General features: G+C 40.0%; 1 protein-coding gene across 1 annotated transcript; it reads right to left on the bottom strand.

Annotated features, from left to right (window-relative positions):
* Window positions 1–108806: 108806 nt before the first annotated feature.
* LOC149176079 (uncharacterized) lies at window positions 108807–110127 on the bottom strand. Its single transcript, XM_089423023.1, has one exon. It carries the CDS (start codon window positions 110039–110041, stop codon window positions 109592–109594), a length of 450 nt encoding a protein of 149 aa, XP_089279149.1. The 5' UTR covers window positions 110042–110127; the 3' UTR covers window positions 108807–109591.
* Window positions 110128–144179: the final 34052 nt, after the last annotated feature.

The raw sequence follows: 144179 nt of genomic DNA, 5'->3' as shown, positions 1-144179 counted from the left end.
ATACTAGTTCATGGGAATTGTATCCAATGTATGGAAAAATAGGTGTACCCACTATGGCTGCGGCTCTGTTCCATAAGATTTAGTCCATTTTTGTAGGTGATCACTGAGGAGACTCATCATTGGGTAACTTTATGGACCTTAATACACCTCCTAGCTTATTCAAATCAACTCTTCTCATAATTTCTTACATAATTTGATTATATTTTACTTAATGAAATGAGTCAAGGTGAGATATTATGCCTAGAGGACTAATGTGCATTGATTGCAAGTTTTTGAGAGAAAATCATGGAAATTTTGGCTAATAAAGGCTAAAACTCGAATGAGAAAATAAGGAGAGATTGTAGGAGATAGATCCTCCTCATTTACTCCTCACTCATCCGAACATTCCTCCATCAAATCACACTAGCTCGCAGTTACAAGCAGCCAAGTCCTGAAGAGCAAAAGGCAGCCAAACCAGTGATAGCTAAAGAGCCAGTTCATCTTGAGTTTGGGAGCTGAGCCTCCCTAGATTTAAGCAAGTTGTTGGAGAATTCAGTTATATAAATAAGGAGGCCTAGAGCCTCATTAGGATTCGAATCTTTTTTGTAAAAGCACTAGGCATTTTCGAGTTCAAGACTTGTGGAAGACATTGTTATGTAATTTTTTGTTTTGATAATGAGAATAAGCATTTCCTTGATCTAGCATTGAGTTGACTTAGAGGGATGAAGCTCTTGGGTTAGGGCCCAACCCTAGTAGCAAAGGCTCCTCTTCATGTCTTTGTATGCTTAGTTGAATTCATAGATTAATGGTTGAATTGTCTTTAGCGTCATTTCATCGCAAGTAGTTGTGGATTTGATTAGTTTGCTTCCATTTGTGCATTGCTTCAACATTGCCTTAGGAATATAAAAGAATATCAAAAATCTATTGGTAAGTGGATTTAGCCTCACTCCTCCCTTCAAGCACCATGGTTTGAGGAAAGAACTCCTATGTAGTCGCAAAAAGGAAGAATTTTGATTTCTCATGGAATTTAGGGTTTTCTATTACTTAGGTCAGAATTTTACCAGTTTTCAAGAATAGGATTTAATTTTCATTTCTGCTATCTTCAATCTTACATTAGATCTCATCAAGGTTTCATATTATTCTGCAATTATTCCCACACATGAAATGGGCAGCTAGCTCATGAAATTTTGTTTTCCTTAGTTAATTGAAAAGCTTCTTGTTTACATGATTTATGGATAAATATGAATGATTGATGCAGTGCAGGAGTTTCAGCAGTACATAGATATTTCATGACCAGCAACCCCATCCTAACCTCATCCATCCATGGTTATCACTTTCTTTCACTCAATCCCTCACCAAATCCATCATTCCACAAGAATACTTCTCCAAGCTTGTTGAGAAAATCCAACCATCTCACAACTCTACTTTTGAGCTCTGAAGGAGTCCTAGGCATTCCCTTGCCTCATTTCATCCACCATACACCTTCCCTAAGCCTTAAATAACCTTCCAAATCCATCCTCTTGCTCCCGGTTGTATCCTGTAGGAATACAGGGGATCCTGTAGGGGCATTAGGACATCCTGTAGGATGAAGTAGGACATCCTGTAGGTTGACCTGCAGTGTCATGTTTTGAGGCTGAATTGTGGAAAAAGGCCTAAGGAAGATAGAAAGGGACACCTACTTTCCTCCTAAGCCATCTGACCATCCACCATCATCCCTAATCCACCTGCCACATCACCAAAAGAAGTTAGCATTCACACTTTCACACAAAAAGAAAGACAAAAATGAAAAGAAGTCATTTTGTTCATTTACATGCACATCAGTAGAATGTTTGATGTTTCAAATTGCATGCTTAGGACAGTAGGATTGAACATATGATAACTTAGTAGTCTCATGAAGCAAAGCCTCTTAGCAGTTAGATTAGGTGAATGGTGTGTTTAAGCATTTGATTTTCAGTCTTTTCCTTACTGCAATAGACAAGATTTCTTTAGTGTAGATTTCCCTTTTTCTCATTGGTAATCAAGCTTCTTCTGAATCAATAGAAATCTGGTTTGAAAAAATTTAGTGGTCTATCACCATCTTAGCAGTGACAAAGAGCGGACCCATCACATTTACTTGTGTATACAGCACTGTCACCTCCAATTTTGTACAAACCCCGGGTTGATAAAGTAAAGTTGGTAGCCCCAAGAGTTGCAACATTCTTTCTGTAATATTGGTGTTCATCACTTTTTGGTGTCATTGTCAGGGAGGTTTCTGAGTAATATGTGATTTCTTCTTTCTTTATTCCAATTCTTATCTCTGACATTTTGCTAGTAGCTTCATTTCTACAAAAGTAATTTATTTTTCTTTCTTTTCCATTCTGCAAATGAGATTTCATTCAAGTAGTTAGTTTCATTTAGTTAGTTAGTTTCCATTCAATTTGTGATTTCAATTATGCAATTATTCTCAAAGCTTGAAAAAAAAACAAAACAAAAACATTTTTTCATGCCTCGTAGGAATAGGTATAAATTAGGAAAAATTATATTAAATACCCCCACCACCTCAAACAACCAACCTCCCCTCTTCTTCGGTGGATGTGAATTGGAGGACCCCTTAGGTGAACAATCAGAGATATTTGAAGAGCCTACAGGGGGAGAAGGAGAAGGAGAACCCATTCCAACTAACCTAATGGCTGAAATTAGAAATGACAGAGGAGATAGAGAAAGAATTGAGGGTGCCTTTCACATTAGAGAAACTAATGGGGATACCAAGATGAAAAACATAAGCCCCTCTGCTCTTCCTCATTTCCATGGCCTGACCTCAGAAGATCCAGACACTTTCTTGTTTAAGTTTGCTATCATATGCAGAACTTATGATTACACCAATGATGAGCATAAGTTGAAGCTATTCCCATCCACTCTCAAGGATGCAACTTTGCGATGGTTCACAGGTTTACCTGGGGATAACATCACAACCTACGCTCAAATGTAGTAAGCCTTCAACAACAAGTATCGAAACTATTGTAGGTCTAAAGACACTAAAGAGGAAATTTTTAGGATGAACTTAGGGCATGATGAATCCCTAGAGGATTATGAAGAAAGATTCCAGCTTAGCTACAAAAGGGCTAGGTTCACACTTGATCCTGAGTCACTGAAGCTAGTCCTACTCAGAGGGATAAGGGAAGATATTTTGGATAACCTAAGCCTGCTAGCAGAAGGGGACATCTACCAGCTACCCTATGAATATATCAAGACTATCTTTAGGAACCATTCTAGGGTAGCAAGGAAAAAGGGTAGGGGTAGTCAACCAATGGTTAGTCCATCCTCTTCCAATACATCCATCAAAGGTGAAATTGGAAATATGGTGGAAGATTTCAAGAGTGAAATGTTGCAAACCCTTTCCCTACAGATGGACACTATGCACATCAAGAGAAAGGAGGAGGAAGCAAAGAGATCTTTATCCATTTTCTGCCCTAGATGCACAAGGAGGCACCCTAGGAATGAATGTCCATTGAATTTGATTGAACTCTACTCTGTCTGTGAAGAAAACCGCTCCACATACAAGTACCCTTCTCTACCTGGAATAAAAGTTGTGTATCACATAACTGAAGGGGTGACTGAACAACTCTTCTACATAAATCAAAGGAGACCTCATGGGCATCAGCCATACCAGCAGGGCATGCAAGGGTCATCCCATGCATATTAAAACCCTAACCAGACCACATACATTCCATATTGGTGACCCCCTGCTGATCCCTCCTCCTTGGTCTTTTGCATCCTAGTACCATTCCCAGCTGACCAGCTAGTCATTTCAGCCATATGCTCCACCACAGCCTTAGTGGAATGCACCACCCCATGGGTGGAGGCCCCCATACAATAATGCTCCAACTTTATTACCTTCACCACTTACTCAACCACATCTTTTACACCCTGCTCCACCTAAACAACCTCAGATGCCTGCCCAGCCAAATCTGAAACCGAACAACAGACAGGCACATCAAGTTTACAGTGGAGAGACATCCTATCCTACTTATGCTATGGAGATTCAGGAAATCAACCTGAGATATGGGAGAGTACTCCCGGACAACCAACCTCCACCTCCACCTAGGGAGAGTGAGGAGGAAAGAGAGGAAAGCATGCCCAGAATAAATCCACCACCCTTTCCTGAGAGATTAACTCAACCAGTCTAGCCTACCCCAGAAGAGAATGAACTTCTGGGTGAATTGAAAAATCTATGCACCAAAATCCCACTTCTCCAAGACATAAAGGATGTACCTATTTACAACAAGTTGATTAAGGAGAAGTGCTTCAAACATCCAGGGAGGCGAAAAAGAGACACCCCTACCATTAATGTCATTGGACAGTTGTCCGACTTAATGTTGGGGTAGGTAATTTTCCCAAAGTATTTGGACCCTGGAAGCCCTGTAGTAGGTGTGCACATCAATGGCACCATTGTCCCACACACTTTGATTGATCTTGGGGCTTCCATTAATGTAATGACTAAGGACACCACACTCATGTTCAATCTCTAGGGTTAATTGAGAAAGACCACAACAGTCTTGCAACTTGCAGATCGTTCCATAGTGACCCATGAGGGGATTGTTGAGGATGTGATGGTCTCCATTGACTCTTGGGAGTACCTTGCAGACTTCCTAGTTCTCCAGCCTAAGTTCAAGCTTACTAGTTATCCTCTCATCCTTGGGAGGCCTTGGTTAGCCACTTCTGATGCCTACATCAGCTGCAGGGCTAGAAATACGACTATTAAAAATGGGCATATGTCGAAGAAGTTAGTCTTGTACCCTCCTGCTTAGCCATCTCTAGGACATGACTTACCTTTATGGATGGAAGAGGAGGAAGAATATGAAGTCTACTCAGCCCAAATCTATATCTTAGAAACAGCCATGGGAGGAGGACAACCATATGAAGATGATTTGATTGAACACATGCTCCAAAGTCCAACTCACAGCACCTCGTCCTTAGAGGAAGTAGTAAAGGAAACCTAGAATAACCATCAAATTGATATATGCTTAGCTTATTCAAACCCTACCCATGTCAAAAGCATAGAATTCGGCCCTGAGAGAACTTTGAAAACCAACCCATCTCTTTTTGTACACTAAGAAGAAAAGTTGTGCAACATGCTAAAGGAACAGTTGTATGTCTTTTCTTGGAGTTACAAGGAAATGAAGGAAATGAAGGGAGATTTCAGTAATCAACACCAACATGGTTTCCATCAAGTCCAAAGGGGGAGATTGTTGGCATTATGATTCATGTGTTGTACTTGATGGCAACCCACTTGTAGCATAACAACTCACTTTTATATGGTAACCAGATGTTAGGCCCCTATACTACTAGTGTAACCCCTTATTGTTATTAGTACAACCCACTTATTATATTCATGTACCCATGTAGTGCCCATATTGTTACTATTGTGCCCCATAGAAGCCCACTATTGTTATTATTGTGCCCTTACATTATTATTGTTATGTCGGCTCTGATTATGTTATGACCCCTTAAACTCCTATATATAGAAAGGAGGTCTTTTCATTTGTATCATCCAAGAATTGTTCATTTATGTAATGTAAAGGAGGTTGCCCCCTTGAAGAGGCTAAATTCTAAGGTGTTGATCTATCATTTCTATCTTTTCTTGAGCTGGTTTCATAACATTTGGTATCAGAGCTTTGGATTCTAGGGTTTCGTTGCTCCAAATAGGTCATCGTGGAATTTTTGCTATGACTTTTTTTCTGCATTGTTTCAGAAGCTAAAAAAAAACCCATTTGAGACGAAATCGCACTGAACCTCAGCTCCAAATTTTGGAGTTTTTCACACTATATTTTCAGAGATATGATCTGAGGAAGTTGGTCTTTATGCAGACTCCTGAATTACATTCCAAACAGGTGACCTGGGGAAACTCATCATAACTTTCTCTCTTAGCATCAGATTGAAATTTCTTAAAAAGTTACAGAAAGAGGATGGACTATAGTTCTTGTGTATATTTTTCAGAGCCAAAGTTTGAAACAGTGACTTGTGGCACGTCGTACAATTCACTCTACTGAACTAGTCTATAATTAGGTCACTATGGAAGATTTGGCATAACTCTTCCCTAGAGAACCCAATTTGGATCAGACTGGTGGCATTGGAAAGAGGACACAGAGGGCTATTACAGGTTGCAATTTCAGAACTTAAAGATCTGAAAGTATAGAGTTACAGTGGTTTCAAGATCGAGCTCCTAAAATCAAGAAAAAGCAAGATGAGGAAGTTTGATGGAAAGGATCCGGTAAATTGGATACTTCAGATGGAGCAATATTTTGATCTACATGGTGTACCACTGTTACAAAAGGTATGTATTGCATCTTCATATTTAGAACCGAATCAATTTTTATGGTATGAAGGGCTTTGTTCTCGTAAACAACTTGTTACGTGGTTAATTTTCATGGAGGAAATGATAACATATTATGAGGATACAAAGAGCAACACCTTCTTTAGAGCAACACCACAACAATTGGAAAGAGTAAAAGGGCTTTGTGACATAGTGGAAAGCATAATTATGGAAACCAGGAAGCATAACCCTCACAACTATAAAGATGGAAGTGTTGTTTCTCCTAGCCTTCCACAACCTACAAGGGTTACACCACAAAAATTGGAAGAAAAAAGAGAAAAAGGGCTTTGTTACAATTGTGATAGCAAATGCACTAAAGGTCATAAGTGTGCTGAGAAGAAATTATTTTACATATAATATGAAGAGGAGGAAGAAAAGGATCAAGAAACATCAAAAGAAAAAGATATACGCCAGGACCCACCCCAGAGAAAGAAGAAATGAATCAGACCATATCTTGTAAAGCATTGGCAAGAATTACCACTCCTCAAACTCTCAAGATAGAAGGACATATCAAGAAGAAAAAGGTGCAAGAAGTGAAAGATCACATCGAGAAAGAAGAAATGAATCCAACCATATCTTGTAATTCATTGGTTGAAATTACCATTCCTCAAACTATCAAGATAGAAGGACATATCAAGAAGAAAAATGTTCAAGAAGTGAAATATCACATCGAGCATCAAGAAATGAATCCGACCATATCTTGTTAAGGATTGGAAGAAATTACCACTCCTCAAACTCTAGAGATAGAAGGACATATCAAGAAGAAAAAGGTTCAAGCAGTGAAAGATCACATCGAGCATCAACAACAAGTTCTCCAACTTTTAAAGGATAATGCCACTTCGGTGCAAAATCAAACGAAACAACAGGTAGATCAACATCATAGTGAAAAATGTTTTGATGTAAGGGATTGGGTATTTTTACTGCTACATCTCGAGCAAGCTATTTATGAGAAGGAAATGTTAGCAATACTACATGCACTTAAAAAATGGCGACCTTACCGAATGGGAAGACTCTTCAAGGATGAGGATGTGGAAGCATTCTTTTGTGCTATTTCTATTATCCAACCAGATTGGATAAACAAAGCAAGGGATGAATGGAAGAAGGACGAATAAGTATGGCCACTTATTCAAAAGTTGCAAAAGATCCCAATTCAAACAATATTTCTATACATTGAAGAGGAAGGAAAAATCATATTGGAACCTGGAGCAATCACAGAAACAAGAACCCGACAGCTACGAAATCGATCAATTTCAAAGTATCTCATCAAGTGGAAGAACTTACCCACTGAAGATTCCACATGGGAGGAAAAGAATTTTATACAGAAACATCAAGAACTACTCAAGCATTGAGGACAATGCTTTTTGAAGGAGGGGCATGTTAGGCCCCTATACTACTAGTGTAACCCCTTATTGTTATTAGTACAACCCACTTATTATATTGATGTACCCATGTAGTGCCCATATTGTTACTATTGTGCCCCATAGAAGCCCACTATTGTTATTATTGTGCCCTTACATTATTATTGTTATGTCGGCTCTAATTATGTTATGACCCCTTAGACTCCTACATATAGAAAGGAGGTCTTTTCATTTTTATCATCCAAGAATTGTTCATTTATGTAATGTAAAGGAGGTTTCCCCCTCAAAGAGGCTGAATTCTAAGGCGTTGATCTATCTTTTCTTTAGCTGGTTTCATAACCCCAGATGAATCTACGTAACTAGATGAATCTATAGGAGAGATATCAAATGTGAGAAAATGCATGGAAGTTGTGTTTACAGAAGTGAAAAAATGCAAGATAGTTCAAAGGAATCATTTCATAATTTATATGGAAAATCTCAGTGTAACAGGTCTATTCAGAGGTAACATGGCATTGGCACAGAAGAACAGAAATATGGAACTAAAGTCTTCTAATCAAAATGAAGAAGTTGAAGGAAAAGGTTGATGTAAATAATTTTAAGAAGTATACGCAGGTCCACTTAGTCAAAACTACGTATACACGCTAGTCCACAGAACAAAAAGAGCGTATACGTATACACGCACTCCCACAAGAGGAAAAGCACGTACATGTTGGAAAAATGAGGTGTTGGTCCGAGGTATTTGGTCCAAGGTATTGGACCGAGGCATTTGGTCTGAGGTATTGGTCCTAAGTGGTTTTTGGTCCAAGGTATTGAGAAAGGCCTAAAACTATATAAGGATGAGAAGATCGAAGGGATAAGTGCACAAGTAATGAATATCTTATGAAATGTTAGATTAAAAGAAAATATGCATGTTATGGGTTTCTGATGCTTTACTTGATCTAGACTAAGTATGCACCTGAGTGTTTGATGATGGATGAGATCTAATGATGGATCAGGATCATAATGACTTATCGTTATGTGATCTGATAATGGATGAGCTAGATCTGATTGCTAACACATGTTTTATCCTTTATATGTGATGATTTGGGTATGTCTGAAGTAAGTAATTGTAGAAAAGTTATAAGTAAGTATTTACAAATCTATACGCTGGTTCACTTTAGTGAAGATGCACATACACGTTGGTTCAACTCTTCCAAGTTGCGTATGCAAAAGAAAAGCTTGATGTTCAAGGATGACTGATCTATCAAATCAGTGTTGTTGTTTTGCTATTGTCTGTCAATGAAGTCTTCTTAGATCTAAAAGTAAATTTGAATGCATAAAGAGTTTGTGTCTCACTGATTAATTGATTGGGAAAGAAGGGTGATCCTTGTTGTTATATGTTTAGAACTCTGTAATATGACAGTAGATCTTTAGAATGTCACTGATTAGTACAGTTTGTGGTTCAGAGGTTTTATGATTCAGTATCTTTAGAGGTATACGCAGTTTGGGCTAACGGAAGTAGCATATACACGCAAGTTTGCTTCATTAAAGGAGTGTATACATTCTGACACATGCCTTTTGATGTTACAATTAGTTTTGGTTGTTGATGCAGTGTTCTGGGTTCAGATCTGTGTACTGGTTATAGTGATCTATCTGTTCCAGTTGATTGGTTGAATTTGATTAAGTTTGAATGAATGGTTGATTCAGTTGTGTCAGAGGTTTAGTGACTGTTTGATTCAATTGTTCATTGATTATTTTATGTCAGAGGTTTCAGTGATTGATTGATTCAGAGACTAATGATTGGGTTTCTATTATATCAGATATCGATGATTGACGTTCAGTGATTAGTTGATGCAGATGTATTTGATGGATGTATTGCAATGGTGATTGACTTTGAGCTTCAATGTTACTAATGGGTCCAGTGTGAAAATTTGATGAAATGTGGCCTACATATAGTGTTGTTGTGTACCAGGAGTATCCACTATGAAAAATTATGAAACGTGGTCCCTGGAGGATACTGAGGGTTGGAGCCTTCAATGAGGAAGTCGAAGTTTCCTACCAATAGTGGTTGGTGATTTGATTAGGGGGTTGGAGCTCCCTTCTAGTAGCAGTTGGAGAACGAGTGAAGGTTGTAGCCTTCTGTAGGTCGGAGCCTACGTACTAGTAAATATATCGGCTAGTACAAGAACTAGGGAGTTGTAGCTCCCTTCTAGAAGAAGCTGGAGAATGAGAGAAGGTTGTAGCCTTCTGTAGGTGGGTGCCTGCATACTGGTATGAGTCTGCACCAGTACAAGATTGTAAACAGATTTTCTTATTATTAAAAGAAGACAGAGACGACAGCAGCAAGTGGTTTTCACCCACATTGGGTTTCCACCTTAAATCTTGGTGTTCATGTGTGTTTCTTATGTGTGATGGTTTATTATGTTATTACTGCACATGGTTACTATTTAATGTTTAAATGCATTGATTAAAGATCAACATATGATGAATTAACTAAATCATAAGTTCACTGGATATAATTTGGTTACCTTAAGAACAGTTGCGTGCACATGCAAGTTCTCTTCACTGAAGTAGCGTATATAAATCTGATTATGGAAATGAAAAAGTTATTGATTTTTAAATACTGATTCACCCCCCCCCCTCAGTGTTATTTCCAACAACAAACCAGTCCAACAACCCCAAAGGAGAATGAATCTAGCTCTCAAGGATATCATCAAAGAAGAACTGCAAAAGATGCTAGATGCAAGATTCATTTACCCTATCTCGGACAGTTAGTGGGTCTCTCATTTGGTGTTGGTTCCAAAGAAAAATTGGGAGTGGAGGATTTGTGTCGATTACAGAGAGTTAAACAAAGCAACAAATAAGGACCATTTCCCTCTACCTTTCATTCACCAAGTGCTAGATGGTCTAGCAGGGAAAAAGTTTTTTCTTTCCTAGATGGGTTCAGTGGGTACAATCAAATCCAGATCAGCCCTGAAGACCAGGATAAAACCACCTTCACTTATCCTTGGGGTACTTTCACCTATAGGGTCCTTCCGTTTGGCCTATGCAGTGCCCATGCCACTTTCTAGAGGGCAATCTTGAGTATCTTTGCCAAGCTAGTCCATGATGTAGTAGAAATATATATGGATGATTTTACACCCTATGGGTGTGATTTCCAGGAGGTTTTGTCCAACTTAGGTAGGGTGTTGAACAAATGCATTGAAATGAACCTGTTCCTTAGTCCCAAAAAATGTGATTTCTTGATGATTCCATGGATTGTTCTAGGTCATTCAATATCCCAGAAAGGACTGCAGGCGGACCCAAATAAAATATCCATCATCCAAAGGGTCCCACCTCCGCAAAAACAGACAAATGTCAGAAGTTTTCTAGGTTTAGTTAGATATTATTGGAGGTTTATACAATACTTCAGCAAGTTATCTTCTCCTTTATTTGGCTTATTGGCCAAAGAATCTAAATTTTTATGGTCAAAAATATGTCAAGAGGCCATGGACACTATGAAGGACAAGTTGACCACAGCACCTATTCTCCGAGGCCCAAATTGGGCCCTTCCTTTCCATATACATGCTTATGACTCTCACAAAGCCATAGGAGTAACTCTAGGCCAGATAGATGACAAGTTACCTTATGCCATTTAGTTCATCAATAAGAATCTATCAAAGGCCGAACTGAACTACACAGTGACTGAAAAGGAGCTCCTAGTTGTTGTGCATTCATTGAAAAAATTTAGGCATTACATTACAGGTTACCAAACATTTGTACATACTGACCATGCTACAATTAAATACTTGATGAATAAACCTGATGTGAATGCCCAGATTATTAGATGGTTACTTTTATTATAGCAGTTTGATCTAACTATTATTGATAAGCCTAACAAGGAGAATGTTGTTGCAGATTTTTTATCCAGGTTAACTTTGCCTGTAGGGGAGGAAGAAATGGTTGATGATCAGTTACCGGATGAATACTTATTCGCCATTTCAGTTCTCTCTCCATGGTTTGCTGACATAGAAAACTACTTGGTGTCTACGCAGTTCCCACCGAATTTGTCCTCCAAAGAGAAAAGCTAGATTGTGAGGAAGAGCACCCCATTCACTTAGATTGGGGGCAACCTCTTCAAACTAGGCCCAGATTAAATTCTACAAATGTGTTAGGGAGGAGGAAGTCTTTGACATCCTTCTAACCTGTCATGATGGGCCTTGTGGAGGTCACTTCGCAACCAATAGGACATCATTCAAGGTGCTACAAGGTGGGTATTATTGGTCCACTCTTCATCAGGATGTGAGAAGGTATACTAGTCAGTGTGATCAGTGCCAAAGGATGGGAAAGCCTACTCCAAGGGATGAAATGCCTCTGCAACCTCAAGTAACTTTTGAGCCATTTGACAAGTGGGGCATGGATTTCATTGGACCTATTAACCCTCCATCCAGACAAAAGCAGTACATCATTGTGTGAACTGACTATTTGACCAAGTGGGTTGAAACCAAGGAAATCAAGGCAAAAACAGAGGAGAAAGTGATTGATTTCTTAAGGGAAAATGTATTTTATAAGTTTGGGTACCATAGAGAACTGGTCACTGATCAAGGTAGCCAGTTACATCTCACATGATTGAAAATTTGTTAAGCCAACACAAGATCAAGCATAGAACATCCACTCCTTACCACCCACAAGTTAATGGGCAATTGGAGGTGACCAACAAAGTGCTGGAGGGAATTATGACCAAAGTGATTAGCAGTAGCAGAAAATATTGGACAGATAGATTAGTTGAGGCCACTTGGGCCTACAATACCACCTCGAAGACCACCGCTAGATTCACTTCCTATGAGTTGGTCTATGGTAAAATGCCCCATTTTCCATTGAATTTGAGTACAATACATTGGGAATGGTAGCAACTAGATCTAGATATCACCAATGCACAACAAGGGAGATCACTCCATCTAAATGGAGAGATGAGTTTAGAATGCAGGCCCTCCTACACAGAGAGGTGAGTCAAGTTCAAAGGAAGATCTAGCATGACAAGAACATAAACAATTTCAATAAGGTGATTGGGATTTGTTGCATGATTCCAGATACAAAGATTTTAAAGGAAAGTTAAGGACTAGATGGTTAGGGACTTATATCATAGAGAAATGTCATGATAATGGTTCAGTGCAAATAAGAACCATTGATGTAGAGGCTATTCCTTTACTTGTCAATGGGCACAGATTGAAGGTATACAAGAAGCCCTTTTCAAAGCAAGAATTCATTGATGGCATCAGCAAGATAGTGATGGTAGTGGAGCAAGTCCTAGCTTCCACCCCATAAAGTAACTAAAAAAATAAAATTAAAAAACTAAAAAATAAGAGAAAAAATAAGGAGACTCAGGTGAAAACCTCCATGAGGCACCTAAGTCCCATTGTTGGGTTGAAAACCTCTTAAGGTGGCCCAATGGTGTCAAAAAAATAAAAATAAAAATAAAAAGATCTCTGGGTGAAAACCCCTTTTGAGACACCCAGGTCAAGCAGCTAGGATGAAAACCTCTTGTAGGCAGACTAGTTGTTTAAAAAAAAAAAAAAAAGAGAGAAAAGAAAACTTTCAAAATGTTGTTTTCAGGTTAGCAGGAGGAGGATCAAGGCAATAAGAAAGGATCAAAAGGACGTATAAAGTTCATGTTTTTATTCCTCCATTCCATATCCTTCATCATTCCCTCCATCTTTGAACTCATCTAGATTAGATTGCAAGGGTTCTGTGTTTTCTACAAGATTCCTTGTAAACCTACAGGATTCCCTGAAATTACAGTGGCTTGGGAATCCCAAGGAAAGTAACCCTAGAGCAAGGGGATGACCTGCTTATGTAAAAAAAATAAGTGTCTACTTAATTATCTCATCACCAAGTCTCTCTCCACCATGATCACCCCTGCATTCATCCAATAAAGTCAATTTCAAAAAAATTATAGTTTTCAGGAAAAAAACAAAAATAAAAAACCAAAAAACAAAACCAAAAACAAAAACAAAAACAAAAAACAAAAAAAAAAACAAAAACCAAAACAAAAAACAAAAAAATAAAACAAAACAAAAAGCAAAAAACAAAAAACCAAAACAAAACAAAACAAAACAAAAAACGAAAAACAAAACAAAACAAAAAACAAAACAAAAAACAAAACAAAACAAAAGCAAAAACAAACAAAAAACGAAACAAAACAAAACAAAAAAAAACAAAACAAAACAAAACAAAAAACAAAAAACAAAAAATGAAAACGAAAAACAAGAAAACAAAACAAAAACAAGAAAAACAAAAAACAAATAAAATAGGATAAAGCCAGAGAACAAGGAGACAACACCTAAAAGCTATACCTCTCATTCACCAATCCCTAGACCCCTTCTCTATCCATTCCAACCATCCTCATGCTCCAGAAGTAAAGGATTGATTAAAAAAATGGAGGGAGAGGCAGCTACAGGACATCGTGTAGAAAATATTGTAGTAGCCTATACCACAAAACAAAAAATCACAGGTTGAAGTCAGCTTCAGCATGGAGATCCAGAGGTTAAAGAAGCTCCTCCAGAGCTTAGCAGTAGTAGCAGGATCATTAGCATCACCATCCAGTACCTTCACATCAAAGAAAAACATCAAAGGAGGACAATAAAAAAAAAGGAGAAAAACACATGCAACAAATACACAGCAAGGACTTCACTCTCCAACAAAGCAGCATCAAGGCATCTCACCACAGGTATGTCTCTCGCTTCAACTCTCGCGTTAGCATAATATGATCAAACATGTAGATTTGTGTAAGAGGTTGTTTTATAAGAAAAAGGTGGCCAATTAACTTAGCCACCTTCGGTCAGTCAATGAGGAGAATACAGTTAGTTCATTACACACATGGCAGTAGTTAAGTTAGGAGAAAGGAGAGATAAGGACAAAAGTGGTTAAGGTATGGATGCCCAAAGTGGGAGTTGATTACAAGGTAAGGAGAATGATGATGTGGTAGTGGGACCAGCAGTCCAAAAATGGATACTTGTACCTTGGTTTCCAGCACACCATCCCACTCAAATCACCCATATGAGGAAATAAAATGATGATTCCCATGCATAGAGGCATTCACAATCTCAAGGCTACATCAAAGCAAAGTTTCTCTCGGCCCTGAAGCAGTCTATAGGAAAGATAGTGAGCGGTTTTTTCCAGCGCAGGAGCACCTACAGGATCCTACAGGATACAGAATAGTCACCTACAGGATTGGAAGTGAGCATTTTTAAAGGGAAAAACCAAATGTTGGCTTCATCAGGTAGTGACAAGGAGGTAGGAGCTATACCTTCCCACCTTTTCCAACTAAAAAAATATATAGAAAAGCCTTCTATTTTGTTGAAAATATTTTAGCCTAGGGGAATTATACACATAATTTTCATTCAAAATTCCTCATCCATTAGAATTTGGTATCAAACATACACAACCCTCCACATCCATCAAAGATAAATGACAGGGGGATTTAATAAGAGGGAACCCACAAACATAGTGAGAATTCATCGGCACCCTCTTGTACTAGAGATATTCACAAGGCACAATTGGATGGGTTTCTTTGAAAAATTGAGCGGATATGATGATGAAGTTGCCAAATACTTTGCTCTCTCCCTCATACCACTGACTAGGATCCATGTCACTATTGTGGTGAAAGACCTCTCTATAGAACTCACCCTTGAAACCATAGGTAGAATCACCACACTTCATTTAAGGTTGCCTTGGAGAAAGGACGATAAGGGTAACAGCCAAATTGCAAAGAAGAAATTCTTTTTAGAAGGAGAGGAGGCAATGGAATACAAAAATGGGGTTAGAAGAGCAAGCCTGCCATATCCTTGGAATGAAATTAGCTACGACCTTATTAAATATATATCATGTGAAGGTAGATTTAGTATGGTATATGGGTACCATTTTAGGCTTCTCTAAGAGTTGAGGTTTGGAGGAGACACACTTCCTCAAAATAGACTAAGCATACCCTCCGTTCTTCTTCAATTGGTGATAGATATGAGCATTAAGGTGCAGGGAGGAAACCATCAATAGCTAGCCTATCATGGGTTAACTAGGCTTATCATAGAATATGCCCTCCAAAACCTAAGACTTCCTATCACATGGGAAACTTTCAGAGACATGCAGATAGAGGAAGACATAGAAGCCCTTGAATATGACAAAAGGCCCACTACCAGTGAAAGGGATGAAGGAGAAACAGAGAGGGATGAAGAAGAAACAGAGAAGGATGAGGAGGAAACAAAGGAGGAAGAAGAGGAAGAAAAGGATAAGGGAAGTGGTGGAAAGACAGAAGAAGATGCAAAGGAAGAAACTAATGAACAAAGTGAGGAACTAGGGGGAGAAGAAGTGGAGAAAGACAAGAGTGAGAATGGAAAGGAGGAGACATAAGACAAAGAGGAACAGAGGTCTACAATGAAAAGCAAAGAATGGGAGGACCCACACAGGGTATCTCCATAACCCACTGAGAAAGGGGAAACAACTTCCCTCACTTCCCTAAGTACCCCGATCAAGAAAAAATGGAAGAGACAGAGACAAACTCCATTGTACTTCAGGACAAGAAAAATTAGAAGGATCAGGCAAGGAAAGCCTAAAACACCCACCAAAGTTCCTATTGTCATTGAAGACTCACCAAAACAATAGGAAAAGATAGCTCCTCGTGTGAAAAATCAAGGCGAATGATCATCAAGACAAGCCTCTCCCAAGTCTCCTATCACTTATGTTAGGAGGCCTGTCACTAGATCTGCCTCATCCAAAGGAAAAGGTCTCATATAGGAGACACAAAAAATGTGGTGAAGTAAAATTATAAGTGCGGACACTAATGAATTCCTCTATCCTAATAATGGGTCTAGCCACAATAGATACATTCTATGGAAGATTTCCTTAGGTTAGAATCAATCAAGAGGGCCTACCTCTTGGTCGCTTATCATGTTTGATGAAGTCCTCGCTTGCTCGCTCCAGCAATCTCTCGCTTCCTTCTTCAAGTTCCTGAAACAAGTAAACAACAACATCACACAAACATAATAATAGAAAAATTGCAATTCAACCTACTTAACGAGTCAAGAAGCATTAAGACATGGATATGTAATATTTAAAAACATGTAGGAAATCAATCGATAGTTGCATATATTAATATCATAGATAGATTACAACCATTCGTCTTGACGTTGCAGTCTACTCCAAAACAATAACTCTACAAAAACTACAACTGTAACAATAACATTCACACTAGTTTGTGCTTGGGAAGAAGGGAGGTTTATATAGGAAATATGGATGGGAGATGGATCCTCTTCTTATGGGAGAAGGACTTATCCTTTGAGGTAGTTCCATCATTATAGGGGAAAGGAGACCAAACTGTCATCCTCGACCCCATCCGGCCAAACCATTTACTAGACTTCCGTTATGGAGCTTCTAGAGCTGGAAGCTTTGACTCTAATTTAAAAAAAATTCCATAACAGGACCGGTGCAATTGAAACACAACTCAGTTGCTATGGTCGGCACGAGGAGTAGTGCTAATCTCTACACATCAGCGTGAGGGAGACAAAGGCCATTAGCGTCGGTCTTGTAAACTAGGAAAAACAGAAGTTTCAGGGGAAATGGTGCAAAAGGGAAATGATCTGCTCATGAAGAGGGACATAATGGGAGTTTCTTCATGAAGGAAAAGCATGTGGGGTTCACTGTAGAGGTCCTCCAGGATCAAGGAACGGGGAGTACAGGGACAGTGACAAAATGTTGTGTAACAGATTCCCCCTAAAGTGTGAAGGCCGAGCTGGAGTGAGGGATGAAATTCTTTATAAATCAGTGTGGGGAACCAGTCTGCCATTGGAAAACCTACAAGAAAGTATAGATACATATACATAAACTGAGATCTCTATCAAATGATACATGAATCATGGCATGGACATAGCCATCCAGAGAATTATTATATAAATGGATTCAAGTATGGACGCAACCATCCATCAAGGAGGATCATAACGAAACCAAGGTATGGTCACAACCATCCAATAATGAGAAGGATCACATATGATAACTCATGGTCTGGTTGCAGCCAGCCATCTGAAAGAGACATGCATATCATCATAACCATGTTGCACCACTTCGCAACCTAGACTTTTGTGATCTGAGTCCAGGGTCTTCCACTCCAACACGACCCGATCAAAGTACAAATCCTAGCATGCGAATGGATGTGTTGATGTCGAACATGCTAGAAATTCACTTGATTACCAGTCAAAGATGTAAACTGTTAACAAGTGCGAGAGAAACCATCAATAATGACAATGGTCCTCAAGGTACTATCAGCACAATTCACAGTATGTGAATACCGGAACTGAAGTCGAACACCAGTGAAATCACTCGATCGAAAGCTAATGATGTGAACTTGTCGTCGAGTGTGAAGAACTTGCCATTAGGGCATGCAAGCTCTAAGGTACTGGAAGGGATTCTCTCGGTCAACTTCCAAGATAATGAACTGAAGTCCACAGAAAGCGACCATGTCAAAGGAGGTCCATAATGAATCCCACATCATCGATGCGAGATGAGAGGATGCAAAATGATTTTGGATGATATAGAGAATCAAAGGTAAGTGTAACTGCAGAAGGACAACTCTTGAACATATTGGCGACACAACTGGAAGTTTGGCAACTTTTGGATCCATGGGATCGATGGTAATGATGACGTGGCAGAGATCAGATGGAAGGAAAAAATGAATGGCCCAAACCCAGGAAGGTCAACGATACAAAGGAGGATGTCCCAACCTGACATGAAGCAAAGAGTGTCATTTTCAAGAGTGAGCTACCGAAATGACTAATAGATTTCAAAATTTTCCCCCACTATTTCTACCGAGTACCCCAATTATTTTTTAATCGCAAGCTTGAAGGGGATAGCATATGCTTGCATTGTAAGTTCATCCTTCGGACGAATCCACCCTAGTAATTTTAACGAGCCCTAAGAAGGAGAAGCTCATGTTCATCATGGTGACGAATCTGATGTCGTTTAATAGTATAACGAGTCCGACAAAGGTGTAACTCGATATCTTTTTCATGTTTAGAGAGTTTGAAAAAGACATGTAAAAGAAAACTCCACATGGTCCCTTTTCGTACATTTGTGCCTCTCAAGCTTGAAAACGTAGAAAACAATACTTGAGAGAACCACTTGACCATTTCAGTCAAGGAGTACCTTTTTCGTAAATAGTGCATCCCATCCCGAAAAAGGGATAAACTTATACTGGGTGCACGGCATTTCACATCTGTTAATGAGTTTGAAATGACAACGACCCAGCCATCTTTTCTCTTTTAAAGGGTTGGAAAAGCGCTGAAAGAAGACCCCCCATTTTTATTCTCTTTAACAAGTCTAAAAGGGAAAAATACTCGGTAATCTTTTCATCTGAGTTTAACGAGTCGAGAAAAGAGCTGAAATGTGACTCATCATCATTGTATAACATCCATCACCTGTTGCTACATAAGTAAGGCAAAGCATATTATTGAGTCCTTGAGGCAAAACAGGTCAAAAATATTTACAAAACCTAATATTTTCATGAAAAAATGAATAAAAAGGGGAAAAGTAAATATATTTTTACCATTTACCATTTTACCTTTGCAGTGAAGACTTTTTACCTACTTTTGCCCTAGTTGTTCCGAAGAAGATTTCAAGAGATCTGGGATGTAAATCGACAAGCCATCAATTCCATGTAATAGCCAAAGTGTTGAGCTGCATTTTCATGCCATTAATTTATGCTTTTAGCCATTTTTTTGGATTTTTAGGGAGGTTTTTGAAAGAAAAAAAAAATCGCCCTCAGTCAGCGCGATTTCCAAGCACGGGATCACGCTGGCCGAGGGTGATTTACACAACCATCCGTGTCAATCGGTGCAACATTTTTAAAACAGGCACGCCAGCACCGTGGATAGCGAAAAACCATTTTTTCTCAAAAATTGGTCGTTTAAACTTGAATTTTATGTGCCAAGGATGATTATTGACTCAAATTAATGGCTTTTGTAGGAGAGAAATCGTTGAAAATGGTGGATTGGAAGGAAAGGGAACATGTAGATGTTGACACTTGGGAAATGAATGATCCAAATTGCCTAGAGTCTTTGAGGGCTTGTGGGCTCCTCAAATTCTTCTTTACACTAGGGATGCGGGCCCAGCCTGAGTTGCTTCGATACTTGATAAGCCTTTGGGACATTAATCAGGAGATTTTTGTCATTGAGGACTAGGAGATGGAGTTAACAACTTCATATATATACTTCATCACAGGACTGTCTCGCAGAGGTGATCCATTTAACTTGTATGGGTCACCTCCAATCGGGGCAAGCATATCTTCCCTGCTTGCTGAACACTGCCCTGAGGCCCTGAAATCCAAGAGTGGGAAGATAGAGATTTCCAGTGTGTAGGATTTGACACTGAGGGTACTTTTGACTATCAACAGATTGGCGGGGTCCCAGGCAAAACATGAGACTGACAAGTCGAATTTCCTTTATGTTATTGACTGCACAGCTCCTACAATCTTCAACTGGGCAGAGACCATGAAGATGAACATCAAGCGCCTGTTGTCCAAGGCCAAGGTGGGTAATCTGAAGCAATTTGGCTTCAAATCAGTACTTGTGACCTTTTTCCTGGAACGACTACCTTTTTTCCAGTATCAGTTGACTGAGGTCGATCCTCCTACGCCATGCAATCCACAGATGGCGCGCTAGAGTCGTTTGATGCCCAGGATCACTAGGGGTCAGCATATGTCATACCGGCCTGCATTCTTCTCATGGGTACAATGATAGAAGATCGTCATGGAGGACTGGCTGTACAATAGCACTGATTTCCATGGAGATCCAGATATGCACTTACCAGATGGAGAGGACTTCGATGACGAAGGTAAAAATCAAATTTTAAATTTTGAGATTTTTAATTGTTTTTGGTACATGCGTGCTTATAACATTTCTCTTGTTTATGCAGATGTTGGACCAGAGCGACTAGTCGGGATGTCCCTGATAGCCAGGCATGTACCCCGCCCTATTGATGTTGTCACCCCTTATCAAGAAGGGAGCGACAACGAGGAGGAGATTGCAAGGAACCTTGAGGGGTTAACTCACAGTATCCCGGAGTATGCTCGGATAGGAGACATGCCCTGTCGATACCAAAGGCACGCGATGGGAGTCTTAGATCGAATCCACCAACTGTTGAGTCATGTTGCAAGATTTGTCTTGTGCTACCATGACCACCATGCTGAGTAGTTCTTAGGTCCATCACTTACATATTTTTTGAGGCCTGCGAGCTGCCGATGTCATTTCAGTCACATATTATTTCGGGTTCTGATGTATCAAACATTCTCACCATATATATATGTTCTATTTTCCTAGCTATTATGGTACAAATGGTTTGACTTATCTTTTACATGTTTCATAAATGTCTATCCAACACGTAATTAGCTAATGCATCTGTCAATGTATTCATGTGTCTAGGAATATGATGATATGTAATACAATCAAAATACCATTCCAACAGATAGATACGGAGATACATTCGTAATATTTGAGGGTTCCTGATGAAATATCTCCCGTTGAGTTGAAGGACTACAAGCTATGAATCCAGGTTGACAACTAATTCTCTAATGCCTAGAGCGACAGCTTCTGACAACAGTTCGATGACCGCACTTTATTCAGCAATGTTGTTGGTTGTGCAACCTAGGCAGATACCTTGAAGGTAAATCAACTCACCGTTAGGTTCATAGATAGCCCATGCCGCAGATGATAGGTTCCAGGTACTACACAAGCACCATCGGCGAAACCAACGTGAGGATTTGCATACATCTGCAAAGCAAGAAAATCATAGTAAACAGGAAATTTGTTTGAAAACTATCACACAAAACCACGCTGTACAAAAATGAATCACACACTAATGTACATAAGTAACCATGCAAGATGACCTAAGCATAGTACTTTTTGAGGTAAAGCCTGTTTTAGGGCTTATCGAGAGGATTTCCTTCATAATCAATAAGCTCATAAGCCCCTTTCTGCAAAACGCGTTTTACAATATAGGGCTCGTGCCACATAGGTTTGAACTTGCCTACCCCAAGCTTATCGTTAGCTTGGTTGTATAACAGTACCAAATAACCCTTAGAGAAAGTGCGAGCGGAGACTAACTAATCAAAATGGGATTTGACCTGTTTCTTTTGTTCTTCATGACCAAGGCAGCGAAACAGCGAGTCTCTTCCAGTCGTTCTAAATATAAGAGGCTTTCCTCTTGAGGTGATGTTTCAGGTAGGAGCTCAACAACTAGCTTGAGGGAAGGAATCTCGCATTCGATTGGTAATGTTGCTTTCAAACCATAAACCAGCTGGAATGGTGTGAAACCAGTTGCACCTTTGGTTGAATTTCGATAAGCCCACAGAGCTGAAGAGAGCGTGAGATGCCAATTTGACTTGTGCATCCCAATAGTACGTTGAAGCATGGTGACCAAAACTTTGTTCACGGCTTCAACTTGGTCGTTGGACTGAGGGTAATATGGGGTCAAGCCATCATGGTGCATGCCTAATGCAGATGTCAGTTATACCATCATGTAATCTCTAAAGTGAGAGCCATGGTCTGTGATAATGGCTTGGGGTACACCGAACCTGGAAATAACATGGTTAAGGAGGAATTGAGTTGTCGTCTTACCATCTGCAGAGTATGTAGGCATCGTTTTGGCCCATTTGGTGAAATAATCCATAGCGATGATAATATAGCCATGCCACCTGGCCGAACAAGGGTTACATGTCATATAATCGATGGCCCATTTGGAAAAGGGACCAATGCTAATGACGGGGTCTAGGTGAGTGGGTGGGGCGCGCATCTTGCATTGGTAAATTTGGCATTCGTGGCACTTACGGAAAACAAGAATGCAATATTTGAAGATGGATTGACAGAAATAACCAACGTGAAGGAGTTTCTGAGCTGTAGTGTAACCAAACATATGACCACCACATGCCTTGAAGTGGCAATCGTTGAGAGCTCTTTTAGATTCCTCGATCATGAGGCATCAGCGAAGAACAGAATCGACACTGACACAGTATAAGGTATCGCCAATAATATGGTAGGGTTGGGAACGATGCCAAATCCTGTGAAGATCATATTTGGTCAACGTGGACCAAAATGTGGAGGTTTGGAGATATACAATGATATCATCATACCATGGATCAAGGGTGCTAATCAGGAAAAGAATCTCATCTGGAAGTTGTTCATCTGCACCAACAGGGAGAGCTTTAGAGGGAAGGGAACAAATCAATTTACCAAAAACAAGTGAATTCTTTGATTTGGCCATAGTGAAGACCATATCAAATTCTTGCTGGATAACTACCCATTTAGAATACTTGCCCCCGAGCAACTGATGAGTCGGGATATAGGTCATAGGGTTGCATTCAGAAATCACTATAGTCGTATGTAAAAGGATGTAGTGCTGAAAGCATTGAATAGCCTGAATGGAAGCCAAAGCCAACTTCTCGACATGTGCATAACGCGTTTCAGTGTCGAGGAGATTTCGACTAAGGTAGTAGATCACATGTTCGCTGCCTTCATCATCATCTTGGACCAAAACCATAGCAATGGTGCTAGGGGTCACGGCTAGGTAAAGGAAGTAATCTCAATAATAGTCTGGCGGATGCAACAGAGGAGCATTTATGAGGATGGCCTTAAGATCATCAAAATATTTTTGGGCCACCTCATCCCATGCAAAGGGTGTTCCTTGTTTGAGTAACCGGGTAAATCCTGTGGCTAGCCCGGCATAGTTGGGTATAAAACGATGGAGAAAGTTGGCCTTTCCTTGTAGGCTTTGGAGTTGGTGCAGTGAAGATGGAGGGGGTAAATTTAAAATGGCCTCGACTTTTAGCGAATCCAGGTGAATACCGTCCTTGGAAACGATGAAGCCAAGGATTCGTCCTGATTCCATGCAGAAAACACATTTGTGTGGATTTAACCGAATGTTATAGTGTCTGCAGCGTAGAAAAATCCACCGAAGATGGTCTGGGTGATCTTGGCGCTTACGAGAATGGGCAAGAAGGTCATCCAAGTAAGGTTTGACAATGTTGCGAATATCATGAAACATGTAGGACATTACCCGTTGAAATGTGGCTCCAACATTTTTTAGGGAAAACGGGAGCTTCTTGTACGCAAACGTACCCCATGGGCAGATAAAGGATATCTTTTCTTGGTTGGTCGGTGCAATATTAATCTGGTTATAACCAAAAAAAACAATCCATAAAGGAAAAGATCTCACTCCCGTCACATTCATCCATGATTTGATCAATGAATTGAGTAGGATAGTTGTCTTTAGGATAGGCATGATTAAGATCTTGATAATCCACGCAAACGCGGATCGTGCCTTGTTTTTAAGTCACCGAGACAATATTGGATGCCCAATCTGTAAGGGGGATGGGATAAATGAACCCAGCTTTGAGACGCCTTTTGACTTCACCCTTAATAACAATGGCATTCCTAGGGTGCACTGGGCAAAGCCATTGGTGAACAGGCTTTACGTGTGGATATGTTGGTATTTTATGCACCACGATGCTAGGATCAATGCCAGGCATTTCTTCGTAAGATCATGCAAAGACATCACGGAATTCCTGAAATAGATGAGTATAGGTCTTTATCTCATCCAGAGAACAAGATACCCCAATATGAACATGTTCAACGACACCGGGTTTGATAGAAATGTTAATCGGCATCGTTTGGGTAATATTACCCAAATTTCCTTCCGACCATACTTTATGAGTAACAGTCGGTGGCGGAAATGGAGAAGAGGACTCTTCGAAAGTGGTAGACATGACCATCGGGCGAGGCAGGAACGAGGAGCGATGATGAGTATCAATCCATGGTGGTTCCTCGAGAGACATGATTTCCATGATACCTTCATCAGCAAGGAAGGTCTTGGCTAAGGGATCAGATGATTCCAAAGTGCCAAGCTAGGGGAATTGAGAATACATACCAAGAGAGTTCTTTGACATATGAGAACCAGAGGATTCAGAGTTCGAAGCCGAAACAATTTCCACATAATTGACTTCGGCGGGACTAAGTGGCATAACCTCACCCCAAGTATCAACAAGATCTAGTGCAGGTATGACCCAGGGATCAGATTTGACCGAGACCATGTTGATAGAGGCAACATGAGGAGGTGGGAGTGTAAAAATTCCCATTAAGGCGGAATCTTTGAAGAGACCCACCCCCACACTCTCATATGGAGCACCAAAGTGCTTGACATACAGAACATTGCCATCCGAGGAGGAAGAGGCAAAGAAAGACACTTGATTGACGCTGACAATCTTCCTTTAATGGGGAAAATGGATCATGCGAAACAAAGAGGAGGCCACGGCATGCATGGCATGAGTCCAACTTTGGCCGAGTAGAAGATTATAATTGAGATTGGCGTCAACAATATCTACTTTGACTTGCACTATCTTGCCTTCCAGGGTGATGGCAAGGTTAGGTAAGACACCGAAGGGTCACGAATCGCACCCATCGAAAGCTTCCAAAGTGTTCGAAGACTGGTTCAGTGTAGTGGAACCAATAGCCTTCCAACATGCAATTGACATGATGCAGGTGGAAGCACCTTCATCGATGACAGTGTGGTGGATGGTCTTCTCATTAGTGACTACCTAAATAAGAAAGGCAATCTAATGAGGGAGTCATGGAAAATGGTTCTCCAGATTGAAACATATCAAATTAGAATCGGTGGGAGCGATGCCCTCGATATCTGACAGCAAATATTTCCGCTGCTATGGGCAACTTTGGAGTACCTCGAGAGCCGACATGGCTGACGGTGACTGAGCCAAATCCTCAACAATATTGTAGTGTTGAGTGACTCGAGCGTTGGGATTATACGAGGATTTCCGTAGCACACCTTGAGAGGGTGGCCACATAGCGGAATCAAGGTTAGGGCGCTCAATTTGCAGAGGGCCAGAACTTGGGGTAGAGGAAGAAGGTGCAGCTTCTTTTTCTTCCCAGCTGCCAGAGCTGGAGTTTGATAATCTTTCAATTGGGTAGCCACATTAATAGGCGTGCTCATCATGAACACTTGAGATCCGGAGGAGCCAGACGGAGTTGGTCTACCATCTGGGTTAGCTGAGACGGAAATGGATCTTTAAGGACAACAGGGGTCCCTTTGAGTAGGTGACTAACTTCAAATCATCGAGGACAATCCTTAGTGTAGTGATCCTCCTCGCAAATGAGGTAGGGATACTTAGGTTTCCGTTGTGAAGATAAGCCAACAGACGATTTGGGAGGACCCTGTTTCGAGGCATCAGCTTTAGCTTTGCCTTTGTCTTTCTTTTTTCCTTTCAAGGATTTTTTCGCTGCGGTAGACTAGACAGCGTGGACCTTTGAGGTTTTACCAGGGCCAGGTGGATTCTGAGATGAACTGGTAGGAGTAGCATTCGAGACCAACTTCTGTTGGGAGGAAGTTTTCGCAGGGTTCTGGGATATTGTACCAATAACTCCATCAACGGGAGGAACAACTGGTGACTTTGATGCTGCTAGATTGGATGATGGTCGTGGAGCATTGGGTAACAACTCGTATAAAGTGCTAGACTAAGAGTAAACCAGATCCAAGTACTAGGCATGAGCGATGGCTTTCTCTTCAGTGACGCATCCACCCATATCTATATCGTGAGCAATTGGGGCTACGAATGTTTTGTTAAACCATTCAGCGAGCAGCTAATCAGCTATCTCGAATTTGATTAGGCGACGTCTATGTCTCCATTCATTGATATGATCAAAGATGTGTGTTGCAGTGTCTTGCTTAAGCGATGTGAGAAAATAGGTGCCAGTTTCATAGCGAACCGGCAACTAAAAATGTGTGAGGAAAGCCATGGCCAACAAATTAAAGTCATGGAAATTACTCCAAGGTAGCTCGATGTACCATTTCACTGTGGCACCTATGAGGGTTCATTGGAAAAGACAAAGATGAATGGAATTGTCCACGTACGAGTTCAACGAGCACTAGAGGTGATATGTCATCACATGGGCCTAACGATCTTCTTTAGCTTTTCCATCGAAATTTGGGCAATCACTTGGTATCTTGGACGGCACCGAAGGCCAGTACGACGAATGAAGGATCGGATCATTCGTAAGGCACGATACGTCCAGCAACTTTAGAGTAGCCAAGAAAGGTAATTGAGTGTTAAAAGGCATGGGAGGTTGATAGGCATGCCCATAAGGAGGATCCCATCCCTACTGGTAAGGATTTTGGCCCCACAGTGGGGGATTTTGGCCATATGGCATCTAAGGTTGCCCCCATTGCAGATTACCTTGACCACAGGGAGCATCCTGACCTTAAATACCTTGAAACTATCCAGGTATATGTTGTTGATAGGCAACGTATGGGTTAAAAGGTTGTTGAGTCTGTTGACCTTGGACGTATGGATATGGGACCTGCTTTCCTGGAACATAGGGTTGATGAACCTGTTGTCCCTGAACAAGAGGGTTCTGGACGTGCAGTCCTTGGGCATAAGGTTGATATGCTTGTTTCCCTTGGACGTAGGGGTTTTGTACCTGGTGCCCTTGGCTGGCAGGATTCTGAACCTGTTGACCTAGGACAAGAGGATTCTAGGCCTGCTGCTGCAGGACTTGACCTTGACCCTACCCCTACAAGGGTTGACCTTGTTGGTATGTATACAAGGGTTGTTGCTACCCTGGTTGGTTTTGTTGTTGGAAGGGTTGACCTTGTGGTTGAAAAATTTGTCCCTCGGTTTGCAGAGGTTGGCCCTACGAGGTTATGGGTTGAGAGGTATGTGAAGCATATTGCATCTGTTGTTGCGCAGCTCGCTGCAACTACTGTAAGGATTGACCTTGCTGTTGTTGCAGGAGACCTTGCTGCGGGATAATTTTACCTTGCTATTGCGCGGAGAGCCCTTGTTGTAACAAAGATTGCCCTTGTGGTAACAAAGGTTTCCCTAGTTGTTGTAAGAGTTGTCCTTGATGTTGCAAGGATACTTGAATAGTGCCCAAGAAATTACCGAACTGAATCTGGCCATAGCCAGGTTGGATGTACTGCCCAGCTTGGAGGGTGTAAGGTTGATTAACCAATCCCTGAGAACCATATGGAAATTAAGGATTTTGGTATTGGACCTGAGCCCCATAGGGCTGCTGATACTGAACTTTGCTCGATCTAAACGGACCAACGTGATCCTGAACCTACTAGTACTGGACATTTCTTGATCCAGTAGGGTTAGCAGGGTTATAAATAATACCAGAAGAGGGATGGTTTATACCAAGCATGTGATCTTGTGAGCTTCTCACATTAGTGGCACCTAACACCATAGAGACATTCAGGTTCTTCCCCCCAGGCGATGGCACAACTTGGCCACTGACTAATGGGACAGAGGAACTGACAGAGACAATCTTTGAAACTGCCAGTTGTGACTGGTGTGTAACTAGGATCGATGATACAATGGTATTCGGAATGGTAGGTTGCACTGAGACTGAAGTAACAGCCTGTTGGGAAGTCGTGTTCGTGACAAACAGATTTGACGTAGGCCTGACGCCTGACGCCCATACAGGATTATGGTAGAGTGACAAGGCACTAGGTGTGCCTGAAACTAAGTGCCCTAAAGACACATAGTAGGGTGGAAAACTGGTGGGAATACCTTCCGAATAAGGGAAACCCTCGGGAGGGAACAACAATTGCAATTCTTCCCCCTCAATAGTGTGTGGAGTAGAAACTTTGGACTCATCTGGAGATGTGACGAGAGCATCGCCTTCGGGTTCCATGTTTGAAAACAAACGACGACGAATGACCGAATGTGTACTAGGGGATAGTTCCAAAGGAACACCCGGCTAGTCGTACGCATTATAAGGATGCTGTGTTGATATCTCAACAATGTGAAACAGAGGGTTCGGAGGATAGATAACCAATCAAGCTAACTGTCAATGGTCGGCAAGTTCTCTGGAGTTCAAACAGGATTGTTCGAACATTCCGGGCCAAGATCAATAGATGACCCTGAATCGAAAGTAGGCGGAGGACAAGATGACAATGGTTGAACACTCAAAACAATTATGAGTTCAACATTTTGGTCCTCAAGTGACTCTGATAACTCAAGAAATGGCTCCTCAGACAATCTTTCAAACAGAGGAGAGGAAGAGGAATTGGGTGAACCAAATGGTTCAGCCACGATGACCTTGTCTTAGTTGACAAAACAAATAACTTCAAGGCTTTAAAATTTGCTTTTAAGGGAACTCACGATTTTTTCAAAAAGACTAACAGGATGTTTTGGATCGTGGGCAATCAATTATTAAGATGCATGAAAGACTTATGTTCATTCATTTTTTAAGAGTTAAGAAAGAAACAAAGATGACTCTATCACTTTTGAATGGAAACAAGCTCGAAAGGACAAGTGCTCAAATGATCTTTTAAATTTAATGAGTCAAAATGATCAAATCACTGCTCTGGATGATCTAGGTAAATAGGATTACCAGGCAACCGTGAACTGCAGTATACCCCCTGGTGAACCAAGAAGTACGAGCAGGCAATCTCCCCAAATGTTATGTTCAATGTATCACGTTCGCAAAGCGGCTGACTCGGCTTCTTAAGGATAAAAGGATTGCAGCCTCACGGGGTCTCCCATTATATACTCAATGCTACGGGGAGAAAAAATCCATGCTAGCGTTGTCTAATGCCGAAGCTAACGATAGCTGCTAGGTTTAAAGACATCGGAACTCTAGATATGATCGTTAATGTCAAATGCGACATAGGTTAATTGAATTCATTTTAGAGTTGATCTTGAGTTAAGTTTCAATTTTTAGGTCTTAGCGATGCTACTCGAAAAAACCTAAAATGCAATTAAATGAGACAAGACCCTTCAATTCGATGAAATGCCTACACTAGAGAGGGTAGAAACTACTCGATCAAATGAAAACAATCAAGCAACTGAAACCGAAATGATCTTTCACTACCTTATTTAAAAAAAATAAAAATAAAAATAAAAATAAACTAATGAAAAATGCATTCCGATTCCTAATTTCCTGACAAGCACTTATCTATTAGTCCTTCCAAACAAAAAATTATCTTCCTTTTTCAAATGCTGATGCAATTCTAGTCTTTTAAAGAGATGCAAATTTTTATAACACAATTATGCAACAGGCTAGAATTCCATACTTTCTCATGAAACAAAGAAACAAACTTTTCGCATACAATATTTCAATGAAAAAGTTTTCGAGACAATGAGCTCTTCAAGTAGATGAAAACATGAAAAGATAAGTTCATTCAGATCAATGAAACACCGACTTTACCAAACATAAGGCCAACAATGTAATCTATGCCAGAAAGAGACGTTCAAGCTAGTAAACGAAACTTTTTCAAACTTGTGCAAAAAGAGGTCAAAGTCATAAAAAGGACCAAAACAAAACGCGAGTAAACACACCTACAATCTGACTTGGTGAGTTCATAAACTGTTGAATTGGTGACCAACTAGATGCCCTAGTGTTGTTGGCCACTCAATGACTCAATCAATCAAATAGAAAGATGACAAGCCAAGCAAGCAAAACCAAATGAAAAGTAACTTTCTAATCATGGAGAAAACAGTCAGAAAGGCTCACGGGGTCAAAACACAAGAGCAGAACACACTGGCCAAGATTGGGGTCAAGCTCTAATCTTCACTTACAGTCATTGGCGCAACTGCCTAACTGACTACAAGTGCCAAAGGTCGGTCGGCGTGACTATTCCTTAGCAATTCACACTGGTCGGCACGACTGTCAGTGGATTAAGCGCGTTGGCCGAGGTAACTAAGGAAAAATAAATAAAAAATAAAAAATTCAACACAGGGACCAAATCTGCTACTATGAATTTTAGACTTAGGCCAGTAAGTAGGAGAAAAGAAACAGAACCAAAGGGAAAATGTGAAACTAGAAAAGATCTCACGAAATCATGAAATCCAAAACAAACAAAAGGATTGGATTCCCCAGCAGAGTCACCAATTTGTGGTGAAGTAAAATTATAAGTGCGGACACGAACGAATTCCTCTAGCCCAATAATGGCTCTAACCACAACAAATACATTCTATGGAAGATTTCCTTAGGTTAGAATCAATCAAGAGGGCCAACCTCTTGGTCGCTTATCTTGTTTTATGAAGACTTCGCTTGCTCGCTCCAGCAATCTCTCGCTTCCTTCTTCAAGTTCTTGAAACAAGTAAACAACAAAAGCACAGAAACATAATAATAGACAAATTGCAATTCAACCTACTTAATGAGTCAAGAAGCATCAAGACATGGATATATAATATTACAAACATGTAGGAAATCAATCAATAGTTGCATATATTAATATCAAAGAGAGATTACAATCATTCGTCTTGACACTGCAGTCTTCCTTTGACAAGACCGGGTTCTCGTACACTTCTGCTAGCATTCCATGATGGCTTCAAACAACAATAGTTTAAAGGCTCTTCCTTTTGGGCTTCACTCCAAACCAAAACACACTTCTCCCTCACACAACTAGGTAGCTACAACTAGTAATAGCTTGCTTGTGTACTCCAAAACAATAACTCTGCCAAAATTATCAACTGTAACAATAACATTCACACTAGTTTGTGCTTGGGAAGAGGGGAGGTTTATATAGGAAATATGGATGGGAGATGGATATTCTTCTTATGGGAGGACTTATCCCTTGAGGTAGTTCCATCATTATAGGGAAAACAAACCCAAACTATCATCCTCGACCCCATCCGGCCAAACCATTTACTAGACTTCCATTACGGAGCTTCTAGAGCTGGAAGCTTCGGCTCTAATTTAAAAAACTTTCCATAACAAGATGGGTGCGACTGAAACATAGCTCAGTCCCCCCAGTCGGCGTGAGGAGTAGTGTTAATCTCTACACATCGGCGCAGGGGAGACAAAGGCCATTAGCACCGATCTTTTAAACTGGGCAAAATAGAAGTTTCAGGGGAAATGGTGCAAAAGGGAAATGATCTGCTCATGAAGAGGGACGCAATGGGAGTTTCTTCATGAAGGCAAAGCATGCGGGGTTCACTATAGAGGTCCTCTAGGATCAAGGAATAGGGAGTACAGGGAAAGTGATAAAATGTTGTGTAACAAGAAGGACCTACAAGAAGCAAAGGCCATCCTACAAAAAACTCTACTAAACCTACAGGAAACTCAGAAATTGGACAAAGAAGGGATCATGCAGCAAGAAACAAATAAGGAGGATCTAGAACTAAGGGAACCTAGTCCTCGGCTGAACCTTTACTCCTACTATAGGTTCATTGAACGGGGTAGGGTCATTCCACATAAATTTTCTATCCCCTTATTCTTTGAGCTTGAGAAAGAAAGGGAAATAACACATAGGTGGATGCAAATTGCCAAATCTAGAGTGGAGGACATAGGTCACATGGATGATAAAGTAAAGGAGATGGGCAGAGAACTGAGCAGCCTGAGAGACAAAGAGGCAATGATGAAATCTCAGTTGGAGGAAGAGAATTCATGGTTAAGGGGACAGCCACAAGAGAGAGAGAATCAGTTGGCATCCATCGCCAGTCTATCCTTAGAGGCAATCGAGTGTAGGATGCCAGCAAAGTCCTATGCATTGTATCTTAAGGAATAGTGGTTGCAGTTCCAAATAAAAACTTTATGATCTAGGTGGATATTGGTGGCCACCCGCCAATTGCACTTGGACCCCCACCATTGCTTCTTTCAGTTTTTTAGTTTCCCTAATTGTAGCACAGTTTACTATTTTTAGCAGTTTTTCTGGTCCTAAACTTCCGGAGCCATTTTGAGGCCCTAAACGATGCTTTTTGGAAATCTACCACCAACGATTTTCTAACTAAAATTGTCTTTTTAGTCGTAGTCCTTGGAGAGATCTTTCCAAAGGGTTATCGAGCACGTCAAAATGAGATAATATGACCAAGTTGCAACCTCGGGAAGTTGGTTGTCCAACTCACCCCAAAGGGGCCCATAATCTCTTGGTGTTACATCTCCTCGAACTAGGGTTTTAGTTGTTTAGGGTTTTCTCTTATTGTTCAATAATAAAAAGGCCCTTGATCTTCATTGTAAGGAATTTCAGAGGCATGTAGCCGCCACATCTCTTCTCAGAGATAAGCTACCATCACCCTAGCTAGTTTTATTTCCATTTCTGTTTGTAAGCATATTTCAGTATTTTACATTAATGAAATGAAGTATTATTTCCGCTGCATCTCTGTTTTATGGTTATTTCTGTAATTTGTTGTGTTCTTGTTTAAATCTAGATCACTGGTATCAGAGCGGTCTGCTTTTTTCTCTATTTTTCTTTGCATGTCCCCAACGAGGTCGGGATATAAGGAGTTAGGGCTTGAACTAGTCGAACCTTTTCAAGACCAGCCTCGCAAATCCTGATGACCTCCCATGGCGGATGAAAAGAAAGATGAGGGGGCAGGAGATCCTATCAAAATCTTGCTTGAAGAAGCCCTTGAGCGACAAAGGAACGCGATGATGGACAGCTTTGCCTAGATCCTTCAGTGGCTACCCAAGGGCAACGCATCAACTTACAATAGCTACTCTGGAAATGCCACAACATTTAAGGTACAAGCTACTTTTGAAATCCCCATATTTGAGGGTCAGATAGACGCAGATGTTGTCGATAAATGGTTAAATCTGCTAGAGGGTTATTTTTCTGTTCATGATTTTTCCAGTCGAGAAAAGATTATTTTCGCTCTTCTCAAAGTAGCCCCCCACATCAAGGACTGGTGGGAAACCTACTGCGAGCAGAAGGATGAAAGTACAGGCTCACTATTTTCAGCCGCACCCACTTGGAATTCATTCCAGGATGCCATCAAGGAGCAGTACTACCCTATCGGAAGATATGAGGATCAATACATAAAGTGGACCACGCTGCGGTAGGGAAGGGACCAAGACGTGCAGGAAGTTTACCAATATTTTCCATACCCTTCGCACAAAGTTGGGTATCAAGGATTTGGAGCAGCATTTGATACTCAAATACCACGGTTGCCTGCACAAGTACATCCAGGAAGAAATAGAATTCCTAAACATCTCCTCGCTCGGCACAGCATACCGATATGTTGTCAAGGTCAAGCAAAAGTTTAAACAGAAGAAGAGAGACTTTGGATTTGTGAATTCGAAGCAAGGGAAAGGTGCCCCCAAACTGCAGAACAAAGGACAAAGCCAAGGCGAGGTAGCCCAAGACAACCCGCCAAAGCTGCAAGTAAATAACAACACCGCGAAGCCGAAAAAGGACTCGAGAAAGTGGTGTGAGTTCCATAAGAGCTCCACTCACAACACGAGTGTCGGGCCAAGTAGTCTCTAGTCGCTGAGCTAAAGGTTTTAGAATCGCATGCATGTTCTGACTCTGAGTCAGAACCCGACAAGGGGAATGACAAAGGGAAGCAGATTATCGATGCGGAGCCCAACGCCACCGCTGCCACCACAAAGATCCAAAAGGAGGAACCCGAAGATCCAGAGGAGGAGGAGTGTCTCTTCCACTCCCAGATGTGGGTAAAGGGCTCCCCGCTACAGTTCATTGTCAACAGCGAGAGCCAAAAGAACCTCATTTTGGCAGAGGTCGTAAAGCAGCTGGGCTTACCGACCAGAGCACATCCACAACCGTACACCATCAGGTGGCTTCACCAAGGACAGGATCTTCGCATAAGCAAGCAGTGTCACCTTCCATACAACATCAAGCCCTTCACAGATGAGGTATTTTGTGACATTGCTCCCCTTGAAATTTGTGATGTATTATTAGGACAACCATACTTGTGGAAGTGACATGTTGTGTATGAATCAAGGCCCCGTGCTATTATTGTTACTTTGGGAAATAAGTTTTACAGGATACCGGAGGTAGCACCGCCTACCGCCATCTCTTTGGTTACTGCAAAACAATGCAATAAGCTCATTTCCAAAACCGAGAAATTTATTTTCCTAATGATACGCCCTCAAGGAAAGAATAAGATGGTGGCCACGACCTCCAGATAGGGCCCCTCTGCACGACAACTACGAATGGACAACGTCGTGGAGGAGTAGGAGGACATATTCACCTCCCCCGCAGGGGTTCCTCTGCATTGTCAGGTCAAGCACTCCATCGATCTGACCCTAGGTGCGCCACTACCTAATGGACCAATCTATAGGCGCTCCGTTCTGGAGAACGATGAAATCAAGAGGCAGATTCAGGAGCTGCTGCAGAAAGGTCACATTCGTCCGAGTTCATCGCCCTGTGGGAGCCTGATCGTGTTGGTACAGAAGAAGGATGGGACTTGCAGACTCTGTATTGACTATCGGGCGTTGAATAAGATCATTGTCCGTAATAGGCACCCAATTGTTATAGCACCATTTACCACTCTTGGTATATGTGATGTTTTTTTTATGGCCTAGGGCAACCCCTCCTTCCAGACTTGGTCCAAATATATAAAAAATAGTGTTTTATTCCTTGTACACTACTTTTCCCTGAGCTAAAAGTGTGTACACGCGGGTCAGTCAATACCCAACCCACGTATATGTATTAAAACACTTAAAAAAAATAAATTTCCTTAATTTTGGGTGGAGTTCATGGGTTTTACCTGTTGATTACCTCCTATTGCCCGTGGCCCAACTGTTTCCCAACTAAAAAACTAATTGGGAGAGGTATAAATAGACCTTTATGGGAAGGCCTTAAGGGGGAGAAGAGATAGAGTTATTATATTGAGATTATCCCTGACTAAGTCTAATGAATCCCTGTGCCTCATGCACTTCCCTAAGCTTCAAGAAACCCTTGTTTCATTGATTATAGATATCCTTCCTTTTGCTTGAGATATCATGGTGTTGGTGATGGAAGAAGATTGTTGAAGGCTGGGATAGGACGAATCCAGAGGACGGTTCCGCTTGGAGCCAGAGAAAGACTCGGGTGAATTCTCTCCATGTTATTTATAGCTTACTGCAATAAAAGAAATGTTGTCTTGTTTCCGAAATTAACTATGTTTATGCATCAAATTATGTTTTAATTCATATATGAATTTCGTTTTGATGTATGATAAATCATTTATTTATATGATATAAAGTCAATTTCGTGAATATGCTTTACTTCTATATTGCTATGTATGTTCGAATTGAATGATTTTCAGGTTTGAAGAACATCGGGAGTTGCAGAGGGTTTGAACCCTGCGGGACCTACTCGAACGAAGGAAATCCGAGTATGGTCACTCTTACGTAGTTTGATAATATAAGCATCTTGCCTGAGTTGTATGAGTATTTCTTGTTGTAGTTTGCTTCTGCTCTATTGGGGTTCTAACCCAAAGCCCTAGGGTGCTTTCACCCGAAACAGAATTGGTGACTCCACTAGGGATAACAATCTTGTTATTCCTGGTTTGGGTTGTTCATTCTCAATCAGGGCTCAGTCTTTGGTTTTCTTGTGGTTACAGTCTTATTTGGTCTACTAGAGTCCCAGGCCTCAAGTTTGATCTTTTGGATCAGACTTTGTTTTTTATTTTTTCTTGCAAAGCTTTGTATACGCTATTTACTTTGTTTACAGTGGTTATACACCCTTTTTCTGTAAAATGAACTCGCGTATACGCGAGTTTCCTATGTCAAGAGTGCGTGTGCACACCTCTGTGTTTGAAAACAGTCGCATATGCAAATTTTTGCATTGTTTTTTCAAATCTTTCAACCCAAATAGATTTGTTGCCTGGTCTTTTCAGTCTCTGTGTGGTCAATTGTTGTCTGAAGAATTTAATTATTCTGCAAGATTACTGTTTCGAAGTCTCTTCCTCATTGAAAAGATTTGGCCTAGTTTTGCTTCTTTTAGCGAGTTTGTAATTTTTGTTTTTGCACACAAGACTTCGTTCTGAAGTTCTTGATGGTTCTGGTTCTCCAGAGCACAAGATTGTTTTAAGTTTTAGTGTCAAGCCCGAATTTCAAATCTACTTGCTTTGCTCTCCTTTTTTTGGGGGCCTCATAGCTTTTCTTGCTTTTTGAAAGTCCTTTTGACGAATTTGGAACTATTTCTTTCCTGGCTTCTTGGTCAATTTGTCAAACTCTTTGCTACTGTTTGGATTGTTTGTATAAGTTGAAGTCTTTTTGTTCAAGTTTTTGTTCATTTTCAAGTTTGTAACTTTCAAAGACTCCTTGTGCTCTTTTTTCAATCTTTTGAGTTTTAGTATCATTTTGTTGATTTCAAAAAGTTGTTTTGGTTGCTTCTTTAAAAAAGAAAAGATCTCAAAAATCATTGTTTTTCTTTTTCTTTTGCCAAGTTTGGTTTATGGTTTCTTTTTGTTGTTGAAAGTGATTTGTGATCTTTTACAATTTGTCCTTCTTGTTTGGAGAGAATTTTGTGTTCAAAAATTATATCCTCTTCAGCACTTAAGTTGGCTCATTGTTAGTTATAAACAGTTGCTTTTTGAGTGTTATTTAGGATTTTGCATCTCCATTATATCTTTCATTAGGGTAGTTTGCATTGTTAAAGCATTCATAGTCTTTTAATTTTTGGGAGTGTGAAGTGTGTTTCAAGAAAAGAAGAGGAATAGTACTTTTCTTTGTAGAAGTTTCATAGAACCCGTATAGAGATCTCTTTTCATCGAAGAAAAAATGATTGCATTCATGTAGTTAGTTTTTCGTTGATTTATGTTCGTCATACGAACATCATTGGTTTCACTCCCATATTTACCCTTGACTTAAAGAACAACCATTAAAATCAAGTGATTAATTAAAATAAACTAGAACTTTTATGTTTTCATCAGAATACACCAACAATTTTAGGTTTATTACAGCCTTGGACTAGGCGAGACGAGAGTTAACTCTCCAAGGCCGCTCAAAATTAAAAAAAAATAGAAGTTTGATTAATGAGCGAAATCCAATAGCGTTAGGGAGACCAGGAAAGCTCCGTAACTGGGAGTAAAGCATGAGGGAGAGTGAAGATAAGGACGAGAGATACCCCCTCTCTTACTTGTTGGTTCCTGCCTCATGACTTTTTCGCTCAACTTCTGATACAAGTTGGTGACCATAGTTTCCTATCCTAGGGATCACACAGGTGGCTGCGAAGGGGAATCTCGTGGCACCTGAGGTTGACGTTATATCACATTCAATAGTACTTCTAGAGGGTACCCTTGCGAAGCTTGGGTGCTTGCACCGGAAAACGCTGTTGTCTGGAGGTCAGCGTAACTGCCTTTGATACCTTTGCTAGTAGGCCTGGGGCATAATTACCTCGGTCTATTTTCAGAAGGCCCTTGTTATTAACTTTCTTTTATTTTGGTGTCTGGTTCTAATCACCCAAAGTGGAAATACTCAAGAGTTGTTTGATTGCTAATATCTTTAGGGACTTTTTAGTGAGTGTTCTTTGCTCCTAGTCGGCCTAGCTTTATAATTTTTTGAGTCTTTAAGTAGATCTTTTAAATAATTCAAAGTGGCTAATCAACCATCTCGACGGTCTAGGAGACTTCGTGGGCTATCACCTACGAGTCCTGAGCCTTCCCCTAGAAGGCGTAGGAGCGATTCTGCCAGTGGTTTTCAACCAGTGGCAGTAGGCGCATCAGAGATTGATCCTCTGCTTGGGGTCATTAATTCACAAGATAGACCTGGCACCAGTAGAGAGTTAGAGAGGAACACACCAGTTCTTTCTTGAGTACTTTTTTAGTCAGAAGATAATATCGAAGTTGAAGATATTTTAGAGTCAGTTGCGGCTCTGAATTCTCCTCTGCCTCTTGATCATCCTGACGTTCTATTGTACGTCGGAACCTCAACTCATAGGCCTTCAAGCCCATATTTACACCCATCTATTCCTTCAATGACCACTACTGGAAGCATGGCATCTACGAGGAGTGTTGAATGGAGACTCTCATATTTGTACAAGGAGGAGGAACTATTTCCATTCCTTCTATTACTCCCAGCACGGCTATATTTGCGTCTACTTCCATTCCGTCAATGAGTGCAAGTTCTCAGGCTACTGCATCCGATTTTGGATTTATCACTTATGGAATGTTGTCTCATGGGATTCCTTCAATTCCTTTGAACATACCATCGACTGCCTTTACATCCATGAGGAGTGGATCTTTTCAGGGTTTCCCATTTGGAAGTGGTCATATACCACACTCCAATCCAACAATAGGGTCAATGCCTTTTTCTTTTACAGGTTAAGGTAATAACCCATTCCAGAGTTGGACAAACCCTGCGGTTAGTGGGATAGGAGCTGGAAATCAATTTTTCGGCCAACAAGGGAATGTGTCGTATTCTTCAGTTAATTCATTTAAGAATTTTCCACCTTTTGCTAATGCATGGAATCCTTATCAGGGGCTATCATCTCCTTTTAACACTTTGTTAGCGGGTAACTTCACTTATTACGGAGGATTTTCGGTAGGAGTTGGTCAAACTCCAAATTTTGTTGGACCACAAGGAACACCTTTTGGTTCAGTAGGCTCTATGAGTTACTTCGGGCAACCTGGTGTTTTTCAAAATCCAGGTCATTCTTTTCAGACCTTTGGGAACCTCGCCCGCACTTGATGGAATTCCCAAGGTCCGCCACGACTCCCTTTTCTAGCCACGCTGAACTTTCCAGACTTAACTAAATTGACAAATGATCTGATTCGGTACAATCCGACTTGGCCTCCGGTCCCAACTAAACTTCCCTTGGATATCCCAAAATTCAAAGGGAAGAGTGGTGAAGATCCGGGAGACCACGTAACCACATTTCACTTATGGTGCTCATCCAACTCCCGGATAGATGATTCGATCAGGTTGAGGTTATTTTAGTGTACCCTAGCCGAAAATGTGGTCAAATGGTATATAGAGTTGCCAGGGGGCACCTATACTTATTTTTACAATTTGTCTAATGTCTTTTTGAACCATTTTCAGTTGCATGTCCGATATGAAGCCAGAACTGAACTTCTGGCTAACTTTCAGCAAGACACCGCAACTCACATTTTGGATCACATCCAGGAATGGAGGAGGAGGAAACAGCTTATCAAAGCTGAAATCCCACCAGAGTTCCTTCTCGAATGGTTTCTCAAATCATTAAAACTTGAGATCTCAAAGGATGTGTCTCTCTCTGGTGTTTATACAGAAGAGTAGGCCATTTTCAGAGCCCAGGAATTGGAACTGATATATTCTCAGTCTAGGGTTCTTCAGAAAATTCTACCTGATGCTCCTAGATCTAAGGTCAATTTAGCCAAACCGAAACTAGGTCCCCATGCCAATGGTATAGTCGGATCGATTGATATTAATGCGGTGAACCTATTGAATCAATTACAGCAGTTGTCTCTACAAACTGCTTCTTCTACCCAGGCAGCACCGTCTGTACCTACACCTTCCCAACCTACCTTTATAAACGTCATCCAGACCACTAACCCCAAAGGAAATCAACAATCTGATGGGAAGAGGAAGGGACGAGGTAAGAAGAAGAACTAGGAAGGGAAAGGAAAACCCGGCAATGATGCTGGAGAGGGTAGGAAAGAGTCCAAAAAAAGGTAAAATTTCCATGCAAGTTATGCAATGGAGATCATCTGACTCACCTCTGCCCCAGCGCTTGTTAGTACAGCAAGGGTCCTCTAGCTCCCAACTTGTTCTAACTAACCCTTTTCCCCAAGGGCAACAATTACTTGTTGGCGCAAATTGTAATGTTGGTACCTCCACTGGGGGCAACCAGGAAGGGGAAAATTCGTCAAATGTTTATATGATGAGATCTCATATCGACGTCACTACGCGAGCACGCGATTATGGTGAATCAGAAACATCTAAGGCTAAATCTATTCCCAAAGCCACAGAACCACTTCATATTGAGCGGCCCTCTGTTGAGTCTATACCTCGGATACCGAAAGGCTCTGCAAAGCACTCGACTATTAACCCTAATGCTAGGGTAGCCCAGAACTACTTGATTGTAGAAGATCTGGCTCAAAGTCCTTGTGCTATGTCAACATTGGAGGTACTCCAGTCATGCCTTGCTCAGAGAAGTGCTTTGCTTTCGGCAATCGGTGCAGTAGATCCAAAGAATTCTTTAGTGCTCACTTTTGATATGTTGAATGTCAAAAAGAGACTTCCTCACCATATGGCTTTCCAGATAAAGTCTACATACCGAAAGACCAATATTTTTCGGACTGATGTAGATGAGGGAGCGTCCACATGCGTGATGTCTATGTCATGTTGGAAGGCCATTGGATCACCTTCAGTTGTTCCTTCACCAACTCTTTTGACAACATTTGATGGACATCCTCATAGGCCGCACGGGATTACCCTGGCCTTTCCTATCTGTGTTGGGGGAAAGGTAGTGAATATTTAGGTAGAAATTGTCAATACGAACCTGGATTATAACCTCCTCTTAGGCAGGAATTGGATTTACGAGATGGATGTCATTGTTTCATCATTATTCCGCAACCTATGTTTTCCTCATGAGGGGAGGATTGTTAGAGTTGATCAGTTAGATTATTCTCCAGGTGACTCTCACACAACTTCAGATTCTACTGTTCCATTGGTGGACAATCCCCGTCAACCTATTGAGAATTTAGGAGTTGGGATGTACTCTTTGTTAATGGGTATATTTGACCTCCCTGCTCCTATAGCTAAAATTAATGCGATTTCATCCTCTAGGGGACCTTCTCGAAAAGAGTTCTTTCGAACTCATTATTTTTCGGACCCTTGGCCCTTACCTTCATCTACCAACACATTAGATGGAGGGAAGGTAGGTGGAATGGAATTTCCCATGTCTACAACAGAACTCACTTATCAATCTATCATTAACTCTGCAGACAACCGTCCCACTCCTTTTTCGCAAGAGGAGTTAGATGGCGATGTGGCTCCAGCTTGGACCCTTGATTCTACTTCAGCTCTGGATTGCTTGGATACAGCCTTACCATCTGAAGAAGCAATTTTGGAAGCAATGATGGGTGTGGATCGACCATGGGAGGATTTACATCATCGTTCATATTTTCTCCCTCCATTGCGTGAAGTTGAATCTAGTTTGTCCAATCTGTCTACTAGTGATGTTTGTACAATTTCAAACCCTTTGGCTCCAGCACAATTTTCTGCCAAAGGTAACATGTCGGTTATCTCATGAACTGTACCTGTGAACATCTCTAGGAATCCTAACGTAATTGAAAATGTCTTCATCGGAGCTAATTATTCCCCTGAAGAAATTCAAATCTACACCGATCTCTTTAAAGAATTTCGAGATGTGTTCGCTTGGTCTTATGAGGAAATGCCTGGAATTGATCCATCTATAGTCCAGCATGAGATCAAGACATACGAAAATGCCAAACCTATTCGTCAAAAACTTCGACTGGTCAATCCTCGGAAAGTGATAGTTATTAAAGCTGAAGTTGAAAAGCTGCTTAAGGCAAGTTTCATATACCTCGTTCCTCTAACTGAGTGGGTTTCCAACCCAGTCCCAGTAGATAAGAAGCAAGGAACGATTCGAGTATGTATCGACTTTAGGGATTTAAATAAAGCTTGTCCAAAAGACAATTACCCCATGCATTTTATTGATCAAATAGTTTATGAATGTCCGGGTAACGAAATTTTTTCATTCATCGACGGATTCTCTGGTTACAATCAAATTACTATCCGTCCAGAGGATCAGCACAAAACAGCCTTTATTTGTCCTTGGGGCACATTTGCATACAAGAAGATGCCTTTTCGCCTTAAAAATGTTGGAGCTACTTTTCAGCGGGCCATGTCTTATGCTTTCCATGACATCAAACATGTTATCGAAGCATACTTGGATGAATTAGCTGCTCGTTCTCGCAAGAGAATTGATCTTCCCAGCCACCTTCGGTTAGTCTTTGAGAGATGTTATTTTTATAAAATCCGGTTGCATCCGAATAAGTGTGTTTTTGCGGTCACATACGGTCGGTTGTTAGGATTCATTGTATCGACTGAAGGGATTCAAGTTGATCCTTTCAAGGTTGAGGCAATAATTCAATTGCCTCCTCCGTCTTCCATTCATCAACTTCAAAGTCTCCAAGGAAAGGCAAATTTCTTAAGAATATTTATAGCAAATTACGCCGAGATTACCGAAGGATTTATGTGTTTGCTTAAGAAAGGAGTTCCATTTTTATGGGGCAATTTCGCGCAACGATATTTTGATGCTTTGAAAAAAGCATTAACCTCTGCTCCATTATTGTGTCCACCAAATTATGGCAGAGATTTCCTTTTGTATCTCGTTGTGGCAGAATTAACCATCAGTATGGTTCTAGTTTAGGAGGATGATGCTCTCAATCAGCATGTAATCTACTACTTGAGTCGAGGCTTAGTAGGACCTAAGCTACGCTATTCTCCCATCGAGAAATTGGCCTTGGCGGTTGTCCATGCTGTCCAATGGCTTCGTCATTACATTCTGCTTCACAAAACGTTTGTCTTAGCGGTTGTCAATCGTTTTCAGTTTGTCCTCAGTAGGCGAGTGATTGGGGGGAAAGTATAATCGATGGATTGTTATTTTGCAAGAGTTCGATCTCAAATTCTTGTCAGCTAAATCTAAGAAGTCATTAGTTTTTGCAGAATTGATTTCAGAGCTACCTTATGAGGAAGCTATTGTTTATGAGGAAAATTTTCCTGGCGAACATTTATTCCTCATTTCTTCACAGGATCCCTAGTACGGAGATATCATTATATATCTCCAGACTTCGAATTTTCCACCTGCTTTCTCCAAAGATGAGCATTGAAAGTTACGTCACCTTGCCAAAAACTATGTTATTATTGGTGATACATTATATCGCAGAGGGGTTGACTCAATATTTAGACGTTGCTTAACTTTAGAAGAAGCCAATTCAGTACTTAATGATTGCCACAGTGGAGCTTGTGGTGGTCATCTATCAAGGGTTGCAACAGCCCAAAAAAATTTGCGAGCAAGCTACTTTTGGCCTTCAATTTTCAAATACTGTATTGAAGAGGTCAAACGATTCCATCCTTGTTAATTTTATACTTGGAAAATGTGCACGCATCCAGCTCCACTTTTTCCTGTTATCACTATCGGTCCATTTACAAAGTGGGGCATTGATTTTACTACTTGTAATCCACTTTCGACAGGGAATCACAAGTACATCATTATGGTCGTAGACTACTTTACGAAGTGGGTTGAGGCCATGCCTACTTTCAAAAACAATAGTGAGACAGCAGCCTTGTTTCTCTTCAACAAGGTTATTTCACGATTTGGTATCCCAAGAGAGATTTTCACTGACCATGGCAGTCACTTCCAAAATCAACTGATGATCGAATTGGCTCTCAAGTTGGGCTTCCGGCAGGAGCATTCATCTCCATATTATCCTCAGGCCAATGGGTAGGTTGAAGCCATGAATAAGTCCCTTAAGACCATCCTGTAAAGGAAAATTGATAAAACTCGATCCAATTGGCACATCATGTTGTACCCAACGCTTTGGGCATATCAAACCTCAATTAAGACTGCCACTAGTTTTACTCTTTTCAACTAGTTTACGGGTTGGAATCTATCTTCCCTATCGAATGTGAAATTCTGTCCCTTAAGCTAGTTGTAGAACTTCTTCCGGAGACATCTAATCTCGAAGAATGCCTAGTTCATTTGTAACATCTTGATGAGTAGCATCAAGATGCAGCCATAATAAACGAAGCCCATAAGAAGAGGATTAAAACTCAATATGATAAAGTTGTCTGTCCTTGGGTTTTTTTTTTAAGGCGACCTTGTCTTACGCTGTAACCAAGACAAAGACGCCCTGGGGGCAGGAAAGTTCAAATCTATGTGGTATGGTCACTTTATAGTCAAGCATGTTTTGGAAAAAAGGGCTTATGAATTAATTGATTTTGAAGGGAACAAGCTTTCAGAGCCCAAAAATGGGCTCTACCTTAAGAAGTATTTTTCTTAGGCTTCGGCCGAGCAATTGCTTGTTTGTATATATTGTATCTTTGTACATATCTGTCTGGCGTTTTTGTGATATCGGTATTTTTTGATCTGCTTTGGAAGGTATTGATGGACAATTTGATATATTTCGGATTCGCCGATGGTGCAAGTAGGCACACTCAGAATCTTGCTTCCGCAGCTTGGGTGATTTATTATCCATCTGGCCAATTGATGGTGTCGAGGGGAGTATGTATTGGCCCTGCTTTGAAAAACATTGCTGAATATATTGTCGTTCTTAATTTACTGTCCAAAGCAATATCTTATGGGATTAATTCATTGGTAGTTTATCTAGACTCACAACTGGTGGTGTCGCAGTTAAATAACACTTATGGGGTTTGCGATCCTTATTTATATCACCAATTTTTTATAGTGAGAGTGTTGCAATGATCATTTATTTATATTACATATGTTCACATTCCACGATCTAAGAATTCATTAACAGACTCTATTGCTAATCAAGCATTAGATTGGCACATTAATCATTCATCAAATTAAATAACATCAAAAAAATCGAATCTGTATATATATCATAAAATTGCCTGTATATAGATGGAGTGTTCAAAAAATAATATACAAAATTGGGACAGGATAAACTCAAAATTTGGGCTTATGCCCATAATCATGTCCAACCATACATAGATCTATCTATCAATCCAGCTCAGGATGAGCGGCTAAAAAGTTAACCACAACGTTGGCTACACACCGAAGTATCTGGACCCAATCCCGTGGTACCCCTACCACACGGTGCTGCATCTCCTCAGGCAGATCCTCTACAACTATCATAGGTACCTGGTGAGTTAGTCTCACCAAGTTTCTCTGAACAGCATAAATGACTCTCTCTGTCTCGACTACTGCCTCTTCGGCCCCTCTTCCGTGACGCCTATGCCTCAGAAATCCATCAGGTCTCACTAGACCCTGTTACGGGAATAAGTACCCTAGGGTTTTGGGTCGGAACCCCAACAGAGCAAGAGCAAACTATAGTAAGAAACACTCATACAACTCAGGCGAAATGCTTAAATAAACAAACTATGTGAGAGCGACCATACATAGATGTCCTTCGTTCGGTTAGATCCTGCAGGGTTCAAACCCTATACAATTCCTAATGTTCTCAAAACCTGAAAATTATTCAATTCGAACATAGATAGCAGTATATAGATAAAGCATTTTAATGAAACTAACTTTATATCATATAAGAAAATGATTAGTTATACATCAAAATAATATTCATAAATGAATTACAACAGTATCTGATGCATAGACATAGTTAATATCATAAACAAGACAGCGCTTCTTTTTATTGTAGAAAGCTATAACTAACACGGAGAGAATTCACCTAAGTCTTCTTCTTCCGGCTCCAAGCAGAACCATCCTCCAGATCTGTCCAGTCCCAGTCTTCAACAACCTCCTTCCATAACCAATACCATGATATCTCAAACAAGAGGGAGAATATCAACAATCAAGGAAACAATGGTTTCCTGAAACTTAGGGAAGTGCTTGAAGCACAGGGATACTTCAGACTCAGTCAGGGATAATCTCAGTATAATAATTCTATCTCTTCTCCTCCTTAAGGCCTTCCCATAGAAGTCTATTTATACTCCTCCCAATTAGTTTTTTAGTTGGGAAACAGTTGGGAAACAGTTGGGCCACGGGCAATAGGAGGTAATCAACAGGTAAAAACCGTAAACTCCGCCCATAATTAAGGAAATTTAATTTTTTTAAATGTTAACACAAATACGTGGGTTTGGTATTGAATAACCCGTGTGTACACGCTTTTATCTCAAGGTAAAGTAGCGTACATGGAATAAAACATTGTTTTTAAAATATTTGGACCAAGTTTGGAAGGAGGGGTTGCCTTAGGCCATAAACCAAGCATCACAAATACTAAGGGTGGTAAATGGTGCTATAACATATGCCCCCTAATATATGAGGTCAGAAGGGGTACATGATGGCCGAAAAGTATTAAGTATATGGAAAGAATCCTGCCGATACTGAGAAGGAATTCACCAGAATTCAGCTTGCCAAGCCATTAAAAAGATATCAGAAAGAAACTGTTGTCTGAGGCAGGCATACCCATGCTCAGAGAAAGTAAATCATGTCCGCATATCAAGTACAAGTAGATCCACTATGTATACAAGTATAAAGAATTGAAAGTACATAATGGATCATCTGATTGTGATTGAAAAAGTACATGTCTGAATATCACATATAAGAAGATGATCAATGAAGCTGAAAGATGAAGTTGATCACTGATGTCAAAAACTGATCCCAATAGTAACAAATGAATATGATGGAATAAAATGATACTACATCACAACTCGGATGCCAACATATAAGATGTCGCTGTGAAGAACTGCAACATATACAGTGGATGGTGTCAACTAACAGTAACAGGAGCAACTGACAAGTGAACTAAAACATGTTGATGCAACCCGAGGTATTCACCGACCGCCGTGGTACATTTTTACACAATGGGAATAAATGCTCTAAGGTCGACCACGTGAGAAATCATTTGATTACCGGTCATTGATGTATATCGTTAATAAACATGAGACCACTCATCGATAATGATAATGAGAGTCAAGGTACCCAGTAAAATCTAACAAGTGCGAATGAATGAGTTGAAGTCAAACACCTAGAAGAATCTATCAATCAGGGGACAATGATGGTTTCCCACTATCGATAGCAACAGAATCTCTCACTGATGACTGCAAACCCCAAAGTACTACCAAATGGACTCTAGATCTTTGTCTCAGAGCAATGAGCCGTAGTCGATAGAAAAAGATCCTCTAGAAGGAAGGCATTAAGGCATCCTTCATCAATCTAGCGCAAGTGTAACCCATAGGCCAATAATGTGGAAGGAATCGGACAAAAAAAAATGTAGTAACCCAACCGAAGCACGTTTCCAACTTACACAAGATGTAGCTAACGCATGATAGAAACCCTCTAAACCAACCAATAATGAAAGCTGACACAGAGGTGAGGAATCCACCAATAGGGTCAAATGGAAACCAAGGCACTGCACAAATCCCAATGTGTGATAATGAAAGCTGATTTCGAACACAAGGGAAACCACTCAGTCAAAGACCAGTGACACTGATCAATGTTGAGCACAAAGTGACCTATTAATAATGAAAATAGGTGCCAAGGTGTCGCTCTAGGCCTGCCCTCAGAGAAATATGTCGTCGTCGAGAAGGATAAGACCCGCCAGCAAGAAGTCAATGGAGACCTTCTCAAACCGGCATGAGCAAAGGACAAATATAACTAGCATGATGACAAACATGACACTGACAACCAAGGATGGCCGACTGAAACAATAGGTCAAGAGACACTGCAGAGAGGCTGACTCAGGCTTACTTCCCTTGAAAAAATGCATGACTCAATGATGACTATATGGCAGCATATGATAACTCCGTATAAGTCCATCATGTAGGAGGCACGAGAAAACTCTTCATATGATTGGAAGAGATAACCAATCGGAGGAGAATTGACTCAATAACAAGGTTAAGGCATACCTAAGTCAAACTAAATCCTGCCCAAACTGGAGGAGAGACTTTCTTTTGAGTGTTTTGTTCAAGGGTGACACGACTGACTCTTACTGCCAACAATATATGGAAATGTTGTCCCGTTCCCGCTCTTTTTGGAATATATAATTTTTTTGTCTTTTACTTTAAGCTGGAAAAATAATAAAGAATGCTATAGTATAGTGGAAAGAATGAGTGTCAAAGAAACAGATGATCTAGTTCCTGGGATGGGAACAGTCCTATGCTCAATACAGGGAGGCGAAACTGGTCAAGGACACTCAAAGGGATGTTCCTTCCACGGGTCAAAGGATGTGTCAAGTTATAGAAGCTAAGTGATTACATGGTTGATTTTTCAGAAGACATGGTCAAATAAGTGCTTAAACACGAGTCCAAGTCAAGCCGGCTCAAAGCCAAAAGGTGAAAATACTCAAAATGCAATGTAGCAGTACAACTCAACACAAAGGAGCCTCTAAGGTATAAAGCCAGAAATAAGCGTAGAAGCAAGGAGAATGTGTCTTCAATGCACAAGTCATGGCAGGACTAAAGAAGACTCCCGAGCCTACTCAGTATAACAACATGGGCAACCAATGTTAGTGAGGTTCTAAATAAGATGCCCATATAAAGTATGGGTCTACCATTGCATCATGATTTAAAAATCAGAAAGTGAACATGATTTGCTAACCAAGACACGATGGGGTCGACCCTATGGCTAATGTATCGCTGAACGGAGGCTAGTATGCAAGATGCAATGGAAAAAATGGTTTTCCCTAACCTATATGCCAGTGAGTGAACAATACTCGCCAAGACAGGTTAGTGGTCATGGGACCGAAATTACATCTCGAATAAGTCTCCAAAATATCCTGAAAAATAACCCATTCTCGACAATCCAAACCCACAAGTCAAAAAATTCATGAGACAAAAAATCAAGTTTTAAGAAAATATTTTGCAATTTCAAAGCTATATAATGACTTATGGACTCACAATTTTTTTTATTTATGTTTGGAGCAAAGAGTTGTGGATTAAAAAGGAGCAAACTTGCCTCTGAACAATTGGACCGTTCAAATCGCACCAAAGTTATCAAGTAACCCTCAAATCATGCTTGCAATGTTTTGTGATAGTTTTTAGAAGTTTTCATTAAGATTTGACCGTGGGAATTCATGCCGAAAAATCAAACTCTACATACACGTGGGTTGGATGTGATCAACCCGCGTATACGACAGCCCTACACGCAACTGTGTGTAAAGGGAACCCGCGTGTACGCGAGTTGAAGTTTAAACACAAAATCTAACGATTGAAACTCAAATTTTTTCAAGATTACTATCACATGGAGACTGGGAGAGAGCATACCACAATTGACAATGAGGTAATGAACGACCAAAATGCACTATATGCATTGAGAGGGTGTGGCTTATTGAAATTCTTCAAAATGTCGAACATGAAAGCCAACACACGCCTGCTCAAATTGCTAATCCACTACTAGAGTGTAGAGGATGACACCTTCATGACAGATCAGATGCCTCTATGGATTGAGGTTGAAGACATCTACTTTATTACAAATCTCTCCCAAAGAGGGGAGGTTGTGCATTCGACTGGCAAGACAAGAAGTAGTTTTTCAGTAGAATACTATGTACATATATACTATCCTAGGCACTCAGAAAATATTGGAAGTCAAATTCAATTCAAACATGTGGATAGTTTATCTCTGAGGATTCTGCTATTTACCATTGCGAGAGTAAATGGATCAACTTCACTGCATCAGGGTTCACGAGTGTCCATGAGCCTGGCAGTGGAATGCCTTAACACGGTTTTCCACTGGTGCACACCTCTTCTGACCAACATGAAGAACTAGCTGACCTCTATTCAGAAGGGTCAGACAAAGAACTTTGGATATGGGACTATCTTATGCTCCTTCTTCTTCGAGAAGGTACTTGGGCTACGTCCCAAAGTATCTGTCTCCATCAGCAGCCTGCGAGATCCTCGAATGGGTAGATGGGTTGACTTGATGAAACGCCTTGGAGGCGGGGATGTGTCTAGGACAACTTTCGATGATGAGTTTTTCTCTTGGCGGGACCAACAGATCATCGCAGTCGACGATTAACTATATGTTAGTATGGATTTCCGAGGAGATCCAGACTTGGTGTTGCCACCAAATGCAGCATGGGGAGACATAGGTAACAATTTTTAAGTTTTTGTAAATTTTTTAGATTTTTCCTTTTTTAAATATGAAATAAATTTAGAAATATTTTTGACGGGACAAAATACTGACAAAATGACCATGTTCCAGATGTGGGTCCAATGAGACTAGATGGATTTCCGAGGCACAGGCGTCGCGGAAGAGGTGACGAAGAGGCAGCAGCCAATACAGAGAGAGTCTTATATATAGTTCAGAGAAACTTGGTGAGATTGACTCACCAGGTATCGATGATAGCCATAGAGGATCTACCTGAGGATATGCAGCGCCGTGTGGTAGGAGTACCACGGTACTGGGTCCGCATACTTCGGCGTGTAGCCAATGCAGTAGTTAACTTTTTAGCTGCTCATTCTGAGCCGAGTCGATAGATAGAATGGAAACGATTATGGGCATTTCGTCCCAATTTTGTATATTATTTTTTGAACACTTTATCTATACACTGGCAATGTTATGATATATATATATATAAAGATCCAAATTTCTAATGTTTGTTTAATTTGATGAATGATTGATATGCCAATATAATGCTTGATTAGCAATAGAGTCTACTAATGAATTCTCAGATCGTGTTATGTGAACATATGTAATATAAACAAATGATCGTTGCAACACTCTCACTCTAAAATTGGTGATATAAATAAGGATCACGAACCCGATAAATGTTATTTAATTGTGACACTACCAACTATGAATCAAGATAAACTACCAACAAATCAATCCCATAAGAAATTGCTTCGGATAGTAAATTAATAACGGCAGTACATTCGGCAATGTTATTTGAAGCAGGACCAATACATACTCCCATCGACACCATCAACTCGCCAGATGGATAATAAATTACCCAAGCTGCAGAAGCAAGATTCCGAGTGTTCCAACTAGAACCATCGGTGAATCCGAAATATATCAAATCATCCATCAACACCTGCCAAACCAGATCAAGAAAATGTCGATATCACAAAATGCCCGACAAATATGTACAAAAATACATTATATACAAACAAGCAATTGCTTGGCCAGAACCTAAGCAAAATACTTCTTAAGGTAGATCCCATTTCAGGGCTCCGCCAGCTTGTTCCTAGAGATGTTTATAGGTACAGTTCTTTAAATAACCGACATATTACCTTCGGTACATAATTGTGCTGGAGCCAAAGGGTTTGAAACTGTACAAACATTGCTAGTAAGCAGATTGGAGAACCTAGATTCGACTTCATGCAATGGAGGAAGAAAATATGAACGATGATATAAATCTTCCCATGGTCGATCTATAGTTGTCATTGCTTCTAAAATTGCTTCGTCATATGGTATAATTGTATCTAAGCAATCCAGAGCAGAAGTAGAGTCAAGGGTCCAAGCTAGAGCCACATCACCATCTAACTCCTCCTCTAAGAAAGGAGTGAGATGGTTCTCTGTAGAGTTATAGATAGATTGATAGCTAAGTTCCGCTGCAGACATGGAAAATTCTATTCCACCATCCTACCCTCCATCTAATGTGGTCGTAGATGAAGGTAAGGTCCAAGGGTCTGAAAATAGTGAGTTCGAAAGAACTCTTTCCGTGAAGGCCCCTTGGAGGATGAAATTGCATCGATTCTATTTGTAGGAGGGGGAAGGTCAAATATACCCATCAAAGAAGAGTACATCCCAACTCCTAAATTCTCAATAGGTTGACGAGGATTAGCCACCAATGGAACGGTAGAATCCGAAGTCGCACAGGAGTCGCCTAGAGAATAATCTAACTGATCAATTTTAACAATTATCACCTCATTAGGAAAATAGAGGATGCAGAATAAAGATGAAACTATGGCATCCATCTCTTATATCCATTTCCTTCCTAAGAGGAGGTTGTAATCCAAGTTGGCATCAATGATTTCTACCTCAATATCAACAACCTTTCCTCCAACACATATAGGAAAGGCCGAGATAATTCTGTGTGGCCTATGAGAATGTCCATCAAATGTTGTTAAGAGAGTCAGTGAAGGAACAGCTAAAGGTGATCCAATGACCTTTCAAAATGACATAGACATTACGCATGTGGAAGCTCCCTCATCTATAACTGTCCGAAAAATATTGATTTTTCAGTAAGTGGACTTTATCTAGAAATCCATATGGTGAAGAAGTCTCTTTTTGACATTCAGCATAGCAAAAGTGAGCACTAAATAATTCTTTGGATCCACTACCCCGATCGCCGAAAGCAAGGCACTTCTCTGAGCAAAACATGACTGGAGTACCTCCAATGTACACATAGCACAAGGACTTTGATCCAAATCTTCTACAATCAAGTAGTTATGGGTTGCCCTAGCATTAGGGTTAATAGTCGAGCGCTTTGCGAAACCTTTCAGTATCCGAGGAATAGACTCAGTAGAGGGTCGCTCAATATGAAGTGGGTCTGTGGCTTCGAGAATAGATTTACCCTTAGATGTTTCCGCTTCACCATAATTGTTTGCTCGTGTGGCGACGTTGACATGAGAGCTCATCATATAAACATTTGAGGAATTTTCTCCTTCCTGGTTGCCCCCTGTGGAGGTACCAATGTTCGAGTTTGCGCTAGCAAGTAATTGATGCCCTTGGGGAAAGGGTTAGTCAGGACAGCTTGGGAGCTAGAGGACCCTTGTTGCACTAACAAGCATTGAGCATCTTGAATCTTAGGGTGGAGGTGATTCAAATGATCTCCATTGCATAACTTACATGGAAATTTAACCTTTTTCTTGGACTCTTTTCTACCCTCACCAGCACCGTTTCCGGGCTTGTTCACATTACCCTTCCCTTCCTAGTTCTTCTTCTTACCTCGTCCCTTCTTCTTCCCATCGGATTGTTGATTTCCTTTGGGGTTAGAAGTCTAGTAGGCATTTATGGAGGTAGGTTGGGAAGGCAAATGTGTAGACAGTTTTGCCTGGTTAGAAGAAGCAATTTGTAGAGACAACTGCTGCAATTGGTTCAAAAGGTTCACCATATTTGCATCAATTGATCCAACTATACCATCGCCGTGAGGGCTTAGCTTCAGTTTGGCTAATTCAACCTTGGATCTAGGAGCGTCGAGTAGGATTTTCTGAAGAGTCCCAGACTGAGAATATATCAGTTCTAATTGCTTGGCTCGAAAAATAGCCTGCTCTTCCGAATAAACACCGAAAAGAGAAACATCCTTTGAGATCTCAGGTTGTAATGATTTGAGAAACCATTCGAGACAAAAATTTGGTGGAATTTTGGCTTTGATAAGCCTTTTTCTTCGTCTACATTCCTGGATATGATCCGAAATGTGAGTTGTCGTGTCTTGATGAAAATTGGCCAGAAGATCAATTCCGGCTTCATAGTGGACAGGCAACTAAAAATGGTTCAAGAAAATATTAGCCAAATCAGCGAAAGAAGTATAGGTGCCCCTTGGCAACTCTATATACCATTTGGCCACATTCCTAGTTAGGGTGTGCTGAAATAACCTCGACCTAATCGAATCATCTATCAAGGATTTGGATGAGCACCATAAGTGAAATGTGGTCACATGGTCTCCTAGGTCTTCACCACTCTTTCCTTCGAACTTTGGAATATCCAATGGAAGTTTAGTTGGGACCGGAGGCCAAGCCGGATTGTACCTAATTGGATCATTTGTCAATTTAGTTAAGTCTGGAAAATTCAGTGTGCCCAGAAAAGGAAGTCATGGAGGACCTTGGGAATTCCATCCGGAATGGGTGGGGTTCCCGAAGGTCTGAAAATAATGACCTGGATTTTGAAAGGCACCAGGTTGCCCAAAGTAACTCATAGAGCCTACTAAACCAAAGGGTAATCCTTGTGGTCCAGCAAAATTCGGAGTTTGACCAACTCCTGTCGAAAATCCTCAGTAACCGGCGACGTTACGCCCTAATGAAGTATTGAAAGGAGCTGACAGCCCCTAATAAGGGTTCCATGTGTTAGCAAAGGGTGAAAAACTTTCAAATGAATTAACCGAAGAATACGACACATTCCATTATTGGCTAAAAAATTGATTCCCAGCTCCTATCCCACTAACCGCAGGGTTTTTCCAACTCTGAAAGGGGTTACTACCTTGACTTGTAAAAGGAAAAGGCATTGACCCTACTATCAGATTGGAATGTGGTATATGACCACCTCCAAATGGGAAACCCTGAAAAGAAGTTGATCCGCTCATCATGGATGTAGAGGCGGTTGATGGTATATTCAAAGGAACCGAAGGAATACCTTGAGAGGGCATTCCAAAAGGGAAAAATCCAAAACTGGTTGTATTAGCTTGAGAACTTCCACTTGTCAATGAAATGGAAGTAGACCCAAATATAGATGTGCTGGGAGTGTTAGAAGGGATGGAAATAGTTCCTCCCCCTTGTACAGATATGGGAGTCTACATGCTCGCAACACTCGTCATGGATTCCATGCTTCCAGTTGTTAGTGTCAGTCTTTCCAGCCTTCCTCCAGTGATCAAACATGATCTTACAAAGTGATTTTAAGGTGTCAAGGTCAAATTTTGTCATTTCAGTGAGTCTTCAAGTAAAATTTGATCACTAGGCATTAGGTCTAGGGTTTGCTTTCACTCCTTCAAAAGTCGCCCAAATGTCGGTCTATGTCACTATTCAGCTGAGTGTACCATCATTCAGAAGGTTGCCATTATCATGTCAAGTTCCACTGGGTCATTTTACACCTTGTTCATGCTTCAGTTGCGCCTAGGTAAGGTCATTTCCCTCTCCTAGGGTTTTGAAGGCAATTTCTCTTGGACGATCAAATCATTGGCACAACTTGTATCCTGATGTTCATACATCTTCCCCTATCTTTAAAGTACCTTATAAAACACTTCCCATCACTGAGATCCCCCAAATTCATCATTTTCGCACAAACCCTAGTTTCTTGCTACAACCTGGCAGTTTTTTAGGTTGGACCTGTGTTTTGCCTTTTTGGACCCCTTCCCCTCACTCAATTTCAGAGATTGCACTTTCCCCTACCTCCTAACATCCCTCCCTACTTCCCAAAATTTCCTCAAGAATTTAGAAGCTCCCTATCCCCTTCATTTCGCTTCATTTCGACAAATCCCTTGTTCCACACATCGGGGTAGGTTTCACTCAAATGATGTTTTTGAGCAATAAAATATGAATTTAGGAAAACTGAGAGAGGTTTTTGTCCAAAACAGGCCAAGGAAGAAAAACCTCCTTCACGTTTTACACAGGTGTCATGGTTTTAGAGAAATGTCAAAAATACAATTGCCTCAGGAGAATTGATGCACCTATGAAGTGACCTTGGGAAAATCAAGTTTGCTCCTAGCTAAGTTGGCCTAATGACTTGCTTGATGAGTCAAATGATAACTAGACACAAAGAGCTTTCCAATTAACTATCATGAGTTCAATTTGGAGTTGAGGAAGACATTCAAAAGTTGACTGTAACAGCACTCTGCCTTGAGGAAGCTCACTGGGCACATTTTGACCAGTCTTGGGAGATTTGATTTTTTACAATGAAAATTAACTCCAAATTGAAAAAATTTAGTTGGGTTGGAAAGTAGACTCAAATACATTTCCAACAAGCTATCCTACACCCAATTTGGACACCGGGAAGGCCTCTAAAAGTCACCTGAAAAAAGGTGGGACACACATAGAGAGCGCGGCGCACAGGGAGAAAATTTCCAGTGTAAATTTACACTGGCGCGGCACACAGAGCTGCCAAGGCTGATTTTTCTCAGAATTTGCAACCAATTGATTTCAATCCCTTGAATTTGCCAGGTGGGGTCAATCTCTCAGTGTTTCATCCATTTTTGTGCTCAGTGACGGTGGTGTAATGGCGATAAAGGTTGAAACAAAGATTCATACCCAACACAAACAAATTCGCTGCCAAGGTTTAAAAATTCATTGTTTTCTCCAAACCTTGTGGAAGGGTCCAAGCCTACATCAACAGAACAGGGATCACCATCACAACATAACGCACCTTTACAAGATGAGGAGCAATTCCATCTTTACACTGATATAGTAAACTTGAATGTTAATGAATAGCATAAGATAGTAGATTAGGTCATCATGGAGAAAGATGTTAAGATCAAAGAGCTTAGGGACAATTTTTCTAAGGCCAATTTCATGGTTTGATTCCTAGAGAAGGATAATGAGCAATTGAAGATGATTCAGATGAGCATCAAGAGCAAGTGACAACGAAGAGTCCAAAGACTAGAGAACTCAAAAGGGAACTTCAGCAACAAAGGGAGCAGATGTCTTTAGTTGACCTAATTGCAGGAGAAATCAATGAAAATAGAGAGTTTTGGTTTGATAAAGTAAATTTCTGTTTAAAAAATCTTCTTAAGAGGGCCAAAAGAGACAAAAAAATTCAAAGACACGTGGCTACTCATTGCTACACAAGGAATCAAGTCTCCAAAGTCAAAATCAAGTAGTTGAAGAAAATACTCCAGGAAACCCTAATCAGGCAAAAAGAGAAGGTTAAGTTGGATTTGCTTGTTGATGCTTCCCTCAGAGCAATACAGGACAAGGACTAGAAACTTGTGCATGATGAGAGGGCCAAATGGAACATGAAGTGCCTGGAACAGAGAAACAAGTAGCTAGAGGATCAACAGGCAATCATGGAGATGCAAAACATTCGTGAGCATCGCCAAGTTGCTCAAAGAAGAAGGGTTGAGCTCACATCTTTGGAGCAAGAAATAAATGAGGATAGGGAGGCCAACCTTGAGAGGGTCAACATGCATTTGGAGAGGCTTCTAGACAAGGCCGACAAAGACCTTGCTCTGTTGAGACACATGGCATTTCATTACAGGGCACGAAACATGAGCGCCAAAGCCCGAATAAAGAGTTTAAAAGCAAAATTGAGGAAAGCAACAAGGAGGGCAAAAGAGGAAAAAGAGCAATATAGGCTTAGAATCTTGGTTGAGGTTTCCTTGGTTAGCATGGCACCCCATAGAGAACCTCCAGCCCTCTAGCCCAAATTTCAAGAAATTTGGGGAATTTTTGGTCACATGGAAATTTTTTGGGCAAAAAACAGGGATTTTCTCCCTGTGCGTTGCGCCACTAGCGCGACCCTAAAATTCTAGAGCTCCAAATGAGGAATGGCTTGCATTTTTGGATTCAGCATGGAAAATCACGACTACTGGTGTCCGGGCAAGAAATTTTGACAAGATCTGAGTCTCCTAAAGGTCAAAAACAACCAAAAAATGGCCTCTCTGCCACTTTTTTGACACACAGAAAGCAGTGTTGGGAGAATGGAGATTTGGAGGGGCAAATGAGCACCAAATTCAAAAATTTTAGTTGGGTTAGAAAGTAGACAGGACAAGATTTCCAACAAGCCCACTTGGGCACATTTTGGACACTTACAAGTGCCCCAAAACAGGCCCCAAAGTAGCACGACGCATAGAGAAAATGGCGCGGCGCACAGAGGAAAAATTGCCAAATTTGCGTCCGTTTCGCGAATTTTTGATTCGTGACTTATCCAAGTGGGCCCGCTCATCTACACTTCGGTTTTTTGGCACCAAAGGTGGCATTTAAAGTGTTTTTTCTCCAGATTGGTTTCTATCGAAGTGGCGAAGGAAGGCAAATGGTCACCCAAGCCAGAGAATTAATGAAAGGCAGCGGCTCTGTTTCATGAGATTCTTGTGGTTGTGAGTGTAGCAAATGTATTTCTTATGTGTTCATATGTATTTATTTATGTTTCATAATTCATTTCATGCTCATTTCCAGTGAAATTTTCTGAGTGAGATTAGGTAGAATCCAATTTTTATTGCTCTGCCTGTGGGAAAATTTCATGTTTTCAGTGTTATTTTTCTGTTGAAAAGGATTCATGTCACTATGCCATTTTCACTTTCTTCAGCAAATCTATTCATGTCGTGGTACCTCAAACTAAATTGTTACATTTTCCGCCTACCTTGCCTCACGGAATACTCTATGCCTTCATATTCAATTCTCTGTTCTTTGCTGAGCGTCGGTCCCATAACATCCCAGAAGCTCGGTCATTTCATAAAATTATTTCTAGAATCCCTATTCACTTACTAGCCTAAGGTAAACATTGTAGTGTAAGTCATCTCAGACCGTTTTCGATCATTTATTCACTGAGCGTGACTCGGAGAGAGCCCTCTCCTGTTCTGGTAGGGCTAACTACCAGACTGAGCGTGGTTTGTGGTTACCCTAATTTTTGCCTTCATTCAGCCTAGGGCAGATTTAGGTGCTAACACCAGTAGTGGTCATCGAAGGAATAGATGTATGTGTACCTAGGCTCGAAGGCCTGTGAGTCGGAGTTCCAACGTATAACAAAACGTCTGGATGATCAGCAGAGAGAGGAGAATTCAAAGCCGCAACTGACTCTGAAAGCTCTTCTACTTCAATACTATCTTTCGACTGGAAGAGTACTCGAGAAAGAACTAGTGTGTTCCTCTCTAACTCTGTACTAGTACCAGGTATATCTTATGAACTAATTCCCCCAAGTGGAGGATCAATCTCCGATGCGCCTACTGCCACTGGTTGGAAACCACTGGTAGAATCGCTCCTACGCCTTCTAGGAGAAGGCTCTGGACTCATAGGTGAAAGCCCACAAAGTATCTAAGACCGTCAAGATGGTCGGTCAACCACTTTGAATTATTTTTAAAAAAACTACTTAATGACTCAAGAAAATTAAAAGCTAGGCTGACTAGGAGCACAGAACACTCACTAAAATGTCCCTAAAGATATCAGCAATCAAACAACTTCCAAGTATTTCCGCTCCGAGTGATTAGGACCGGACACCAAAATACAAGAAAGTTAATAATAAGGGCCTTCTGAAAATAGACTGGGGTAATTACGCCCTAGGCCTACTAGCAAAGGTATCAGAGGTAGTTATGCTGACCTCCAGACAACATCCTTTGTCAGTGCAAGCCCCCAAGCTTCGCAATGGTGCCCTCTAGAAGTACTACTAAACGTGATACAACGTCAACCTCAGGTGCCATGGGATTCCCCTCCACAGCCACCTGTGTGGATCCTAGGATAGGAAACTATGGTCACCAACTCGTATCAGAAGTCGGGCAGAACAGTCGTGAGGTAGGATCCGACAAGTAAGAGAGGGGGTATCTCTCGTCCTTATCTTCACCAACCCTCGTGCTTTACTCCCAGTCACGGAGCTTTCCTGGTCTCCCTAACATTATTGGATTTCGCTCTTTAATCAAAATTCTATGTTTTATAATTTAGAACAGCCTTGGAGAGTTAACTCTCCTCTCGCCTAATCCAAGGCCCTAATAAACCTAAACTTGTTGGTGTATTCTGATGACAATACAAAAATTCTAGTTTATTTTATTAAGTGCTTGATCTTTAATGGTTGTTCTTTTAATTCAAGGGTATAAATGGAAATGAAACTAATGGTGTTTGTATGACGCAAAAGAAATCAATGAAAAACTAACTATATGAATGCAATTGTTTTTTCTTCGATGAAAAGAGATCTCTATGTGGGTTCTACGAAACTTCTATAAAGCAAAAAACTTTTTCTTTTCTTTTCTCAAAACACACTTCACACATACAAAAACTAAAAAGACTATTGATGCTTTAATAATGCAAAACTACCCTAATGCAAGGTGTAATGAAGATGCAAGATCCTAAATTACTCTAAAAAAGAACGAAAGCAATTGTTTATAACCATTAATAAGCCAACTTAAGTGTTTGAAAAGAATACAAATTTTGAATACAAAATCCTCTCCAAACAAGAAGGACAAATCCCAAAATATTACAATTCACTTTCAAAAAATAAAAAGAAACCAAAATCAAACTTGGCAAAAGAAAACAAAAACAAAGTTTTTAAAATCTTTTCTTTTTCAAAAAACAATCAAAACAACCTTTTGAAAGCACTCTAAATGCCACTAAGACTCAAAGACCGAAAGAAGAGCACAAGGAATCTTTGCAAGTTACAAATTTGACAACGAATGAAAACTTGAGCAAAAAGTCTTCAACTTGTACTAAACGACCCAAACAGCGGCAAAAAGCTTGACAAACTGACCAAGAAGTCAAGAAAGAAATACTTTCAAATTCGTCAAAAAATGGACTTTCAAAAAGAAAGAAAAGGTATAAGGCCACAAAATGACGAAAAGCAAAGCAAGTAGACCAATAACTGAGCTTGACACTAAGATTGAAAACAATCTGTTGTTCTAGAGGACCAGAACAATCAAGAACCTCTGTACGAAGTCTTGTGTGCCAAAACACAAATCATAAAACTCACTCAAAAGCAAACCTAGGCCAAATATTTTCAAAGCAGAAGAGACTTCAAAACAATAAGCTCGCAGAATAATAAAATTCTATAGACAGAAATTGACCACTCAGAGACTAAACAGACCAAGAAACAAATCTTTCTGGGCAGAGAGATTTGAAAAAACAATGCAAAAAAGGGTATATGTGACTATGTTCAAGCACAGAGGCGTGTACACACGCTTCTGATAAAGGAAACTCGCGTATACGCTATTGTAAACAGACTAAAGTGCGTATACAAAAGCTTTGCAAGAAAAATAAAAAACAAAGCCAGACCAAAAAGATCGGACTTAAGGTCTGAGATTCTGCTGGACCAAATAATACTGTCACAGCAAGCAAACCAAGAACTGAGCCCTGATTGACACTGAACAACCCAAACTAGGAATAACAAGATTGATATCCCCAGCGAAGTCGCCAATTCTATTACGGGAATAAGTACCCTAGGGATTTGGGTTGGAACCCCAACATAGCAAGAGAAAACTACAGTAAGAAACACTCATACAAATCAGGCGAAATGCTTAAATAAACAAACTATGTGAGAGCGACCATACATAGATGTCCTTCATTCGGTTAGATCCTGCAGGGTTCAGACCCTATACAATTCCTGATGTTCTCCAAACCTGAAAATTATTCAATTCGAACATAGATAGCAGTATATAGATAAAGCATTTTAATGAAACTAATTTTATATCATATAAGAAAATGATTAGTTATGCATCAAAATTATATTCATAAATGAATTACAATAGTATCAGATGCATAAACACAGTTAATCTCGGAAACAAGACATCGCTTCTTTTTATTGTAGAAAGCTATAACTAACACAAAGAGAATTCACCTGAGTCTTCTTCTTCCGGCTCCAAGCGGAACCGTCCTCCAGATCCATCCAGTCCCAATCTTCAACAACCTCCTTCCATAACCAATACCATGATATCTCAAGCAAGAGGGAGAATGTCAACAATCAAGGAAACAAGGGTTTCATGAAACTTGGGGAAGTGCTTGAAGCAAAGGGATACTTCTGACTCACTCAGGGATAATCTCAGTATAATAACTCTATCTCTTCTCCTCCTTAATGCCTTCCCATAGAAGTCTATTTATACTCCTCCCAACTAGTTTTTTAATTGGGAAACAGTTGGGCCACGTGCAATAGGAAGTAATCAACAGGTAAAAACCGTGAACTCCGCCTATAATTAAGGAAATTTAATTTTTTTAAGTATTTTAACACATACGCGGGTTGGGTATTGACTAACCCATGTGTACACGCTTTTATCTCAGGGCAAAATAGCATACAAGGAATAAAACACAGTTTTTAAAATATTTGGACCAAGTCTGGAAGGAGGGGTTGCCCTAGGCCATAAACCAAGCATCACAAATACCAAGGATGGTAAATGGTGCTATAACAGACCCACATCTGGAACATGGTCAATATATTTTGTCAGTATTTTGTCTCATCAAAAATATTTTTTCTAAGTTCATTTCTGTTGAAAATAGCAACAAGAAATGCTAAATATAGAAGTGTTAAAAATAGCATTGCTATAAATAGCATTTCGGGATACATTCCAATTTTAGTTAGTCCTTGAACTAAAATTGAGAATTAAAATTCGAATTTGATCTTAGCAGTTGTTTGAAAAATAATTAATTAATTAATCTTGAGTTAATTAGTTGGAGAAAATCAAACATGAAGTCTATGTGAAGACATGCAACAGTTTCCCCTTTAATTGAGGAAGTTATCCCTTAATTAAAGTGATCAAGATGAGTTGTACTTTGAGTTGTAATTAGTTAGCTCAGTTAACTGAGTTAAATCCAGTTAGATTAGTTCCAACAGTTTGTGGAACGGATTATGAGTTTAGTTAGTTGATGCATGCATGCATGTAACTACTGCACTTTAGATCACTGGATATTCTCTCATAAATAACTCATGCATGTCAGTTCAGTCAGAGACCCAGTTGAGATTAGATGATGGGACATTGTACTATCAATTGCAAGAGAATTCTATTGAGGATATCTCCTGCGTGCAGAAGGAATTCATTCCTTGGAGATTGCGCAATTACTTCTGAGTTTGGTGAGTTGTGTGAGAGGAAAATTCACACAAGTGGCAGCTAGAGGACCCAGGAGAAACTGCGCAAGCAAATAGGAGGCTTGGAGGACTGAGGGAAAGCATATGTTGTGTCTATTCAGTCTATGAGCAGCATTGAGGGATTGTATTGAGAGCTAGATAGCTTGTGAGCTAAAGCTTTGTGTAATCTGGACATATTTCCACTTGTATGATAATACAGAGATCAGGGTTTTTAGCTAAGTCTTTCCCCAGAGTATTCTTCTGTGTTCATGTGTGATTGATTTCTCATTCTCTATTATATGTGTTCTAATTGATCTTACTCAAAATCGATTAAGCTTCCGCAAGTTTATTTGTAGAAGTAGATCAAGTATTTTGCTTTAGTATATTGCATTATCAGGTGATCTACAGTGGGAATTTCTATATGGTATCATAGCAAAGGTGATCAAAGCAAAGAACAGTATACAAAGAAGGGAGAAGTTTGAAGTTTGAAGTTCCTGATTATAGAAATCGAATTCTTATCACATTTCAAATTTAACCAATGGCATTCAATGGTTTGAGACTCGAGTATGCCCTTGATGGCAGCTTGAATTATATAGCCTGGAAGGATCGCATGGAAGCGGTATTAGAGGACAATAATTTGAAGGACTTCATTGATCAAGAAGTCCCCAAGCCAGCAGTTGCTAATGCCCAAGAGTTGGCAGAATGGAAGAAATGTGTGGCTAGAGCGAGGAAGATTCTTTTGGAGGGAGTTCGAGACCACATAGTCTCGAGTCTCCATGGGAAGGAGACATCGTTTTCAATGTGGAAAACATTGAAGGATCTATATCAAAACAGCAGTGATTATTGGAAGCTGGCGCTGAAAGACAAGCTTCGGAAAAGCAAGTGTGAAAAGGGCGACACGGTCTCTACATATCTGAACAAGCTCACCACCTACAGGGATGGGCTTGGAAGTGTAGGGATCACGACAGTCGATGATGACATGGTGAGTCTTTCTCTCCTCGGTCTTCCTAAGAGCTGGCATAGCTACCAAGACTCGATAAATGGAAGAGAGAAACTGCCAGATTGGGAATGAATTTGGTCGGATCTGATGCAGGAGGAGATAAGGAGAAGCACCAGAGATGGATCTTCATCAAAGCAAGATGATGAATAAAATCTAGCCTTAGCGAGTAAGGCAAGGAAAGGGAAAGGGAAGGCGTCCCATTCCAAATCCAGTTCTTCCTATGGTGGGAAAAAATTGACAAATCAAAAGTGTGATGCTTTCATTGTCATGAGGTGAGCCATTATGCCACGAATTGTCCACAAAAGAAATCCAAGAAGGGGTCCTCGAAGGGATCAGATGGTGAGGCACTGGCCTCACAGTTCGAATTGGATTTCACCCTCATCGCATGTATGGTTTCATCGATGGTGGGATGTGTTTGGTACCTGGACAGTGGAGCTTCATTCCACATGACCGGACCTCCAGATGCGCATTGAGATGGGCGATGATGGAAAGTACCGTGTTTCACGTGAAGGTACAATTGTGTTTCAGAGGGAGCATGGAGCTCCTCTCACCTTCACTGATGTAAAGTATGTTCCTAGTCTGAAGGAGAATCTTGTGTTTGTCACTATGTTGGAAGACAAAGGCTATGATGTAGTCTTTAGTAAAGGAAAGGCATTCCTGAGTCATATCGGCACTGGACAGACCAAGAGGATTGGGATTCGAGTAAAGAATCTCTACACGTTGGAGGTAGATGACTGTGATGCATTGAGTTCCAAAGCAAAGTTGGTGCAAAGCCAAGATATTAGCGAGCTATGGCATAGAAGATTGGGCCACTTGCACCATGGGGCCTTGGAGATCATGCAGTAGATTTCTACCAGTCTTCCCAAGGGAAAACTAGAGCAAATGGATACATGCAAAGGTTGTACCTTAGGTCAGTATGCAAAATCTTCCTTTTAGGATCGAGAAAGTAAAGCTAGAGAAATCCTGGAGCGAGTTCATACAGATGTGTGTGGACCATTCTCTACAGCCTCCACCGCTAAACAAAGGTACTATGTTATTTTTATTAATTATTTTTCTCGTAGATGTTGGATATACTTTATGCAGAAGAAGGATCAAACCTTCTCAAGGTTTTGTGAGTTCAAAGCCTTGGCAGAGAAAGAATCTGGAAATAAAATAAGGGCCTTGCAAAGCAACAATGATGGAGAATATGTCTCCCAACAGTTTAAGGACTTCTGCACAACAGAAGTACTTAAACGGGAGTTGACGGCACCCATAACCCACAGCAAAATGGGGTGGCCAAAAGGAAGAACAGATCAATTGTGGGAGCAGCTCGGGCGATGCTGCATGACCAAAGCCTACCACTTCATTTGTGGGCTGAGGCATGCAATACAACAGTGTACTTGTAGAATAGAAGCCCACATCATATACTGGGAATGAAGACACCAGTGGAGGCCTTTTCTAGGGAGAGACCAGATGTGAGTCACTTCAGGATCTTTGGATCATCGGTTTATTGCCATGTGACCAAAAATGCCCGGAAGAAGCTAGATCCAACAGCTGAGTTGGGGATACTTGTGGGGTACACTAATACACCCCACAACTATCGGGGTTCTTACCTACCAGTCAGAGGACAGTGGTATGTAGAGATCTAAAGTTCGACGAGCAAAAAGCCATGCAAGTATCACTTGAGAGGGAGCTCAAGTTTCATGTAGAGGAAGAACCTTTAGTTCCTAAGGAGGAGGAGCCTCAGACTGATGCGGAGCAGCCGCATGCAGAGGATCCGAGAGTGGAGACATCCACTCATGCAGAGTCTTCCAGAGATGGGCGGAAACGCTCAAGGGAAGCTGACAGATTGGTGATGGATGTGAGAGAGAATGTGGGACAGCCATCTTCTCAACGCAAACAGAGGAGGTCACCTGAGCGGTACACTGGTTACATGGCCCTGGTTGGGGAGTGTGTAGAGACCGAACCTTCTTCCTTTGAGGAAGCAGTGCAGCAGCCAGTCTGGGTTGATGCTATGGTGGAGGAGTATGACTCCATCATTCAGAACAGTGTTTGGGATGTTGTCCCAAGACCGGAGGACAAGTCAGTAGTGAGTTCCTGATGGCTTTACAAGGTAAAGCAAGCAGCTAATGGGAGTGTTGAGAAACACAAGGAAAGGTTTGTTGCCCATGGTTTCTCACAGGTTGAGGGGATCGACTACGATGAGATTTTTGCTCATGTAGCAAGGTAATCATCTATCAAATTGATGTTGGCACTATCAGCTCAGATGAGTTGGAAGATCCATCAGATGGATGTGAATACTGTGTTCCTCAATGGCAAGATTGAGGAAAAGGTGTACATTGAGCAGCCGGAAGGTTTTGAGACCTTCGATCGTGAGTCGCATGGATTCCTACTCAAGAGAGCTTTGTACAGGATGAAGCAAGCACCTCGTGCTTGGTACACCAGAATCGACAGCGATTTCATTGGGTTGGGCTTCACAAAGGGTGAATCAGATGCGAACCTTTACCACATCATGGTAGAAGGTAAGCCATTGATCATTGTTCTTTATGTTGATGATCTGATATTGACAGATGATGATCAGTTGATCCAATCTTGCAAGGAGGACCTTGCAAGAGAGTTCGAGATGAAAGACATGGGTCTTATGCACTACTTTCTAAGCATGGAAGTGTGGTAAAAGGATGGGGAAGTGCTTGTGTCTCAAGGCAAGTATGCCAATGAGATACTCAGGCAATTCCACGTGGAGAAGTGCAAGCCCACACAGACTCCTCTAGCTGGTAACTGGAGGAAGGAGGATGCTACTTCAGGTGAGGTAGTAGCTGCTACTGTTTATCAGCAGCTTGTGGGTTCATTGATGTATCTAGTGAACACACGACCAAATTTGTGCTTTGCGGTGAACCAGCTGAGTCAAGCTATGGTTCAGCCTACCAAGTTGTTTTGAAAAGCAGCGAAGCATGTACTGAGATACCTTAGAGGCACATCTCAGTATGGATTGTGGTACAGATGGACAGAGGGAGTGAAGCTTTAGGGCTTCACAGATGCAAATTGGGCAAGGAGTCCATCAGACCGGAAGAGCACTTCAGGAGGAATTTTCAACCTTGGTTCAGTTGGAGTTCCTTGGTACAGCAGGAAACAGAGGTCGGTTGCACTTAGATCAGTAGAGACTGAATACATGGATGCCAGTGAGGCAGCTTGTGAGGCCATTTGGATGTGGAAAATTCTAGTTGGATTGTTTGGTCAGAGGATCGATCCAACTGTGATCTATTGCGATAATCAGAGTTGTATCAAACTCTCAGAGAATCCAGTATTTCATGGCAAGTCCAAGCACATCGATATCCGGTATCATCATCTTCGACACTGTGTGGTGAAGAGGATCATGTTGTTGCTGTATGTTTCGATCGAGGAACAGAATGCAGATATTTTGACTAAGGCATTGTCAAAATGCAAGTTCGAGTTCCACAGAGACAGGATTGGGGTGACAGATAATCCCTTTCTTGTTGAGAGGGAGTGTTGAAAATAGCAACAAGAAATGATAAATATAGAAGTGCTAAAAATAGCATTGCTATAAATATCATTTTGAGATACATTCCAATTTTAGTGAATCCCTGAACTAAAATTGAGAATTAAAATTCGAATTTGATCTTAGCAGTTGTTTGAAAAATAATTAATTAATTCATCTTGAGTTAATTAGTTGGAGAAAATCAAACATGAAGTCTATGTGAAGACATGCAATAGTTTCCCCTTTGATTGAGGAAGTTATCCCTTAATTAAAGTGATCAGGATGAGTTGTAATTTGAGTTGTAATTAGTTAGCTCAGTTAACTTAGTTAAGTCCAGTTAGATTAGTTCCAACAGTTTGTGGAACTGATTGTGAGTTCAGTTAGTTAATGCATGCATGCATGTAACTATTGCACTTCAGATAACTGGATATTCTCTCATAAATAACTCATGTGTGTCAGTTTAGTCAGAGACCCAGTTGAGATCAGATGATGGCACAGTGTACTATCAGTTGCAGGAATATTCCATTGAGGATATCTCTTGCATGCAGAAGGAATTCATTCCTTGGAGATTGCGTAGTTACTTCTGAGTTTGGTGAGTTGTGTGAGAAGAAAATTCACACAGTTGGAAGCCAGAGGACCCAGGAGAAACTAGCAAGGAAATAGGAGGCTTGGAGGAATGAGGGAAGGCATATGTTGTGTCTATTCAGTCTATGAGCAGCATTGAGGGATTGCACTGAGAGCTAGATAGCTTGTGAGCTAAAGCTTATGTAATCCAGACATATTTCCACTTATATGATAATACAGAGATCGGGGTTTTTAGCTAAGATACCCCAGAGTATTCTTTTGTGTTCATGTGTGATTGATTTCTCATTCTCTGTTATATGTGTTCTAATTGATCTTGCTCAAAATCGATTAAGCTTACGCAAGTTTGTTTGTAGAAGTAGATCAGGTATTTTGCTTTAGTATATTGCATTATCAGGTGATCTACAATGGAAATTTCTACAATTTCATATTAAAAAATCCAAAAAAAAACTTTAAAAAACTCACAAAAACTTAAAAATTGTTCCCTATGTCTCCCCATTCCACATTTGGTGGTAACAGTAAGTCTGGATCTCCTCGAAAATCCATGCAGGCATATGGGTAGTCATCGACCGCGATGATTTTTGATCCCACCGGGGGGAAAAACTTATCATCAAAGGTCGTTTTAGGCACGTCACCGCCCCCAAGGCACTTCATCAAGTCTGCCCATCTACCCATTCGTGGATCTCTAGGGCTGATGATGGACACTGATGCTTTGGGACGTAGCCTAGGTACCTTCTCGAAGAAGAATGAACACAAGATGGTTCCATATCCAAAATTCTTCGTTTGACCCTTCTGTATAGAGGTCAATTAACTCTTCGTGTTAGTCAGAAGAGGCGTGCACCAATCAAATACTGTGATAAGACATTCCACTGCCAGACTTATAGATACTTGTGACGCCTAATGCAGGGACGCTGACCCATTTACCCGTGCAATGTTAAATAGAAAAATCCTTAAGGATAGACTTTCCACATGTTTGATTGGAATTTGACTTCCAATCTTCTCTGGATGTCCAGGACAATATATATGGACATAGTCTTCCACCGAAAGACTACTTCTCATCCTGCATGTCCAATGCATAACCTCCACTCTTTGGGAGAGACCGGTAATGAAATAGATATCTTCGACCTCAATCTGTAGAGGCAAATGGTCAATCATGAAAACGTCGTCCTCCACGCTCCAGTAGTGGATCAAAAGTTCTAGCAAGCGCATATTGGCTTTCATATTTGACATTTTGAAGAATTTGAATAAGCCACAGCCTCTCAGAGCATCCAATGCATTTTGGTCATTCATTACCTCATTATCTATAGTGGTATGCTCTCTTTCCCTCCAAGTGATAGTCATTCTGCAAAAAATTGAAGTTTCAATTGTTAATTTATATGTTAAAACTTTAACTCGCGTACACGCGGGTTCCCTTTACACACAGTCGCATGTAGGGCCGTTGTATACATGGGTTACTCACATCCAACCCGCGTGTACGCAGAGTTGAATTTTTGGGCATAGTTTCCCACGGTCAAAACTTTTAAAAACTATCATAAAGCATTACAAGTAGGATTTGAGGATTACCTAGAGACTTTGGGGTGATTTGAACAGTCCAATTGTTCAGAGGAAAGCTTTCTTAGTTTTTCTCCACAGCTCTTTGTTCCAAACATAAATGAAAAAACTGTGAGTCCAAAAGTCATTATATAACTTTGAAATTGCAAAATATTTTTTCAAAATTTGATTTTTGTCTCATGGATTTTTTGACCTGTGGGCTTGGATTGTCAAAAGTGGGTTGTTTTTACAAGAAATTTTGGAGACTTCTTCGAGATGTTGTTTCGGTCCTATGACTGTTGACCTGTCATGGCAGGTATCGTTCTCTCACTGGAATTTAAGTTAGGGAAAAACATTTTCCGTTGCATCTTGCATACTAGCCTTCATTCAGCAATACATTAGCCATAGGGTCTACCCCATCGTATCTTGGTTAGCAACCCATTTTCACTCACCGATTTTGAAATCATGATTCGATGGTAGAGCCATCCTTTACATGGGCATCTTAGTTAGAACCTCACTAACATCGATTTCCCATGCTACTATACTGAGTAGGCTCGGGAGTCCTCTTTAAGACACATTCTCCTTTCTTCCGCACTAATTTCTGGCCTTATACCCTAGAGGCTCCTTTGTGTTGATTTGTACTGTTGCATTGCATTTTGACTATTTGCACCATTTGGCCTTGAGCCGGCTTCACTTGGACTCATGTTTAAGCCACTTATTTGACCATGTCTTCTGCAAAGTCAACCATGCAATCACTTAGCCTCTGCAACTTGACGCATCCTTTTACCCATGGAAAGAGCATCCCTTTGAGTGTCCTTGACCAGTTTTACCTCCCTGCATTGAGCATAGGAATGTTCCCCTCCCAAGAACTATATATGTTTCTCTGACACTCGTTCTTTCCACTGTACTATAGCATTCTTTTATTCTTTTTCCAGCTTAAATAAAAAGACAAAAAAATTACATATTCCAAAAAGAGCCAGAACGGGATGACATTTCCATACTTTGTTGGTAGCTAGAGTCAGTCGTGTCGCCCTTGAACAAAGCACTCAAAAGAAAGTCTCTTCTCCATTGGGGTGGGATTTAGTTTGACTTAGGAGCACCTTAACCTTGTTATTGAGTCAGTACTCCTCCGATTGGTTACCTCTTCCAATCATATGGAGAGTTTGCTTATGCCTCTTGCATGACAAACTTATACAAAGTTATCATATGCTGCCATATAGTCATCATTGAGTCGTGCTTTTGTTCAAGGGAAGTAAACCTGAGTCGGCCTCTCTGCAGTGTCTCTTGACCTATTTTTCAGTTGGCCATCCCTGGTTGTCAATGTCATGTTTGTCATCACATCAGTTATATTGGTCCTTTGCTCGTGTCGGTTTGAGGTCTCCATTGACTTCTTGCTAGCGGGTCTTGTCCTTATCGACTACGAAAAATTGCTCTGAGGGCAAATCTAGAGCCGCACCCTGGCCCTATTTTCATTATTGATAGGTCACCTTGTGCTCAGCATCGATCAATATCATGGGTCTTTGACTAAGTGGTTTCCCTTGTGTTCGACATCAGCTTTCATTATCACACATTGGCATTCGTGCAGTGCCTTGGTTTCCATTTGACCCTATTGGTGGATTCCTTGCCTCTGTGTCAGCGTTTATTATTGGTTGGTTCAGAGGGTTTCTATCGTGCACTAGCTACATCTTGTGTACGCCGGAAACGTGCTTCGGTTGGGTTACATCTTTTTCATCCGATTCCTTTCACATTATTGGCCTACGAGTTACACGCGTGCTAGATTGATGAAGGATGCCTTAATTCCTTCCTTCTAGTGGATCTTTTCCTATCGACTACAACTCATTTGCTCTAAGAAAAAGATCTAGAGTCCATTTGGCAATACCTTGGGGTTTTCAGTCATCAGTGGCAAATTCCTTCGCTATCGACGGTGGGAAACCATCAATGTCTCCTGATTGATAGATTCTTTCAATTGTTCGACTTCAGCTCATTCATTCGTACTTGTTGGATTGTACTAGGTACCTTGACTCTCATTATCATTATCGGTGAGTAGTCTCGCGTTTTTTAACGGTATACATCAATGACCGGTAATCAAACGATTTCTCACGTGGTCGGCCTCAGATCATTCATTCCCATTGTGTAGAAATGTACTGCAGTGGTCGGTAAAGACCTCGGGTTGCATCAACATGTTTTGGTTCACTTGTCAGTTTCTCATGTTGTTGCTAGTTGACACCATCCACCTTATATGTTGCAATTCTTCACAACGATATCTTATATGCTGACATCCGAGTTGCAATGTAGTATCATTTTATTCCATCATGTTCATTTGGTACTATTGGGATCAATTTTACACATCAATGATTAGCTTCATCCTTCAGCATCATTGATCATCTTCTTATATGTGATATTCAGACATATACTTTTTCGATCACGATCAGATGATCCATTATGTACTTTCAGTTCCTTTATACTAGTATACATATTGGGTCCACTTGTACTTGATATGTGGACATGATTTGTTTTCTCTAAGCATGGGTATGACCACCTCAGAGAGCAGTTTCTTTCTGATCTCTTTTGATGGCTTGGCAAGCTGAATTCTGGTGAAATCCTTCTCAGTCTCGGCATGATTCTTTCTATACACTTAATATATTTCGGCCATCATGTACCCCTTCTGACCTCATATATTAGGGTGCATTTGTTATAGCACCATTTACCACTCTTTATATATGTGATGCTTTGTTTATGGCCTAGGGCAACCCCTCCTTCCAGACTTGGTCCAAATATATAAAAAACAGTGTTTTATTCCCTATATGTTACTTTGCCCTTAGCTAAAAGCATGTACACGTGGGTCAGTGAATACCCAACCCGCATATATGTATTAAAACACTTAAAAAAAAAAAAATCTTAATTTTGGGGGGAGTTCATGGGTTTTACCTATTGATTACCTCCTATTGCCCGTGGCCCAACTGTTTCCCAACTAAAAAACTAATTGAGAGAGGTATAAATAGACCTCTATGGGAAGGCCTTAAGGGGGAGAAGAGATAGAGTTATTATACTAAGATTATCCCTGGTTAAGTCTGATGAATCCCTGTGCCTCATGCACTTCTCCATGCTTTAGGAAACCCTTGTTTCCTTGATTATAGATATCCTTCCTTTTGCTTGAGATATCATGGTGTTGGTGATGGAAGAAGATTGTTGAACGCTGAGATAGGACGAATCCAGAGGACAGTTCCGCTTGAAGCCAAATAAAGACTCAAGTGAATTCTCTCCATGTTATTTATAGCTTACTGCAATAAAAAAAAATGTTGTCTTGTTTCCTAAATTAACTGTGTTTATGCATCAAATTATGTTTTAATTCATATATGAATGTCATTTTGATGTATGATAAATCATTTGTTTATATGATATAAAGTCAATTTTGTGAATATGCTTTACTTCTATACTGCTATGTATGTTTGAATTGAATGATTTTCAGGTTTGAAGAACATTGGGAGTTGCAGAGGGTCTGAACCCTACGGGACCTACTCGAACAAAGGAAATCCGGGTATGGTCACTCTTACGTAGTTTGATAATATAAGCATCTTGCCTGAGCTGTATGAGTATTTCTTGGTGTAGTTTGCTTCGGCTCTGTTTGGGTTCTAACCCAAAGCCCTAAGGTGCTTTCACCCGAAACACAATGACATGCAGAGCTAACCTTTATTGCCAATGCTTTAAAATGAGGATTGGTTTTATAGTTATTAGACCTCATATATGATTTTTTTTAACTTGCACTCAAATCACTTGATGAAAAGATAACAGTATTGTTCCCTGGGGATTTAGGCTTGATTTCTTTATGTAATTTCTTCAACTATGTTTTGGCTTGTTTCGTAAAAGTGTGATTGTCAGCACTGCATAGTTGGTAGATGTAATCTTTTTCCATGCCTTGATTCTCTTTCATGCAAATTGGTTTGAACCCATAGTGAATGGAGCATTGAAGGACACACTTGACCTTCGTAACCACGTGATATTGGGAGAACATACTCCTTGTCAGTGAGTGTGAAATATCTCAACTTGTAAAAGGAGGGCCCAATTACAAGAACCCAGTGGCCCCTTAGGTAGATTTCTTGATTAAGTAGAATAATCATTTTTCCATTGAAGGTATTCAAGTTGCTTTGGAATTTTGTGTGTGATGTCTAGTGATTGGAGACTGGTCTAGATGAAGAATCTATAATAGAAGCCCAAGGTAACGCAGGTTTTTTATTGTTTTTCCTTGTGTGAGAATTAATAGGGATGAAATGGGAGTTGTTGAAGACATTCTTTAAAGATAGCTTGTAGGAGTTTGTTTTGCAAAAGCCAAGTCTTTAGGTCTTGTCCATCAAGCAAATTTCTTTCTCCTGGAAGTGAGCTTAAATTTCTAATGTAATAGATTGTTATGTCCAAGCCTTTGCACATACACTGTAGTGTTTCAAATTATGTGTTCCTAAATTGACAATTGATGTTGAATATTTGTTGTTGTTAATGAACTATCCCAATAGTGCTATAAAGCAACATAGATATCCTTGAAATTGCATTAACTTTGAGACTCTAAATTTGCTTCCCCGCTAGTATAGATCCATCTTAATTATGGATCTAGCAAGCATTGAGAGGGATCAAATCTTTTGAGGTGCAAACTTCTTTTAAAGTGCAAAACTTACAAACAAACAAAAAATAAAATGTAGCTCAAGAGATTTGATCCCCCTTGTCTCCTGATATATCTGTGGTTAAAATGGATCTATATCTATCCATATATAGATATCGTTTTTATTGGTTTAAATTGTATTTTTTAATACATAAATAAATTCAATGCCTTGAAAAATCCATTTGGCCAATTGGATTGTGTACTTGCAATTCCAACAAACATTTACTGAATTGCTTTATCTATATATATATATATATATATATATATATATATATATATATATATATATATATATATATATATATATATATATATAGATAGATAGATATATAGATATATATATATATATTCTTAACCATATATATCGTTGATATTGAAATATTTTATTATGTTCAACATTAACACACACACACACACACACACATATATATATATATATTATTTTTTTCGAACTAGGTTGAGCCTAGGTTGGGGCCAACCCCAATGTTGGATGGAAGAACGATCTACCCACTAGTGAGATGTTATCACCAGAATTGTAGGAAGCTTGGTCAAGCTTGGAAATCTCTCTCTCTCTCTCTCTCTCTCTCTCTCTCTCTCTCTATATATTATATATATATATATATATATATATATATATATATATATATATATATATATATATATATATATATATATATTAGTTCATTTAGATATTTAAACAGTGATTTTGAAACATTTTTTTTTGAAATATAAGAATTATACATCTTGGTCATAGTCGAAATTGAAAACATAAGAATTTTACTTTAGTTAATTTATCTCTAAAATTAATATAAAATTACATTACTTCACATGGATATAGCAATATTTTATTATGGTTGAGTTAGAGTAAAATATTTCTACCACATCTCCTACACACAAAACATGTTTATTCATTTTAGTTTTTTTTATTATGGCCTACATTTAGTTACTTTTATCTCTTTAAAATTAATATAAAATTACATTACTTCACATGGATATCAAAATATTTAATTTATGTATGAGGGCAAGAATGAAATATTTTTACCACATCTATACACCAAACATGTTTATTCATTTTTGTTTTATTATTATAGCTGACATTGTTTTTCTTTGTTTAGATTATATTTTATTTTTATTTTAAAAGGGATGCATGTCAACTCCACGTTGATCATGGACAAAATCACACATCACCCTTATACTACATTGTAGAAATGTGCCTCTCAGCGCAATAAAGTGAATAAGTTTCTCATTTGCATGTTATTAACTTGGGTTATTCGCATGTCATGAACAAGGGAATAGTAAGGACAAAGTCAATTTGCATTTTGGACCAGCAACTTTACAGGTTATACGACAACTAGTAGACCAAGTAAAGGTCTAGTGGGGTAGTTATAGTCCAAGTTTGGCCACTTGCGAGGATGACAAAGAGATGTATCATTATTTTCCTTTCTTGTTTTGAGGCTTCGGGACAAATTCTAGATTTAAGAGGAGATGTATGTATTGTTCTGCTCTAACCGACCTAAGATTTACACTATCCTGACTTTGAGACATCATTGGACTTGTACATTATTCTTTGAGGACATCATTATGATGATCCAAACATTTTTTGTATTTTGATGAGACATGTATTTCATGATATTATGATATTTAGTTTCATTATAATGATAATGTTGTTGATTATGGCATTTACATGTGATCATTTAAGATGCCCACTATATGATAGTTATATCATGTTTATCAGTGTTTAGTGACTATTTCTTAAGTGTGGTAGGAAAAGAGGATTATGGACACAACCCATATCATGACGGTTTGAGTTACAATGTGATTTATGTTTATGTTTTGATATTTTATATTGATGCAAATAGTAGGTAAGCTTATATGGATTATATTGATAAATGTTCTTACAGTTTTGTAGGCATTGGTAAGTGTTGACCAGACAACCGACATATGTGTAGTGGTGTTGTAGGTGAAGAAGAACAGACATCTTTAAAGGGGTATCTTCAATGTCCTTGGCCATACTTATTAGTACTTCGATATTGGCTTAGAATGAAGTGCAGAGGGTTCTTATCCTTGGAGTTGTACCATGTTGTGAGGGTTGGAGCATGGATATGATTACTCATAAGGAACTATTGGGGGTGTGCATCAAGGGGAGCTTTGATCTTCAATTACCACAAAACTATCAACAAGGTCGTCAAGGAGGCTATTAAGTTTCCATTCCACCAGTATTTCTTTCCTCTGCTCAAATCATAAGTGTTTGAAGGGCAACCTGTGGAACCCTTGGAATGTGAGATTCTTTAAAGGCACGAGAGTTGGCACACTTAGTATTATATGGAGGCTAAGGAAATCTTGGATCACAAGAATTTGAAGGACAACCAATGGCACCCTTGGAATGTGAGGTTCTTGAAGAGAAAGAGGGTTGGCACTCTTGGCACCGAATGGAGGATAAGGAAATTTGTAAATGTGGTTAATTCATAAGTATTGAGGATTGATATATTATGGATGACTAAAGAGAAAAACTTAGAAAGTTATTGAGTTCCAAGTTAATCTGAAGTTCAATTAGTGTTAACTTTGAAAACTAAGCTTCATATGAAAACGTAATAATTGAAAGAAATGGTTTGGTTAATGTTAGTAAACTAATTCTTAAAAGGGGGGTTTTGTGTAAGTTAGAACTAAGCAAGTATATATATGTGTGAATTTTAATTATCATGTTTAAAAAAGAAGTTAAAGTTAAATAGATGTAAGCTTATGTCAACAAAAATCTAAATAGACATGTGCAAGAATTGAATTATTTAAATAAATAATTCAAAGAAATTAATATCAAAAGAACCTCACTTAGTTGAGAGAATCCTAGAAATACAATTAATTTTGAAAGAGATAAGTTTAACAAAGTAACTAAAACTAACTTGGACTCGTGGCAGATAACAATGAGATGATTTGCAAAAGTTTTTTTTTATTAAAAAAAAAAAAAAAAAAAAAACACCCTAGGGAACAACTATGAGTAAATTTAGAAACTATAGGGCAAGAAAAAAAAAATTAAATAAAATAGTAAAAATACATGAGATCCAATTTGTGGATAGGACATGTGTCTTGGTGAATAATCAAATTTATGGAATTAAATAATTAATTATTCATGCATGTGAAAACAAGTGTCACATCTAATTCTCACCTTAAAAAACACTATAAAAGGAACACATTCTTATGTAAGGGGGGTCATCTTTTTAGTTCCCTAACATTGTATGGGGGTCGTAGACATTCTATGTATTCTTGTGTGAACTTATGATATTTGTATATTGGGATTGTGGAATTGTGATCTTGAGTAGTTGTTCAATAGTGTAGTGAATAGGAATAGGTTGATCTAAGAAGATCAAGACAACAGTTGAATTCCTATCATCTAGTTGGGTCTCTTCTCCTTCCTACAACCCCACCGCAACTCAAGGGGCCAAAGGAAAGAAGAGTACCTTTGCATTGTAGGGCGGACAATCAAGTGGGGCTCATCAACTTTGATCTAGTGTGTTAGGATCTATGGAAAATTTGGTCACTGGAGCTACTTCAAGCTAAGTACGAGGACCACAACCAGCCTACATTGAAGATTCTACACTCATTTGGTTGAACATTGCCTTTATTGTAAATTGTTTCAGAAAAATTTTAGGGAAAATGTACATTGAATATTAGTGTTATCACTTGTGAAAGTTCTTTTGATATTGAGGCATTTATTAATAACATTGTAAGAATGTTCATGTGAGAAAAAGAGGACATGTCTATAGATGGATGTATTTGAAAAACAATAAAAAGGGTCTATTTATGTTGTGATTTATTAAATTATGTCGGTTATTTAAGCTAAGTTTAAAGAAAAAAAAAAAAAAACGGGTGAAATTTCCGGCCTACATAAATGCATGCTTCTTTAGGCCTTTGAGTTCATGTTCTAGCAAGTTTTGGGTCAAATTCATTAATGGCAAGATTTAAAGTCTCATCCAATGCTTTGGTCAATTCTATCTTCTCTCAACCCACTGTAGATGATTTTTCCTTATCTCTGTCGTGTTATTTGCAAGCACAATAGTGAAAGGTTCAACCCATATGAATTCCAGAGATCAAAAAGATCCTTTGTGAACATGAGGAAACTCTCCAAGGTAATAATATAGCTCCTCATTTAATTTCCATCAATACTCATGATAATGGATATCATTGTGCCACTTAATGTAAATTTCATGAACCTCCTTGTTCAACAAAAGCAAAAAATGAATGTGCTTAATGGAGAATGTAGCATGCTATGTAATTTGGCTACTAACTTATAACCTCTATCAAATGTTTTAAATCATCAAATATCCATGAACATAGCTAAAGGTGACCCCAAAGAAAAAGAGATTATTCATCGTTACAAAGTCATAGAAATAGATGAACAAACCTCTCTTCGCTTTATGGGAGGATAATAAGAAATTGCTAGCTAAAATATTTTAATTACATTATATGCTTTTTAAAATTATTTGCATTTGAGATCTTCCTTAAACAACATACCCACATAAATTACTAAATTATATAGTATTAGTAATGGTAAACTTTTATATATATGGTACGTAAAAGTTACAAAATTTATTTTATTATTACATCACCTCTTTTTACATGCTTGCTTATAACTCTACTTCAACAATGTTAATACAATTTCTCCCTATTCTAATTAACCCAAAAAATGGAAAGATAAAAGATCATCACATGTGCAAAATTGCATGAAATTTAAATATAATGATACAAACAATGCTAGCAAACATCATATAACACAACAATCATATGTAATGCAACCGAGTTTCACAACCCAAATCTAGATATAATATTCAATATTATAAAACATGGATTTCATAAGGTGATGCCACATGTACACGTAAGAGTTTCACAACCCAAATCTAGATATAATATTCAAAATTATAAAACATGGATTTCATAAGGTGATGCCACATGTACACGTAAAACATATAACCAAACACTAGATAGTACAAAGCTTCAAGGTCACGTGAATGCTTTTATTCTCACCCCTTTAAGTGGTAATTAGTTTATCGTTGCCCATTTAATTTGAAATGGTAACTATTATATATTATATATAAACAAGGGGTGCTGCATGGCAGCAAGTCCCTGCCTTGAGCTGGAAAGTGCTGATAATTCAAATTGTGTACAGGCAGAAGTTACACAAAGGTTGACTATTGACAGATATCATACAATAGTGACAGCATGGGCTCCCATTGAAGCTCTGTTATCAACCACGGACTACCCCTGCAGTGTTATTTGTAGCAGTGGATCCCTTCTGAAGGTCAAATTGGGCAGCAGACCCTTGCTAAGGTATCAATCTTGGCAGCAGATCCTTCTGAGGGTCAAATGTGGCAGCGAAATCCTTTCTGAAGTCTGATCTGGGCAGCAAGGCCTATTAGGGCACCTCTGGCTAAACAGCAAGGTGTAATCTGAGAATTGAAGGGCATTGTTAGGGTGTTTGCTGAGGCAGGAAGGAAACAGATGATCTTGTAAGTTGAATTGGCCAAATGCACAGTTTGCTGATAGGATTAACTGGTGTCATAAGCTACTGTTTATAAACGTATGAGTACTGTACAGTGTACAGCTGGTGTAACAGATTTTTAAATCAGTATCCTGTTATGTATTATTGGTGATGCTCATGAAATCTACTACTTCAAGCACATATGATGGAAACAGATTCCAGAACTTTACACTCCTGGGTAGGATCAGTAACCTTAATGGATGGCACCCATGTTTATGAATAAAGCACTGCAATAGAGCAAATTGCAGGTTATACTAAATGTACAAACCATGCACCCGTATGATGGGAACATAATGAACAGGATGAGCCGTTTCGCATGACAACTTGAGAACCTCAAACAAATCAACTAGATGTTCAGCATGAGGAAGCCACTGAAAATGATGGAGAATCTTAGCCACCCACAAGTTAGTAGTGGCCCATCAAAGTTCAGGAATAGATTCAATGTCATGAGAAGTTTAGGATACATGACTAAAACAGTTACACATAAATTGCATAAACATGAAGATGTCATTGCAGCGTTGATATGACATTAAAGTATTGAATATACACAGTTCATTACACAAGTTGCACAGTGTACAGCTGGTGTAACAGATTTTTAAATCAGTATCCTGTTATGTATTATTGGTGATGCTCATGAAATGTACTACTTGATTATAATGATTGTGCATTTAATATCATCTCTGTTTGCAAAAGCTGAAGGAATCAGAGTTCAAGCACATATGATGGAAACAGATTCCAGAATTTCCCTCCTACCTACAAACTAGAAAATAATGCTTCCTCTCAATCAATGCCACTATTTGCTCAACAGTCTGCCACAAAAAGCAAGAAAAATGATGCAGGGGCCAATTCATAGCATTTGACATCAGTGAGAGAGGGAGGGATTGTTGCACATATTTGTTTTTTTTTCTTCTTCTGGTAGACCGTACATTTGAATAATTGCAGACTGTTAGGTGCACTTCTAATTTAAGATGGCATTCTAACCTGCATTTAGTGCTAACATCAAGCATCTGTCAGGGCATAGTAGATCACAGATACTTATGGACCAGCTCGTAGAGCAAATTGCAGGTTATACTAAATGTACAAACCATGCATTCAATTGAGTACATGTAGTGAGCTACGGATTAAAGGGAGAGTTTATGCTTCAGGAAACATGATTTGTGGAGTTAACTACCTACAGATTAAACAAGTTTAAGGAATTGATGGACCCAAGGAGCAGTATTTAAATCCTGCAGTGGGTCATTGGCTGAAGCTTCTGTGTGCATGTTAAATAAAGCACTGCAATAGAGCAAATTGCAGGTTATACTAAATGTACAAACCATGCATTCAATTGAGTACATGTAGTGACATAAAATTACTAGGGACAGTGGATTGTTAGATGTTAAATTAAAATAGGCTACAGCTGAACCAGACAGCATATTAGTACAAAATTCCAAGAACTGATTGGCACTTGGAAGACTTTCAGCCTCCCATCAAAGTGCAGGGAGAGAAATTTCCAGTGCTTTCGTTTACATCTCTACACTTTTTTCTAAACTCTTGCCTACAAGGGGTAGACTCTTACAAACTGATTGCGTAACTGATTAGAGAAACAGAACAATATTTTCAACGAGGTTGGAGTATGTTCCCTCCCTTAAACATTGAGTTAAAAGAGATATCCTAGAGAAAGATTTGCTACCATCTCTTTCTATTTTCTTTACCTATTTGATTTTCTTCCACTTGTGGGAGAGAGGGGAAGAATGGGGAACTTTCTTTAAAGCTTTAGCAAAAGAAGCGTATTCATAAAGTCATGTAAAAAATGACCTGATTTAAATCACTACAACTTCAAAAGACCAATGAAAACTTTCTGAAAACTTGAAATCTTTGCTGTGTCATGAACCCTGAAAACACAAATGGTAAGTTAAGGGTTTAAACCTTATGAATTATTTCAGTGATTTTCAATTTAAAAAGCAGGATTGTTTCACATATTTTATTACATTAGCTATATATCATATATACACAAAAATGAGAGGTAAAGTGTGAAGACTGGTCATGTGACCCACCCGTGTAGACAGAATGACATCTCCATTTTGCATATTTTGTGCTCTACTTTATGCCCATGTGTTCAGAAAATACTAAATAAGTTGTGGAGCTAATGGTATCTAAGCCTTAAGGATTATGTCGATGAACTACTTAGTACTTACCACAGGGTCACATTGCTTGTGGACATTACATGGACAAGGCTCATAAAGTCATGTAAAAAATGACTTGATTTAAATCACTACAACTTCAAAAGACCAATGAAAACTTTCTGAAAACTTGAAATCTTTGCTGTGTCATGAACCAAATATTTATAAACGTGCAATCGGTCATGTGACCCACCCGTGTAGACAGAATGACATCTCCATTTTGCATATTTTGTGCTCTACTTTATGCCCATGTGTTCAGAAAATACTAAATAGGTTGTGGAGCTAATGGTATCTAAGCCTTAAGGATTATGTCGATGAACTACTTAGTACTTACCACAGGGTCACATTGCTTGTGGACATTACATGGACAAGGCTCATAAAGTCATGTAAAAAATGACCTGATTTAAATCACTACAACTTCAAAAGACCAATGAAAACTTTCTGAAAACTTGAAATCTTTGCTGTGTCATGAACCAAATATTTATAAACGTGCAATCGAGATTAAGCCATCTTGTCTTCTCATCTAAAATTTATTTTAAAATGTTCCTATTCATCTACTTAAGATAACCTAGAGGAAATGGAATAACAACTTACAAGCACAAAATTCATTCACAAATGTTCATATTCCTCTATATACAATAGCCTAGAAGAAATGGAATAACAATTTAAAATTTCCTCAGGATACTTTAGAGGCAAACATCATAGAGTCAATTAGTATCGATTAAAGAGGGAGCACAAGCAATGATGAATGAATAGAAAGGGAAGCTTATGACCCCAACCTTGTGGAAAATAATATCACAGTGACTTGTGAAGACATATAAAAGTCATGTTACATAATAGAAATTATGCAGACATAGGAAAAAGGTAAAGAACTGAGTACAGTAGACTAGACTGAAAACACAAATGGTAAGTTAAGGGTTTAAACCTTCTAAATTATTGCAGGAAGGCCATGGCAATTCACAAATTTCAGTGATTTTCAATTTAAAAAGCAGGATTGTTTCACAGATTTTATTACATTAGCTATATATCATATATACACAAAAATGAGAGGTAAAGCATTATACTATGTTTGGCTTGTTGATCCATGTATCAGTTTCTTTAGAATAACAGAAAGTAGTTGTGTAAAATTATAGAAATGTTCTCGTGTTCTTCATGCTATTTGCATATTACCAAAAATGAGAGTTCAGTTGTGGATTGGGTGCTTTGGTTTTACTGAATATTGGAATCAGTGATTGGTAGAAATTTTCAAATATATATGTCAACAAATTTGAAAAGATAAAGCATTATACGATATTTGAAACATATGAATATGTTGATCATAGCTTCAAAGGACTGTGACTCAAATGCAAACAGCTATGGTGCTACCAGAGAGTGACAAAGTCGCCTTTTGAATATTTGTGAAGCCTATTTTGAACTTGAAAAGAAATTAAATCTAAGATCGGACTACCTGTTCCCCTTTCTCAGAATGGCAGTGACTGGAGTTGGAGATATGGTGTCCCTTTTTCAATATACAAAACAGGAGAATTGTACAAGATGATGATCCCCAGATCTTCTTTCGAAACTAAACTTAAAAGCTACTGGAATCTTGAAGATGATGAATGCAAATGGATTAGAAGTATGCAGGCTTTATATAGCATGAGATTTTCCTCCAAAATCAGTCTCCTTTCTCTGTTCAACGTAGATTTAGTGTCCCTATGTAAAGGAAGTCTACATAAAATTACTAGGGACAGTGGATTGTTAGATGTTAAATTAAAATAGGCTACAGCTGAACCAGACAGCATATTAGTACAAAATTCCAAGAACTGATTGGCACCTGGAAGACTTTCAGCCTCCCATCAAAGTGCAGGGAGAGAAATTTCCAGTGCTTTCGTTTACATCTCTACACTTTTTTCTAAACTCTTGCCTACAAGGGGCAGACTCTTACAAACTGATTACAGAAACAGAACAATATTTTCAATGAGGTTGGAGTATGTTCCCTCCCTTGGGCATTGAGTTATGAATATGTTGATCATAGCTTCAAAGGACTGTGACTCAAATGCAAACAGCTACGGTGCTACCAGAGAGTGACAAAGTCGCCTTTTGAATATTTGTGAAGCCTATTTTGAACTTGAAAAGGAATTAAATCTAAGATTGGATGGACTAGCTGTTCCCCTTTCTCAGAATGGCAGTGACTGGAGTTGGAGATATGGTATCCCTTTTTCAATATACAAAACAGGAGAATTGTACAAGATGATGATCCCCAGATCTTCTTTCGAAACTAAACTTAAAAGCTACTGGAATCTTGAAGATGATGAATGCAAATGGATTAGAAGTATGCAGGCTTTATATAGCATGAGATTTTCCTCCAAAATCAGTCTCCTTTCTCTGTTCAACGTAGATTTAGTGTCCCTATGTAAAGGAAGTCTTCATAAAATTACTAGGGACAGTGGATTGTTAGATGTTAAATTAAAATAGGCTACAGCTGAACCAGACAGCATATTAGTACAAAATACCAAGAACTGATTGGCTCTTGGAAGACTTTCAGCCTCCCATCAAAGTGCAGGGAGAGAAATTTCCAGTGCTTTCGTTTACATCTCTACACTTTTTTCTAAACTCTTGCCTACAAGGGGTAGACTCTTACAAACTGATTGTCTAACTGATTACAGAAATGTCTGCAAAGTTCAATCTTCATTTGCATCCCTTAAAATTCACACTGGTTGGAATTTGAGGGAACACATATTTTCTGAGGTTGAGCATGGGGCACCTTTTATTTTTCTTTGCCTAATCACGCAATCATTGAACGGTCTATCCTAATGCTGCTAAATTCCTGTGCACAGTCATGGCAACCTTCTATATTTCTCATCAATGTTATGATACAGAAGCTAGAGCATAAAAGCTAACAGGTCTTATGTTGAGGCAACTATTCACAAATTTCAGTGTAAAAAAGGAGAGAAATACACCAATGGTATGATTCAGAGCAAGGAAACTCTGTTTTTATTATTTTAAGAGTTTGCCATCTATTGCCCCTAGGATCTAATACCTCCCTCGAGAACAAACCTAGACACCTGGAATCCTCACACCATGATATCTATCTCAACAATGCAGCAATCAAGTCATTGCTACCATCCTGCACACAGTGGAAAAATGGGCACTCATTCCTGCAAGGACCTGGGCACTCATTCCTGCAAGGACCTAAATGTCATATAAGGACCTCTGTAATAATAATGAGGAGCTGAATATGACATACTGAGTTCCTGAAATTAAGCAACCAAAAAGGGAAAGAGAACTATGAGTATCCATATTTGAAGTCTGTAAACATGCGCCCATACTACGTCATCCAAGACAAGAGGAGCAACCAGGAATCAGTGATTGGTAGAAATTTTCAAATATATATGTCAACAAATTTGAAAAGATAAAGCATTATACGATATTTGAAACATATGAATATGTTGATCATAGCTTCAAAGGACTGTGACTCAAATGCAAACAGCTACGGTGCTACCAGAGAGTGACAAAGTCGCCTTTTGAATATTTGTGAAGCCTATTTTGAACTTGAAAAGAAATTAAATCTAAGATCGGACTAGCTGTTCCCCTTTCTCAGAATGGCAGTGACTGGAGTTGGAGATATGGTGTCCCTTTTTCAATATACAAAACAGGAGAATTGTACAAGACGATGATCCCCAGATCTTCTTTCGAAACTAAACTTAAAAGCTACTGGAATCTTGAAGATGATGAATGAAAATGGATTAGAAGTATGCAGGCTTTATATAGCATGAGATTTTCCTCCAAAATCAGTCTCCTTTCTCTGTTCAACGTAGATTTAGTGTCCCTATGTAAAGGAAGTCTTCATAAAATTACTAGGGACAGTGGATTGTTAGATGTTAAATTAAAATAGGCTACAGCTGAACCAGACAGCATATTAGTACAAAATTCCAAGAACTGATTGGCACTTGGAAGACTTTCAGCCTCCCATCAAAGTGCAGGGAGAGAAATTTCCAGTGCTTTCGTTTACATCTCTACACTTTTTTCTAAACTCTTGCCTACAAGGGGTAGACTCTTACAAACTGATTGTCTAACTGATTACAGAAATGTCTGCAAAGTTCAATCTTCATTTGCATCCCTTAAAATTCACACTGGTTGGAATTTGAGGGAACACATATTTTCTGAGGTTGAGCATGGGGCACCTTTTATTTTTCTTTGCCTAATCACGCAATCATTGAATGGTCTATCCTAATGCTGCTAAATTCCTGTGCACAGTCATGGCCAGCCTTCTATATTTCTCATCAATGTTATGATACAGAAGCTAGAGCATAAAAGCTAACAGGTCTTATGTTGAGGCAACTATTCACAAATTTCAGTGTAAAAAAGGAGAGAAATACACCAATGGTATGATTCAGAGCAAGGAAACTCTGTTTTTATTATTTTAAGAGTTTGCCATCTATTGCCCCTAGGATCTAATACCTCCCTCGAGAACAAACCTAGACACCTGGAATCCTCACACCATGATATCTATCTCAACAATGCAGCAATCAAGTCATTGCTACCATCCTGCACACAGTGGAAAAACGGGCACTCATTCCTGCAAGGACCTAAATGTCATATAAGGACCTCTGTAATAATAATGAGGAGCTGAATATGACATACTGAGTTCCTGAAATTAAGCAACCAAAAAGGGAAAGAGAACTATGAGTATCCATATTTGAAGTCTGTAAACATGCGCCCATACTACGTCATCCAAGACAAGAGGAGCAACCAGGAAGAATGTCGACCCACAGGGTCACATTGCTTGTGGACATTACATGGACAAGGCTCATAAAGTCATGTAAAAAATGACTTGCATTCAACCGTAAGAAACCTAGATACTGATCACAGCATTTGCCACCACTTACATTTTCCAGCCAGAAAAGAAAAAAGATATGACATCGAAGATGCAGGCATCTTACCGAGAATTTGCAACAGCGATGTGATGTAAAGTTTCGAGGACAGTTGAAGTCGATGCGAGGTAACCACGAAATCATTTCTAACTTTATTATATAGCAACAAAAGTAAACAAAAGTAAGTTACACGTAGCGGACGCTGCATGCAAAATGCTGAATAGAATGAAATGTGTACACAATGAATAATTAGCAGCTAACACGTACAAATGACCTGACTTACGTTAACCTTGACCAAATCAGCGTCGCAGGTTAACTAGCACAAATGTCTTAGCTTCCCAAACAGATGGCAGCGCTCTCCAAACAGATGTCGGGGCCATTGCTACTTTTGCTACCTTAGTTGCTGGCTTAAATGTTCAAACTCTTGGCTGTTTAACCCTCTAAGTTGTTTGACCGTCTAAGCTCCATGCCCTGCTGTCTAAGCTCCATGCCCTGCTGTTTAACCGGCAAAGCTACATCCCCTGTTGGCTGTTTAACAGTCTAACCTCCCTGACTGTCAGCCCGCTAAGTTACATCCCCTGTAGGATTAAGTCCCTAAACCCGCAGCATCAGTACTCGCTGTGTCAACGGTCCACTATGATTGATCAAGGTCCTTTCTTTCTCCTTTCTAGCCGTCATGGGCACAAGCTTTGATCCGTCTCAGCTTATCACCCCTCCAGGGACTAAGGTTCGTGTGCAGTTGAAGGAAGGGGATGACTTACCAGAGATCAATATGATATCCTTCGGTAGACAGAAGCTTAAACCCAGAAGGAAGAAGATATCTCAGCAGGAGCTACAAGATCCTTCATATAAAGTCGACTACCATGTCCCACGCCCAAAGGAGAGTTCTGCGTATTTGGCTGCACCAGTCGTGACACCGGCGTTCTTGTGGCCATCTACTTCCGAAATAGGCCCTACGATGCAGTTACTTTCAGATGTGACCCCAGGTGGCCTCATTGATTACAGTTACGAGGTGGAGCTTTTCTTGAGCATTGATGAGCCCCACGGCGTATGCAACAGAGGCGTGAGATTGCACCTGCACGACGGGGTGGACCAATCCATTGCCGATGGTCAGTCCATCCAGCCGCAATGGCAATACCCCATTATTGTCCAGCTGGTTGAGCATGTACAAGCTCAGGGAAGGAACATACTTTCCTCCATAGCTCTCGCCCGTTACATAAAATGGGCGTTTGCGAAACGGGGGATTCAGGTCGAAGAACGCCTGTAGGGCAGCATACAAGTCCTTGGCAACCTCGTCCTGGTTCGTAGGAATGTCTTCTTTGGAAGGGGCAATGCTGAAGCCGCTTCCAATAGGATTGTCCAAGAACAGTAGCCCAAACACACGATTCCAAGGCGCAGGATTCTGATTCAAGCCGAGATCTGGGCTGTCACTGACTCTCCAGGGCCCTAATTCGTAGAAATTTCCGATCATGTCAGAGCAGCCGGGACCTCTTTGCAGCCACAGAAGAATCGGGTATCAGAGAGCTGTTTTTTAGGGGAGATGGCCTCGACCAGAAGATCCACATGATGGAGATCCACGACTATGCTGATCTGCAACAAGTAAGGCAAGAATTGAGGGTATGCCTGTCAGAAGGTGTTTAAGAGACAGGGGAGTTTCGGGACGAAAGCGCAGAGTGCTCCCCGCATGGGACTCCAGAAAGCCCAGAAACTAGCCGAATTAAACACTCCCGCCAGAGTATTACCCTCGATCCAGCCTACCTGCCTACCCAAAGCTGTGAAATGGGGACGAAACAAAGGCACGCCAGCCGAAAGGGGAAACAAGAAAGGGAGGCCAGCAAAACATGACACCTCCGCCATGCATGGACACCTGCAACACCTGCTGCACAACACCTGCCAATATGCTCAGACCTGCTAACATGCTCAAATAGCCAACCTGCAAACCATTGTGCTAATAATTCAAACTAATGTCAACATTAATATGAAACCGTTGACGGTCAGTAATAATAAACAGGGTAAAGCAAAATAGGCTATGCTCCAGCCTCTTCCGCCTCGGGAAGAGGCCAAATAAGATGGCAAACCAGATTAACTTCGAAGACTTTGGTTATCCCGGCAATAGCAAACACAGCGCATTTGAAAACTTTGGTCTAATCACCGTATAACAGAGTTGAACGGATTGAAACTAATGCTATAGCAACGCTTTTGGATTACTATAGTCCCTGGCCATTGCCAGATGGCAGGGACTAATAACATCGAAACTTCTTGTCTAATTTATTTTTTATTACAAGATCATTATTATTACATTATAATTTAAAATAAATAATTAATAATAATTTATACAATATTTATAAAGGGATTTTATTTTAAACGTGAGTTAAATATTTATCTGAAAATTTAAATCATAGTTTTCATATTGTTCAAGGTCTTGTGATTAATATATTGTGAATATTTTTATATGTATAATAATTATAAAATGAAAACAACATATAAAACATCATTAATATCAAAAACTTCAAAAATATAAAAATTAGTATTAAGATGCAAATTAATTAATGTAATATATATATATATATATATATATATATGAGGTAAATGGATCTTTTCATTACTCAAAAAGAGTTGCATATAGTTTGGATTTCCCAAAGAGAACTAAAATCTAGGAGATTCTTAAGACTAGCAAGTTACCTATCAGTGATAGGCAATCATAAACTAACTATGGCAATCATGACTACATAAAAAAAAATTCCTTGAAGTTTCAAGATTTCAAGTGGGGAAACGCCTCTAGCATTGGCATAATTTTCCCTTAATTGACTAATTGTTCACTGTCTTCTTAGATCAATGTCGTATTGCTCTTGCAACCTCGTTTTTTGGCTTCTTTGACCTACCTGGAGACCACCTTCAAATCCTTCATGTGAACCCCAAGGCTCAACTGTGAAGAACTCAAACCTAGTTGGTCTTTTTCCTTGCTTCAAAGATAAGCATTGTACAAAATCCTAACCTGATGAGTTGGTATGTCCTTCAAATCTTTTCCATGTCATTCTTCTAGAAGGTCAATCAATCGTGGATCATCCAAATCCATATCTTATGGTAGGGTGTTTGCTTCAGCTTCTTCCGATATGAAGCTGACCATTCCCTGTGGTAATGGATTTTCCTGGCGCTCTTCAAGAGACTTTTGCATGGGCTCTATAAGATTCAATAAGGGTTTATGAGATTTCCTTCTATTAATTGCATACTTGATTGAATGTTATCTTGCTTTCGAGACTCCTTCAGAAAGGAGAGAGACTCAGACCTATTTCCAAATCTATGGATCTAGTCAAGATTTGAGGTACCTTGAGGACTCAAATTTCTTCTACTTTGGAGCATTTCTCCCAAATCATCTTGCTCTATTTGAGAACGGTGTTTTTCAGGCGATTCCTTGGTATTCATCAAACAATCCCTAATAAGATGCTTGTATTCATGACATTGTCTGCATCTAAAGGGGACATGTTCATAATCTATAGACTTCTTCCAAACACTAACTTGATAATAAATATCTATGGAGGGTGGAAGAGACTAAGAGATATTCATAAAAACACAAATCTGAGCATATGATGTGTACCTCCCTCTCTTAGTAGCCTCTGATACTTTAACAAAGTTGTCGATAGTATTACTAATGCTTTCAAGGGTTTCCTCCTCCCAATATTCCTTAGGAAGAAAAAAGAGTTGTACCCACACCGAGGAAGCAAGGAAGTCTTCCTTCTCCAAATTAAACTGCTCCTTCCAAAATCCCATGAAAAGCCTTGCATTTCTAAAAAAATACAGCCCTCCTTCAAAAATCTTTAATCTATCTTACAAGCAGGAGAAAATGACTAAATAATCATTTTGCCCCTAGCTCCAATTCTATTTGACCATGGAGGTTCCATGTATTTCAGATCCACCCAATCAGAGACTTTCCAAAGGGCCATAATCCAATGAATTTGTAGATTAGAGTGTGATGCTGCATATACTAGATAATTTTTCCAATCTTTCTATATTTAACCTCATATTTTAGATCTTACGCTACTTTTAGCAGACAACACCCTGGAATTCTAGCTTGTCGAGATGCACCCAGTGGAGTTTTTGCTATGAAACCATAAACCCCACTTCGCCCAGCTGCTCTACTATGAAAAGGATGTTAAAGATGAGGAGATTGAAGGGGAATACCAATAGATCCAAAATTGTTGTGAACTCTTGAAATAATGTGGCTAAAGGAAGGGGCACAGCCCCTTATCTCAGAGCTAAGCATGGATGGCTCATTTTACACTTTGCAATGTCAAGGTTTCTTGTACATTGTCGTCCAATCTTGATCCTATAAGAGGAAGCTCTGATCCCCTCCTTTAGCTAGATTGTTTCAAAAATTCATAATGTTTTTGGATATATTGGTATTTTTATTCAATCTCATCTTTGACATCCTTTTTCATAGAGCAAGTGGGAAAAATGGGGTTTTTGGTTCCACAACGAAACCTCCATTGGCAAGCTAGAAATCCAGGGCATTGTCTACCAAAAGCGATGCAAGATCCAAAATATGAAGTTAAATCTAGCAAGATTGAAGAATATATCCAATATACACAAGATCACACTTTGATCTGCAAATTCATTGGAGTATGGCCTTCTAAAAAGTCTTTAATTGGGTGGATCTAAAACAATGGAACCTGCATGGTCAAACAGAATTGAATACATGGGCAGAAACATAGTTTAAAGACTCTGACTCCGACTCCGACTCGGCCGAGGATCGACTCCGACTCCGAAACGGTAATGACTCGGTTGGCTCGATTTCAATGACTCGGTCGTTGTAAAAAATACATTGAATATTTACTTTTTTATAAAAAAACATAATTTTAAGATTTTAAACATAATTTTAAAGATTTTCATTCATGTTTCCAAACACACAGCATTATAATATAGATGGAAGACAACATATGATCAAAGTAGGCTCATGAACCAATCCATTATATCAAAATGGTACCCAATGGCAATACATAGTCAACTGTCATACATGATCAAAGACTCAAAACAAAAAACACATAACCAAGGAGGCTAGAAATGGCCTCTACAACAAAAGTAAATTGTGACGGTGACCAGACTCCAGTACTAGTACTACAGTACTACTGACTAGTAGCTACTGTCAGAGGAGCCAAGATCATGTCGATCAATCTCTGGATCATCATCATCAGAGTCAGACAGGGGGCCCCATGGCTCCTCATCATCATCATCTCCAACTGCAACTGTAGAAGTGGTACCACTAGCAGGTTGTGCAACTGCAGCAGATGCAAGCTGAGATAGAGTAGATATGCGACTACGCTTCTGTCGTGGCTGAGCAGAGGAAGCACCTACAACTGGAGTCCTTGCTGGCTGTGAGACTGAGGCTGGTGGATTGGGATCTGCATTCAACTGAACAGGCTGAAGTTGAACAACATGTTCAAGTTCAACTGATGTCTCCATATCTAAATCTACATCAAGATCCTCATCAGGATCAAACTCTGCTGGACGACTCTCCACTACCCAATCTGATGTTGGATCAATGTCTTCCAACACAATGGGATCTGAATCAGGTCTTTTGTTTAGCAAATGGTTTCGTCTAAGCCGAAGGTTGTATTGGACATAAACTAGATCATTTAACCGTTTTTGATCCAAACGGTTTCTCCTCTTTGTGTGAATCCTCTCAAAGACAAACCAATTGCGCTCACACCCAGATGCACTGCAAGTTTGACTCAAAATACGAATTGCAAACCTTTGCAATTCAGGACAATGGCCACCAAAGGCCTCCCACCATTGTGCTGCAAAAAACATAGGAGTGTAATGAGTTAGCTCAACAAAATTACAAATTATATCTAACTTTCAAATGATAAACGATTTAACAAACTTTTAAAAAAAAAGTAAAACTATTAAGAATTTGAAGATTGAAATTTTTGTTTACCTGTCTCATCTGCTTCTCTTGCAATCTTTGCTAGGTTCTTCCCAAAGGTACCTGCTGCATTGCTGAAGATATTGGCTTGTCGGTGTATCTCCAGCTGATCAACTCCAATGGGATCATGCGTTCAATGCAATCAACCAGTCCATCTATAACCTCCCCCCTCAAAGCTCCTGACTCCTTAGCTTTATAATGATACCGTGGTTCAAAAATACCCAACTGCATGTATAGGGCGATGGAGTTGATTGTCCATCTTTCATCAATGATTGCCCAAATGGGTCCATACTTTGCCACTCTATCCTTGTATACCATCTTTATTTGCTCCTTTGCTTGATCCATAGCCTCATAAATGAAGCCCATAGCCAACCTTTCCCCATCCACCAACCGCAACACCTTAACTAGTGGCTCAGCAAGCTTCACAATCTTTGCTGCCTTTCTCCAAAAAGTTTCTTCATGGACTTTCCTTTTCAATTCTTTGCCTTCTGGTTTGTTAGACCAATTGCTTTGATTCCATTCATCACTGGAAAACATCTATTGCAAGTTTCTATGTTGGGAAAGCATAGATTGCAATGTCAAAAAATGTGTAGCAAATCTAGTGATGGCAGGCCTAATAATATCCTTGCCCCGAGTGTGTTTCCTCATGAGGCTCAAAACCAATGTATGATTGTAGATAAATTTTGTTATGCTTTTGGCATGATCTATAGTGTTTTTGACCCAATCTAATTTTTCAATATTCTCAAGCATGAGGTCTATGCAATGTGCAGCGCATGGGGTCCAAAAGATGGTCTTGTGTTTTTCCTCTAACAGTTTACTAGCAAGAACACAGTTAGAGGCATTATCTGTGATGATTTGAACAACATTAGCCACCCCCACCTCCTCAACAACCTAATCCAATAGTTGAAACAACAAGTGGCCATATTTTACCTTATCAGATGCATCAACTGATTTTAAAAACATGGTTCCCTATGGGCAGAAGACAAGAAAGTTTATGATGGTACGGTTTCTTTGATCAGTCCATCCATCTGACATGATGGTACACCCTGTTCTTGCCCATGAGTCCCTGAACTCTTGCAAATACTCATTAATGGATTGAATTTCTTTCTGCAAACGAAACCCCCTTAGCTCATGCATAGTAGGGCCTTTGAAGCCTTTTCCAGCAGCATGTATGGCATCAAACATAGGCTCATAATATGGTGAACGAGCAGCATTAAAGGGGATATCAGCATCATACCACCATATAGTTATGTACTCACAAGTAGTCTCCCTCAATTCTTTCTTCCAATGGTCATCTAAAGTGGGCTGCATTTGAGTTTTACTAACTTCAGGACCATGTGCATCTGATGGAGAGGAGGGAGTGAAATAACTTTTGATAGTCACATCACCCTTTTTCATTCTACCCTTTCCCTTATCTTGAACAGAACCAAAAGAGGGAGGAACATATCGGAAAGGGTTGGATGTATCAGTTTGAGGGATAGAGGAAGAACCCTCAAAATCATAATGGGGGTTGGCAGCCATCATTTTTTGTATCTCCCTCTTCCTCCCAATTTCAGCCTGTATGTCTCTTTGCCTAGCCTTATCTTCTTTAAATTTCTCAAAGTTGGCCAACAAATTCTTCCTAATCTCCCCAATTTCTGGTGAGGTACATGGGGTAATTTGGCCTCTAATCCCTGCCAAGTGTTGTTTCAACCTATTAATGCCCCCAGGACCTTCCTTAATTTTCCTATGGCAAAATTTGCATTGCATTTGACTATCAACCATTTCAACATACTCCCAAGCAGGATCTCTTGCTCTAGGTGCCATTTTTTGACTAAGAAATGAAAGCAAACAATCTGAAAATGGAAAAAAAAAAAAAAAAAACCTTGATTCAATGTTCATTTATTTGAAAAAAAACACTCTCTAAGATTTCTAGATATGCACCTAAAATTTACTAAGCAAAAATAGATTTATAGAGGTGAAAAAAAATACCTCCAGGCACAAACTGCCTCCTCAAGCTTGCTCCAAGAATCAGCTCCTCAATGCTGCTCCAAATGGCTGCCCAAGAAGCTCCTCACTCCAGCTACAATGCTCCTCCAAGACTCCTCACTGCTGCTCCAAAACAAGCTCAAGAACTGCTCACTAACTCTCAAAGAAGACTCTCACTCAAATGCATAAGATTGTTGTGAGTGAATGAGAGCACTTGGGTGTGTTAAATAGGGTTTGGGGGGGAAATGGACCCCAAAAATCATTTAGCAAATTCATATAACTACTTGACATCCAAACCAATCAAAAAACACCAAAAAAATCCATTAAAAAAATAATAAAACGTTGTTTACGTGTGCCTGGGCCGTTTGTTTGTGACTCGGCCGAGTCATAACGGAAACGGCCGAGTTGGCCGAGTCACCCATGACTCGGCCGAGTCATTGAATGACTCGACTGATTCATTCAATGACTCGACCGAGTCATGGGTGACTCAGCCAACTAAACCGTTTCAAGGGCCAGGTCATCATTTTTGCTATTGACTCGGATCAACCAGGCCATTTCGGTTTCGAAACGGCCGTTTCTTAAAACAATGGGCAGAAAGATTCTTCACAGTGATTTTCTCTAATTTGGAAGACAAATCAAGAGGTTTTGGAGGGTCGTAATTTTTTAACAATGTAAAGTTCTTCATGCAATTTTGGAATGAGCAATATAATCTAGAGAAAGAAGACTTACTTTCTACCCTAATGTGGGTACAATTCTTCTCTTACCAAGGAGTATTGGGAGGAGAAAACCCTTGAGGTTATCGATAACTTTGTCAAAATATCAAAGGCTACTAAGAGAGGGAGGTACACATCGTATACTTGGACCTACGTTTATATGAATATCTTCCATCCTCTTCCAACCTCCATAGACATTTATTATTAGGATAGTGCTTGGAAGCAATCCCTAGATTATGAGCATGTTCGTTTTAGATGCAAACATTGGCATGGATAAGAGTGTCTTATTAGGGATTGTCCAATGAATACCAAGGAATTGTCTAAAGAACACCCTTCTCAAAAAGAGCAAAAATGATTTGGGAAAATTTCATAAAGAAAAAGAAAATTGAGTCATCAAGGTACCTCACAATCCTTACCAAATCCCTACATTTAGGAATAGGTTCAAGCCTCTCTCCTCTCTAAAGGTGTCTCCAGAGTAAGACAACGGTGAATCAAGCATGCAATCAACAGAAGGAAAATCCCATAAACCCCCACTAAATCCTACAAAACCCATGCAAAAGTCTCTTAAATAGCACCAATAAAATCCATTACCACAGAAAATGGCTAGCTCCCTATCAAAAGAAGTTGAAGCAAAAGCCCTACCAAAAGAAACATGATCTGGATTATCCATGATCAACTTCCCTTTGTAGAAGAATGGCATGAAAAATATATGAAAAACTTACCAACTCATCAAGCTAAGATTTTGTACAATGTTTATCCTTGAAGCAAGGAAAAAGACCAACTAAGCTTGAATTCTTCACAATCTAGTTTTAGGGTTCACATGAATGATTTCAAAGTGGTCTTCACACAAGACAAAGAATCCAAAAAGTGAGGCCACGAGCAATAAGGCATTGATCCAAGAATCCAATGAACAATCTATCAACTCAAAGAAAATCATGTCAATGTAAAAGGCATTTCCCTCCTTGAAATCTTGAATCTTTAAAAAGTTTTCTATGTAATCATGATTGTAGTTAATTTTTCGTTGTTTTTTATTAGCAAACCACTTACTAGTCTCAAAAAACAACAAATATTTTTTTCAAAAACAACATGGCAATCTCAAAAAAACACTCCTAATATTTATTTATTTTTTCAAAAATCCTAACTATATATAATTATTTTTAATTAATAAAAAAACTTATTTACCAAAAAAAGTTTTATATATATATAATTTGTAAGCAACATGAAAATATCAAAAAAAACTACTAATATTTTTTTTTTTTTTTCAAAAATCCTAACCATATATAATTATTTTTAATTAATAAAATAAATATTTACATATATATATATATATATATATTAAACAGCATGACAGTCTCAAAAAAATCATATTCATGGATTTTTTTTAGAAATCTTAATTATATATATAATTATTTTTAATTAATAAAAAACGTTATTTACCAAAAAAAATTTTATATATATATAATTTGTAAGCAACATGAAAATATAAAAAAAAACTACTAATATTTATTTTTTTTTTCAAAAATCCTAACCATATATAATTATTTTTAATTAATAAAATAAATATTTACAAATATATATATATAATATATATATATTAAACAGCATGACAGTCTCAAAAAAATCATATTCATGGATTTTTTTTAGAAATCTTAATTATATATATAATTATTTTTAATTAATAAAAAATTATTTACTTAAATAAATATATATATAATATCTACTACTTGCTTTATGTTTTTTGCTTTGCCACATTTAATATTATACTACATAGATGTAAACACAAATACAACCTCAATCATATTTTGTGATCATAAATGTAAACATTATGTGGATTTATTTATTTCAATAAATTTGTATTTATTGATTAAAATTATTTATATATAACATTTTTTTTACAAGGAGACAAGTGGTGATAGGTTACGAAAACGGCGGCGAGCTCTGAAGACTGCAATGGCGATTTGAATCAAAACTTCCCGCGCCCGCCGTTTGGCCCTGCTCCAGGCCCCCGCCTGGCAGGCCTGCTGCTATCTGCGCCCCCCTCGGCCCCTTTCAGACTTCCTCCGTCCCTCGGGCCTCCTGCCCGGCCCCAGCGCTGGGGTCCTCCCCTCCTGTCTCGTTTCTTTATCTGAAGCGCCTGCACTCTGGCTTCTCAACGCCTTAATGGCTGGGTCTGATCCCCCCCCACCAGATCTGGAAGACTATGAAAAACTGTTTGCATCTCTTATCCCTGAGAATGCTTCAACAAGAATCTGTCCATCTGCGACAAAGTTCGTCAAAAAATTGGATGAAATCCCTGAAGTTTCTCTCCCTCCTACCCTCCCGAGGAAGGCAGCTATCGCCTTATAGCTGAAAGAGGCCTTGTTGGCCAGTTCACTGGCCTTTGGCCCTCACCCAGATCAGTCCAAAAATGGGTAGAACGCAACTGGAACGCGATGATACAAGGAAAAATAGCTATCAGATTCTGTGGAAGGGGCTTCTACACCTTCCTATTCGAATCAAAAGAGGATAGGAACCTCATCTTCAGAAATGACCCTTATTTCATGGACTCAGGAGGCCTCTATCTGAACAGATGGTCTCCAGACTTCGATCCGGAAATGGACATCCCAAACGCAGTCCCGGTTTGGGTTCACTGCTAGGGAGATGAATCTGTAAAGGCTATTGGGAACGCAGTCAGCAAATACATTGATAGATCTGAGCCAAAGGAGAACATGCATGCGTGTGCAAGGATATGCGTCGAAGTCGACCTTGGGAAAGGCCTGCCAGAAGCCATCAAGATCAAGGTAGATCAATGGACACACATCCAACAACTAGACTACGAGCAGTTGCCCTTCAAATGCAAGGTATGTCATGAATATGGACACTTCACAAATAGATGTAGCAAGTCAAAATTAAATGAGTCTAATGGTAATGCAGAAACCTCTGAAGGTCCTTGGGAACAAGTTAAAAAGATAAAATCCACCCCCTCCCAAGGACCAAGCTTCAAGCCCCTACGGAAATCCCCTCCCCTCCTCCTCCTCCCCCCTCCAGTTCAATACCCCCCTTCCCCTCTTCCTCTAACCCCTTTGAATCCCTATCAGTTGAAGATCCCATATCCCCCCCCCCCCCCCCGAGACACTGCCCTCGCAGTCATCCCCTCCCCCTCGAAACCCCCGCCCTCACCCCCCCCAACCATTGAGCGAATACTCACTCGAAATAAATTGAAAGAAGCGGGCCTCTCCTCTGACCCTCCGAGAAAAGCAGGCAGGAAGTCAAACAAAGAAATCAGAGATGAAACAGCAGCGAAAGAAATGGCCACCGGAACCCAGCAACCCATGGACACATATCTAGATAAACAAAAAAGAAGTGGAGAAAAACTAAAGGAGAGGAGCATGCACCAACTAAAAATTGGAAAATGATGATAGTGGTCTCTTGGAATTGCAGGGGGTTGGGCTCCTCCTTAAAAGCAAACGCAGTCCGGGATATAATTAATAAGGAGCAACCAGACCTTCTCCTCATCCAGGAGACCAAAATTTCTGAGCACGATTTCCAAAAGCATATCAAAAGATACAAAAACTTCTCAGGTACATCAATAGGAGCAGCAGGTGCATCAGGAGGTATAGGAACTCTATGGAATAAGAACAAATGGGACCCCATCAATCTAAACTCTTGTAATTGGTGGGTAAGATCAGATCTCAAAAACAAAACTTCAAAAGAAATCTACACTATATATAACATCTATGCTCTGAATCACTACAGGGATAAAGCTCTCCGTTGGGACTCTTTAACCACAGATTTACAGTCCGCTCAAGACAGGAACATTTTACTGGGAGGAGATCTAAATCTAATAAGAAATGCCGAGGAAAAACTAGGTGGGAACTTCCACGCAGACCCTTCAAGAGATTCGTTGGAATCAATAATCCAGAACCAGAATCTGATAGACATTCCTCCTTACAACGAGAAATTTACGTGGAGCAACAAAAGAATCGGCATCCACAACATCAAGGAGAGATTAGACACAATCCTTGTTCATGAAAGAATTGTTGCAGGCTTTTCCTCTATCAAATCTAAAATTATTCAAGCCTCGGCCTCAGACCATAAATCAGTGGTCATGATGCTGACAAGGGAAGAAATCTGGGGCCCCTCCCCTTTAAATACAACAAAATCTGGGATGCTAAAGAAGACTTCCGCAACCTCATTCAAGTTCAATGGGCTAAGGAAGTCATTGGCTCACCTCATTACATCTGGGAAACCAAGCTAGAGTCTCTAAGAATAGCCATAAAGAAGTGGGCAAGAGAAAACGCAGCTATGGAAAATAAAAATAAAAAAATCTTCACAAGCAGTTGGAGCAGTGGAACCAGGAAAAAGAGAATACACAATACACAAAGGAGGACCAAATACAAGAAAATGAAATGTACAGGGAACTTTATAGACAAAACAGAGTGGAGGAGGAAGAACAAAGGCAGAAATCAAGGTGTTTATGGCTAAAGGCTAGAGACAAAAACACCCAATGTTTTAAGACTCCAACTCCGACTCCGACTCGGCCGAGGATCGACTCCGACTCCGACTCGGCCGAGGATCGACTCCGACTCCGACTCGGCCGAGGATCGACTCCGACTCCGACTCTGAAACGGAAATGACTCGGCCGGCTCGATTTCAATGACTCGGTCGTTGTAAAAAATACATTAAATATTTATTTATTTTATAAAAAAACATAATTTTAAATATTTTAAACATAATTTTAAAGATTTTCATTCATGTTTCCAAACACACAGCATTATAATATAGATGGAAGACAACATATGATCAAAGTAGTCTCATGAACCAATCCATTATATCAAAATGGTACCCAATGGCAATACATAGTCAACTGTAGTCTGTCATACATGATCAAAGACTCAAAACAAAATACAAATAACCAAGGAGGCTAGAAATGGCCTCTACAACAAAAGTAAACTATGATGGTGACCAGACTCCAATACTAGTACTACTGGCTAGTAGCTATTGCCAGAGGAGCCAAGATCATCTCGACCAATCTCTGGATCATCATCATCAGAGTCAGACAAGGGGCCCCATGGCTCCTCCTCATCATCATCGTCTCCAACTGCAACTGTAGAAGTGGTTCCAGTACAATAGCAGGCTGTGCAGCAGGTGCAAGCTGAGATAGAGTAGATATGCAGTTGTGCTTCTGTCGTGGCTGAGCAGAGGAAGCACCTACAACTGGAGTCCTACTCCTTGCTGGCTGTGAGACTGAGGCTGGTGGATTGGGATCTGCATTCAACTGAACAGGTTGAAGTGGATGTTCAACTTCAAGTTCATCAAGATCCTCATCAGGATCAAACTGGTGGACGACTCTCCACTACCCAATCTGATGTTGGATCAATGTCTTGCAACACAATAGGATCTGAATCAGGTCTTTTGTTCAGCAATTGGTTTCGTCTGAGCCGAAGGTTGTATTGGACAAAAACTAGATCATTCAACCATTTTTGATCCAAACGGTTTCTCTTCTTTGTGTGAATCCTCTCAAAGACAGACCAATTGCGCTCACACCCAGATGCACTGCAAGTTTGACTCAAAATACGAATTGCAAACCTTTGCAATTGAGGGCACTGGCCACCAAAGGCCTCCCACCATTGTGCTGCAAAAAACATAGAAGTGTAATGAATTATGAGTTAGATGAAGGCTGAAGCTCAACAAAATTACAAATTATATCTAACTTTCAAATTATAAATGATTTAACAAACTTTAATAAAAAAAGTAAAACTGTAAAACCATTAAGAAATTGAAAATTGAAATTTTTTGTTTACCTGGCTCATCTGCTTCTCTTGCAATCTTTGCTAGGTTCTTCCCAAAGGTACCTGTTGCATTGCTGAAGGATGTGACCTGTTGATGTATCTCCAGCTGATCAGACTCCGATGGGATCATGCGTTCAATGCAATCAACCAGTCCATCTCTGACCTCTCCCCTCAAAGCTCCTGACTCCTTAGCTTTATAATGATACCGTGGGTTCAAAAAATACCCAGCTGCATGTATAGGGCGATGGAGTTGATTGTTCCATATTTCATCAATGATTGCCCAAATGGGCCCATACTTTGCCATCTCTATCCTTGTATGCTGTCTTTATTTTCTCCTTTGCTTGATCCATAGCCTCATAAATGAAGCCCATAGCCAACCTTTCCCCATCCACCAACCGCAACACCTTAACCAGTGGCTCAGCAAGCTTCACAATCTCTGCTGCCTTTCTCCAAAAAGTTTCTTCATGGACTTTCCTTTTCAATTCTTTTCCTTCTGGTTTGTTAGACCAATTGCTTTGATTCCATTCATCACTGGAAAACATCTTTTGCAAGTTTCTATGTTGGGAAAGCATAGATTGCAATGTCAAAAAATGTGTAGCAAATCTAGTGATGGCAGGCCTAATAATATCCTTGCCTCCAGTGTGTTTCCTCATGAGACTCAAAACCAGTGTATGATTGTAGATAAATTTTTTTATGCTTTTGGCATTATCTACAGTGTTTCTGACCCAATCTAATTTTCCAATATCCTCAAGCATGAGGTCTATGCAATGTGTAGCGCATGGGGTCCAAAAGATGGTCTTGTGTTTTTCCTCTAACAGTTTACCAGCAAGAACATAGTTAGAGGCATTGTCTGTGATGATTTGAACAACATTAGCCACCCCCACTTCCTCAATAACCTCATCCAATAGCTGAAACAACAAGTGGCCATCTTTTACCTTATCAGATGCATCAACTGATTTTAAAAACATGGTTCCTTGTGGGCAGAAGACAAGAAAGTTTATGATGGTACGGTTTCTTTGATCAGTCCATCCATCTGACATGATGGTACACCCTTTTCTTGCCCATGAGTCCCTGAACTCTTGCAAATACTCATTAATGGATTGAATTTCTTTCTGCAAACGAAACCCCCTTAGCTCTTGCATAGTAGGGCCTTTGAAGCCTTTTCCAGCAAGCATGTATGGCATCAAACATAGGCTCATAATATGGTGAACGAGCAGCATTAATGGGGATATCAGCATCATACCACCATCTAGCTATGTAGTCACAAGCAGTCTCCCTCACTTCTTTCTTCCAATGGTCATCTAAAGTGGGCTGAATTTGACCTTTACTAACTTCAGGACCATGTGCATCTGATGGAGAGGAGGGAGTGAAATAACTTTTGATAGTCACATCACCCTTTGTCAAATTCATTCTACCCTTTCCCTTATCTTGAACAGAACCAAAAGAGGGAGGAACATAATGGAAAGGATTGGATACCTCAGTTTGAGGGATAGAGGAAGAACCCTCAAAATCATAGTGGGGGTTGGTAGCCATCATTTTTTGTATCTCCCTCTTCCTCCCAATTTCAGCCTGTATCTCTTTTTGCCTAGCCTTATCTGCTTTAAATTTCTCAAAGCTGGCCAACAAATTCTTTCTAATCTCCCCAATTTCATCAGAGGTACATGCGGTAATTTGGCCTCTAATCCCTGCCAAGTGTTGTTTCAGCCTATTAATGCCCCCAGGACCTTCCTTAATTTTCCTATGGCAAAATTTGCAATGCATCTGACTATCAACCATTTCAACATATGCCCAAGTAGGATCTTTTGCTCTAGGTGCCATTTTTTGACTAGGAAAACAATCTGAAAATGAAAAAAAAAAAAAAAAAAAATTGATTCAATGTTCATTTATTTGACAAAAAACACTCTCTAAGCTTTCTTGATATGCACCTAAAATTTACTAAGCAAAAACAGATTTATAGAGGTGGAAAAAAATGCCTCCAGGCACAAACTGCCTCCTCAGCTTGCTCCAAGAATCAGCTCCTCAATGCTGCTCCAAATGGCTGCCCAAGAAGCTCCTCACTCCAGCTACAATGCTCCTCCAAGACTCCTCACTGCTGCTCCAAAACAAGCTCAAGAACTGCTCACTAATTCTCAAAGAAGACTCTCACTCAAATGCATAAGACTGCTGTGAGTGAATGAGAGCATTTGGCTGTCTTAAATAGGGTTTGGGGGGGGAAATGGACCCCAAAAGCATTTAACAAATTACTATTACCCTTTAGAATCCATAAACTGCATTTAACTTTGTAAAAAATTACAAAAAAAGTGAAATTTTTTTAACTGTTACGCTGCCCAGCCGTCCCTACATTGACTCAGCCGAGTCATAACGGACCCGGCCAGGTTGACCGAGTCACATATGACTCGGCCGAGTCATATGTGACTCGGTCAACCGAACCGGGTAGCTCACCGTTTCATTGCCCATGCCATCGACTCAGTTCGACTCGGCCGAGTCGAAGTCGATTCGACCATTTTGTAAAACAATGAAAACACCTCCTTCTTCCACAACAACGTAGAGCTCAGACGTGCTGGTAACCAAATCGACAAAATAGTGGTAGAAGGGAAAGAGATCAACGAGCAAGAAGCAATCAAAGAGGCAGCACTCAGGCATTTCCAATCTTTATTAACAGCACTCCCCCAGTCTTCGGACAGCACGGAATTCCTCAGACCAATTGAGGGCAAAATTTCAAATATGCAAAACAACGAATTAGACAAGGACGTTTCAGAGGAGGAAATCAGGATGGCAACCTTCAGCATGCAACCAGACAAGGCCCCGGGCCCAGACGGTTTCACTGTCGCCTTCTTCAGAAATCACTGGGACACAATAAAAAAAGACTATGTAAGGATGGTAAAAAATGTTTTCAAAAACTGCAAGATGGGGGAAAATACTAAATCCTCACACCTCACCCTGATTCCCAAGGACATTAATCCCCTCTCCTTCGATCGGTTGAGGCCCATCTCCCTATGCAATGTCTCTTACAAGATAGTCACTAAAATTCTAGCCAACAGGCTTAAAAGGCTCCTCCCTACCCTCATTTCTGAGAATCAAGGGGGATTTGTACCTCATAGACAAATCACGGATAACGTCATTTTGATTCAAGAGGCAATACACAGCAGTATCAACAAGAAAGAAAGAGGTATGATCATCAAATTAGACATGGCAAATGCATTTGACAGGGTGGACCATCACTTCCTGACAGAAGTCCTTAGAAAATTCAGGATCTCCAACAAATTCATAAGCATTATTATGGAATGCATCTCTAACCCCTGGACTGCTCCCCTGGTCAATGGTAGACCGAGCAGCTATTTCAAAAGCACTAGGGGACTGAGGCAAGGCTGCCCTCTCTCCCCTTTTTTATACATCATAATGGCAGAAACCTTGAGCATCCACCTAGAGAAACTTCACAAGCAAAAGGAGATCACCGGGATCAGTATAGAAAGAGGGATTAAAGAAATCAATCATTCGCTTTTTGCGGATGACACCTTACTAATCGGGGGAGCCTCAAGTCTGATGGCAAAAAGATTCAAGAAAATTTTGGATGCCTTCCTAGCAGCTTTAGGGGGAAACCTAAACAATAAAAAATGTAAGATATACACTTGGAACACCTCTCTCCAAATCATGCAAAGAATTTCCTTGATCTTGGACATTCCAGTGCAAAGGAACTGGAGCCACTTTTCCTATTTGGGCCTGCCCTTAGCAAAAGACACAGTCAAGTCCGAAATTTGGGTAAAGCACATAGAAAAAATTAGGGGACTCCTTCAAAGCTGGGGGCTATCTTGGCTAAATTTGGCTGGCAGAACTACCCTCATCAAGGCCATTCTCTCCGCTCTTCCCATCTACCAATATGTAGTAACCTTAGCCCTCGCCAGTACCCATAAGCACATTGAACTAATTATGAGAAGCTTCCTCTGGCAGGGAGGAAAGCAAGACTAAAAAAAACTCAGCCTTGTCAGATGGGACCAAGTTATTCTCCCTTTCAAAAATGGAGGCCTAGCCATTAAAATCCCGAGCCTCTCCAACAGAACCATGGGTTTCAAACTGATCTGGAGAATGCTAATAGGAAAAGGTTCCTGGTGGGTGGAAGCTATGAAAAGAAAGTACCTCAATGGTCCGAACTCTAATATTCTCTCTGAAACAATCACTGAGAAATCATGCACTCCTGTTTGGAAGCTCATCAAAAAAGTTCTCCCTCAATTCAAAAACCACATTTCAAAAGTGCCTGGCAGTGGTAAGGAAACAAATCTTTGGTCTGATAGAATCATGGGAGCAAATCTAAGAAACCTTATTCAGAACTCCAGACCCCTGCAAACCTGGATGGACGCAAAAAATCTGACCTCTCTATTTGATATTTCCATATGGGATCACAACAGTTGGCATGATTGGAAGGACCTCCCTATCCCAAATGCTCTCAAGGACCTGTGGACCGATATTAAAACCTCTCTCTCAGGTTCTGCCCACAAACAAAGTGATCGACAACAGGTATATTTGGGACCCCAGTAGAGGAAACTTTACTATTAAAGAGGGATATAAACTTCTTCAGGCAAATCCTACAACAGGCAAATGGAACCTATATGCAGCAGTGTGGAAATCAAAGTGTCTGCCAAAGATCAAATTCTTCAACTGGACACTCCTCAAGGGCAAGATACTCACAGCCGAGAATCTCAGGAAAAAAGGGATACTTGGCCCCTCAATCTGTTGCCACTGTCGTGCTGAGGAAGAAAGCAGTCATCACCTCTTCTTTGACTACCCCTTTGCTCAAAGTTGTTGGACTCAGCTCATCACTCCTCTGAAAATTAGAGAGACCTTTGACCAGCTTCCCTCTTTACAAAAAAATTGGGAGAAATGCTATCCATTCCCCAAGAAATCCAAGAGCTCCATCATCCGCCTGTGGAAATGCATCCCAGCAACTCTCTGCTGGTAAATCTGGCTCTCCCGAAACAACTATATCTTCAACAACCAGAAGCCAAATCCAGCTAGCATTTTGGAAAAAACAATGGCGCTCATATCCGAAACAATAAGTGCCAACACTGTTTTCCTCCCAGATAGATCCAGTTGGCACAAAGATGAGAAGCACTGGTTCAACAAATTCTGTCTCAGTTATGCCAAGTACAAGCAAACCCATCCCATAGCAGACAAGAGAGGTAATAACTGGAAGCTCAGAGGCACCAAGGAAGAAATAAGACAATGGATCCTTGATCAAAATCGAACCACTCTACATTTTTATGGGGCCTCTAAAAACAATCCGGGGAAAGCCGGGGCAGGGGGAATTATAAAGGATCGGCATGGCAAAGTTCTTCTAACCTACGAATGGGGTCTGGGACAAATTTCAAACAACATGGCCGAGGCCTACAGCCTCCTCCTAGGCACTACCATTCTGAAACGGTTGAGAATCCAGAATTCAATCATCCTGGGAGACTCAACTATCGTCATAGCAGCTATGGCTTCAGGGGGAGATTTCAAAAAAGCGGCCCTCAACAATCTAAAATCAAGAATTATGGACAACATCAGGCATTTGGGGGATGTAACATACAAGCACGTTCTAAGGGAAAACAACTTTGAAGCTGACTCATTTGCCACAAGGGCATCCAACAGGCCTATTGGACAAGCCAGAGAAAATGATAACACCTATGACAAGTCGATCCCGTAGCTGGTTCCATCACTATCCTAAATCTCTGAAATTCAGTCATCCCAGCAATCATAACATCCCTCCTGCTCGCTATTCTAAGCTTGTTAAGCTACCTCCAGCCCACATTCTCTCTTACACCGTGCTTCCCATCACCTTGAATAACGCAAACGGTATCTCGTTTGTCAATTCGAACAGGTACGGGACCAAGGATCCTCAGTTCTCCGGTGACACCTCCGAGCAGAAGGTAGGCCTCTGTCGCTTCATAATCCTCATCGACTGCAAAAAAAATTTAAAGTCTGACCTTAAGATCAGCCAAATCCCAGAGTATCTCTCGGCAGAACAGCTGGTTCAGCCTCTCACTCAGCATTATAAGAATCAAAGTTCTCCCCTCTCAACGCATCTCAGAATTCCAATCCCTCATTTGCATAAGAGCAAAGGATCGCCCCCCCTTAATCAGTCTTTGGACAGTATCAGAGGCCGCATTTCGTTCAGCTTAGTCGGAAGGCCGCTCTCAATCGATCTCAGGGGTAATTTTTGCAATTGTATCGTTCTGTTAATTTTTCCAGCTAACTGCTCTGTTTCCTTGTTTCAGCGCCATCTTCCTTCAGCTCCCTTCAGTACTCCGATTTCACCTGTCCCGCAGCTCATCTTTCATTCCACAGCCTCCCTCAACGCAGTTTCAGTTCTCTTCCCGATCTGCGCCCCCTTCTCCCCTTCATCCCTTCCCCTTTCCTTTTGCTCCACCTGTTCTTTCTCTTCGTTAATAGCTTCTAAAGCTCTCTCCATCCGAGTCTCAGAAATGGCCGAAATCCCAGAAAATCGTGACCCGGCAGTAAATCCTCTGGAGCGCGTTATTATAAACAGCGAATGTACCTTATGCAAAGCCCACTGCTTTATGATAGCAAGATTTGTTAACCTCTTTAACGAACTCAAGGAGGAATTCCATGCGGATAGAAATTCCAAAAGGAAAAAACTGGAGAAGCAAAAAGCAGAGATTGAAAGTCTCAAGGAGAAGTGCAACCACATGGAAGAAGCAATTGCTCATATCAGTTCAATAACCCAGAGCATGCAAGCGGAGACCTCGACAAAAGTAATGCAAAAAAAGAACCTCAGCTTGATGATTCTGTCAACCAGCAACAGTAATCTGTTTAATGTCTTGTAAATTTTGTTTATTAGCAGGCTTGTTTGTATGGCAATATAGCCGTTATCTTTTTCAAATTGTTTTTCTGAAGTCCACCATCAAGGATCAAGGGTCTGCGCACCCATTTTGGATCCTCCCTTCTCAGCTTCCCCTTCAATATGTAACAGGCTCTGCCTTTTGAAATTTTTATAATACACAAGTAACCGATCCCATTTAAAAAAAAAAACATTTTTTTTACAAGAGTAGGTATTTTTTTCAATTTTTTGTTTTTAATTTGTTTGTTATATATTATTTTTTAATTAAATAGATTTAATGATTAAAAATATAAGAAAAATATAGAATATATACATTTCTATAGATTTTAGTATTCAAGTAATCCCTGTATAATATATTTAAGATAGATTAAAATAATTTTTTTAATATTATCAAAATATGTGTTGAAATTAAATTAGTCCCTGCATGACCGATTTCAGATAAATTAAACTAATTCTTTTAATATTATCAAAATATCTGTTAAAATTAATATAAATCAAAATTTATCAGAAAAAATGATCTTTCATGAAAAAAATGGATTCCAAATCTGAAAATTCCATTTTTTATTATATTGATTCCACCAATGACTAGGGCATTATTTGTAAGTTTGGTAAGACTACATCTTTATCATGTTCAACTTCTCACCCCGATCGAGGATAGGACAAGATTTTTGAAACTAAGACTTCCGATTGGGTTAGACGGTAAGACTTCATTTCCACTGCCATTGCCAATTGAACTACCCCAAACAAACAAAGCTCATTAACCTTAACTAAAAAGCTAAAAAGTATACAAGTAACTTTATCTAAATGTGTGGATTAAAAATATGCCAATCAGCCATCCAAAGAAAAAGAAAGAATATTGTTGATCCAAAAATGTTGAAAAGGTATTAAATAAAAATAAATCCACAAAAACATAAATATCAAACAAACTTTCCTCCTTGATGATGGTTGCTGAAAATAAAACTCATCCTGATGATGGTTGCTGAAAATAAAACCCATCCAAAAAGGAAAATTTACAGAATCCAATACCTCTAATTCCCATAAAGATTTGGTTTCCTCCCCCAAATCTTGACCTCTCAAACTTTTAGATAATTACTCTAACTCTCAGCTGTTAAGAAAATATGGGATAATGTTTCTCTATCCCAAAACTCAAATCTGTTAAGAAAATATGGGATAATGTTTCTCTATCCCAAAGCTCAAAATTGCTCATAACACATAGCCAGTTATATAGATATACTTGCAAAAGCCAGTAACAGAAAAACTAATTTATTAAGAAATATATATCCATCTGTTTGGAATGAAAAAGTTTAAGTACATTCTACTATCTGGATAAGGTGGGATGATCTATGACCTAATTTATGTTGTGTCTAACCCAGTACCATCAAGCTATGTAATAAGTCGAGTGCATTGAACGTTGTGAAACTCAAGATTCTGTCATCCGCAGAGATAGCCAACCCATCCAAAATATGACATATCAAATCCGAGATTAAATGGTAGTGAGTATAACTGGCATGACTCCCCAGCATGACCCTGGGTGAGTACTGAACTTAATGCTCAGCAATTCCCATTAATAGACAGTTGGGTGGTCGATACTCCTCACACTTTCGAGCAATTATTATTTCCTTTATAGGATTTATTTACATTGCAAATAATATCAGTAGAGTTTTCTGAATATGCCAAGGCAGAGTAAAGCACAAGGAAGTCAACAAGAACTCACCCCTTCCCCGGGTTAACCAAAATTAGGGCTTTTCTTTCATTCCCACATAAACACTTCTGCTCCCTGAGCTGAGCAAGTGGCACATTTTTTTTCTACTCCTCCAGTTTCCAACATAGATACCTTCAAATTAGAAATTGAAATAAATAGCTCATGTTTGACATCATAATAGCCTTCTGAAGCCACGATTAAGGAAGTCCAAATTCCTCAAACCAGCTAAATCCAGCAATGTCGTTAAAAGTTGGGTAGCATATGTGTGGAAGTGATTAATGTTTTACAAGTGATGTGAGCCCATGGAAAGCTCTTTTCAAAACACACAAAGCTACTCTGCCTGTCATTCCTTCGGAACAAATTAATTTTGTGGCATGGTAATCCAAATGTAAATGGAATATGCATTCCATATAACTATATTTAACAGACCTAAAACACTGAGAAGTAATGAAACAAGACATGACCCTGAAAATAAGCTCTGCAAAAAATTGATTAAAAAATCATCAGGTTAGAGTAGCGAACTAACCCTCAATCGAGAATCACGGCGCTATGGATTTCCCTTCATGGAGTTTCGAAAGCCGGACCATATGTTGCAGGCAGCCCTAAAAAAGTGAGGCGTGGCCTGTACAAGCGCACTGGCTGAAACTCCGAGAACCAAGGTCTGGGCTATGTCGGGCTTAGTATCGACCTTCATTTCCAGCAAGGAGAGACGGGTGCTGATATAGTCGATCTTTGAAGAGATGCCCTGCTGAGAGGATTGGTCTCGTTCCGAGGAGCGTGCGCGGCTATACAAAAGATTTGAGATGACGTTCTGCAAGTCCTTGATGGCCTGGTGGGATGCCTCGGTGGGGTTCAAACCCTTAGCCTCGTACAGAGCTAACAGCTCCGCTGGGTCGGGCTTCTTGCTTTTTTTAGTAGTGGAAGTAGAAGCAGGAGCTGAATCAGAAGCAGAAACAGGGGATACTGGTAAGGAGGGGCGCAACGCATTCTTCGCCATGACTAAAACCCTAAACCCCAAATCTATTATCAAACCGCATCCAGAGGATGAGAACGATGAAGATGAGGGACGTTGCAATTAAATAGTTTGGTTTGAAATTGTACTCTCCCAATCAAATCTTTTAATTAAAACCTTTAGAAACTTCCCTATCGAAAAGTTGTTATTATTATTATTAAATAAGGATGTGATAATTTCTAAATAAATTCAGGAAGAGGTACAAGTATCTCACCAAATATATATTTCCAAAAAGAAGGCAAAAAGAAACATTGGGAAAGATAGTCCAAAATAAATCAAAGCTAGAGCTCAAGACGCTAATGGTTACATAAGGATAGAGGAAGAAGAAAATGCAAGTGCTCGTAGAGCACAGGAAATATAATACAAAGAAAGACGGGACAGGAAAACAAACTTTATTATTAGGGGAATAAAATATTATGGGAAGAATGAAAGTACTCTCAATTTGACAAGAGATTTTCTGAAAAACAAACTACATTGGAAATGGCAAATTTGTCAAGCAAGAAGGGTTGGGAGGATATGTGAAGAGAGACCTCGACCCATAAAATTCACCATGGCAAGCGTACAAGACAAACACCAGCTTTTGGGCAAAAATAAACTCTTGAAAGGCTCACACTTCTTCCTCGCTGAAGATCTAACCAAAAAACAACAAGAGGAGAGAAGGGATGAAGTGGAGAAAATTAGAACAGCAAGAAATGAAGGGAAAAGGGCATGGTTGTACAAGGGTAAAGTCGTTATTGCAGTGTTTGGGACTCCGGGCAAAACAAGGCAGCAAGCTGGCAGTAAAGAAAAAATGGAGAATTCAATAATAGGGACAAAAACAATAAGAGCAACATGGACGAAAAGGGGTGAAGACTCAAATTTGAGTCTTATGTGCCAAACTGCGTAGCAGTCAAATCCTACCCAGGTCTACCTAAGTTTAGTTTGTTGGAATTGTAGAGGTTACCCTTAGAGGAGGGGACCTCGGTTAGGGCCTATTGTGGAAGGTAGACACATAATTTGTCTCACAGAAACTCATGAGCAAGATGGTTGCAAAACTCCTGTGTTTGACGGTTATTTGAAGTTGGTAGTTTGGAACAAGGTAGCAGAAAATGGCAAAGGATATGGGGGAATACTAGCTTTAGTGAAAGAAAAAGAAGGTCGTCACATTCAATTAATTAAAGAAGATGCAAATAAACAATATTTATGGTTGAAAATATCAGAGAATGATAATCACATAATAATTGCAACATGCTATTTTTCCCCTCAAGTCTCAAAAACTTACAAAAATAAGGGGCTTGACAGCAAGGAGTCGTATGCAACTTTAAAACAAGATATTGTCCTGTACTCTCAGCAAGGAGAAGTTATTTTAGTGGGAGATTTCAATGCTAGAACATCAAATAATCAAGCCAGCATTCTCTGTTGCAAATAGGATAACAATACTATTTGGCTCGCTGAAAAGGTGAATCCCCAATGGGTGAGGTGTTCAGAAGATGACAACGTTGGCAATCATTTTGAAGAGGAGTTGCTTACACTGTGTGGGGTTTTCAACTTAATTATTTGCAATGGTCTAGATGGATGGAAAAGGTCTGGGAACTTCACTTGCAACGCATACAATGGGGCAAGTGTCGTTGACTGTGTGATGTGTTCACAAAGCTTGATAGAAAAGATAGATGTAGTATTGGAGAGCATATTTGGGACTTAGAATTAGACCATAACCCAATTTATATAAGGTTATCATGGTTAGAAGAAAGACAACGTAGGAGGAAAATCCAATGCTCTCGACAATCACTATTAAGGGGCAAAATTCTTCTAACACAAGAAAATTGTATTGTCTTCAAGACAATGTTAGAGAGATTAATTCGGAAGGAGAAAGCTAGTTTCAAAAGCTTCAACAGCCATGAGTTAACAAATATAATTCAATTGCACTTGAGAAGTGCAAAAGAGCAAAAAATATGAAATCAAAATCAAATTGTTTTCCTATAAATGCTTGGTTTGATGACGAATGCAAAATGGCAAGGAGAACCTTGAAAAGGGCAGGAAAGGAGAAGATGAATGTAAATTTATATAAGCAGATACTAAAAAGGAAAAAAGATGATTTCATGCAAACAAGGAGAGAAGAGTTAAGGTATTTAAGCAAAAATAATCCAAAGCTTTTTTGGTAGGAACTAACCAAGGAAGAAGCAAATTGAAAATAATATTACAGCCAATCAATGGTTTGAATATGCAAGACAACTCTATGAGCAAGAATCTGAGGCGGAGTCCCCCCTAGGATCAACACAAATTCAAATCTCTTCACATTACAGGAGGTGGAGAATGGAATTAAGAAGTTGAAAACAGGAAAGGAAAAGGACTTGGTTGAACTTCAAGGAGAGTATCTAAAATGGGGAATGAATGCTCTTGCACCGCACATCATGAAAATATTCAACAACATCATTCAGCAAGGATTCCCAAGAGACTGGACAACTAGCCTAGCAATACCCCTTTTAAAAGTGGAGACATTAATAATCCATCCAACTATAGAACAATTATGATCAATCCTTTGTTTGCAAAGCTTTTCAGCAGCATGGTAGAAGACAGAATTAGTAAGTAGGCTGAAGTAAAAAAAAAGAGGGCAAGAGGACAAGCAAGTTTTAGGTCGAAACATTCTACAGTGGATCATGGTATCACATTGAGACACATTGTTGAAAAGGTTTGGGAGGACAAAGAAGAAGTATTTTGCTACTTTGTTGACTTCAAAAAAGCATTTAACACAATCCCTAGGGATAAGTTGTGGTGTAGAATGGAAGAACTTGAAATTCATGTGCATTATAGAGTCGTTGTCCATAGACTTTATGAAGAAGTGAAAGTTGTTGGCTTGTTGGGGCCTGACCCAGGTTCAGAGTTAGTTAGCCAAACAAATCTCGGTACTACTGGCCCTTTCGGCAACAATCCGCAGAGCGCGGACTAAGGTCTCACCCGAAGTAGTATGGGAGGGTGCTAGAACCAGGTTTCCACACCCTGGAGATGTTTGATGAGTTCGACTGGTCCGTGGTTTCTCCTTGTGTGCAGGTTGCTTCGCGCACCTTCCCGTTCCTCGCAACCTGATACACTGCCTTTGCACAGCCCTATCCAGGGGTTGTGCCACGTTTTGCACTATTACCCAAGACCTTGCTTATATTCCAATGTTAGTTAATTATCTTTGTCTACTTGAGTGCTTTGAGTTATACTTAACAACATAAAACATTCATACAGGTGCGCGCAATAAATAAACAGTATATTTGCAAGTTATATCAATCATGCATTAACCCAAGAACAGATGCACAGAATTATAACCAAACTTCTCTTTATTGATTCTTTCCATGATTACAAACTCGACTTTCCCTGCGCACTCCGCTGCAGGGGTTTGCGCACTCAGCTGCGGACTACTAGGCCTCTGCGCACTCAGTTGCAGAGCCTTCTCCTACTCTACGACCCACAGACACACTCTACACTTGACTCAATCACTCCGACTTCTTATCTTCTATTCTCTCTTGGTTATCTTATACACTTAGAGCCTCGCTCTATTTATACAATCCCATGGTCTGCGGACCATGGGTAGGTCTATCTAGCCGACATTACATTACAAAACTAGGGCAGACAACCCTGTGACTCTATTATGACTTCGCGCTCTGCACCTGCAATTCCCGAAGCTTTACAACAAGATTCGGTTAAAACTTGGGCTTTGAGCCCCAAAACATGCCTTGGGGGGATTCCATGCCCAACAGGCCCCCAACACAAACATCGTGACTCGCCCTTGAGTCACTCTATCGGTGCAGCGATCTTGGCGCAAAGTCCCTCCAACTGTTCTCGAACTCCGCAGAGGTCAGCAGCGCACTGAGCTATTGCTTGTTGGATCTGTTGCATACGTTGCTCCGAGACTTTTGTATCGGGAGTGCTTCTCTGCATCAATGTGTGCATCCCCTGCATGTGTGCGAGCTTTCCTTCAATTTCTACCATGATGATGAAGGCCTCGTCGATCCAAGGTTGGACGCACACATTTAGGACTGCTTCCTTATGTCGTGTCGTGTCGTGTCCACCTGCTCCTTCAGTGATTTAGCCTGCCGCATCCATGCGAGCCTCTAAGTGAGGGCCACCGTCTGCGTAGTTCCTTTAACACTATCGTACTTCTCTTGGAGTTCGCGTGCCTCTGTCTCCAAGCGCTCGATGTTGGGGTCCTCCTACAAATTTGTGAGGACCTCATATGATTCTTCCAACATGCTGGTGTAGTTTCGCACTGCACTACCAATTTCCCCCAATCCCGTTGTGATAGCGTTAGCGCGCTATTCTCTAACTTCTAGGGGAGTGGATGGTTGCGCCTTTAACCACAGCTCGACGATTTCAAGGTTCAGCTCCAGCTGAACCTTTGTCGTTTCTTCCCTCGCTTCGCAGACCCCTGCTGTTAATCTGTGGATTCGAACCTCTACTGGTATGTCTGCTGAGATGGCCAGCTTCGGGACGCTTTGGCAAGCGTCGTCTATCACCTGTACCAGCTGTTGATTCTGCGACACCAATTCGTCGTGCTGCAAGCTTAGTTGTTGCATATTTATTTTCTGCTCACTGAGGACTTGGAGCACGTGGCTCTCCCTAGCTCATAGCTCTGCAGTTATCCCATCTTGCAAGACATATAAGGTCTCACGCAGGAGTGCAGCTAGATTGATATCGAGACCTTTCAGCACGCTAGCTGAAGGCCAGTCGACCTCATTTGATGCCACTAGTGCCCCTTCCGGCAGCACTATGGTGTTTGTTATCCACGCACACAACATCTGCTCTGTTGCCAAGGATCTGACTGTACCAACTTGAGGGGGGCGTACCTGTAATTCCTGCAACTATGCTCTGAGGGCCCCCAACACAATCTGGTTCTCTTGCATGAAATCTTGGAGAGCCTCATTGGTGACATCACGCACCGCTTCGCTGATGTCGTGCAGATGACCCTCGGTTAGGGTGATCGCATTAATGGACAATTTCAAGGCCTTTACCTTCTTCCGCGACCCTACCCACTCGACTGGGTGCTGGTGTTTCAGCTGTGTTGACACGGTTTGTGGGTCTGTGCCTCCTTCTTCTGTTTCTGCTTCCTCTACTTCCTGCCCCTGCGAAGGCGTTGTTTGGCCCTCGTCCGCCATCGCGGCTACCTCCTGTGCTACTGCTGCTGCTACGACCTTTTCTTGCTCAGCTGTTTTTTGTGTCGTGTCCTGCGGTGCCCGCACTTATGCTGTCATTGCTTCTTTTCTTCGCTTTTTGGCCAACTGTGCGATGCGTAGCTTGGCTTCATCCTTCTTTCATTGTGCCGCTGACTTCTCAATTTCTGCGATGTCCGGGGCATGCCACTCCGGTAGCCATGCCTCCAGCACATTGAAAGTAACGTCGTCAATGGTTACGAAGGGTAGCTTGGTCCACTGTTTAGTCGAGTCCTTGCGCGCCCTGATATAGATGTTATGCATGTCCGCTTTAAATTCTGCAAAACCCTGCAGACTGTTGTAAATAGTGGGTGACAACCGTGGCTTATGGTTGATCCCCATTCTGAGGTTCATTTCCATGAACACCCAGAAGATTTTTCTATCATGTATCTGCTTAGCATCCTTCGTGGCCCAAAGCGAAGCATACTTCGTGGCCTCTTGCAGGTCCCTGTCAATTATGGGGAATTGACTATCCTCCGGCAACTCCCCAACCACGAGCATTATGGACAGCAACAACCATGCATAGTGGAACGTTTTGCCTTGTTCCTGGGCTTCGCGGCAATTTTCTAAAAATTCCTTGTAGAGGAACTCGGACCAGTTAAATTGGACCCCCTCCGCGCACTGCTCAACTAGTGCTACCACTAGCATGGGGACTTCGTCCACGCGACACTTGCGCATGACCTTTCCTGCCAGGATTTGGGTTGCTACGCGCACGACTTTCTCCTTGATGCTGGAGATGGCGTAGCCCCTTTTTTTCTTTTCCAACTTGTACTTTTTCTTCATGGCCACCGCGATGGCCAAGTCACTGCCCTTCCCTTCTGATATGTCCACAGGGTCCTCTCCTTTGCATGGAAGTTGGGAAACATGGTGAATCAGGTCTACCGTGATGGGGATGGGCTCCTCCAGCCACAAACACCCATCATGCACCAGGCAGAGCAGCTGCCTGATGACGAAAATGGTTATTGGGGTGCAATGGGAGTGCGGCACCTAGAGCAGATTCAGTAGTCCAGCCTTTTCTACTCCGCGCAACCACTTTCATGGATCTAGTTCTGTAATCCCCACTGTAGTGTTTTTCTTGGGCTTCATAAGGTTCCTGGTCTCAAGGTGAGGGAACTTCTCGTGGTTAGGGAGGTCCCAATCTTCAAATTTCAGGCTCGGCACGCATCCCAGGTGCATACCCTCAAACATAATGTTATCTGGGAGGAGCGGGGTCTGGAGCGAGCTCTTGGTCTCGTCCAAGTCCTTGGGCACTTTCTCCTTCCCTTTTCATGGGGAGACATAGGCGGGCAATTTTGTTGCAGAGCACGCAGGCTGAGTGTCCTCCTCCATGCCTTCATCCTCCTCCTCTGTGATGATAAGATCCTCCAAATCTTCCTCATCCGTCTCTATGGCGACGACTTTCCCCTTATCCTCCATTGACAGTTTGTTGCGCAACGGGTTCCGCGGGGACACACATATGAGGACCATTGCTTGTTTGTCCTTCTTGGGTCTTGGCGTGCGCAGTGATTTCGGGATTTCTGCCACAATCTTGGCGCCTTCTAGAACATCCCCCATAGTCAGGGCCTGTGCGGCCTCCTCAGCAGTCATTTCTGTTATTTCCATGACATCCTAAGCAGTTGCCATCGTACTCGTCCAGAAATTTATCACTCGTGAACTCAGGGGCTTAATCAACGCTCGGCTCACAACACTCAGGGTTTTGCTCAATCGCTCAATTCACAAGTGACCAAGTGTTTTTTGTTGGGAAACCCTTTGTATTTTATAGTGCTTTTTGAATTCAAATTCGACCATTCCCCCCAATTCTGGTTCATTAATGCTTTCTTAGCGGCAAATTTTCCCAAATCTTGCCCTTAAATCGCGTCTTAGATGCCTGCAACCCGCTCCATTTGACCTCAAGTCGAGCATCCCATCGTGAATAGTGACTTCAACAGTCACATTCTAGCCAACCTGCGTGGCAAGGCAGCCCCCCATGCGCGGTCGTGGACCTTGTGACTTTTGGTTTCTACGCGCAGATCCAACCTCGCGCAGCTTTCAGGCTGAGTAGTTTATAGTCCCACGCTTCCTTTCAACTACTTAGAGCACTAAGACTGCATTTCCTTTGGCTAGTTAGGTGGATGCACCACCGTGTAAAGTTCCATCCTATCCTCCATTATGGTTCCCGAAGAATCCCCACCTTTTATTGTTATGGTCAGCATCGTGCACTTCACCATTTGCAAGCGCTACCCTGGTCACTATGCTTAGCAATATGCGGTCCAAGCCAAGGCATCAGACTGATCAATTCACGGTGATAGTGCTCAAACTTGTCAGCATGGTCGTACGCACCCTGTCTTACCATCCTAGTTTTTCTAGCGAGAAAATCTTCCTTAATCTTGTCCTCCAGCTTCTTGACTTCCGCGTTCACCAGAGCGCTTTTCTTCCTTAACCGTACCCTTTCTTCTTCAAGTTCTTGGAGTCTAAGGTTTCCATGTTGTATTTCTACTTCCAAGGTTCCGTGAACCGTTGTCCCTACCAGTGCTGGATTAGGCTTTTCAAGTACTAGATGGCTTACAGCATTCGTCTCATATCCTAGCCTTGGCGGTGCCTACGTGGTCAAGTTCTTGCACGTGGTCCTATACGCCCATAGAACCGTTGGTACGTGCAGGTCCCAGTCAGTCTGTTTCACATTGTGGACCCAGTTCAGTATTTCGCACACTTTGTCAAAGGCTTCCACATGGATAACCTTCTGCGCGCTTAGTCTTACCATACCTCCTAATCCCAAACGGAGGGGTTGTTCGTGCCATTGTCTTGCCCGCTCTTACTTACCGATCGTGATTCCTACGCGAGGACGGTGTGCCTTTGGGCAGGTTGCGCAGCATATGGCTGTATCCATCGGGAAAGGTGGGCGCGTGGGCCATTTCGTCCATCATACTAGGATTTTATTCGCATCTGAGGCTTCTCAAATCGTAGGCACATCATCCTTCTGCATTCGCGCCAATCCTCAAAACTCTGTTGGTGCGTACTCCACCACCTTGAGGGCGTAGCACGCAGTACCCATTTTAGAGCATCGAAACGCTATTGTTCCGACAATTCTTTTTCAAATTTGTTCAAGAACTCCTTGACTTCACCTAATCCATCGTACGTAGGCAGATCCCTTACCTCTGTTGCTACGCAGCGTAGTGACCTTGTCATCATGTTACAGTTGAGCGTGGTTACCTCATGTAACTGGTTCTGCCATCATTCTATTTCTTCGTCAGAATATAATGTGGAGGAGCTTTCACGCCCCCAAGATATTCGGCCAACTGCAATTGGATTTGCCCAATCTTGCTCCCACGCGGTTATCTTGTAAATGCAGTCTAGATTGTCGTTGTTATCGTAATCACGCACTGGATCTATGTAGCGCGATCCTTTCATAGGGTCTAAAGGTACCACTATGTGGGGTGACTTTTTTCTCAAAAAACATCTTGCACTTCTTTAGATTTATCACTCCATTCATGTCAGTGGCCCAATCTATTCCCAGTAGCCTGGGATAGGGATTGTTGTCATCAACAATCTCTATCACTTCAAAATCTGCTAGTGTGCTCGCACCTTTGATATCTACTGTTATTCCCTACAATCTTCCCATAGGTAGGATCTTTTGATAGTTCACCATTCACAGTTGGATAGGAGACCATTGTAGTGCAGGCTTGCCCATGCGCTCCCATGTCTGGTTTGGTAGGACGTTCGCGTCCGATCCTAGATCCAAAATCACTTGATCCATTTAATATTCCCTGATCTGTGCGATCAATCTCATCTCTCTTCCAGTTCACATCGCATGCTTCCAGACTACGCGCAGTTCTCCTGGCGCGGTCCCATCACATCTAATTATGAGTTCTTGCAGCCTTGTTGTCGCCCAAAAGCTTCATGCTTGTCTCCAAGAATGTAGTGAGCATCGATGGGTCCATTTCCGACTCCAGTCTGTCCTTACTTCCTGAAGTGGAGGCATTTGTGAAGCTCTTCTTAGCTTCCATGAATGTCTCCTTAGCGTGCTCCAAATCAAATTCTGGTTCCTTCGCTGGTGCTTTGCAAACCCAGGTACTTTCTTCGTGTTGCTTGTCTTTGTCATCCCCTGTCATAATACCACTCCGAAGCACAATATTTACATTCGGGTCTTCCTCGCGCGACTCAAATCGCATCATTTGCAGGCTCTGAGTCGGGGGAGGTTGGAGTGCTCCTTTATCGCGCAACCTCACTATCAGCGTGGGACAATCATCCGTCTCATGATCGAATAATGTACAATATAAGCACGATGGTCGCGTTGGATTCGTACAGGCGTAGGCATAATGCCCTGGCCCTCTGCAATTGTAACATATCAGCTGGTCGTGACCTCTTCCTGGTCCCATTCCTCCTCGGCCTTGTCCGCGCCCCTGAAATCATGTGCGTGCCATCCCTGTGTTTTGATCAAGGCCCATGTTTCGGCTTGAACCCTATAGGTAAGAGTCTGATCCATCATCAGTTCATAACTTCTATAGATGCGCTCATCATGGCCTACTGACCAGTAGAAATTACAGAACAACTGTTGGGAATTATGCGTATACTTTTGTAATAGATGGCAGTTATATGTGGCATGCTTCCCTCCTATTTGACAAATCGCGCACCATAATGCAGGCGCCACGCTGGTCCCTAATTGTGCCTCTGGTCTCAATGGCATTGGTCCTCCTCCCACGAGGTAATTTGCAAACATCAGGCAGTGGTCCTTGTCGTGCCCCTGGCCCTTGCACTTTACGCACCATACCTCGTCGCACACTTCTAGACGAACCGTCCTATCTTGTTTCAAACTCTACATCTCAAGGCACAAGTTTTTCAACTGCGCGTGAATCTGTTGGACTCCCAGGTTTGGATCTTGTATCGGAGTCTCGTGCAATCTCATCGCAACCTCCAAAGCTTCAGCTTGAATTGTTAGCCTTTGTTGTGACAACGCATTTCGTAGATGCGGTGTTAATGAGGCTACAAACCATTTGCAGTGTTGCCCATATGTTAAGGTCATGTTCGCTTCGCGAATTGTGCACTTCAGTCTATGATCCAGCTCCCACGTCGTTTCGCCTGGTAGCATTGTCATTTCCTTGAATCCAATGATCGACTGTGCCTTTGATTTTGGTTTGTTAAATTCCTTGTTTAGCACAGCCTGGATATCTGCTATCCCCGCATTCGAATTGTCATTGGAATGCTTAATGTACCAAGTCAGCGCGTGATCCTGCAAAGCACTGACCAACGTTGCCTTCTTTATATTGTCGTCCGTGACACCTTCTACTTCCCATACCGCTTTTACCATGAACCAAAATTGGTCCGGATATTCATTCCATACTCCCTTGAACACTGGTAGCTTTATTGCGTTGGACATACTGCTTCACAGTGGTGGCGGAGGTGGTATGGGCGAAGTCAGGGGTGAAGATGGTGAAACTAGTGGTGGTGTGGGTGGGGGTGGTATGCACAAAATTCTCTGCTTTATCAGATTGATCGTACTTCTTGGTGAAACCTTCGCGAGTTCTTCTTCACCTCCGCGCAGAGGTGAAATCAAGGGGCTAGTTTCTATTTCTGTGCTACCTTCATTTCTGTAGATCCTCCCACTCCACGTAGCCCCAAACATCAATTTATTCGCATAACCCACTTTTCACACAGTATCATTTTAATCCAGGTGTTCAAAGATTTAACGTACTTACCTCGTGGTCCCTTGAGGAAGCATCATTCTACCTCGCTATAACTGACCGAAGTATCTACCATGAATTCGGTGATGAATCCTCCGATGATTCAATCTATTCAGTGATCGATAGCGCGCGCGATCCTATCTTCCGATGCTTCCAATCTGCCCACCAATTCTGGAGTCCACACAATAGGTTTGTCGAGTTTACACCTTCCTTGGCTATCTGCTAGCTTCGCGATCCACTCGTACAACTCAGTGGGGAAGGATGAAAAGAAAATTTCATGGATCTCCATATACAAGTAGCAATCTAACCACTCTTCCTTTGATAATTGCGGATTCATGTTTTCCTGCGCCGCGAACTTGTGAATCTTTCTGTCCAACCACTCCTCAATTCCTTTCTTTATCGGATTCCAGTGGTATGACATCAGACATCTTTATGCATATCCCAGTCCCGACAATGGAACCATTTTTTGGCTTGTTGGGGCCTGACCCATGTTCAGAGTTAGTTAGCCAAACAAATTCCGGTACTACTAGCCCTTTCGGCAATAGTCCATGGAGCGCGGACTGAGGTCTCACCCGAAGTAGTATGGGAGGGTGTTAGAACCATGTTTCCACACCCTGGAGATGTCTGATGAGTTCGAGTCATCCACGGTTTCTCCTTGTGCACAGGTTGCTTCATGCACCTTCCCGTTCCTCGCGACCTGATACACTTCCTTCACGCAACCCTATCTAAGGGTTGTGTCGCGTTTTGCACTATTACCCAAGACCTTTCTTATATTCCAATGCTATTTAATTATCTTTGCCTACTTGAGTGCTTTGAGTTATACTTAACAACATAAAACATTCATACAGGTGCGTGCAGTAAATAAACAGTATATTTGCAAGCTATATCAATCATGCATTAACCCAAGAACAGATGCACACAATTATAACCAATCTTCTCTTTATTGATTCTTTCCACGGTTACAGACTCGACTCGCCCTGCGCACTCAGTTGAAAGGGTCTGCGCACTCAGTTGTGGACTACTAGGCCTCTGTCACTCAGTTGCAGAGCCTTCTCCTACTCTACTACCCACAGACACACTCTACACTTGACTCAATCACTTCTTATCTTCTATTCTCTCTTGGTTATCTTGTACACTTAGAGCCTCACTCTATTTATACAATCCCATGGTCCGGTAGGCCTATCTAGCTGACATTACATTACAAAACTAGGGTGGCAACTTTGTGACTCTATTATGACTTCGCGCTCCACGCCTGCAATTCACGGAGCTTTACAACAAGATTCGGTCAAAACTTGGGCTATGAGCCCCAAAACATGCCTTGGGGGAATTCCATGCCCAACAAAAGTCAAAATTAGAACCTCAGCAGGTATTTTAGAAAGCTTTAGAAGTGACATTGGAGTCAAGCAAGGTTTCCCTCTATCCCCTACTCTTTTTGGTCTATATATTGATAAATTGGAAGAGTGGCTAAATTTGCAAAGTGGAGATGGTGTTCGGTTGGGGGAGTTTGTGATAAAGCTTCTTTTATATACTGATGATATTGTATTGATTTCTAAATCATCCCATGGATTGCAAATGCACTTATATGCCCTTGAGCATTTTTGTAGAGCAGTGGGAATGCAAGTCAATACTAGAAAGACCAAAATAATGACTTTTTCTAATAAAAGGAAGCAGAGCCAGCATACTTTCTTCTTTGAAGACAACATTCTTGAAGAAGTAAATGAGTACAAATACCTTGGGATTGATTTCAACAACAAACTCAATTGGGAGGACTGCAGAAAGAAGAGAATTTTAAGAGGGTGGAAAGCATTATATGCTCTTCAAAACATATGTAGAGAGGCATAGTTATGGGATTGGAAAACGATTAAAGTGCTTTTTGGACTCCTAGTTTTTCCAGTGATGCTATATGGGTGTGAATTGTGGGCTAGTAGCACTCCCGTCTCAAAATGGAAACAAATTTAGAAAATCCAAAAACGCTTGATCATGAGCAAGTTCAAAATAAAATTTCAGTACCTTATGAGATAATGTTGAGTGAAACAGGAGCAACTCCCATTGAAGCAATTGCTATGGTGGGGCTCATAAGATATCTAAAAAGAATTGAGCAAATGAGAGTAGGTAGATGGCCTAATGGTATCTTTAATGAAGGCATGAGTGAAAGAAATAAAACATGGATGAAACAAAACTACACATGGATGCAAAAATGGAATATCTACCTCAATGTCTGTCCCAAAAATAGCAAGGAACTAAAGGATTTTGTTATGAAGAAGTTTCGTAAAATGATATGGGGAAAAGAGTTGGATAGAAAGAAAAAATATTACATTGAGGAATTCAACCCTACGTGTGATCTACAACAAAAAAAACTTCATTGGAGCTAGCATTTCGTGGAGGGCAAAGGTTCTTATTGCTCAATTAAGGACCAACTCATATCAACTTTGGTGTGAAATAGGACAGTGGAAAAGGCCTAAAGAATCTTGGGAAGAACGGGTGTGTACATTTTGCACGTCTGGGGTTGTGGAATCAGAAAAACATTTCATTTTGGAATGTGATGCATTCAAAGATATCAGAGAAAGTTATGAGAACATGTTAGCATCAGTTTCTTGGCATTGTCTTTTTAGCAAGGGGATTGTTGGAAGGTTGGGCCAGCTCATCATCAATTTGAATCAGAAAATGATTGAATTGCAAAAAGCAAAAAATAGGGAACTAATGGTCTCATAGACTATTTTTAGTCTCGTGGACCTTAAAATATCATTTCATTTCATTTATGATAAAAATAATTAATATATGAAGTTGTTTTTTACCATATAGGTGGTTGTGTATCTGACCATTTAAAAAGATGTCGCGACTTCGAATAGTTGTAGAGAGAAAATGATAGAGGATATGTGGTACTTTATAGTACCATACTCAATTACTTTTAGGCCAAAAGAATTTAAATAAAGTAGTATGGTTCATGATTTGTGTCTCGGGTTCAAGTCTTAGAAAACATGTTGTCTTTTTTACATTTATGAAATATTAGTTCTACCAAGTGGAATATAGTGGAAAATGTTCTCTTTGAAATGAATATATGTACTCATTTGGAATATAGTGGCAACCATTCTCTTTGACATTCATTTATGTACTCATTACTATTAAAAAAATAATTTAAATAGATCTAGAGTTAAGATGAAGATGGATCTAGGTTGGTTTAATTATTAATAATAAGAGATTATTTTTGGTCATGTGGTATTGATGTGGTGTTTTTTCACTCTAAAAGATGTTTGCACCTCAAGAGATTTGATCCCTCTAGACCCCATGTTGTCTCTTTGGCATTTATGTACTCATTACTGTTTAAACAACAATTTAATTACGCTAATAGATCCAGAGTTAAGATGGAGATGGATCTAGGTTGGTTTAATTATTAATAATAAGAGATTATTTTTGTGCATGTCGTATTGATGTGGTAATTTTGCACTCTAAAAGAGGTTTGCACCTCAAGAGATTTGATCACTCTGTACCCTTGGTAGATGGGGAGTTAAGAAGGATCTAGGTTGGTTTATATAAACAAATCAAATTTTTAGTTTTTAGTTTTACCATAAATAAACAAACACATTAAAAAAATATAACCAAGTTAAATGTTATTTATTCCAACTTTGAAGTTGCTTATAATTTAGTACTAAACCATTCATCATATTCCAACTTTGAAGTCACTTATAATTTACCACTAAGTCATTCATCATATATACTATTGTGCACTCATTGCATGATTACGTAGCATCATAAACCTAATTTTCCACGTGTATATCCTCTATACATGTGAGTGAACATTATAATGTGTCCATGTAGTCTTTGTACAACTCTTGCTAGTGGTAATCATGTCACTTCACTTGAGGCTTAGATTAAGGTTCAAAAAAATTATATCTTTTACATCTAAAAGTAACATCTCTCTCTTCCCTATGGCTCTCCTCTCCCGCTTACTCTCTCTACTATTTTTCTCTCTCCTCTCTTTCAAGTCCTCTCTCCCTTTCTCTGCTACCTCCTTGTGTCTCTGCCCAACCATCTCTCTTTATCTTCCACTTCTCTCTCTCTCCCTCCCTTCTCCTTCTCTCCCTCTCTTATCCTCTGTCCTCTCTCCCTCTCTTATCCTATGTCCTCTCTCCCTCACTCTCTCTCCATCTCTCCCTTGACAATCCCTTTCTCTCCCCACCTCTATCTCTCTATGTATTTGTTCTCCCCTCTTTTCCCTCTCTCCCTCACTCTCTTTCCTTCTCTCTCTCAAGTCCTATCTCTCTCTTTCTCTCCCACCTCCCTCTCTCTCTCCCCACCACACCCCGATCTCTCTCTCTCTTCATCCCCCCTCTTGTCACTCCTCTCTCCACCTCTATATCTTTGTTTTTCCTTCCCTCTTACTCCCCCTTCAAGTGAATCTCTCTCCCCCTCCCTCTCTCCTTCCCTCTGGAATATCTAGGAAATATTTTTAGTATTGGTGAGTCTCTCTCCCGCTCTCTCCTTCCCTCTCTTTCCCCCTTCCACTGCATCTCTCTCTCCCTCCCTCTCTCCTTCTCTCTTGAATATCTAGGAAATATTTTTAGTAGTGGTGAGGATAGAGGTTTAAACATATCTCAAAAGTAATTATAAACTTTTTTCTTTTAGATTTAATTAAAAAAATGTTATAAAATTAAATTATTTTGATTGTGAAATGAGTTATGATTTTTGGGCATCTGGTATTAATAAGCCATGGTATTGGCCCATGGTATTGTAACCAAGCCTATTTACAAGTTAATAATATCCTTGGTAAAGTGGGGGTGAATATCTATGGTTAAAAATCTTGTTATATTGTAAGTTTATTGTAAGTATTAAGTTTTTATGTGCTTGTTAATTTAATTTAATTATGGTTTTTGGCATCTAATATTGATAAGCCATAGTATTAGCCCATGGTATTGTAACAAAGTCTATTTACAAGCTAATAATATGGATGGTAAAGTGGACGTGAATTTTCATGGTTAAAAATCTTTCTATCTTGTAAATTTATTATAAGTACTAAGTTTTTATGTGCTTATTAATTAAATTTAAATATGGTTATGAAATCATTATTTTAATTTATATAGATTTTATGTTTCACATTTTGCATTATATTTTACATTTTGCTTTTTACCTTTTACATACAATTTACATTTATATATGTTTTAATATGAAGCAACACTTAAATTTTTTTCTTATATATATTTTTCCCCACATCTAATAAATGTTAACAAACTTACTTACATTACACACATCTCCCTTGCACTGAACAATATTGTAAAATGGTTCTTAATTTAGCTACTTATATGTTATATATTTTAATGTGATATGTATATTAGTTATTCATAATTTTATTAATAAAAACAAAATTACAATATAACAAATTGAATTTTATTATTTGATTACTTGTAATCTTTTATAGACACTACAATATTTCCTTATATTGGGCTCTATATTACTTTAAACCTTTTATTGTTATTTTAATTGAGTTGACATGTAAATGTTTACAAATCTTTTACGTCTTATAAATTGAAATATTAATATAAATTCAACATATTCAGCTCACATGCAAAAATGTTTACATATTTTCTTAGACTACATCTACACATCTCCCATATATTGTGTTGTAGAATGCCTCTTGGTGCAAAAATAATATCATATGAACAAGTGTCACATCAAGTGAGCTATGGTATTTTGGGCATGGGGTATTGATAAGCCATGCTATTAGCACATAGTATTGTAACAAATTGTGTTTACAAATTAAGAATCTCCATGCTAAAGTGGGGATAAATTTCTTTGGTTAACAATCACGTTCCATGTTTTTTTAAAAGTATATATGTTAAACTTACATATTAATTTTTTTATAATAATAATAATAATAATAACTTAAAATAACGTTATAATTTAGTTAGCTTTTATGATTTTTTTAATTACATATCATGAAGTGTTTTAATATGTATCATGCTATCAACATTTATCAATGATTTAATTTATATGGTTGTGCTTGTTAATAGGGTAAAAAATGCATAACTACTTTGGAGATAAATGTGTGAATGTTATTTAAAATATACTAGAATATTTTGTAAAGGTTAAATCTTTACCATCTAACTAATAATTATTGATAACTAATTAAAATTCTAGAAGTCTTATTCTAAAATAAACATGTCTATAAAAGTTGTTAAGTTATGGTATGTTCTATGCTTATAACATTTACTTCTTTTCTTATTATATTCCATCGATTAGCAATCACATGTACATAAAGTAAAGTGTAGATAGAACATTAAACGATCGACAGAAAACAAGCCAAGACAAGAGACACAAGATGTGGCGGCTAGCCAGGGACAAACCCCACAATCTGTGGGGAAACCCTTTGATCAAATCTTCTTTTATCTTCAATAATCCAGCAGAGAGAAATAGTATAATAAATCTGATTCATATCAGCAGTAGCAAACCCTAGATCAGTAGCATCAGCATTAGCGGCTTCATTATCAAACTAGGGCAGACCATATCTCACAAACCGACAGTCGGATTGACTTCATTCCACCACCAAAAGTTTCGGCTTTCAAAGGAGGTTCAGATGAACCTACAGCGCAGTTCTAAAGAGGAGATATTCTAGGCCACGCAAGTCAATCTTTACTTCTGCAGTTGCAGCTTCAGTTTCAGCAGTTTACGGCTTCAAACTAGGGCAGTCGATATCTTGCAAACCGTTCGTCGGATTGACTTCATTCCACCCCCAAAAGTTGCGGCTTTCAAAGGAGGTTCAGATGAACCTACAGCACAGTTCCAAAGAGGAGATCTTCTAGGACACGCAAGTCAATCTTTACTTCTGTAGTTGCAGCTTCAAATTCAACAGCTTCCGGCTTCACATGTGTGAGAGAGAGAGACCCATTTCAGCGCAGTAGAGAAGAGACTCATATCTGCACAGTAGAGAGAGAGAGATGTGATGAGATGAGTGAGTCCAAATGAGGAAAAGTCCTCTTATATTTATACACAACGTTGGTGGGTGAATAGATGCGACTGTTGGGCTTCTGAGCCTACATGAGTTGTAGGTCGGCTTGATAATAATTCCATAATCAAAATAAATTCATATCTCCATGAATACTTATCGGAATTGGATGATCTTTATATCAATCCTACCCCTCTCGACGAGAGGAATCTAATAAAAATATTATTAGCCATGAATAAGATGACCCACATGAAGTTTTGCCCTGGTTGCCAATTTCAACACTCCCTCTCAACCATGGAGAACTTCATCTGCAATCTGTCTATCGTCGTTACTATTCATCCATCAAATGCACTGCCCTGTACAGCCTGACCCTTGCCCTGCTTTGCTCTGCCTGTTATGCTTTGTCTTGTTCTGCCCTGCACTGATCTGTACTGTTTTGCTCTGTTCTGCTCTGCTCTTGCATTGTTCTGTTCTACTCTGCTTTTGTCTGAATTATGAAGAAGAAGAAATGATCGAGGATGTATCATACTGACTCAAAGTCAGTCTCAGAGTATGTACCACTGGTCCCAGACCAGTCTCAACCAACCCAAAGTCAGCGTCACAGTGAGTACAACTCCAATCGTCCCAGACCAATATCATCCTCCACTGACTCAAAGTCAGTCTCAGAGTATGTACCACTGATCCCAGACTAGTCTCAACCGACCCGAAGTCAGCGTCATAGTATGGTACAACTCCTACCACTGGTCCCAGACCAGTATCATTGATCCCAGATCAATGGAGGTCATCCTAGCGTAGGGAGTACGGTAGTTACAACGATGAGTCCATCGGTACTACTATGGTCCCTAACTTCATTTCCCTGCTCATTGATCAGATGAGAGGTACTTCCCATGAGTCCCAGATTGCATGGGTAGGATGCCTTGACAGGAGAACTAATCAATCCTGTCCTCATAGGAGAACACATCAATCCTGCTACAATTGCCATGGAGAACGCATCAATCCAGGCAGCCATGGAGAACACATCAATCCAGGCCTCACAGGAGAACACATCAATCCTGCTACAATCGCCATGGAGAACACATCAATCCAGGCCTCACAGGAGAACACATCAATCCTGCTACAATCGCCATGGAGAACACATCAATCCAGGCCTCACAGGAGAACTAATCATCCTGCTACATAGGAGAGTGAATCATCCTGTTCCACAAGAGAGCGAATCATCTTGTCCCACAAGAGAGCGAATCATCTTGTTCCACAAGAGAGCGAATCATCTTGTTCCACAAGAGAGCGAATCATCTTGTTCCAGTGTGCACCACCAGGGGAGGGTGAGTCACCCTGTGGTCGTATGTTGCTCCAGTAAGAACCACAAGCCCTCAGAGCTCCCAGAGCCCAATGTATGCAACATGCAGGACCCTTGTACAAGGGTTTCTTGATGACTCCAAGTCATTTGGGAAAATCACAAATTAGATTTTTCCTCAGGGCTTTGACAAGGTGTATCAACCTGTACATCATCTTAATGCGATGGAGCCTCCTTGCTCATCAACTTACCATATCCTAGATGATGTCTATTTGCTGGAGCAATTGACGAATACGGGATTCCTCAATAATCAAATCCCACCTCTAGTTGTTATAGAGAATCACAATGGTATCTAAACAGCTCACTGAAGAGCTTTCGCAACCAGACTTCCTCACACGAGGTCATGCTAGCAACAGTATATCTTGCTTCAGCGGTGCTCAAAGTCACCGACTTCTACTTCCTGCTCATCCACGATATCGAAGCAGATCCCAAGGTGAAACAACACTCGGAAGTGCTCTTACGGTCCATCACACTGCCTGCCCAATCAGCATCAGTATATCCAAGTAGTCTCACATCTTCAACAGTGTATCTTAACCCATTATGCCACGAAGATATCTCAGAAGATTCTTGGCACCAATCCAATGTATGTGGTGGGGTTCAACCATATGCTGGCTCAACGTGTTGACTGCAAAGCATATATCTGGACGAGAGTTCACTAAGAACATTAATGCTCCGACGAGTTGCCGATACTCAGTAGCATTTCGTAAAACAGGTCCAGCAGCACTACCACTTAACTTCTTGAAGTCAAGCTCCATCGGAGTAGTTACAGGCTTGTAGTCCACCATTCCGAATCTTTCCAATATCTTCACCACATATTTTCCTTGAGATAGGAAAATTTCTCCTGGCTTTTGCCACACTTCAAGTCCTTGGTCCTTCATTTCAAATTCAGAAGCCATCTCCCTCTTACATTTGTGAATGAGAGGATTTGCACCTGTAGAAAGAGGTCATCCACATGCAACACCAGTATGATAGGCTTTTCATCTTCAACCTTAAAGTAAAGGTTAGGATCGGCTTCACTCCTAGTGAATCCCAACTTCATCAAGTAGATATCGATCCTCTCATACCATGCTCGGGGTGCTTGCTTCAGCCCATAGAGAGCCTTCTTCAACCTGCATACATGAGATTTTCAATCATAAATCTCAAATCCTTCGGGTTGCTCCACGTAGACCTCTTCTTTGATCAAACCGTGCAAGAACGCAGTCTTGACATCCATCTGATGTAGGTTCCATCCTTGTGAAGCGGCAAGGGCTATGATCGAGCGGATGGTCGTATATCTGGAAACAGGTACAAATATCTCATCATAGTCTATACCTTCCTCGAGCCTTATACTTTTCTGTGCTTCCATCTGCTGCATGCTTTATCTTGTAAAGCCATTTGGAAGTAACAACAGTCTTGTCCTGGGGTCTGGGAACTACTTCCCAAACATCATTCTTTATGATATACTCATATTCTTCGGTCATAGCATCCTTCCATACTTGATGCTTGACGGCGTCTGAGAATGACGAAGGCTCATTTTGTATGATCGTGCTCATGATGGTCAGGTATCCTTGATACCTATTAGGTTTCTTACTTTCACGAAAGGTTCCTCGGGGTGCAACATGTCCTTCAGCATCATCAAGTAACCTCTTAAGCCATGAAGGCCTCTTCCTAGAAGAGGAAGGCTCATATGGAGGAGGATCAATCGGATCCATGGGTTCTTCTACATCAGGCATTGATTCATCATCCTTTTCTTTCGGTTCCCCGGTGTCGGCTTCTTGAGAGCTCCTCAAAGTCGGAAGATTGATCACCTTGTTGAGAGCCATATCTTCGTCAAAGGTGACATCATGACTAATTAGGACTTCCCTTTGACCGGCTACATAGATTCTATAGCCTTTAGTATTTTCACCATAGCCCACGAAAATTCCCTTCTTTCCAGATGCTCCCAATTTATTTCTTTTCTCTTTCGGCACATGAAAGTATACAGGGCTTCCAAAAATTTTAAAATGAGAAACATCAGGTTTCTTACCGGTGAATTTTTCTTCAGGAGTCTTGGAACCCAATGCTTGATGAGGGCATCGATTTTGTACATATACGGCGGTGATTGTAGTTTCAGCCCATAGAAACTTCAGAAGTCTTTGATCATGTAGCATGGCCCAGACAGCTTCCATCATCGTGCAGTTCTTCCTTCCCACCACACCATTCTGCTCAGGAGTATGTGGTGTAGTAGTCTCCCTCTTAATGCCAACCTCAGGTATGCCTGAGTGAACCAACTGTAATATATCGGAGGTCTTGCTTTGGCTTGAGGGGAATGGTCCCCTTTTGAGTTTTCCTTCGGCACATCCCGGACATACACCTTCTTTCTCTACTTGGAATTCAGGCATCCCTGTTACCATCTGTCTTACATCGGGTAGAGCTTTGTAATGAAGGTGGGAAAACCTCCGATGCCAAAGTTTGGACTGAAGCGTTGTGTCACAAGACATGACACCTAGCGGACCTCCACCGACTTGATATAAAGAATCAACTCAAAACCCAAGAGTGAAAGCATCTTTAACATTATTTTTCCATATGCGTACCTTACCATCGCTGAAGGTTACCTTATAGCCTTTATCTTCCATTGCCGAGACAGATACCAGGTTCTTTTTGAGATCAGGTACATATAATACATCTTGTAAGTGAATCGTATTACCTTGATTCAGTTTAAGAGAAACATTGATTACACCTTTCACTGGGTATTTCATGTCATCTCCAAGGACAATTTCCAAGTTATTTTCTTTCTCTACCAGATTATAGAGTACTTCTTTGTAACCAGTGAAGTGTCTTGAGGCACCACTATCAATGAGCCAAATTCCCATTGAGTCCGAAGGAGCGGAGGTAGATAGAGCAGCTGGTAGATAATATTCAGCCTGCTTATCGTCAACAGTGTTAGATTCATACCTGGAATTTCTAGCCTTCTTGAATGGTTGCCCTCTTCCTTGATTTCTCGCATTCCTTTTTCCTTTGTTGTTGAATTTTCCATTCCTTCGATTACCATGAGAGGGATTTTGATCATCGTCACGGTGAGATTCCTTTCTATCAGGGTATTCCCTTGCATAGTGACCTGCTTTATTGCAAATGAAACATCATCCTTTTCTTCCACCCTTAAATCCAGCATTTCTTTTCGATTTAGACCCAGAATTATTCCTTTTCTTAGCATGAGAAGAAAAGGCAGCACGAGGACCTTTAGGCAAGGGCATTTCCTGCTCTTCTACCCTTGTTTGTTCTTGAATGCATCTAGCCAATAATTCCTTGAAACTAGGAATTACATTATTGTTCAGAAGAGTAGTCCTGAACACATACCATTCAGATGGTAATCCTCCGAGAGTTGTGAGTGCCATTTCTCTGTCAGTAATGGTTTCCCCAATAGATAGGAGATCGTTCTTGATCTCAGTGATTCTTAAGAAGTATGCTTGCATACTTTCATCTTTACCCTTCTTGATTTCCCTCAACTCATTTCTAAGAAACAAAACTTGATTTGCATCATTAACTTTAAATAAACTCACCAGTTTGTCGTAGATTTCCTTGGAGGTGTCTAGATCAGAGATGTAGGCCACCAAGCGCTTGTCGATAGAGTCCCGGATGATCTTCTCCATTTTTCCATTTGTTCCAGGCAACAGCAGATGCATTTGATGAAGGCTCAACAATATTGCCTCTTACATGGTCCAACACTCCTTGATCTTCAAGAGTTAGATTGATAGACATCTTCCATCCGTGATAGTCAGCTTTCTCACAGAGCTTGTCTTCGACAGGAAAGAGTGTTGAGGACCCCATAGTTCTTTTAGGATAGCCTTGCCAATCTTCTCTTCAATGCTTGCTCTTGCTCTTGCTCGGGCTTTGTCTTCACCTCAGCTCTGATACCATGTTAAATTATGGTATGTTCTATGCTTATAACAGTTTACTTCTTTTTCTTATTATATTCCACTGATTAGCAATCACATGTACATAAAGTAAAGTGCAGATAGAACATTAAACGATCGACAGAAAACAAGCCAAGACAAGAGACACAAGATGTGGCGGCTAGCCAGGGACAAACCCCACAATGTGTGGGGAAACCCTTTGATCAAATCTTCTTTTATCTTCAATAATTCAGCAGAGAGAAATAATAAAATAAATCTGATTCATATCAGCAGTAGCAAACCCTAGATCAGTAGCATCAGCATTAGCAGCTTCATTATCAAACTAGGGCAGACCATATCTCACAAACCGACAGTCAGATTGACTTCATTCCACCACCAAAAGTTTCGGCTTTCAAAGGAGGTTCAGATGAACCTACAGCGCAGTTCCAAAGAGGAGATCTTCTAGGCCACACAAGTCAATCTTTACTTCTGCAGTTGCAGCTTCAGTTTCAGCAGTTTTCGGCTTCAAACTAGGGCAGTCGATATCTTGCAAACCGTTCGTCGGATTGACTTCATTCCACCACCAAAAGTTGCGGCTTTCAAAGGAGGTTCAGATGAATCTACATCAAAGTTCCAAAGAGGAGATCTTCTAGGCCACAGAAGTCAATCTTTACTTTTGTAGTTGCAGCTTCAAATTCAACAGCTTCCGGCTTCACATGTGTGAGAGAGAGACCCTTTTCAACGCAGTAGAGAAGAGACTCATATCTGCGCAGTAGAGAGAGAGAGATGTGATGAGATGAGTGAGTCCAAATGAGGAAAAGTCCTCTTATATTTATACACAACGTTGGTGGGTGAATAGATGCGACTGTTGGGTTTCTGAGCCTACATGAGTTGTAGGTCGGCTTGATAATAATTCCATAATCAAAATAAATTCATATCTCCATGAATACTTATCAGAATTGGATGATCTTTATATCAATCCTACACCTCTCGATGAAAGGAATCTAATAAAAATATTATTAGCCATGAATAAGATGACCCACATGAAGTTTTCCCCTGGTTGCCAATTTTAACAAACGTAATGAAAAAAATATGTAATATCATGAATATTAATTTTTTGACATTAGACCTTCATAATATGATAAGGGTTATTGAGAGCATTAAATCTAATTCTATAATAAAAATGCAAAAATAATAATGAAAATTTATAATTCTAACTTTTCTTTATTAATAAAATTTAGTAATGAATATCCTAAAAGTATGAACCTTAAAATGTTTAGACTTCTCCGTTGACAATTGTATACTCTTAGAGTCTTGACATATTTTGATGTTAAACTCATAATAAATTTGAAGGGTTTTAATGCCTAGAAAAATTAAGTTTTTTTTTGGGTTTAAATAGTCGGCCTTTTGTGAGGTTAAGTATGTTGGCTTTTTTGTTTACTTGACTTTTCCTTCTCTGTGAAACATGTCATATCAAGTGTATGTTAGATAACATTTGGATACCTGGGATTTTAATTTTTTTTTATAATTATGTTGATAGACGTCTTCCACTGTAGGCTTGGGGTGGGTGTTTGGGCAATTTAGAGTGTCCTAAATTGCTATATTAATTGTCAATCCGGGAGTCGTAAACTATTGAAGTGCGGCACACTATATGTGCAAGATAACTTATTTCTTACTTTTTGTCGTTTTTTATTTTTATTTCGTTTTGGGTTTATCTCTGTTGATTTCCTAATGTGATACGGAAATTCTAAAAGACAAGTATGGATATAAATTTTCAAGCCTACGATGTCCTTTAAAATGATTTCCAAAACTTCAAACTTTTCAAAAAGGTTTTAAAACATGCAATGATGAAATTAATTCCTAAAAGAGAATGAAAATGTGCCACTATTCTAATTAAACAAACAGTGAACTATTGATCATGAAACCATTATCCTTGCTGCTGTCTAAATACAAAAGAAACTGTACTCAAAGAAATCCAAAAATTGCAAGCAAAGTAAAGCTAAAATCAAATTACATCAACTCATATTCTGACCCCTCACCATTAGTCTCACTATGGCTTTCGGAGGTAATCATAAACAACTTGAGCAATCTGATATCTAATTTGCAGAAAACAAAACTAATATCAAACTACACATTCATACTTCAATCCCTCACCATTAGTCTCGCTATGGATTTCAGAAGTAACTAAAAATGACATGAGCAATTTAATATCTAACTTGCAGAAAAATAAACTAATATCAAACTACATTCATACTTCAACCCCTCACCATTAGTCTCGCTATGGCTTTCGGAGGTAACTGAAAATGACATGAACAATTTAATATCTAACTTGCAGAAAAATAAATTAATATCAAACTACACACTCATACTTCAATCCCTCACCATTAGTCTCGCTATGGCTTTCGAAGGTAACTGATAATGACATGAGTAATTTAATATCTAATCTTAACTAATAAAGCAAATGAACAAAACTGAAATAACTAAAATAGTGTTGGAATTAAAAACTAAGAAAAATAAATCAGCAGAAGGACAAGAATGATTCCATGTCATTAGTCATTGTAAAACTATGTGCAAATGTCGGGGCTGCCTACTGTAATCTGGAACAAAGACACTGATCAGTTAACAGCAGTATAAAGCATAAAAAATTATGGACAAAAATAAAACGTTAATACCATAAGAAATGCAGTATATACACATGAATAACTATGGTATAATGAACGTAAGGAAATAAAGCATGAAACTATATAGCAATATGAAACAAAACCTCGGTGTGTACAGGGGCCCTCTGCACAACCTCGGGCAACAGCTATCAACCACGAATTATGCTCAGAAACAGAGTCTTCTCATGTATTCAAAATGCAGTCATAACAAAGAAATAATGTGACGGCATAGTGGGCTCTCTTAACAACAAAAGTACATTACCAAGACTAACTACTATGCATATGGAAACACATTATTTATAGCAAACGTTTACATAACTGATTTCCTAAGAACTGCGCTGACAGAGGACACGTGAACAACGACGTCCAGGGATCTAACATCATAGCTGCCGTGGTTATTAAATATATTGAGGGTGGCTATTGGATTCGCCTTATGGAGTAGTCCACAGGTGTTGATATGTCCCCAGAGATCTAGGAACGGGCACGCAAGTCTTCACGTGTTGAAAATCGGAGTCCTGTTACCGTAAGACTCTTCTGTTGACCACCGCTTGACCCTTATTGACTATGGCCTCCTCTGATGAATTCGACTGAGCCAATAGGACTCGGTCCATGTCCACATCATTTCCAACTTGCCCATGTGGCTTGATTTGCCTGAAGACACCTGCAATATAGACTTTAACAAAAAGGCCGCGGAAAGTTGAACTGGCTGCGAAAAGTGACAAGATTCCGCAGCTCAATGAGCAAAAATCTAATTCAAACAGCAGACACAAAACATAGTTAGGACTTTATATGCTCTTTTAAACTAATATGCAATGATGTTGATAGCTTAGGAGTCCAGGTAAATGGAAAAAGTCTAGAAAGGTGTATAGGAAAGATGCAAGTTTGGGGCTTAACATACCCCCACTGTGAAGGTGTTGCATGTCCCCTTGCAACCAAAATTTTGATCATCCTCCCTTTAGTCCATGTGCTCTAAAGCTTATGCCAGTACATCCAGTCCTCTTCTCCTCTTCCTTGGTACTACTACCATCCTGGGCTTCTTCATCAAGCATCTGAATTTGAGACTGATCAATTCCTTACTCAACTTCCTGCACTTTTTCTTTAATTTCCTGTTCTTTTTCTGCCACAGTCCCAGATGTAACATAGTGTTGTCATGAATGATCTTGTCCAATCTTCTTTGCTCCTTTAATGCTTCATTTTCATTTTTAATATGTCTATTTAAAATCTCCAATTCATAGACTTCTTGTTTCAATGATTGGACTAGAGCTTCTTGTGCTGAGTGAGGCTGAGTGGATGATGTGCTTGGACCTGCAGCTGTCTTCTCTAAAAATTCTATATAATCGTACATCTCTTGCTGATTTGGGTCTACCTCGGGTGTAGCCTTCCTTGGGCTGACCCCAAAATCCTATTGAGAGGGACTGATTTCAAATTCTGGCCGAGAAGGACTCATGTCAACATCTGGCTGTGAAATGGAAGTATGGTGTGGGCTACGGTCAGGAGAGGTTGCTGGAGGCTTTTATGGGGTTTCCTCCCCCAAATCAATAAAGTGGGGCCTTTGGTTTTTACTGTCTTTAATTTCCCTTTTAGCCTAGAGCTTCTTCTTACATGCTGTGGACTAGTATCTTCCTCCATACTCTATTTTTCCTTTCGTTTCTTCTTGGCTGCAGCCGCTTGTTTTCTAAGATAAGATAACCTTTCGGGCAGTGTTTGGTGGTCTTCTTTTTGAGAAGGCTCTGAAGTTTGATATACAGCTTCTATGTTTAGTTTCCTTTTTGATTTTCTTTGGTTTCTATCCTTTGTTCTTTCCAGCCTCTCTTCTTGATCAACTTCTTTGGTTTTGCTAATAGGAGGGTCTTGAATTCTTGCACTTGTCTCCTTCCTCATACTCCTTCTTGCTTTACTGCTCTCAGGTACCTCGGGTGGCTCTTGAAAGTAGTTTCTCACCAAAAATCGTTCCCAGGTGTCCCTATTTTTCTTCAATTGGTCTTCAATTAGAATTTCACAAGCCCATGATGATACAAATGGGGCTCTATGTCTTCTATATTCTTTTGGACTATTGTGCACATCTTTTTCAAGCACAACAATAAAAAGTAGGGCAGATTGAGGGTTTGGTTTTCTAAAAAGTTCATCAACAACTGAGTATGATACATATACATTGCCCCAAAACAGCCTTCACAAGTAATGAACTTTTGAATGATTAACAGTAAGCTGGCCCACTCCTCTTTTAAAGCATGGACAGGAATTCCTCATTTGAATATAGTTACGTCCATACCTGGGTTGCGTAGTATGACTCTCCAAGCCTGCTCGTCAAAGCTCTTGTTCTTGAACCAGCGTTCACCTTCCTGAGGAAGTTCTGTAGCAGCTGCTATGGATGCCTCGGTGATTGTAAACTTAAGGTCCCCAATTTCCACCACTTGGCCGTTAAAAGACCTCGCAAAAGTCTTTGTAATCTCCTTATTGTGGCCCTTAAATTTTTGAATGAAACGTAGCCATCTTGCCTTCTTCAGTAAGTCTTTCACTTGCGGGTATCCTTCTAAAAACTTAGGCCCTTCCGGTTCTGCCCTCAACAACAGACCCATCCCTCCTTCTGTTCTTAAAATTTGTCTGCGTGAGGAGGGTTTAGCGGAAGTGAGACGGCTGGTTATGGGAGTGAACAGAGTTTATGGAGAAAACCAATGACTATGAGTGGAAAACAGAGGACAGATAGCAGAAGTGAATTCGTGAAATGGGGTGAAGGCTTATGTGAGCAAGGTGGAAATGCAGCCGTGATATTAATAGAACAATAGGGAGAGTATAGTGCATCCGGTGGAATTTTAAATTGGGTGGCTGCAGAGTAGATGCAAACACGTTCATGAAACGACTGCAGATTTTGTGCGGCTGAGAAGAGCCGTAGTCAAATCGACTACGTCCTTATGATTACAGGTGGAGTGTTAAAATGCAGCCAACACAAATTAAATCCGAAGGCTAATCATAAGACCGTTTGGAAAATAAATGCATGGTTCGTGGAGGAATGTCGTGGAATGGTTATGGAGCTATCACGGCAATCATTGCATATAGTGGAGCTTATGGTTTAATAACTATGCAAAAATGTGCTTTGATTGCTATTTGAAAGAAATTTTTACTCATACCTTGGAATTTTTTCCATTTGTTTTCCATTAACCCTTGATCAACTGCTCCTTATTGATGCCTTTAGGTGCTCCATGTCTTCATAATATGTCCTCGGTCATACCTGCATTTGCTTTCATGATTATTGAACTAACATCTTGACTGTCAATTTGAAAAACAGAGTGGTGGCTGTGGAAACTGCTTCTAGCTGTGGAAACTGGTTTCAGCTGCGGAAACTGACACAGCAACCACTTGACTGAATGGAGATGGAGAGATGATAACTGACTGAGTGAAAATGGTCATGAAAGAAATTTTTATTGGTGAAATGAAATGAAATGGATGAAATGGAGTGGAATGAGATGAAGTGGAGTGGAATGAAAATGAAATGGAGTGAAATGAAAATGAGGTGAAGTGGAATGAAAATGGGAAAGAAAGAGATTTTTTTTTTTATTTGGAAAATATAGGGTGTCAAGTGTTCCTGATTTTCACTCTATATTTTCTGTATAAGACTGCCAACCAGTGATTGGTTTTGAGGCTTATACAATTTTATTTTATTTTATTTTTTATTTTTATTTATTTTTATTATTATTTTTTTAACGGAAAGGAACAAAGGCTAGGCTGGTGGAGAAGAAGAAAAATTCTTCTTCACCAGCCTTATTGCAGAACTATCTTGAAACATTTTGACAAATTCCTCTTTTGAGAGTGGCTTATGATAGATCTTTAATCTGTGGCCATTCACGATAAGAGGAGTTTGAAATTCATCAATGGTTTTGATTCTTACCGCTCCATTGCTAAATACTTTGTCAATCTCATATGGCCCAAGCCAATGAGTCTGAAATTTACCTTTGAAGTCTTTAAATTTGGAATCAAATAGTAATGCCCAATCTCCCTCTTGAAACTTTTTCTCTTTGATTTATTTGTCATGCCACTTAGCTCTTTGATACTGAACTAGATCAGTTCTTAGGATTGCTTCTTGTCTGATCTCATCTAGCTCATTCAACTACTCCATTCTATGCTTTTGGGCTTCTAATAGATCCATCCCCAACTGAACTGCCATCTTGGAATTTTTGACTTGAAACTCAATGGGGAGCAGGACTTTTTTCCCATAAACAAGTTCATAGGGAGAATGTCCTGTTGTATTCCTCCATGTAGTTCTGTAGGCCCATAAGGCTTCAGGAAGCCTTTCTGCCCAATCTCTTCTGTGTAGATGAACAGTTTTGGTGATGATGCCTTCAATAACTTTGTTTGTCGACTCCACTTGGCCATTTGCTTGCAGATGGTAAGGAGTAGATTTTCTGTGCTTGATTTTGTATTCTTCCATCAGCTTCTCCACCATGTTGGATGTGAATTGACTTCCCTGATCTGTCACAATTTCTCTTGGAACACCAAAGCAAGTAAAAATTTCCTCATAAAGAAAACTAACAACTGAATTTTCAGTAGCAGAAAGTAATGCTTTGGCTTCTACCCATTTAGTGACATAATCAGTATACCAATATATACTTCTTTTGTTTATATGGTGGATTAATAGGTCCAATGAAATCTAAAGCCCATTTTTCAAAGGGTTCGATGAGTACCTGTGGTTGCAACGACATTTCATTTGAAAGAGTCGATTTCCCTACTCTTTGGCAGCTATTACACCTTTTGACATATTCTTTTGTATCTTTGAAGAGGGAAGGCCAATGATATCCTAAAGAAAGGATTTTATAGGATGTCCTTTTGTCAGCAAAGTGTCACCACGCATGGCTCATCATGACATGCCTTGAGGATGTCAGGCATTTCATCTTCCCTAACACATCTTTTGATTACAAGATCTGGCCCTGTTTTAAACAATTCGTTAGAAATCCATGAATATTTTGAACTCTCTTGAATAATCTTTCTTCTTTCACTAGGAAATAGATGTGGAGGTAATTTCCCTATAACCAAATAGTTAGCAATATCTGCATACCAAAGAGTCTTAGTAGTTCCTGCAAATAAATATTCCTCCGGAAACTTATCCTCTACAGGAGAATCTTCTTTAGTATTTTGGATCCTAGACAAGAAATCAGCGACAGTATTTTGTTTCCCTGGTCTATCCAACACAGTAATATTGAATTCCTGTAAAAGTAAGAGCCATCTTGTAATTCTGCCATTAGTAATAGGTTTGTTCATTAGATATCTAATCTCAGAATGATCAGTATGGATAAAAGTTTCATAGCTTGTTATATAATGTCTAAACTTATTGATTGCATGAACAACAACTAAGAACTCTTTTTCAGTCACAATATAGTTCAACTCAGTGGGAGTCAAATTTTTACTGGTATAGTAAATGGCATAAGGAAATAAATCCTTTTGACCCAACACAGCTCCTAGAGCTGTATCTGAAGCATCTGTAGAAATATGGAAAGGAAGTTTCCAATTTGGTCCTCTCAAGATAGGTGCTTTAGATATTCTTGTCTTCAAAGCTTCAAATGCTGATTGGCAATCAGGATCCCATTTGAATTCACAATCTTTTGTAAGAAATTTGAAGAGTGGAGATGCTATTTTAGTGAAGTTCTTTATAAATCTTCTATAGTACCTAGTAAATCCCAGAAAACTTCTAACATCTTTTTGACAATTTGGAATAGGCAACTTGGAGATGACTTCAACTTTTGATCTATCAACTTTAATCCCATCCCCTGAGATGTGATGTCCTAAAACAATACCTTCAGTAAACATCATAAAGCATTTTTGATGACTTAATGAAAGGTTTGTTTCTTTACATCTTATAAGGAATTTTCCAAATTCTCTAATGCCTCTTCAAATGAATTACCATAAACTGTAAAATCATCCATATAAACCTCTACACAATCATGGATTAGATCAGAAAAGATTCCTAGTACTGCTCTTTGGAATGTTGCGGGTGCATTACATAATCCAAAAGGAAGCACTCGGTAAGCAAAAGTTCCCCATGGACAGGTAAATGTGGTCTTATCTTGATCTTCAGGTGCTACCTGAATTTGATTATAGCCACTAAAACCATCCAAGAATGAAAAGTACTTTTTGCCTGCTAGTGTATCTAATACCTGATCGATAAAGGGCAAAGGAAAGTGATCCTTCAAAGTTTCTTTATTCAATTCCTTGTAATCAATGCATACTCTCCATTTACCATTCTTTTTAGGTACTATAACCAAAGGAAAAACCCATCGGCTATCTGAAATTGGATAAATGAAGTTTACATTGAGTAGCTTTTGGAGCTCTTCTTTCACTATCTCCCTAAGGTTTGGATTCATCCTTCTCTGAGGTTGTCTGATTGGTCTACTGTTTTCCTCGATGTAGATGTGATGAATGCAAGTCTTAGGGTCAATACCTTTCATATCAGTATACTCCCATGCAATTGCAGTAGAATGTTTTTGCAAGATTTTGGTTAGCTCTTCCTGTTGTGACTTTTGCAAATTTTTATTGATATTCAATGTTTCACCTGGAAAAATCTCAATGGCGGAACTACCGAACTCTTCCATAGAGTAAAGAGACATTTGTCTAGATGATAGATACTCAATGTCAGAATCTAACTGAAATTGTGTGTGGCCATATTCTGAAGATGTTTCAAAATTTTCTAATGTGTTTAGAATTTGACTATCTTCACTAATTTCAGAAATGGTAAAGACGGGTTGTATAGTGTCCTCATCATCGACCCATTCATTATCTCCTACTTCTGTAATTGCTTTTGTTGGAGGATACAAATTGAATTTCTTTGTCGAACTACCGTCAGAAATGTACATATCTCCAGATCTACAACTAATGAAAGCATCAGCTGTGGCTAGCCAAGGTCTTCCTAAGATGAGTGGGTGCCCTCCTAAATTACTCTTGGGAGTCAAAATCATGAAATCTACTGGATATTCCCAAGAATCTAAGGAGACTAAAATATCTTCTAATACACCATCTGGTTTGATTATTGATCTATCTGCAAGTTGCAATAAAGTAGGTGTAAAAAGAAGATTAGGAAGTTTTAGCTGTTCCATAGTCTGTCTACTCATAATGTTGATAGCAGCCCCTAAGTCAATCAAAGTGTTTGGAATTTCTACCCCATTTATATGTGTCTTGACAATTGGACTACCGGGATCTACATACTTCTGCATGGTAATTTTTCCCATCATGATATCTGCAATTTTTCCTACCAGGTGGATTCTTCTTGTATCTCTTGGTTTCCTTCCTGGTCTTTTGAGACTCAACTCCTTTATTGTTTTTGCTAGAATAGGAATCTCTCTAATGGCTTGTAGCAAGGGAATCTTGATACAGACATTCTTTAATTCATCTAGGAAATCATAGTCAGGCAACAAGATTTGTTTTTCCACTCCTTTGTCAATTTGTAATCTTTCAGGGAAAGGAGGTGTGGATGAAGATGCAGGTTGCTCATCTATAGGAGTTGTGGGGTTTGACTCTTTTTCTTTTTCTTTTTCTTTTTGAGTGTTTGGGTTTTGAAGAGATGCTTCAGAACCTTTATTAGCTTTAAGAGAATCTTCCTCGTAAATACTTTGCTTTTGAGCATCTATAGAAGGTTTTTCTAAGACTTTACCAAATCTGAGTTGTACATCATTGAGAGGAACAACCATATAGGTAGGAAATTGTTGTCCTTCTACCATGTATGCATTCTGAGGATTTTTGTTATTGGGATTTGGCAATGGCTAGGATGGTAGTTGATTTGTCTTTTGTTGGAATGGGAGCAAGAGTTGAGAATTTGGATTCTGTTGAGAAGGTTGTTGTGGTTGTGGAAATGAAAATGAAAGTTGTGGGTTTTGATTTGGAAGTTGTGGAGCTTGTTGATTTTGAAAAGATGGAGGATATTGATAAAATTGAGCCAATCTCCCATAAGGATTTTGCATACCTTGTACCCATGATTGATATGGATTTTGAGGTTGGGACCAAGGTTGTTGCCAAGGATTCCAATTTGGTGGGGGTTGAAAGTTCATAGGGATGTTAAACCCTTGATTTTGTTGCCCCTGCCAAGGTCTCCTTGAAACAAAACAGAGAGACTCTATTGAATTTGGATCTTCTTGAAAGACAGCTTTGAGCCCAGGAATTGAAGGACAATCCTTGGTCTCATGGCTTTCTGAGAAAATCATACATGTTTCTACAACTTTTGTATCCAAGGGGCATTCCCTTAGAGCATGTTTCTTCCTACATTTTGGACAAAAGATGGCCAAAGCTTCAACTTCTGATTTCTGCTTGTTTTGTATTTTAAGGGTGTCTAGTTGTTCACTAAGGCTCCCTAGGATATCAATTTTAAACTCATCAAGCATATTGCCAATCTCTGCTCTACTTACTGATCTAGTTGTAGATTTGTTTGCTCTAATAAGAGAAGGATCTCTAGGCCCTTTTCCAGTTTTAGATTTTCCCCTTGAGAGATGGACACATAGTTCTGCTATGTCATGAAGT

Source organism: Pinus tabuliformis, chromosome 4_1 (genome assembly GCF_031772625.1).
Source record: "Pinus tabuliformis cultivar Carrire ecotype Pingquan chromosome 4_1, CPIR1, whole genome shotgun sequence".
Classification (NCBI taxonomy): Eukaryota; Viridiplantae; Streptophyta; class Pinopsida; order Pinales; family Pinaceae; genus Pinus; species Pinus tabuliformis.
This window is presented reverse-complemented; position numbering and strand designations above follow the sequence as displayed.

Bases quoted from the DNA above. Each gene is read 5' to 3' on its own strand.
- LOC149176079 (XM_089423023.1), bottom strand. From the start codon at position 110,041: ATGGCGAAGAATGCGTTGCGCCCCTCCTTACCAGTATCCCCTGTTTCT.